Source organism: Aethalodelphis obliquidens, unplaced genomic scaffold (genome assembly GCF_003676395.1).
Source record: "Aethalodelphis obliquidens isolate GAN/ISIS:26980383/991018 unplaced genomic scaffold, ASM367639v1 scaffold36, whole genome shotgun sequence".
Taxonomy (NCBI): Eukaryota; Metazoa; Chordata; class Mammalia; order Artiodactyla; family Delphinidae; genus Aethalodelphis; species Aethalodelphis obliquidens.
The window spans coordinates 3,370,786-3,514,964 of NW_020837980.1; the positions used below are offsets into that span (position 1 = coordinate 3,370,786).

General features: G+C 37.9%; 1 pseudogene; it reads left to right on the top strand.

Moving 5' to 3' along the window:
- Window positions 1–111,975: 111,975 nt before the first annotated feature.
- Window positions 111,976–112,449, top strand: LOC113632235 (zinc finger CCHC domain-containing protein 10 pseudogene; annotated as a pseudogene).
- Window positions 112,450–144,179: the final 31,730 nt, after the last annotated feature.

Consider the following 144,179-nt stretch of genomic DNA (forward strand, 5'->3'; position numbering starts at 1 on the left):
ATAGTGTAGTCTGAAGTCAGGGAGTCTGATTCCTCCAGCTCCATTTTTTTCCCTCAAGACTGCTTTGGCAATTTGGGATCTTTTGTGACTCTATACAAATTTTAAGATTTTTTGTTCTAGTTCCATAAAAAATACCATTGATAATTTGATAGGGATTGCATTGAATCTGTAGATTGCTTTGGGTAGTAGAGTCATTTTCACAATGTTGATTCTTCCAATCCAAGAACATGGTATATCTATCCATCTATTGGTATCACCTTTAATTTCTTTCATCAGTGTCTTATAGTTTTCTGCATACAGGTCTTTTGTCTCCCTAGGTGGGTTTATTCTTAGGTATTTTATTCTTTTTGTTGCAATGGTAAATGTGAGTGTTTCCTTAATTTCTCTTTCAGATTTTTCATCATTAGTGTATAGGAATGCAAGAGATTTTTGTGCATTAATTTTGTATCCTGCAACTTTACGAAATCCATTGATTAGCTCTAGAAGTTTTATGGTGGCATCTTTAGTATTCTCTATGTATTGTATCATGTCATCTGCAAACAGTGACAGTTTTACTTCTTCTTTTCCAATTTGTATTCTTTTAATTCTTTTTCTTCTCTGATTGCCATGGCTAGGACTTCCAAAACTATGTTGAATAATAGTGGTGAGAGTGGACATCCTTGTCTTGTTCCTGATCTTAGAGGAAATGCTTTCAGTTTTTCACAATTGAGAATGATGTTTGCTGTGGGTTTGTCGTATATGGCCTTTATTTTGTTGAGGTAGGTTCCCTCTGTGTCCACTTTCTGGAGAGCTTTTTATCATAAATGGTGTTGAATTTTGTCAAAAGCTTTTTCTGCATGTATTGAGATGATCATATGGTTTTTATTCTTCAATTTGTTAATATGGTGTGTCACATTGATTGATTTGCATATATTGAAGAATCCTTGCAACCCTGGGATAAATCCCAGTTGGTCATGTTGTATGATCCTTTTAATGTGTTGTTGGATTCTGTTTGCTAGTATTTTGTTGAGGATTTTTGCATCTATATTTATTAGTGATATTGGTCTGTAATTTTCTTTTCTTGTAGTATCTTTGTCTGGTTTTGGTATCAGAGTGATGGTGACCTCACAGAATGAGTTCGGGAGTGTTCCTTCCAGTGCAACTTTTTGGAAGAGCTTGAGAAAGATGGGTGTTAGCTCTTCTCTAAATGTTTGAAAGAATTCACCTGTGAAGACATCTGGTCCTGGGCTTTTGTTTGTTGGAAGATTTTTAACCACAGTTTCAATTTCATTACTTGTGATTGGTCTGTTCATATTTTCTGTTTCTTCCTGGTTCAGTCTTGGAAGTTTATACCTTTCTAAGAATTTGCCCATTTCTTCCAGGTTGTCCATTTTATTGACATAGAGTTGTTTGTAGTAGTCTCTTAGGATGCTTTGTATTTCTGTGGTGTCTTTTGTAACTTCTCCTTTTTCATTTCTAAGTTTATTGATTTGAGTCCTCTCCCTCTTTTTCTTGATGAGTCTGGCTAATGGTTTATCAATTTTATTTATCTACTCAAAGAACCAGCTTTTAGTTTTATTGATCTTTGCTATTGTTTTCTTCGTTTCTATTTCATTTATTTCTGCTCTGATCTTTATGATTCCTTTCCTTCTGCTAACATTGGGTTTTGTTTGGTCTTCTTTCTCTAGTTCTTTTAGGTGTAAGGTTAGATTGTTTATTTGAGATTTTTCTTGTTTATTGACGTAGGCTTGTATAGCTTAAACTTCCGTCTTAGAACTGCTTTAGCTGTACCTCATAGATTTTGGATCATCGTGTTTTCATTGTCATTTGTCTCTAGGTATATTTTGATTTCCTCTTTGATTTCTTCAGTGATTTCTTAGTTATTTAGTAACATATTGTTTAGCCTCCATGTGTTCGTGTTTTTTATGTTTTTTTCCCTGTAATTCATTTCCAGTCTCACAGCGTTGTGGTCAGAGAAGATGCTTAACATGATTTCAATTTTCTTAAATTTACTGAGGCTTGATTTGTGACCCAAGATGTTATCTATCCTGGAGAATATTCCATGCGCACTTGAAAAGAAAGTGTAACCTGCTGTTTTTGGATGGAATGTCCTATAAATATCAATTAAATCTATCTGGTTTATTGTGTCATTTAAAGCTTCTGTTTCCTTATATATTTTCATTTTGGATGATCTGTCTATTGGTTTAAGTGAGGTGTTAAAGTCCCCCAGTATCACTGTGTTACTGTCGATTTCCTCTTTTATAGCTGTTAGAAGTTGCCTTATGTATTGATGTGCTCCTATGTTGGGTGCATATATATTTATAATTGTTATATATTCTTCTTGGATTGATCCCCTGATCATTATGTAGTGTCCTTCTTTGTCTCTTGTAACATTCTTCATTTTAAAGTCTATTTTATCTTATATGAGTATTGCTACTCCAGCTTTCTTTTGATTTCCATTTGCATGGAATATCTTTTTCCATCCCCTCACTTTCAGTCTTAATGTGTCCACTGGTTGGTTATTTACTAATTAATTTTTTTTGTTGTTGTTCTCTGCAGTGACTGTGCTTATGCTGCTTTATTTCTGCCTGTGGATAATGTAAGGGTGGGTTCTACTCTTTTCAGAGCAAGAGAATCTATTCTTCTTGACTTACATTTTTTCAAAGTCAGTAGAAATAACATTTTTGAAAACTCATCTTGGTATTCATTAGATAGTTTTTAAAAATCGTCCAATGTTATATTTTGGTTTTGTACTTTGAGGAAAGAACAATCACATCCTATTCAAGATCTGGAAATGTTAAAGTGGCAAATAGAAATGAATTGCTATTTTTGCAAAGATACATTTGATTATGTCACCATTTGTCTGCAAGCGTTCTAGATGTATTAGTACAAGGGGTAGTGTTGTCTGATTCAATGATAAGGTTTTCATAGAAATCAATGGCATTGTTTGTTTGGTTAAGGGACTATTTAAATATTCCATTGTATAGTATACATAACATATGGTATTTATATGGGAAGCTATTTAAATAATGCTAAACTGGTTTATTTTTTTAACATCTTTACTGGAGTATAATTGCTTTACAATTGTGTGTTAGTTTCTGCTTTATAACAAAGTGAATCAGCTATACATATAAGTATATCCCTAAACTAGTTTATTTTGTGGTACTTTTTGTTTCTTTACATTTAACCTCACTTTGAGGTTTACCTTTAAAAAAATAGGAACTCAAGAGTTTTATTTGTGGAGGAGGTTATTGATTGCCACCACACTATCAATGATGATTGCAACAAAAATCATGAAAAATATATTTAGAAGCATTTAATAAACTTTCTTTCATGTTCTTTTGAAACCTCTAAAATCAATTTTGAAGAGCATAGGGAGAGCTAGAGGCAGTTATTTGAAGTGAGACTAAAGCATAGTTGAATTTCACTTGAGAAAGTGAAATATTAATGAATATCAACATCTTAATTTCTACATCATTGAGACTGTTTATAAAAACACGGTATCTAATATAAATAACATGTCATGTTTAATAAAATGTCACACTTCAGATTCTTTCCCTTTTATCTTAAAACCAGCTTCTTTGTTTTAGCTGTTTAGATGTTTGTTTTAGCTGCTTTAGATGTTTGTTTTAGCTGCTTTAGAATGACTTAAATAAGTTTTTCTCTTTGTCATCCAAATTTATCCTTTAAGAAAAGCCCCCAGCATGTTATGACAGCCTTCTACCCTTACTTTATTTGATAGGCCAATTTCTATCACATGTGACTTGGTGGAAGCTGAGAGTAATAAGTGATATAGATGATGGAGAGTTGGAGGATAATGAGATAAAAATGAAAAGTGTCCAGCACTGTGACTGGTCTAGAGTGTTTCATATATAAGAGTTTTAATTTTTTCTTCTTATTATTATATTTATAATTTTTTTTGTCTCCAGAGCCTTGATAAATCCTCTTATGAAACACACACACACACACACACACACACGCAGAGCAAAGAAATTTGCCTTATTTGGGCTTTACTTCCACAGGACTATACTCTCTGTGATTTTTAATAAACTTAAGCAGCTCTATAGAAAAAAATAAAACAATGAGCCTTAGATTCTATTTATATCTTCTTAGCATTTACTATCCTATGATAATATTATATTACACAATATCAATATATACCTAGTAGTATGTCTCTTATGCTATATGTAAATTTTATATATGCATATATATATCCTTTAAATAATACTTTATTGTAATCTGGATTTTTCCATGACATAGACATTAAGGGGATAATTTTTAAATGCTTACATAGAGCAATTTTAGAGTCTGCTTTTGTTATTTATAATATTACAAGGTGATATAGGAAATATAGATTTTCTCCCTTTCTGATACTTATTATATTTTTCTTTTCTAAGCAATTCTAAAAAATAATCTATATGAACTTAATTTAAAAAGTGGTTCTTCTGTCTTGTCATTAAATTTTTGCTATTACAGGGTTAGTTTTATGTCATTTATTACTTGATACAGTTTTTAAATTGTATCTTTATTCTTAATTTCATATTTACTAAACTTCACATTGTAAACTGATGAGGCTTCCAGGTACAACAATATTTTTCATTTTTAATCAATTTTTCTTCAGAATATATTGTTAACATCTTGGTTGGAACTGACATATGTAATATTGTTAGATATTCTCTTGTTTAATATGACTTTATGAAACTTTATTTAATATAATAGTAACCTTATTAATTTGTCCTAATTTTTGCCATAGTAGAAAACTCTAGATTTTTTCTTTTTGTATTTGCACAGATATTACAAACTTTAACTTATCCTGTAGCTTTTAGCCCACTTATATTTTGTGTGTCTTGTATAGGCATTAGATTGTTGGATTTTGTTTTTTATGCCAATCAGTGAGCTATGCTTTATATTAGAGTTTATTTCATTTGCTTTATATATTTTAATTCACTTTCTGCTAATTCCTTTGTCCTGTACGTTTTTCTTTATTGTGACTTTTTTTATTCCATTTTATTATAATGTTTCTGTAGCTGATTTTATTTTTTTATTTTTTATTTTTTTTTTAATTTTTGTATAATCTATATTATTTTTTGCTGGCCAAATTTTGTGTTCATTTTTTTTTTTTTTAACATCTTTATTGGGGTATAATTGCTTTACAATGGTGTGTTAGTTTCTGCTTTATAACAAAGTGAATCAGTCATACATAAACATATGTTCCCATATGTCTTCCCTGTTGCGTCTCCCTCCCTCCCACCCTCCCCATCCCACCCCTCCAGGCTGTCACAAAGCACCGAGCCAATATCCCTGTGCCATGCGGCTGCTTCCCACTAGCTATCTACCTTACTGCGTTTGTTAGTGTGTATATGCCCATGACTCTCTCTCGCCCTGTCACAGCTCACCCTTCCCCCTCCCCATAACCTCAAGTCCATTCTCTAAGAGGTCTGCGTCTTTATTCCTGCTTTACCCCTAGGTTCTTCATGACACTTTTTTCTTAAATTCCATATATATGTGTTAGCATACAGTATTTGTCTTTTTCTTTCTGACTTACTTCACTCTGTATGACAGACTCTAGGTCTATCCACCTCATTACAAATAGCTCAATTTCGTTTCTTTTTATGGCTGAGTAATATTCCATTGTATATATGTGCCACATCTTCTTTATCCATTCATCCGATGACGGGCACTTAGGTTGTTTCCATCTCCGGGCTATTGTAAATAGAGCTGCAATGAACATTTTGGTACATGACTCTTTTTGAATTTTGGTTTCCTCAGGGTATATGCCCAGTAGTGGGATTGCTGGGTCATATGGTAGTTCTATTTGTAGTTTTTTAAGGAACCTCCATACTGTTCTCCATAGTGGCTGAACCAATTCACATTCCCACCAGCAGTGCAAGAGTGTTCCCTTTTCTCCACACCCTCTCCAGCATTTATTGTTTCTAGATTTTTTGATGATGGCCATTCTGACTGGTGTGAGATGATATCTCATTGTAGTTTTGATTTGCATTTCTCTAATGATTAATGATGTTGAGCATTCTTTCATGTGTTTGTTGGCAGTCTGTATATCTTCTTTGGAGAAATGTCTATTTAGGTCTTCTGCCCATTTTTGGATTGGGTTCTTTGTTTTCTTGTTATTGAGCTGCATGAGCTGCTTGTAAATTTTGGAGATTAATCCTTTGTCGGTTGCTTCATTTGCAAATATTTTCTCCCATTCTGAGGGTTGTCTTTTGGTCTTGCTTATGGTTTCCTTTGCTGTGCAAAAGCTTTGAAGTTTCATTAGGTCCCATTTGTTTATTTTTGTTTTTATTTCCATTACTCTAGGAGGTGGGTCAGAAAGGATCTTGCTTTGATTTATGTCATAGAGTGTTCTGCCTATGTTTTCCTCTAAGAGTTTGATAGTTTCTGGCCTTACATTTAGGTCTTTAATCCATTTTGAGCTTATTTTTGTGTATGGTGTTAGGGAGTGATCTAATCTCATACTTTTACATGTACCTGTCCAGTTTTCCCAGCACCACTTATTGAAGAGGCTGTCCTTTCTCCATTGTACATTACTGCCACCTTTATCAAAGATAAGGTGTCCATATGTGCATGGGTTTATCTCTGGGCTTTCTATCCTGTTCCATTGATCTATCTTTCTGTTTTTGTGCCAGTACCATACCGTCTTGATGACTGTAGCTTTGTAGTATAGTCTGAAGTCAGGGAGCCTGATTCCTCCAGTTCCTTCTTTCGTTCTCAAGATTGCTTTGGCTATTCGGGGTCTTTTGTGTTTCCATACAAATTGTGAAATTTTTTGTTCTAGTTCTGTGAAAAATGCCAGTGGTAGTTTGATAGGGATTGCATTGAATCTATAGATTGCTTTGGGTAGTAGAGTCATTTTCACAATGTTGATTCTTCCAATCCAAGAACATGGTATATCTCTCCATCTATTTATATCATCTTTAATTTCTTTCATCAGTGTCTTATAATTTTCTGCATACAGGTCTTTTGTCTCCTTAGGTAGGTTTATTCCTAGATATTTTATTCTTTTTGTTGCAATGGTAAATGGGAGTGTTTTCTTGATTTCACTTTCAGATTTTTCATCATTAGTATATAGGAATGCCAGAGATTTCTGTGCATTAATTTTGTATCCTGCCACTTTACCAAATTCATTGATTAGCTCTAGTAGTTTTCTGGTAGCATCTTTAGGGTTCTCTATGTATAGGATCATGTCATCTGCAAACAGTGACAGCTTTACTTCTTCTTTTCCAATTTGGATTCCTTTTATTTCCTTTTCTTCTCTGATTGCTGTGGCTAAAACTTCCAAAACTATGTTGAATAATAGTGGTGAGAGTGGGCAACCTTGTCTTGTTCCTGATCTTAGTGGAAATGCTTTCAGTTTTTCACCATTGAGGATGATGTTTGCTGTGGGCTTGTCATATATGGCCTTTATTATGTTGAGGAAAGTTCCCTCTATGCCTACTTTCTGCAGGGTTTTTATCATAAATGGGTGTTGAATTTTGTCAAAAGCTTTCTCTGCATCTATTGAGATGATCATATGGTTTTTCTCCTTCAATTTGTTAATATGGTTTATCACATTGATAGATTTGCGTATATTGAAGAATCCTTGCATTCCTGGAATAAACCCCACTTGATCATGGTGTATGATCCTTTTAATGTGCTGTTGGATTCTGTTTGCTAGTATTTTGTTGAGGATTTTTGCATCTATGTTCATCAATGATATTGGCCTGTAGTTTTCTTTCTTTGTGACATCCTTGTCTGGTTTTGGTATCAAGGTGATGGTGGCCTCGTAGAAGGAGTTAGGGAGTGGTCCTCCCTCTGCTATATTTTGGAAGAGTTTGAGAAGGATAGGTGTTAGCTCTTCTCTAAATGTTTGATAGAATTCGCCTGTGAAGCCATCTGGTCCTGGGCTTTTCTTTGTTGGAAGATTTTTAATCACAGTTTCAATTTCAGTGCTTGTGATTGGTCTGTTCATATTTTCTATTTCTTCCTGATTCAGTCTTGGCAGGTTGTGCATTTCTAAGAATTTGTCCATTTCTTCCAGATTGTCCATTTTATTGGCATAGAGGTGCTTGTAGTAATCTCTCATGATCTCTTTTATCTCTGCAGTGTCAGTTGTTACCTTTCCTTTTTCATTTCTAATTCTATTGATTTGAGTCTTCTCCCTTTTTTTCTTGATGAGTCTGGCTAGTGGTTTATCTATTTTGTTTATCTTCTCAAAGAACCAGCTTTTAGTTTTATTGATCTTTGCTATTGTTTCCTTCATTTCTTTTTCATTTATTTCTGATCTGATTTTTATGATTTCTTTCCTTCTGCTAGCTTTGGGGTTTTTTTGTTCTTCTTTCTCTAATTGCTTGAGGTGCAAGGTTAGGTTGTTTATTCGAGATGTTTCCTGCTTCTTAAGGTGGGCTTGTATTGCTATAAACTTCCCCCTTAGAACTGCTTTTGCTGCATCCCACAGGTTTTGGGTCGTTGTGTCTCCATTGTCATTTGTTTCTAGGTATTTTTTGATTTCCTCTTTGATTTCTTCAGTGATCTCTTCATTATTAAGTAGTGTATTGTTTAGCCTCCATGTGTTTGTATTTTTTACAGATCTTTTCCTGTAATTGATATCTAGTCTCATGGCGTTGTGGTCAGAAAAGATACTTGATACAATTTCAATTTTCTTAAATTTACCAAGGCTTGATTTGTGACCTAAGATATGATCTATCCTGGAGAATGTTCCATGAGCACTTGAGAAAAATGTGTATTCTGTTGTTTTTGGATGGAGTGTCCTATAAATATCAATTAAGTCCATCTTGTTTAGTGTATCATTTAAAGCTTGTGTTTCCTTATTTATTTTCATTTTGGATGATCTGTCCATGGGTGAAAGTGGGGTGTTTAAGTCCCCTACTATGAATGTGTTACTGTCGATTTCCCCTTTTATGGCTGTTAGTATTTGCCTTATGTATTGAGGTGCTCCTATGTTGGGTGCATAAATATTTACAATTGTTATATCTTCTTCTTGGATCGATCCCTTGATCATTATGTAGTGTCCTTCTTTGTCTCTTTTAATAGTCCTTATTTTAAAGTCTATTTTGTCTGATATGATAATTGCTACTCCAGCTTTCTTTTGGCTTCCATTTGCATGGAATATCTTTTTCCATCCCCTTACTTTCAGTCTGTATGTGTCTCTAGGTCTGAAGTGGGTCTCTTGTAGACAGCATATATAAGGGTCTTGTTTTTGTATCCATTCAGCTAATCTGTGTCTTTTGGTGGGAGCATTTAGTCCATTTACATTTAAGGTAATTATAGATATGTATGTTCCTATTCCCATTTTCTAAATTGTTTTGGGTTCGTTATTATAGGTCTTTTCCTTCTCTTGTGTTTCTTGCCTAGAGAAGATCCTTTAGCATTTGTTGTAAAGCTGGTTTGGTGGTGCTGAACTCTCTCAGCTTTTGCTTGTCTGTAAAGGTTTTAATTTCTCCATCAAATCTGAATGAGATCCTTGCTGGGTAGAGTAGTCTTGGCTGCATGTTTTTCTCCTTCATCACTTTCAGTATGTCCTGCCACTCCCTTCTGGCTTGTAGGGTTTCTGCTGAGAGATCAGCTGTTAACCTTATGGGGATTCCCTTATGTGTTATTTGTAGTTTTTCCCTTGCTGCTTTTAATATGCTTTCTTTGTATTTAATTTTTGACAGTTTGATTAATATGTGTCTTGGCGTATTTCTCCTTGTATTTATCTTGTATGGGACTCTCTGTGCTTCCTGGACTTGATTAACTATTTCCTTTCCCATATTAGGGAAGTTTTCAACTATAATCTCTTCAAATATTTTCTCAGTCCCTTTCTTTTTCTCTTCTTCTTCTGGAACCCCTATAATTCGAATGTTGGTGCGTTTAATGTTGTCCCAGAGGTCTCTGAGACTGTCCTCAGTTCTTTTCATTCTTTTTTCTTTATTCTGCTCTGCAGTAGTTATTTCCAGTATTTTATCTTCCAGGTCACTTATCCGTTCTTCTGCCTCAGTTATTCTGCTATTGATCCCATCTAGAGTACTTTTAATATCATTTATTGTGTTGTTCATCGTTGCTTGTTTCATCTTTAGTTCTTCTAGGTCCTTGTTAACTGATTCTTGCATTTTGTCCAATCTATTGTCCATTCTATCTCCAAGATTTCGGATCAACCTTACTATCATTATTCTGAATTCTCTTTCAGGTAGACTGCCTATTTCCTCTTCATTTGTTAGGTCTGGTGCATTTTTATCTTGCTCCTTTATCTGCTGTGTGTTTTTCTGTCTTCTCATTTTGCTTATCTTACTGTGTTTGGGGTCTCCTTTTGCAGGCTGCAGGTTTGTAGTTCCTCCTGTTTTTGATGTCTGTCTCCAGTGGCTAAGGTTGGTTCAGTGGGTTGTGTAGGCTTCCTGGTGGAGGGGACTAGTGCCTGTGTTGTGGTGGATGAGGCTGGATCTTGTCTCTCTAGTGGGCAGGTTCACGTCTGGTGGTGTGTTTGGGGGTGTCTGTGGCCTTATTATGATTTTAGGCAGCCTCTCTGCTAATGGGTGGGGTTGTGTTCCTGTTTTGTTAGTTGTTTGGCATAGGTTTTCCAGCACTGTGGCTTGCTGGTCGTTGAGTGAAGCTGGGTGCTGGTGTTAAGATGGAGGTCTCTGGGAGATTTTCGCCGTTTGATATTATGTGGAGCTGGGAGGTCTCTTGTTGATCAGTGTCCTGAAGTTGGCTGTCCTACCTCAGAGGCAGAGCCCTGCCTCCTGGCTGGAGCACCAAAGCTTTTCATCCACAGGCTCAGGATAAAAGGGAGAAAAAGTAGAGGGAATTAGTAGTAGTATGAGGAAAGAAAGAAGGAAAGGAGGGTAGGAAGGAAGGAAGAAAGAAAGAAAGAAGCAAAGAAGGAAAGAAGGCAAGAAGGAAAGAAAGGAGGGAGGGAGGGAGGAAGGAAGGAAGGAGGGAAAGAAGGAAAAAAGACAGAAAGAAAGAAGATACAGTAAAAATAAAATAAAGTATAATAAAGTTATTGAATTAAAAAATTCTTATTTAGAAGAAAAAAAAAAAAAAGGGACGGAAAGAACCTTAGGACAAATGTTGGAAGCAAAGCTATACAGACAAAATCTTACACAGAAGCATACACATACACCCTCACTAAAAGAGGTAAATGGGGAAAAATCCTAAATCTTGCTGTCAGAGACCACCTCCTCAATTTGGGATGATTCGTTGTCTAAAGGAGGGAAGGAAGGACAGAAAGAAAGAAAGAAAGAACGAAGGTAAAGTATAATAAGGTTATTAAAATTAATTATTAAGAAAAAAATTTAAAAAAAAAACATGGACGGATAGAACCCTAGGACAAATGGTGGAAGCAAGACTATACAGACAAGATCTCACACAGAAGCATACACATACACATTCACAAAAAGAGGAAAGGGGAAAAAATCATAGATCTTGCTCCTAAAGTCCACTTCCTTAATTTGGGATGATTGGTTGTCTATTCAGGTATTCCACAGATGCAGGGTACATCAAGTTGATTGTGGAGCTTTAATCCGCTGCTTCTGAGGCTGCTGGGAGAGATTTCCCTTTCTCTTCTTTGTTCTCACAGCTCCCAGGGCTAAGGTTTGGATTTGGCCCTGCCTCTGCGTGTAGATCGCTGGAGGGCGTCTGTCTTTTGCTCAGACAGGATGGGGTTAAAAGAGCCGCTGATTGGGGGCTCTGGCGCACTCAGGCCGGCGGGGACGGAGGGGCACAGAGTGCGGGGCGGGCCTGCGGTGGCAAAGGCCGGCGTGACTTTGCACCAGCCTGGGGCGCGCTGTGTGCTCTCCCGGGGAAGTTGTCCCTGGATCCCGGGAACCCGGCAGTGGCGGGCTGCACAGGCTCCGCGGAAGAGGGGTGTGGAGAGTGACCTGTGCTCGCACACAGGCCCCTCGGTGGCAGCAGCAGCAGCCTTAACTTCTCCCGCCCGCCTCTGGGGTCCGCGCTTTCAGCCGCGGCTTGCGCCCGTCTCTGGATTCCGCGCTTTCAGCCGCGGCTCGCGCCCGTCTCTGGATTCCGCGCTTTCAAGCCGCGGCTCGCGCCCGTCTCTGGAGTTCCTTTAAGCAGCGTTCTTAAACCCCTCTCCTCACGCCCCAGGAAACAAAGAGGGAAGGAAAAGTCTCCTGCCTCTTCTGCAGGTGCAGGCTTTTCCCCGGACTCCCTCCCGGCTAGCTGTGGTGCACTAACCCCTTCAGGCTATGTTCAAGCCGCCAACCCCAGTCCTCTCCCTGCGCTCCGGCCTCAGCTCGCAGCCCCGCCCGCCCCGGCGGGTGAGCAGACAAGCCTCTCGGGCTGGTGAGTGCCGGTCGGCACCGATCCTCTGTGCGGGAATCTCCCCGCTTTGCCCCCCGCACCCCTGTTGCTGTGCTTTCCTCCGCAGCTTCGAAGCTCCCCCCTCCGCCTCCCGCAGTCTCCGCCCGCGAAGGGGCTTCCTAGAGTGTGGAAACTTTTCCTCCTTCACAGCTCCCTCCCACTGGTGCAGGTGCCGTCCCTATTCTTTTGTCTCTGTTTTTTCTTTTGCCCTACCCAGGTACGTGGGGACCTTCTTGCCTTTTGGGAGGTCTGAGGTCTTCTGCCAGCCTTCAGTAGGTGTTCTGTAGGAGTTGTTCCACGTGTAGATGTATTTCTGGTGTATCTGTGGGGAGGAAGGTGATCTCCGCGTCTTACTCTTCCGCCATCTTCCGCCTTCCTTCCTGTAGCTGATTTTAAACTTTTTATTTCCCATTGAAAAGATTATGTATTTTCAACAACAATACATTTTGACACAATTGTTGTCATTACTTTTAATATATTTCAATTAACTAAGTTCATCTTGACTACCCTTTGGAGGGTGATATGATATCCAAATTCTTTGCTGGCATTTCTGTTTAGCATAGTCTGGACCACTTTATTAAGTACTGTTTATATTTTATGCTTCTCAAAATGTGGTTGAATTAACTACTTTATGTGGTATTTCTAACCATTCCTTTTATTAAGCTTGCAATCCATCAGTCCTTAATAGTTATCTGTCATTGTTTTTAGATATTCATTCCTCCTCATTGGAACATTTCTAGCTGTAAGATTTCATTGAGAATGTTTTTCAGGTTTTTGAGATAAGTACATTGATTATTTTCAAATTGGATATGCTTGGTTCTTTAGATTTCTCTTTCTTTACAATTGTATGACTGTGTTGTGCCTTTACCTGTTCTATTAATCTGTTTTTATTATCACAGTTTCTTCATTCTGGATGTCAGTTCTTCTCCTAATGGACTCCTCTGATGCTTGATTTCTTTTATAGCATTTGTAAATTTGACACAACTTTTAACAGTGTCTTTGCACCTTGTTTTGGTAATAATTATCTCTTAAAGTAGTGGGAGTATATTGCTCTACATTCATGTGAAGCAGTTTCAGATGATGGATGCTTTCTCTAACTTCCCATACCTTTAGTAGTTGCCCTACTACCAAAGCCTGGCTTTTCTAAAATCTTGTGTTCTATATGTAACTTGTTGATACTTGCTATTACATTTTCCTGTTTCAAATATACTTTTATGAATTTCTCTCTGAGTTTCCTTCTCTTTTGGATATTCTCTTTTTCTGAATTTAGCTAGGAGAAAGTACCCTGTCATTTGTTTGTTAGTCTTTCTTCAAAGTTTTTCTCTTTTGCTTTAACTGAACTGAGGAGAAAGAAAATTTTGGTATGCTTACATGAAAAGGCAGAGAGTACTCCCTCACAATTAATCTTTCCTTCATAGTCATCTCAAATGCATTTATGTGGTACCTTCTAGAATAATCCCTTCCACCATATTACTTTCAATGAAAGGGTCATGATAATGATAATAACAATAGTACTTATGAAAATTTGTCAGCAATGAAAAATTACACAACTGTAGAGTGCTTTCCCAGTTATCATCTATGTTATAATCTTGGGTGGTAAATAAAATGGGCAAATGGTTTCCCAAATTTACCAATATGTAAACTGAATTCAATAGTGTATTGAAAAGATTATACACCATAATCAAGTGTGATTTATCACTGGGATGCAGGATGATTCAGCACACACATTAATGAGAGTGATATAGTCATTGGTAAATCTGTTTCAATGACTTGCTCTTGGTCACCCAGCATGGCCAGACTGTGAACTTATATATTCTGGCTGGAAAGCTTGATATCTTTCTACTATAACATCCTAATTTTAAGTTAATGCTAGGACTCACCACTAAGCAGAAAAGATTCTCTCTTAGTCCAGTAAAGATCATTTTTTTCCAGTGAGGTCTTTCTAAAGCCCTAACATGATGCTGAGCTGATAACTAATCATGCTGCTTATGAGTAAGATAGTCTGAAGATCAGAAGCATAAGCCTTACCCAAAAAGAGAATAATTGAGAAATAATTTATATTATCAAAAGTTTGGATGCCTTTTGGAACATGACTTCTTAATTTTGATCAGTTGGCCTGTCAAATCACACAGAGGACCACTACTAATTAGGGATCATCATTCAAGATATGCCAGTAACAAGAACCCTTTAATCTTTCACATTCCTATTTTATCTCCAGGGGCCAATTATAGGCTGTCAGCACTTCTGTGTGTTTGATCAATAACTTTTCTGACCTGGAGCGAATACAGTGTGCTGATCAATTGAATGACATGACATTGAACAGCAAATGTGTCTATTTTCAAGTTGTGTAGGAACCTGTAATTAAAAGTTAGAGGATAAAGGAGTCATTATATTTTGACTGGAAGGAAAGTGAAAGGTAGCCTATGCATTAGAACCCTATGAGGAGAGAGGCACACTCTCTGAACAACTTCCCCACCCTATAGAAACCTCCAAGGTTCAGATCACTTTACTAGTTGTCCAGGCCCAAACACCTGGCAATCATGTTGTCTACTGCCTCTCTTTCACCTGTCACAGTCAAGCAGTCACCAGGGCCTGTGGTTTTGATCATTCAGCTTCTCCAGAATTTGACCACTTATCTCCCCCTCACTGCCATCATCTTGGTTAAAGCCCTCATCAAGTCTTACCTTGGTTACTGCAAATAGTCTCCTAGCTTGTCTCCCTGCCCACAGTTTTGCACCCCTTCAGATCCATTTCCCACATTGCTGGCACTTGGTCTTCATAATTATCTTAAAATAGTAAGTGGTTTCCTGTAATATTTAGGGTGGAGACTAATATTCCTTGGCAAGATATATGATTGTGATTTGGCCCTTGCTGATCTTTTTGGCCTTACCTCTTGACACCCGTCCTTTAATGTTAGGCGCAATCCATCCTAAATTACTCTCAGTTCCCCCAAATATACCAAATTCCATTTGGCTCAAAGCTTTTTCACAACCTTCTCCCTTTTTCTGGAATGCCCTTTCCTTTATCCTTAGCTCATGCTGCTTCTTTACGTATTGCTTTTAGGACTTCTTGCCTGAACTTTCTTATCCCCAGTGTTTGTTATGTCTGATGCCCCAACACCACATACTTACTTCTAGCTTATTACACTTATCATTGTTTATTAATGGCTGATGGCTCTTTTCTACTTTGATGTGAGGTCCTTGAGGGCTGGGACCATGCCTTCCTTTGTATCTCCAACAGATTTGATAGTGTTGAATCCAGAATAGACCTACAATAAGTGTAGCTTTATTGAGGTATAATTGACAAATAAAATTATATATATTTAAAGTGTACAATGTGATGATACATATACATTGTGAAATAGTTACAACAGTTAACCTAATTAACATATCCATCACCGTTACTTCATATAGCTAACTTTTTTGGGGGGAATGCAAATACTTAAGATCTACTTTCTTAGCAAGTTTCAAGTGTTCAGTACAGTGCAATATTATTAACTACAGTCACCATGCTGTGCATTAGATTTCCAGAACTTATTCATCTTAAAATGGAAAGATTTTACCCTTTGACCAACATCTCCCCATTTCACCAACTGCCCAACCCTTGGTAGCCCCCATTCTACTCTGTTTCTATGAGTTTGACTTTTTTTAGATTCTACATGTAAGTTAGATCATACAGAATTTTTCTTTCTTTGTCTGGCTTATTTCCTTTAGCATAGTGTCCTTTCGGCTCATCAGTATCATTGCACAGGGCATGATTTCCTTCTTTTATGGCTGAATACTATTCTATTCTGTATATATCTAAATCTATACATCTTCTTTATCCATTCATCCAATGATATGGACACCTAGGTTGTTTCCACGTCTTGGCTATCGTGAATAATGCTGCAATGAATGTGGAAGTGCAGATATCTCTTGGAGAGAGTGATTTCCTTTCCTTCAGATATACAGCCAGAAGTGGGAATGCTGGATGATATTAGCTGTGGATTTGTCATATGTGGCCTTTATTATGTTGAGGTACATTCCTTCCATACCTAATTTGTTGAGACTTTTTATCATGCTGAATTTTGTCAAATGTTTTTTCTGCGTTGACTGGGATCGTCATCTGAATGTTAGGAGGTTTTTGATTACTGATTTAATCTAAATTAATTTAATTTAATCTCCTTACTCATTATTGGTCTGTCCAGATTTTCTATTTCTTCATTATTCAGTCCTGGTTGGTTTTATGATTTTAGGAATTTATTTGTTTGTTTTAGATTATCCAATTTGTTAGATGTTCCCATTTTTTAAAGTTTTTAGCCACCCCTGCCACAGGTGATTTCTTGTTGGTTGATTTTTTTTTTTTCTGTAAGCCCTTTGACTTCCATATGTTGCCTGGCCTTTCCTTCTTGCCCTCAATTCCCTTCTCTGTGCTATGTCTTCCCAAATTCCTGCTAGTTTCTTATGCAGTGAGTTACTTTATATATTATCTCTTTGTCTAGTTCCAGACCATATAGGCTTTTCCGGGCTAAACTATCTTTAAAATCAACTCTACCTATGTGTTATTCAGGTTAGGATAGGCTACACCAAGGTATCAAGCAACTCCCAAATCTCAGGGAATTAACACATAAAGATTTCTATCTTGTTCACACAAGATCTACTTTGGGGCATCAGAGCAACTCTTTTCTGAGCAGTGACCTGGGATTCCACACTGTGGTGTCCTATAGCTTTACCTCTGAAATAGGTGGCTTTTGGGTCACTACTGCAGGAGGGGAAAGTGAGAGGGTCTCACACCAGCTCATATTTTGAAAACTTTTTATAATAGTAAATTTCAATTATATACAACAATAATCAATCCAGGGCCAATTGTGCTTGACTTGTGTCCCCACTCACCCTGCCTACTCTCACTGGACTATTTTGAAACTGGTCCCAGAAATTTCCTCTGTAAATATTCCAGTACCTACCTTTAAAAGATACAGATTCCTTCTAAAAGCACTATTGCAATACCATTATCACACCTAAAGATGACATAATTTCCTAATATTAAATATTCAGTTAGCCTCATCAGCTGTTAGGTATTTTAGCAAAGAAGTAACACGTAACATTTCTTCTCACATCTGTTGGCCAGAACTAGTCACATGGCTCCAACTCAATGCTGGGAAATGCTAGGAAATGAAGTCTTTTTGTGTACCCAGGAAAAGCATTATGAAGCAGGACTTGGTGAATACAACCTAACATCAGGTAAATTTCTGAGCTAAATTTGTTTCTTTTCAAGCATTTTTTTTCTTCTCTTATATTTATATATCAATAAAGATTCTCAAGCATGTTGAGTGATGCTGGATTAACTACTGGCACAAGACATCTCAGAAATTTGGGACAGACACACAGACATACATTGTTTATTTAACCCATAGGTATTCCATTCTGATTCTGATTCCGTAAGTTTCACCCATTCATAAAGGCTCAATTCAAGTCTTAACCTCTTTCAGAGAAAGGTTTTCCTGACATAAAACTCACACTGACCTTTCACTTCCTAGTTGTTGAAACACGCTAGTTATTTGTACCCATTGTGAATCACTTCAATCGGATTGCTTTCTTTTTGAAGCACATTTAGGATCTGGTTCCTGAGCATCAAGGTGTTCTACCTGGAGATTTTGCTGCATGAGCCCTCTCTGGAGAGCAGGTCTAGGCACAGGTTGTGATGAGAGGTCTGGGGTAGGCATATGCTCTGAGGGGATGCAAGTCTTGAAGTCAAAAGGAGCTACCACCCATTCACAGAAATGTATCAGTAAGTTAGGTGGGAGGGTGTGCTAATGATAAACCTATTTTCCAGCTTTTCTTATATTCCTGGAAGTAGCAATAGCATTGGTGGCACTGAAAACTTCTTAACACACTTATTGGATTTGGCTAATGAAAATAATTTAGCTGACCTGGCTCCAACAAAATTCTCTGTGTCTTATGCAATGAAGGATATGCCTGTGATATGCTTAGCACCAAGACAGGAGTGAGACTTGTCAAGGTATCTTCTGAAGGAGGGCCATCTACCTGCTGTTTCATGCTGCATCAGAGTTTTGATAATAATTTAAAATTTCATGCCTTATTTCTTGTCCTGTTTTCTGTCTTAAAATATAGTATCTACAGAAGTTTGTACACTCGTAGGTTTTCTCGAGAGTTCCTGAACTTAAGCAGTGAAAAGGGAAACATGACATTCTAATTAATTTAAACATAATTTTATACAAAACAAGATATAAATTCCCTAGAGAGTTGGTGAATTCCCCTCTGGCTGACCTGGTCTGTCTCGAGTTTTGCTTTTGTCAGTCTGGTTCTCTGATACTCACCAAATGTGTTCTACACAGCTCTCCCATCTTGAAAGTCTGAAAAAGTGAAACTGCTTTTGTATAACAGTGTGTTTATATTAATCTCAGAGATTTCTCTCTATCTTGCATGTAGTTCTTCAATGGTTAGATATTAAGTCACCTTTTTTCTTAATTAAAATGTTTAGCTCTCACATGTCCAAAGTCCTATATCTCTCCTACCACAGCAGGAATTACTATAGGAGCAGGTGCTAGAATAAAGTTTTCACCAAAAACAAAGGAAGTAAGTAGAGGCAAAGCAATGAAGCAAGAATGAGGGACAGAAAGCCAGGTTGTTGGTTTGGAGACTCTTGAGAGTGGAAGGAGGTGAAAGCCAGCTATTGAGAGTGAGTATAGAGTCAGTAATCCTGAACTTAAAAAGATGGGGAAAAAGGCATATAAAAATGGCCAAAGGTGGAAAATAAGGTTGAGGGCTGGGGCTATTGTCTAGAACAAGCTCTGGGGTGCTTGGCTTGACTTTATGAGCTGGAAAGAACTTGGTAAATGGGTGGGTTGGCAGGCAAAAAGGCCAGGTGGAGCAGATGCAGTGAACTTCATCCCCTGTCTCCCTCTCGTTTGGATGTTCTATAATCTTCCAACTCATGCTTTGTTCAGCTTATTCTGAATGGTGGGAAGTTTGGGTTTCATTTCCACTTTTGTTGTGATGAATAACAGAATTTTAGCTCCATCTGAAAATGTTTCCTTCATCACCCATCAACATGGTGCTGTGTTACTTCCTGAGCCTGACGATGCAAGAGCATGCCCTAGCTGTAGCCATGCAGAGCTGTCTGGTTCACTTTCTACAATCCATAGTATACAGAGCAGTTCCCAAAGCTGGCTGGGCATCAAGGACACTAGGGGAGCATGTTAAAAGTACCAACTCTGGGTGCTGTGCCTGGAGATTCTGACTTAATCCACTAGGTGGACTTGAATTCGGGAACTGATATCATAGATTCATTATGTAACTTGTCCTGTTCAAGTAGTGTCATGTATATTGCTGTGATTATTAATCTTTATAAGCAGGATACTTAGCTCTTAACTGTGTAAATCTGAGATTAAAAACAAACAAAGAGCCTGAGTTAACTATGAATCTCCAAAGGATTGCAGCCTGCAGTAGATGACACAGCTGGCATTTTTCCAGGCGTAGCCAATCTCTGCCTCCTAGTACTTGAAGGAGAGGAGTGATGCAGTGTATGCTTGATCAAAGATGTTCTGCTTTTATAATACAGAAAATCTTGGCTTCCATATCTACATAAATGGATAAAATTGGACCCATAGGGAAAGAAAGGAAAGACCCTTTGTCAGCATCATGTTATTTTCATGAGGTGTGGTATGGGAGAGAAGACAAAATAGATATATTTAAGCGGACAGGTCTGTTTTTGCTAGAGAGAAATGGAAGAAAAGACATGTGCTACTTTTTTAGGAAAACAATAAGATAGAAAGTGACCAAAAAGGCTATTTAAAACAAAATTCAACATTTTTCTTTCCAGAAAGCTTTCTCCTGACTTTTCAATTGCTATTGATGACATCACAGAGACTCAAACCCTCAGATTTTGTTTGTTACTGCCTTATTGGCTTTATGTTAGAGGGAACTACCACCCACAGGACAATTCTGGCTCCTACCTGTTTGTGTAAGACCCCCAAAATTATTTTTACGTTTTTAAATGGGTGGGGAAAACTCTAGATGAGTTTTATGAGTGATATTTCATGACATGTAAAAACTACATGAAATCCAAATGTTAGTATCCATAAATGTAATCTTGTTGGAATGCAGCCAAGCTCATTCATTTACATATTATCTCAGGCTCCCTTTACAATGGCAGACTGAATATCTCAGTGGTCCCCAACCTTTTTGACATCAGGGACCGGTTACAGGGTCGGGGGAACGATGGCTCAGGCGGTGATGTCAGCGATGGGGAGGGGCAGATGAAGCTCCGCTCGCTTGCCCGCCATCACCTCCTGCTGTGCAGCCCGGTTCCTAACAGGCCGCTGACCCGTACTGGTCGACAGCCCATGGCTTGGGGACCCCTGAAGTAGCTACACAGAAGCCAGGTGGCCCACAATGCCTGGAACACTTACTCTCTGGTCCTTTACAGAAAAAGTTTGTCTTAGTAGACTGTAAGCTCCTTGAGTCCAGGAACTGTATTTCAAATACCTATATCCTAAGAAACCTCTAACAGAGTGCTTGGCACAGAGGTAATTCTCAAGAAACATTCGAAAAAATCTGCTTCGACAGTATAAAATGAGCTGCTTGTTTTTCCCTGCAGCACCTAATCCAGGGACTTTACTCAGCAGGGTGTCAGTATATGTTTTTTGAATTGAAATTTAATTATTCTTTTATTTAAGTCAGTGGGTCTCAAACTTCACTGTGCATCAAAACCACTTGAAGGACTTTAAAAAACACCGATTCTGGGACCCTGCCCATATAGTCTCTGATTCAGTAGGTCTGGGGCAGGACCTGGGAATTTTCATTTCTAAAATGTTCCCAAGTGATGCTGATGCTGCTAGTCCAGGGACCACATTTTGAGAACCACTGATTTCATTAATACTTCCCAAACCAGGGTGAAAATCAGAATCACCCAAGGAAGCATGTTAAAAATATAGATTCTAGGCTTCACTGACAGAAATTCTGACTCAGTGTATCTGGGATTGAGGCTGGGAATCTGTGTATTTAACAAAGCATTCAAGTGTTTTGGGGATTTCTGGAGGGATCACTTTTTTGGGGTCCACAGGTGTAACAACATCCTCTGAGGTGTGACTCCTACTTAATATTCTTAATGCTTCTACTTAATACTTATATACTTACAGCTTATATACTTAAAGCATATACTTAATGCTTTGTTCATAAAATAATAGTTTTATGGGTTTAGAAGAGATCATCTAGTTTGCTAGTTTGGTTTTCAAAACTCAAATGACAAAATGGTTGGGTGAAGTATTTAATTTAAAAAATATCTCAAACCTAGGAATGACAGGAAATAATATTAAGCAGCTGAGTAACCTATGTTGTCTCTGGGGATGATGTCTGAAGAGGGAGTTGTTATGGCTGACAAATTGTGCCTTCCAGCAGTTGGAAAATACTGATTCAGTCTAACAATTGGCCTTCTACTTCTCGGAGAAAACGACATAATCCTACATACTAATATTTCCATTAAATTTTTAGCTGCTGAGAAACCAATGGAAGTTAATCTTTTTCTTCAAACATTGGAACATAATGACAAAAATAGTCTTTATAATGACAAAAATGCCAGGCTCTGGTGAACACTCTGTAAAGCTTTTAATTTACAGTTTTATTTCTGGCTGTGTGATGCTCTAACAAAAATTTTCAACAGTATAATCATCTATTGACCATGCTGTTCAAGGAGATCATACACTCATTGTAAGCTCATGGTAGCCTTGATTTAGCCATGTGGAAGGTCAAGTTCACCTGGGCTGCACTGCTGAACAGCCTGGGGCTCAGGCAGGTGCTTCCGCAGAGGCAATATTTGACACAATATATTCCCTGTCCATTCTCCACATTAATAAAGAAGTGGGAATGAGAGCCCACCTGCAACAGCACAGAACTGGATTTGGAGCCAGACAACCCAGTGTCACGTGGGACTCTGCTGTGCACTTGTAGTGACCTTGAGAGAATCACAACAACCTCTTTGGGCTACCTCTTCTACCATAAGAATGAAGGGGTTTTGTTGGTATCACATGATTCTTATACAGAGGTGCTTCATAAACCAGACAGCACTGTCCCCACTTATGGCATGGTTGATGTGCTCGTGAATGTGTTCATTAATAGATAAGAAAGATGCTTGTCTGGAAGTCTTGGAAACAGACTGGTGCCTGGTGCAGACTATGCAACCTGTATATGTTTCTTGAGTGAAACTGAGAGAATGATTGGTTTAAAATAAACCAATATATAAAACAAAACTTTAAAGAGAAGAGCTAGACTGTAGGTAAGAAATGAACCAAGTATATGTTTTGCAGAAGGGCTCATTTGCTTTTTGCAGATATGTGGTTTAGAATTCATTGTTAGCAGTGTTAGATGTAGAGATTTGCTTTTTTAAAATCCCTATGACTCTGTCTCTGTTAATAAGATAACTGTATTAACGTCATGTTAGAAGACTCAGAGAGTCTTAATGGCATTTCAGGTCCACTTTAGATTTATCCAGGGTAAGAAAAATTCCCATTTAAACGATGTTATTGTTCAATGTGAAATAAAAAAGAATCTGGTATAACTTTATTTATATGTTGATATTTCTGTAGCCTGTAAAAGGAACTGCATTCTCATTCATTCCTCACTGGTTAATGTCACTAGGCACTAAGGGGTTGTACAAAAGAAGCAGATTTTCAATGTGTGCCCTCTGCCAGATGCCTGACCAGCTGGAAGGATAGAAGGTGCTTTTATAGAAATGTCGAGATTTATAAGGGAGCCTCAGCAAGAACAAAATGTATAAACAAAGTATTTCTAGATTTGTAGGTATTTCTTTAATACAAGTTAATTTATCAAAACCCATCGAGTCCATGTTTATTTATTTAAAAAGCTGGGTGCTGGGGAGATAACTATACAAAGACATAGCTCCTGAGCCTGGAGCTTCTGTTTTAGTGGGAAGATAGGCACATTAACAGGCAGTTATTGGGCAGTTTGTAAGCCCTGAGCCTGTGGGAGTTCACAGTGGGGAAACCAGTCTGGCTAAGGAAGGGGCTGTGACAGGGAAGTTGGTCAGAGGAAGGGACATCTTTGCTGGAACTTGAAAGATAGAGAGGCGGTGGAGCTTAGCGACCTGTGAGACTTGATTCCAGATGAATTGAGCTAATCAGGTGCTTTTCTCAGGAATCTGAAACCTGGGAATGAGCTATGAAGACCGAAGTGACAGGTATGTGAAGACAAGAGAAGAGGAGAGGTCAGTGGAAGCCCAGAGGACCATGCTCCAGGTTCAGTTATGAAAAGTGTGAAGCCCATGAACAGAGGCAGGAAGTGAAGCATGGTGGCGTGAAGGAGAGAGGGTGCTGCCTCGCCTCCGGGAGGGTTGCCCTGTCTGATTTCCAAGACTCCTGGAGTTACTATTATTTCCTGTCCTGGGCTTCTGTGAGATTTCTCAATTCTCAAAGCGACCTTATCTGTACTTGAACTGGCTTGAATGGGTCTTTGTGCTTCACAATCCAGAAGATCTTGAACTCAGTGGGAGGCCAGCCAGAATGTCTACCATGTTTCTTTCTGAACGGTCTTGCTTTCTCTACTCCTAGGTGTAGAAGCATTGTGCTCCTGTTGGGTCAAAACCCTGGAAAAACCCCCTGAGAGAGCTACGCCTCTTGTCTGGACCTGTTACTCTCCTCCCATGGGTTCAAAAGGCTCTTCTGTGTCCTGTTAGGGGGACAGGTCACTGAGGAGCACCATCCTCTATCTTATCAATTGACTGGGAGTTGCCTGTCCTGTGACCCTGAGGTTTGGCCCTATTCCCAGTCAGTTCAACCTTGGCTTTATATCATTTTCCTCAAATGAGCCTCCTTTGTTGCACATTCATCATTTGCTCCCAGAGCTTTTCAAGCACCATGGTCTGTGCCCTTTTTCTTGATGCCTGCTTAGTGGTTACTGGAATTTGCCATGACTCTACATCACCTTGATCTATGATTGTCACCCCTTCTCAAGGTGACATTGTTGCTGCGATATTGCCATATGACTCTTAAAAAGTCACTAGGAGGGCTTCCCTGGTGGCGCAGTGGTTGAGAGTCCGCCTGCCGATGCAGGGGACACGGGTTCGTGCCCCGTTCCGGGAAGATCCCACATGCCGCCGAGCGGCTGGGCTCGTGAGCCATGGCCGCTGAGCCTGCGCGTCCGGAGCCTGTGCTCCGCAATGGGGGAGGCCACAACAGTGAGAGGCCCGCGTACCGCAAAAAAAAAAAAAAAAAATCACTAGGAGGTAATCTGAGCACCCTTATTTCTCCAGTTTAACATTTGAATGTCAGTTGATTGAGGTTATTAGAATAAAAATTCCCAAATATATAAAGTGTTACTTTCATTTTTATATTTTCTTCCAAAATAAGAAGGGAACAAAAATGGTAACTGTCATTGGTCACTGCATGATGTGAGATAACGTCAGTGAATGGGGAATGGGTAGATAGGTGGAGGTGAGGCCAGCCAGCATAAAGACACAGAGTGAAGCTAATGGGACACTCCCAGTGACAAGAGGATGGAAATAAAATCTCATGGGTCACAAGAAGGGGGAACCCCCTATCCAATGGAAGCTGTGATTTGATTATCCATATTTGACATGTTTTAGAGCCTGGAGGTGATGAAGTTTTAGTCAGTAGCAGAACCCATGTCTTCTGGCTCTTGAAGTGACTCAGACTCCTGAGATAATCAGGAAAACAACTTCTCTAATTCAACACACATCAGCTACTGGACTAGACATACAAGAGTTAGGACCCTGGGGCAGATCTAGCCCCATTTGCTGCCTGAAGCAAATATTCTCACTACAACGAATGCCCTTCAGCAGCAAGCTTCTTGCCATATTCCTATAATTTCTGTTATTCCAAACTCAGGTTGCCAATAAGAGGACATTTTCTCCCCCAACGTGCTCTATTCTATAAACTTGAATCCCTTTCCCACAGGCTCTATTCTGACAATACGCTACCAATTTCCAGTCACCTAAGCCAGAAACGGCCATCTCTGATAACTCCCTTTCCTTTTCTGTGTGTTAATGACAGAATCCTGGTTTGTTTTGTTTTGATTTGTTTCTTCAAAGCAGTTTTTATCCTCTTCCTTTTTCTCTGTTATCACTCTCTTACCCCCATCAAGATCTTCATTATTTTGTGCTCTGTCAATAACTTTCACACCAGATCGATTTTTCTATCTCATTGATTTTGCCAGAGCTCTCCTCTGCTTTTCAAAATCTTCTCCAGAGAAAGGTGCAAAAATGAGCTTTATTGTGCCATTCTGGATTTTAAGTCTTTTTATAGCTTGCTACAAATGGCAACCTCTCCTACATAATTTCATAATTATTGCTACTGTATGGTCCACAGTCTGAACTGTAGTTTTACTATTCTTAGAAAAATGCCACTTTTGTGCATAATATGAAGGCTTTTTTATTCAGTGGTCCCTGCTGGACCTGACCCTGTCCCACCATTCCAACTAAATTCTGCCTAGAAAATTGACAGATCTTCTCATGTTCTTCCCTTCTTCATTGATCTCTCATTTCTTGAACTTCACTGACACTTGATGCTGGTGACACCAAACCATTCAATCGTGCCGTGTGAGTATGTATGTGTATGGGATTATTACCACTGGAGTGTAAGCATAAACATATGGGGGGCAGGTTCTGCACATCTGTTGAATTTAAGTGGGAGTTGTGGTTCTATTGAGGAGAAAAGTGCTGCATAACTTTCTTTGATTGGTCCTGGAGAAGATAATTGACAAGGAAATGAGAAGGTAGAGATGTTCATGAGTAGAGGGCAGGTGATACCTGCATAGAGCTATTGTAGTTGGTGCTAAGTAAGACTTGGAGGCCCTCTGAAGCATCAGTGCTATCTCAGAAGGGTTGAGAGAAAAAAATACGAGGATAGCCTTGGCAGACAGGTCAGATCTCCCACACCTAATAAGTAGAACAGAAGGGGTTGGGGCGGGGTGATAGACCACATACTTGTCTTAAAGGTGTTCGATATCGAGACTTCTGTCCTTCCCCAAGAAGGCAAGTTTTATGAAATAGACCAACCTACTGTGTCTTTATAGAAACAAGGAGTTTTTAAGTGAAAGAATCAGAGGGATCTTTTGGCTTTGAGCAGTAACATTCTTATATAGGACAAATCATTTTTGCTTTTGTTTTTTGATTATTATACATACTTATCACAAGCATATTCCCATGCTGAGGAAGTATTTGGGGCTTCTGTTATTTCTTCCCTGAAAAGGTTTCTCAAAGGAAAAAGAACACAGCTCTGAATATATTTTTGAAGTTAATGCATTCTGGAAATTTAAAATTTTTTCTTGATTAAAATGACAGTTTGAATTTAAAGGGCCACACAATTTAATTAAGTGCCAGTTGATGGATGCCTGTTGCCCCATTGTGTCATCTTCCCTTTCCCATTCATGTGTCCTTGTTATGAATTTCTTTATTCCTTACTGATTAACCAATGAAAATGCATGACTAAACTGCTTAAGCTTGATTCAAGGCTTATTTTTGCTGTATATTCTATTTTGTTGGAAGATATTTTAATGGCTTTCCTCCCATTAGCAGAATTTATGGTAGAAAATTGCTTTTGCTTTGCAAAAGAGACCTGGCAGGGCAGACCTTTCAAGCTGATCACTTAGTTTCTGAAATCGTAGTAGAAATAAACAAGATGATTAGTTTGAAATGTAATTCATAGTCAATGAGTTAAAAAAATACTCGAGTTGTTGATTACAGCTAGCTCAAATAGACCTTCTAAAATGTAATTCACTTTTGGAGTGTTTCCAAATGGATTCTTTCCGCTTAAATTTGCAAAATTTCCCAATGTTGTGTCAATATTTCAAACAGTATTGAAAAAACTTTATAAGCAGCATTGATCTGACTTCAAATGCATTGAATTTGTAGGTGGTGTCTTGAATTTTCTGAGCACAGTATTCACAGATTGAAAAGAGATACGAGTTTGGATAAATAGTCCTGATTCTTGCTAGTGCATTTGCAGCTCTATTGCCCTTTTCCTGTAATGCTTTTCTTTTTTTTCCCTTTTGAAAATTTTTATTATGCATAATTTCAAACATACACAAAAGAAAAGAGAATAGCATTATAAATGTCCAAGTAGCTAATACTCAGCTTCAAGAATCATCAACTCACGGCCAATCTTGTTTCATCTGTACTCCAACCTATTTTCTCCTTTTCCCTACAGTCAGTTATTCTGAAGCAAGTTCCAGACACTCAAGTCATTTCATGTGTAAATATTTTAGCATGATCTCTAAATTATGATTCCTTTAATATCATTACCACATCTTTAAAAATTGAGAGTGATTTCCTTCAGGAAATATCCAACTCAAATTCTCCATTTTGTCTCATATGGTTTTTATAGTATATTTATTCAAATCAGGATCTAAACAAGGTCTACATATAATATTTGGTCAATATTTCACTTAAATACCTTTTAATTATAGGTTTTCCCTTCCTCTTTTTATTCCTTGCAATACATTTTTTTGGAGAAACTGGTTATTTATTCTTGTAGATTTTCTCACAATATGGACTGTTTTCCCATATCTTTATTTAACGTCTTGCTCTGTCTCTTGCATTTCTTTACTAATCTGATCGTCGCATGATCTGCCCCTGCCTGACTCTTCAATCTCATCTCATACAGAGCTGTCTGCACTCCACCCAGAACAGAATTTGCTCACCTGTACTTAGAATAGTCTTTTGGCTGCTCAGCTGAAATGTCTCTTTCTTCGGAAAGCCTTATCTGACCAGCACAGGAACCCATCATATGCTCATATAACACTTTTTTTCACTTAAGTTGGCCATTGATCATTTTGTATCAAAAAATGATGAATCTAATGATCACCTTAAATGAGTCAATTTAATGAATCCTATCCACCTTTATCTTATTAAATATTATTTAATACAAAGGAGGTAATCCTGAGTTGTGTTTCAGTTATTCTTTATCTGACTCCTACCTCCTGGCCTTCCACTTGTGGCTACTTTTTCTCCCACTATCCTGTGATACTACTGACAGGTGGTCAGTATTTTTCTGGCAGAGAGCATAATGGACATGCGGAATTTAGTCACCTTTCTTCAGGTGGTCTTAATGGCCTTGCAAGCTTATGTTGCTAGGCAGTCTTCATGGAGATTTTCTCAATATACAATTAACTCTGAGTTTAAAAGGAGATGATTAAACTCATGTATTAGTCTGCTTGGGCTGCCATGACAGAATACCACAGACTGGGGGGCTTAAACAACAGAAGTTTATTTTCTTACAGTTCTGGAATCTGGAAGTCCAAGATCAAGATGCTGGGAGAGTTGGTTTCTGTTGAGACCTCTCTTCTTGGCTTACAGACAGCTGCCGTCTCACTCTGCCCTCACATGACTTTTCCTGTGGGCTTTTCCTTACATGGCTTTTCATGTAGAGGAGTCTCTGGTGTTGCTTTCCTTTTTTATAAGGAGATCAGTTCTATTGAATTAGGGCCTTACCTCATGACCTGATTTAACCCTAATTACTTCCTTAAAGACCCATCCCAAATAAATTCACACTGGGTGTTAGGACTTCAACACATGAGGGGACACAATTCAGTCCATAAAAACGAAGTAACACTTTCCCCAGGGGTCTGGGTCTAAACTGAACCTACTCTGCTAACTACAAAACATTTGTTACCTTTATTCTTTAGTGAAATGTGACCTTTTTTTCATTTTAAAATTCAGTTTAATAATACACTTCCATAACTATTTTTTTCAGTAATTAAATTATCCAAACTTGTCCAAAGCAGCCTGTTCAAGGGAGTTCCCATTCTTTTTGACATAGCTCTTCCCACCACCTCTTTCTTATTCTTTAAGCAGTTCCTTTCTGGCACAAGATGTTCCAGGCTCAACTTCTAGTTTTCTCAGCCCCAACACTGGATTCAACCATTTCTCCAAGGAACCCTGATTCATTTTAGTGGAGAATGGTATTTAGAAACCAAGATCTGAGCACTGGGTGGGCTCACCATTACTGGGATGGCATTTAGTTAGTGAACAGAGATACAACTCTTTTTTGAATCATGGAGTCATAATGATAGCACCAGTTCAATCCAATACCACTGAATTACCTTCTTTCTTTCCATATTCTTATCTCCCCTTTTCCTACACTGAGAATCCTGATTTTCAACATCAGCATACTCATTCATCTGTTCAATCTATAACATCATACAGTACAGTTCCAGAATTACACCAATGTCACTACTAACAAGACTACTAAGTTTAAGATTTCTCTGTATTTTTTTTTTGTCCTTAGAATATGTCCCATTCAGAGTGTGTAAAGGGCACCTCGATCATGCTGCTGAATCATGTCAGGTAGTTCTGCAACCCCAGAAATATGCACAGGTGCCAGGGAGGAATGTCTTGTACAGTGTAAATCATGTCCGATTTCTGGGGGTCTAGACTGCCAGGGCTATCCAAGCTCTCTTGGCGAGACAGCTCTTTTCTGTGATGCCATTTTCTGTTGTGTATATTGCCATGAGCTCGGTGTCTTCATCGTCGTGTTCACCACTGGATGTGGCACCTCCACTGAACACCACCAGAAGAGTAAAGAAAGCGAGGTGCTTCTCTTCATCTTCATCTTGCCTTCAGCTGAACTTCCAGCCTCCATGGATTGGGATGTAGTGTTTTTACCAATACACATCATTAACAGAAAACGAGAAGCTTGGCCTTTGAACTGAAGTGGCTTCTAGTTAAGGCTTGTTCAAGGGAGGAGCCCAGGATCAGAGTCGGCTCTTCCAGTGCCTGAAGCCCCTGATTCTTAGGCAGAGATGAGCCCCATAAGTGCCATCTCTTAGCACCTGGCTGCAGCTTTGGGGTGCCCACTGCCCCCTCCAGGTAACTCATATTTTAAAAGACTCTATCAGGGTTAAAAGGCCAGCTTAACTACAACATTCTTTCATCTGTTTCTACCATCTTAGGAAAATTGGATCAAAAGTTTAAAATTAATACATATGAATTTTATTTTTCTGTGATTATCAAATTTTTAAACAATTGATTTAATATAGTGGTTAAATTAGATAGTTTTAAATACTAAAATATATAGTTAAACACATACAAATAGAGTAAAAGTCAGGATAAATTTAGAACTAAGATTTGAGTACAAAACATAATATGTATTTCTGAGACTTTTTGTAAAGTACTTAAAAAAACATAATTACTTAAAAGGAATTCTGACATAAATACCTCTGTAAATCAATTTATAAATGGGCCTTTTAAAGATGATGTAAAAAAGTCAACCTCTAACAAACTCTCACATACCAGTTAGTTATGTGACCCAAAGTTCAACTTTTACCTACTCAGTAATGCAGACCCTGGCCACATTATTCATGCTTCTTCTCATCAATTCTCCATCTTTCTTTCATTGCTTTATGTTTTCAACAACAGATCATCTGAAATACTTGATATCAGATGTGTCAAAATTTAATTTGCTTATTTTGTTTGTCTGCCTGCTTCAACTAGAATGTAAGCTCCATGAGGTCAGAGTTTGTGTCTGTTTGTTCACTGCTGAGTTTCCAGCCTCCAGAGCAATGCTTAGCACATGATGGACCCTTAATACACATTGGATAAATAAATTAATAAATTCATAGTAAGTCAAATTATTCTGTTCAATTGGATATTGACAGCCAGATTTTTTTTTATGTAAACTAAATAGAACTTATAAAGCAATGCATCAAAATCAACTGGAGAGCTTGTTACAGCGCAGATTGTTGAACTTTATCCCCAAATTTTGGATTCTGTAGATCTGGCATGAGGCCTGAGGATTTATATTTCCAATGAGTTCTTAGATCATGCTGATGCTGGAGGTAGAGGAAACACTTCAAAAAATACAGTTTTACAGAAACCAAAACTCAATAGCACCATGAAATATTGGGGATGGATATGAATTGCTAGCATCTGGCCTTAGCTCATGGCTTAGTACATCTGCTATATTGTAATTAACCTGCAAGAGCAAATGTGATGGAACATAGGATTGGTATGGCAGTAAGTAGTTTCCTTGACTCTCTCCCAACAAATTAAGGAGAGTGCTGAGTCCCCATAGTCTGTCATTTTGTTCAGGTGTGTTAAATATGGACCTTCATGATGGCAGTAGACTCACATAAAGCAAGCCCTGGCCCTCCCCAGGGTGTCTTTGTTAACATGATGAATGAATGGAAATTTTCCCTTTGGAAGACTGTTATGGCTTCTCTTTTGATGAAATCTTCTTAGAAGAGTTTTTAAAGCAGCATGAAAAAAGTAGCATTCCAATTACTGAGATAGCAAGATACAGCCCTTCTACAGTGGCTTTCATCCCGACAATTCTTTGCAAACATTAACTAATGCCTCAGGCAATCCTTGGAGGCAGGTTATACTCTACATTTTGTTCCTTTAGAGATTGGAGACAGAGGTTTGGCTTCTAGCTCATGTTTTTGTGGGCTGAACTCTCTCCTTTTTGGTCTGTTTATTCACTGGAAGGGAGATGAGAATCAGGCCTTAAAAGTAAGAGTCTCTGCAGCTTAGTAACCTCTTGAGGCAGGTTATTTCTTGCCACAATCGTTATTTCCAACAATCCAATTTTTCATGTGCAATGATTAGTTACTAAGGCAATGATCTTAAGGACTATGACATTGTTTATTATCCAGTAGGGGTGAACTTATAGGAAAATAGAAGTCTTGGTTTTATAGATATTCTTCTGTGTTAAAAAAGAACAATGAAAGAAATACATGCAAAATTGTCAGCAAAATAAGCACAACTCTGTTGACCTAGAAGCGTTTTCAGTAACATGCTCACTTGTATTCAGTAAGTACTCTGTTAAATTTATCTTATAATCTCTAAATATGTTCTTAAATTTTGATAGTGTGGAAGTCCATTACCAGAAAGAGTATCTTTTATTGGATGAGAAAGCACATACACAGAGTCCAGAGTATCAGACAGAATATTTCTTTGATTCTCAATTATACTAAATCCACCTTTACCAGTAAAGGGAGGATAGCCCCTTTTTCTAGTCTTTCTTCTTTTTCCTTCCTTTGTGTAATATTTGAGTGCCTAATATAGGCTAGGAACTTGACCAGTTGCTGGGATTAAAGCAGTGAACAAAACAAATGTTCTGGCCTCATGGATTTAGATTATAGTAAAGGGGAATAGTTAAACGAATAGTTAAACAAAACTGTATGTGTGTATCAGAATGAAGAGTTGATAAATGCTGTGTAGACATCAAGAAGGAGCTCTCAAGTAAGATGACACTTGGGACAGGAAGGAAGTGTGGGAGTGAGCCACTTGTATATTTGAGGGAAGAGCATTCCAGCAGAGGGAAATTAGGTGCCAGTGCCTTGAGGGAGAAGCCTGGCTGACATATTCAGGAGCAACAGGGAAGAGATGGGGTGCAGTACAGTGAGTCAGGGTGGAGAGGCACTAGATGAAGTGAGAGAGGTGCAGGACTATACAGAGATACAGATCAAGCCTACTCTTCATTTTAAACTTCCCACAAACTAGTTGGAGGGTTAGCATAAGTAGGAGACCCAATGAGTAGATATGTGAATTTTACAAGTTATTGTCCAGAATTGGGTAGAAGAACTAAGAATATGTTAGTTTTTCTCTAGAATAATTACAGATTGAAAATACAGATTGTTTTGCATTTGTGTTATTTTTTCATAGAATTAGAAATTTAAGACCTCAAGCTTAATTTCTTATTTATCAAAAAGCTCAGGTTGCATCTCTGAGGATTGTGCCCCTTAAAGGGAATCACAATGAGAATTTTTGTATAGAATTTGGCCCTTTCTGTGCCTTTCCATAATATCCTCCTACTATTCCCATTCTGCATGCACTAAGATTGAATTTGAAGTTATATTATCACATATAAACAATGATTTAGGAATTTAGTTTTGGATTGTATCCTTTGTTAACAATACATTTTTAAATGAACTCATTTGTCATTGACCATTATGATTAGAATAATCACCCCATTGGAATGTATGTACAGTAGAGATAAAGGGAATTAAAACTATGAAGGCTGATTATTCCATTTCCTTTTATGAATAGTTAATGTTATACCCCAGGAGGACCATAGTCTGAAAGCACACTAGGGTTTCCTTTATGACTTGTACAGATTTAAGCTGGACTAAACATGTTGGTTTGCAATAACTAGTAACATAAATCAGGAAAATAGCCAATCTAATTTTGATTGGCGGAATTAATGTCATTAAATCTATTTTTTATAGTTCTCTGTTTCCTATGTCTTCTAATGTGGTTTCTCTGCATAACACGAAGAAATATCATTGAATTTTATTTATGAGTAATTTATTTTGTATTGGTTTTTCATTACGTTCTCACAGGGTGTCTTGAGGTTTGAGGTTATTTTTATTATGCATTTCACATTCAAGTGGCATACTTCTAACTGGAGAACTCTGAGTGGGATTGGGTGTGTAAGAGAAGATCTGACTTGCCTAAAACAATGATATGTTCTTTGGTATAATGATATGCTTCCAGCCTCTACCACTACAACCCTAATTCCAGTCACCATCACACAGTGGTAACATACAAGACAAAATATTAGATATTTTGCTAACTGTGGCGAATAAAAATGGAATAAGACCTAATAGCTGTCTTGAGGAAACTGGCTTTCCCTACTTACATTCCATTCACCCTACTATGGATATGATCTAAACATACCACTCCCCTGCCAGGAAATTATCATGGTCTCTTTGTTCTCTATTAAGTCCATATTCCTTAGCAGAGCGTTCAAGGCCCTTCACAACCTGGGCCCTGCCACCCTTCCAGTTTCAGTTCTTCTTTCTTCCCCTTATTTGTCCAACCTTCCAACAGCATAAGGAACAAAGTTCCAGATTGTGGGCTCTTCCTTTCACAGACTTTTCGCTTCAGGTCTATTTGTCTTTTCTCTTGCTCCATTGGTATAAATTCCCCGCCCCCCCACCCCCCCACACACAAATACATTTACACGTATGAACATACACACACACACACACACACACACACACACACACATACACACCTTCCTCTATTTAGAAAAATCCTTCTCATTGTACAAGGCCTGATTCAAAGATCACTTCTAAGGGCAGCATTCTTCTCTGACTTAAGCAGAATAAACTTCTTCCCTTTCTATACTATCATGATACTTAATGCAGTCCTATTTAGATTTTAGTCTTTATGCTTTTGTCCATCAAGTATGAAGTCTGAGACCAAGGGTTGGGTCACATTTATCTTTTTTGTCCAACAGACCCCCCACTCTTTCCATGTAACAATTTTCAGTTGAATGTTTATTGAAACAAAATAAAACTAAGGAAAAATAATGATTCTTCTTCTCTGTACTTTGAAGATATTGAATAGATTTTTTAAAAATTTAACTATGATGGTAATCAACACATTCTGACGTATAGTTATTTGCACTATAGGTACATTTACAGATATTCAACTATACTAGATCAATTTTTTAAAATCAGAAGCAAAAATAAATAGAGAAGGAGAAAAAGAGAGAGAGGAAAAAAATAATTTCAATAGTGTGGGGACAATTTCTCACTATTGCCCTCATTAAGCACAGTCCCAGGGGAGAGCAGGAGATGAGAGATATGGATTTGTCCTCTCAGTCAGTCTCAGTTTCAGTTCCTGTGATGCCTCATGCTGTGAGCATCTGCTGTGGTGAACAGGATTCTAATGTTTAAAGATGTGCATTTTTCATGCAACATTGTCTCTGAGAAGAGGCCAACTACTTTTTTTTGTACAGTCATCTGTCCCAGATCTGGACAGCAACCCATGTCTTTGGGACATTCTTAGAGATGGCATGTCCCTCTCCACCATCAAGACTTTCTAACAGGATTTAGGAGTCGTTTTGACTTTATATAATTTTGCTTCATTTCCTGACTTTTGAACTCAACTCCTACACAAGATACTCAATTCCATAGTAATCTGTAAGCATCATGGTACAAAGAACAGGTCATATTTTGATAGGGTAACTAAATTTATGGCTTTTCTAACTTAAATAGGTAAAGGAAAAATCAGATGATTTCAAGTAGAGCCACAAAGATAGTTTTAACACTTATGAAAGATGAATATCTAAGAAAAATTTAATCATTATACTTATTCCTTCTGTTTTGGCAAAGAAGGTTAGATGGATGTCCCAATAAAGGTCTCTAAATGAATTATGATTTCTCACACAGAAAATGGTGACCAGCTGTTTTTCTTCTCCCTTGAGTACACAACAGCAGGAAATGCTTAAAATGTAGCATGAAGGATTTATCTCAGATACAGAAAGATTTCTGTTTGCTGGACACTTAGACAACTTCTTGAGAGATGTTATAGAATCTCCTACTGAGGAAACTTCTTTATAACCTCATTCTGCCTAGAATAGTTTATGTCAACATTTTTCAAAGTATGTTCTAGCATTTTATGGACTGTTAAGAGACGTTAATCAAAATAAAGACTATATATTTGAAGGTGGTAAATTAAGTGAACTCTTGTGCAATGTTTAAAAATATTTCTCAATTACCGTATTCCTACTCTTAAAAACAACAAATATCTCCTCAAAAATATCTCACTTTTTAAAATTTGAATACAGGGGCTTCCCTGGTGGCACAGTGGTTGAGAATCTGCCTGCCAATGCAGGGGATATGGGTTTGAGCCCCGGTCTGGGAAGATTCCACATGCCACGGAGCAACTGGGCCCGTGAGCCACAACTACTGAGCCTGCGCATCTGGAGCCTGTGCTCCACAACAAGAGAGGCTGCAACAGTGAGAGGCCCATGCACTGCAATGAAGAGTGGCCCCTGCTTGCCACAACTAGAGAAAGCCCTTGCACAGAAACGAAGACCCAACACAGCCAAAAATAAATAAATTTATAAAAAAAAAATTTGAATACAGTTGACATATAATATTATGTTAGTATCAGTTGTACTACATACTGATTTGCCATTTGCATACTTTATGAGATAATCACCACCATATGTCTAATAACCATCGATCCCCATACAAAGTTATTACAATATTATTGACCATATTCCTTATGCTGTATATGACATCCCCATGATTATTAATTATATAATACAAACTGGAGGTTTGTATCTCTTAATCCCTTACACCTATTTCAGCCACCCCCAACCCCTCGCTTCAGGCAACCCATCCCATATTTGTTCTCTGCATCTGTGAGTCTGTTTTCATTTTGTTTTGTTTGTGGTTTGTTTTTTTTTTTTAGATTCCAATTTAAGTGCAGCATTTGTCTTCCTCTGTCTGACTTATTTCACATATCATAATATCCTGTAGATTCATCCATGTTGCCATAAATGGCAAGATTTTTTCTTTGCAGCTGAGTAGTATTCCATTGTGCATGTATTACATACCACGTCTTCTTTATTCATTCATCTATTGATGAACACTTAGGTTGCTTCCATATGTTGGCTATTGTAAACAATGCTGCAGGGAACATTGGTGGGCACATTCTTTTCAAATTAGTGTTTTTTGTTTTCTTTCTATAAATACCCAGAAGTGCAATTGTTGGATCATATACCAGTTCTATTTTTAATTTTTTAGAGGAGGCACTGTTTTCTATAGCGGTTGCACTAATTTGCAATCCCACCAACAATGCACAAGGATTCGTTTTTCTCATCCTCACCAACACACTTTCTATTTGATGTTATTTTGATAACAGCCATTTTGACAGGTGTGAGGTGATATCTCAGTGTGGTTTTAATTTGCATTCCCCTGATGATTAGTGATGTTGAGCATCTTTTTAAGTGTCTGTTGACCATCTGTATGTCTTATTTGGAAAAATACATATTCAGGTTCACTGCCCATTTTTTAATTGATTTGTTCATGTTTTTGATGTTGAGTTGTATGAGTTTTTAGTATAATTTTAGAATATCAGTCCCTTGTTGGATATATCATTTGCAAATATCTTCTATTCAGTAGGCTGCTTTTTCATTTTGTTGATAGTTTCCTTCACTGTGCAAAAGCTTTTTAGTTTGATGTGTTCCCATTTGTTTATTTTTGTTTTTCTTCCCTTGCCTGAGGAGACATCCAGAAAATTATTGCAAAGACCAATGTCAAAGAGCATTCTGCCTATTTTTTCTTCTAGGAGTTCTATGATTTCAGGTCTTACATTTAAGTCTTTCAACCATTTTGAGTTTATTTTTGTATATGGTGTGAGAAAGTAGTTCAGCTTGATTTTTTGCATATAGCAGTCCATTTTCCCATCATATAAGTCCATTGCCCATGTTAGTGTGGGTTCATTTCTAGGCTCTCTATTCTGTCCTACTGATCTATGAGTCTGTTTTTGTGTGAGTAGCACCTTGTTTTGATTACTGCAGCTTTGTAGCATAGTTGGAAACCAAGCATGGTACCTCCTGCTTTGTTCTTCTTTCTCAAGATTGTTTTGGCTATTGGAGGTCTTTTGTATTCCCATACAAATTTTAGAATTATTTGTTCTAGTTCTGTGAAAAATGCCATTGGTATCACATTGAATATTGCATTAAAATGGTTATTTTAATAATATTAATTATTCTAATCAATGAGTATGGTATATCTTTCCATTTGCTTGTATTATCTTTAATTCTTTCATCCATGTCTTGTAGTTTTCTGACTACAGGCCTTTTACCTAATTGGTTAGATTTATTCATAAGTATATTACTCTTTTTGGTGCAATTGTAAGTGGGATTCTTAATTTCTCTTTCTGATAATTTGTTTTTAGTGTATAGGAATGAAACAGATTTCTGTATATTCATTTTGTATCTTGCAAAATTACTGAATTCATTTATTAGTTCTAATAGTTTTTTGGTGGCAGCTTGAGGATTTTCTATATACAGCATGATGTCATCTAAACAGTGACAGTTCTAATTCTTCCTTTCCAATTTGGATTCCTTTTACTTCATTTTCTTGTCTGATTCCTATGACTAGGACTTCTAATACTATGTTGAATAAAAGTGGTGAGAGTGGGCATCCTTGTCTTTTTCCTAATATTAGAAGAAATGCATTCAGCTTTTCACCATTGAATATGATGCTGGCTATAGGTCTGTCATATATGGCCCTTATTGTGTTGAGGTATGTTCCTTCTATACCCACTTTGTTGAGAGTTTTTAATCATAAATGGATGTTGAATTTTTTCAAAAGCTTTTCCTGCATCTATTGAGATGGTCATATGATTTTTCTTCTTCAATTTGGTAATATTGCATATCACATTGATTGATTTGCAAGTATTGAACCATCCTTGCATCCCTATGATAAATCCCACTTGATCATATTGTATAATCTTATTAATGTATTGTTGAATTCAGTTTGCTAATATTTTGTTAAGCATTTTTGCATCTGTGCTCATTGGGGATATTGGCCTGTAATATTCTTTCCTTTTTTTTTTTTTTTTTTTTTTGTAGTGTGTGGTTTTGGTATCAGGGTAATGCTAACTTCATAGAATGAGTTCTAAATCTTTCCTTCCTCTTGCATTTTTTGAATAATTTGAGAAGGATTGCTGTTAGCTCTTTAAATATTTGGTGGAATTACCCCATGAAGCTATTTAGCCCTGGACCTTTGTTTGTTGAGATGTCTTTTTATTATTGATTCAATTTCATTATTGGTAATTGGTCTTGTCAGATTTTCTATTTTTTCCTGATTTAGTCTTAGATTATTGTATGTTTCCAGGAATTTATCCATCTCTTCTAGGTTGTCCAATTTATTGGCATTAAATTGTGTACAGTAATCTCTTATAATTCTTTGTGTTCCTGTGGTATTGATTGTAACTCCTCCTTTTTCTATTCTGATTTTATTTATTTGGGTCCTCTTTCTTTTTTTCTTATACGTCTGGCTAACGGTTTATTTATTTGTTTATCTTTTCAAAGAATCAGCTCTCAGTTTCATTAATCTTTTCTATTTTTTTAGTCTCTATTACATTTTTTTTGGTTCTGATCTTTATTATTTCTTCCCTTATATTAACTTTTGATTTTGTTTGTTTTTCCTTTTCTAATTCTGTTAGGTGTATGGTTAGGTTATTTATTTGAGATTTTTTTGTTTGTTTTCTGAGGTAGGTTTGTAGTACTACAAATTTCCCTAAGCTGCTTTTGCTGCATACCATACCCATTGGTCACTTAGCATCATATTACTTAGCCTTAAAGTGTTTATGTTTTTTGCAGTTTTTTCTTATAGTTGATTTCTAGTCTCATACTGTTGTGGTCAAAAAGATGCTTGATATGATTTCAATCTTTTAAAATTTACGGAGACTTTTTTTGTGGCCTAGCAAGTGATGTATCTGGACAATGTTCCATATATACTTTAAAAGAATGTATTCTTCTGTTTTGGGATGGAATGCTCTCTATATATTTATTAAGTCCATCTCATATAATGTGTCATTTAAGGCCAGTGTTCCTTGTTGATTTTCTGTATGGATGATCTGTTCATTGATGTGAACTGTTAAAGTCCCCTACCATTATTGTGTTACTGTCAGTTTCTCCCTTTGTGTCTGTTAACATTTGCCTTATATATTGAGGTACCCCTATATTCAGTGCATATATATTTACATTGTTATATCTTCTTCTTGGATAGATTCCTTTATCTTTATGTAATGTCCTTCTCTGTCACTTATTAGTTTTTGTTTTAAAGTCTATTTTGTCTGATATAAATAATGCTACCCCAGATTTCTTTTCATTTCCATTTGGATGACATACCTCTTTCCATCCCAGTCTGTGAATGTGTCTTTTGATCTGAAGTGGGTCTCTTGTCGGCAACATATATATGGGTCTTGTTTTTGTATCCATTCAGCCCCTTTATGTCTTTTGAATGTAACAATAATCCATTTACATTTAAAGTAATTATTGATAGGTATGTACTTATTGCTTTTTTTGTTAATTATTTTCTAGTTTTTTTGTTTCTTTGGTCATTGTCATTCCTTTCTTCTTTTGCTCTCTTCCCTTGTGATTTGATGACTATCTTTAGTGTTACATCTGGAGTCCTTCTCATTTATCTGTATATATCCATTATAAGTTTTGGGTGTGTGGTTACTATGAGGTGATATATACCAACTTATGTGTATACCTAATTATTTTAAGTTGCTGATCTCTTAAGCATTCTAACAACCTTCCATTTTTACTCCCCCCCCACCAGCTTTAATGTTTTTGACATAATATTTTAATTACTTTTATTTTTTGTGTCCCTACTTTTGTGTCCCTACTTTGTGTCCCTAGAAGACTACTTTTTCTGGATATAGATGATTTTACTACTTTTTGCCTTCTAGTCTTCTAATTAGCTTTATCAGTGTTTGATCTGCCAACTTTACTATATATTTTCCTTTACCAATGAAATTTTTCCTTTTGTAAATTTCATATTTCTACTTGTAGTATTTTCTTTTCCACTTAGCAAAAATCCCTTTAACAATTCTTGCAAAGCCAGTTTAGTGACACTGACTAACATTTGCTTGTATGTAAAATGCTTCATCTCATTTTTCAAACCTGAATGATAGCCCTGCTCGTTAGATTATGCTTGGTTGTAGACCTTTTCCTTTCATCATTTTGTTTTTTTTGTTTGTTTTCTTTTTTTGTTAACTATAAATGCCTACTTAATTTTTTTATGTTTATTTTTTATTTATTTATTTTTTCTTATCAGTCATCCATTTTATACACATCAGTGTATACATGTCAATCCCAATCTCCGAATTCATCACACCACAAACCCCACCACCTGCCGCTTTCCACCCTTGTTGTCCATACGTTATTTATTTATTTATTTTTGTCTGTGTTGGGTCTTTGTTTCTGTGGCTTTCTCTAGTTGCAGCGAGCGGGGGCCACTCTTAATTGCGGTGCGCAGGCCTTTCACTGTCACGACCTCTCTTGTTGCGGAGCACAGGCTTCAGATGCACAGGGTCAGTAGTTGTGGCTCACGGGCCTAGTCACTCCGTGGCATGTGGGATCCTCCCAGACCAGGGCTTGAACCCATGTCCCCTGCATTGGCAGGCAGATTCTCAACCACTGTGCCACCAGGGAAGCCCAGTCCATACTTTTTTCCCTACTTCTGTGTCTCAATTTCTGCTCTGCAAACTGGTTAATCTGTACCATTTCCTAGGTTCCACATATACTCCTTAATATCCAATATTTGTTTTTCTATTTCTGACTTACTTCACTCTGTATGACAGTTTCTAGATGTATCCACATCTCTATAAAGAAAACAATTTGGTTCCTTTTTATGGCTGAGTAATATTCCATTGTATATATGTACCACAGCTTCTTTATCCATTCGTCTGTCAGTGGGCATTTAGGTTGCTTCCCTGACCTGGCTATTGTAAATAGTGCTGCAATGAACATTGGGATGCATGTGTCTTTTTGAATTATGGTTTTCTCTGGGTATATGCCCAGTAGTGGGATTGCCTGGTCATATGGTAATTCTATTTTTAGTTCTTTAAGGAACCTCCATACTGTTCTCCATAGTGGCTGTATCAATTTACATTCCCACCAACAGTGCAAGAGGGTTCCCTTTTCTCCACACCCTCTCCAGCATTTGTTGTTTGTAGATTTTCTGATGATGCCCATTCTAATTGGTGTGAGGTGATACCTCACTGTAGTTTTGATTTGCATTTCTCTAATAACCAGTGATGTTGAGCAGCTTTTCATGTACTTCTTGACTATCTCTATGTCTTCTTTGGAGAAATGTCTATTTAGGTCTTCTGCCCATTTTTGGATGGTTTTTTTTTTTTTTTAATATTGAGGTGCATGAGCTGTTTATATATTTAGGAGATTAATCCTTTGTCCAATGTTCATTTGCAAAAATTTTCTCCCATTGGAGGGTTGTCTTTTCATCTTGCTTATGGTTTCCTTTGCTGTGCAAAAGCTTTTAAGTTTCATTAGGTCCCATTTGTTTATTTTTATTTCCATTTCTCTAGAAGGTGGGTCAAAAAGGATCTTGCTGTGATTTATGTCATAGAGTGTTCTGTCTATGTTTTTCTCCAAGAGATTTATAGTGTCTGGCCTTACATTTAGGTGTTTAATCCATTTTGAGTTTATTTTTGTGTTTGGTGTTAGAGATTGTTCTAATTTCATTCATCACATGTAGCTGTCCAGTTTTCTCAGCACCACTTATTGAAGATACTGTCTTTTCTCCATTGTATATCCTTGCCGCCTTTGTCAAAGATTCATTGACCATAAGTGCATGGGTTTATCTCTGGGCTTTCTATCCTGTTCCATTGATCTATATTTCTGTTTTAGTGCCAGTACCATATTGTCTTGATTACTGTATCTTTGTAGTATAGTCTGAAGTCAGGAAATCTGATTCCTCCAGCTCTGTTTTTTTCCCCTCAAGACTGCTTTGGCTATTCGGGGTCTTTTGTTTCTCCATACAAATTTTAAGATATTTTTGTACCAGTTCTGTGAAAAATGCCATTGATAATTTGATAGGGCTTGCATTGAATCTGTAGATGGCTCTTGGTAGTATAGCCATTTGCACAATATTGATTCTTCCAATCCAAGAACATTGTATATCTCTCCATCTGTTTGTATCATCTTTAAATTCTTTCATCAATGTCTTATAGTTTTCTGCATACAGGTCTTTTGTCTCCCTAGGTAGGTTTATTCCTAGGTATTTATTCTTTTTATTGCAATGGTAAATGGGAGTGTTTCCTTAATTTCTCTTTCAGATTTTTCATCATTAGTGTATAGGAATGCAAGAGATTTCTGTGCATTAATTTTGTATCCTGCTACTGTACAAAATTCATTGATTAGCTCTAGTAGTTATCTGGTGGCATCTTTAGGATTCTCTATGTATAGTATCATGTCATCTGCAAACAGTGACAGTTTTACTTCTTCTTTTCCATTTTGTATTCCTTTTAATTCTTTTTCTTCTCTGATTGCCATGGCTAGGACATCCAAAACTATGATGAATAACAGTGGTGAGAGTGGACATCCTCGTCTTGTTCCTGATCTTAGAGGAAATGATTTCAGTTTTTTACAATTGAGAATGATGTTTGCTTCAGGCTTGTTGTATATGGCCTTTATTAAGCTGAAGTAGGTTCCCTCTATGCTCACTTTCTGGAGAGTTTTTTTCATAAATTGGTGTTGAATTTTAGCAAAAGCTTTTTCTGCATATATTGAGATGCTCATATTGTTTTTATTCTTCAATTTGTTAATATGGTGTATCACATTGATTGATTTGCATATATTGAAGAATCCTTGCATCTCCAGGATAAATCCCACTTAATCATGGTGTATGATCCTTTTAATATGTTGTTGGATTCCGTCTGATAGGACTTTGTTGAGGATCTTTGCATATAAATTCATCAGTGATATTGGTCTGTAATTTTCTTCTCTTGTAGAACCTTTTCTGGTTTTGCTATCACGGTGATGGTGGCCTCATAGAATGAGTTTAGGAGTTTTCCCTCCTCTATAATTTTTGGAAGAGTTTGAGAAGGATGGGTGTTAGCTTTTCTCTAAACGTTTGAAAGAATTCACCTGTGAAACCATCTAGTCCTGGACTTTTGTTTGTTGGAAGATTTTTAATCACAGTTTCAATTTCATTACTTGTGATTGGTCTGTTCGTATTTTCTGTTTCTTCCTGGTTCGGTCTTGGAAGTTCATACATTTCTAAGAATTTGTCCATTTCTTACAGGTTGTCCATTTTATTGATGTAGAGTTGCTTGTAGTAGTCTCTTAGGATGCTTTGTATCTCTACAGTGTCTGTTGTAACTTCTTTTTCATTTCTAATTTTATTGATTTGAGTCCTCTCCCTCTTTTTCTTGATGAGTCTGGCTAATGGTTTATCAATTTTATTTATCTTCTCAAAGAACCAGCTTTTAATTTTATTGGTCTTTGCTACTGTTTTGTTTGTTTCTATTTCCTTTATTTCTGCTCTGATCTTTATGATTTCTTTCCTTCTGCTAATTTTGGGGGTTGTTTTGTTCTTCTTTCTCTAGTTCCTTTAGGTGCAAGGTTAGATTGTTTATTTGAGATTTTTCTTGTTTCTTCAGGTAAGCTTGTATAGCTATAAACTTCTGTCTTAGAGCTGCTTTTGCTGCATCCCATAGGTTTTGGATCATCGTGTTTTCATTGTCATTTGTCTCTAGGTATTTTTTTATTTCTCTTTGCTTTCTTCAGTGATCTCTTGGTTATTTAATAACATATTGTTTAGCCTCCATGTGTTTTTGTTTTTTACATTTTTTCCCCCAGTATTGATTTCTAATCTCATAGTGTTGTGTTCAGAAAAGATGTTTGATATGATTTCAATTTTCTTAAATTTACTGAGGCTTGATTTGTGACCCAAGATGTGATCTATCCTGGAGAATGTTCCATGCACACTTGAGAAGAAAGTGTAATCTGCTAGTTTTGGATGGAATGTCCTATAAATATCAATTACATCTATCTGGTCTATTGTGTTATATAAAGCTTCTGTTTCCTTATTACTTTTCTGTTTGGATGATCTGTGTATTGGTGTAAGTGAGGTGTTAAAGTCCCCTACTATTATTGTGTTACTGTCCATTTTCTCTTTTACAGCTGTTAGCAGTTGCCTTATGTATTGAGATGCTCCTATGTTGGGTTCATATATATTTATAATTGTTATATCTTCTTCTTGGATGATCCCTTGATCATTATCTAGTGTCCTTCCTTGTCCCTTGTAACATTCTTTATTTTAAAGTCTATTTTATCTGATATGAGTATTGCTACTCTAGCTTTCTTTTGATTTCCATTTGCATGGAATATCTTTTTCCATCCCCTCACTTTCAGTCTGTATGTGTCCCTAGGTCTGAAGTGGGTCTCTTGTAGACAGCATATATATGGGTCTTGTTTTGGTATCCATTCAGCGAGCCTGTGTCTTTTGGTTGGAGCATTTAATCCATTCACATTCAAGGTAATTATCGATATGTATGTTCCTATTATCATTTTCTTAATTGTTTTGGGGTTGTTTCTGTAGGTACTTTCTTCTCTTGTTTCCCATTTAAAGAAGTTCCTTTAGTATTTGCTGTAGAGCTGGTTTGGTGGTGCTGAATTCTCTTAGGTTTTGCTTGTCTGCAAAGCTTTTGATTTCTCCATCGAATCTGAATGAGATCCTTGCTGGGTAGAGTAATCTTCTTTGTAGGTTCTTCCCTTTCATCACTTTAAATATGTCCTGCCACTCCCTCTGGCTTGTAGAGTTTCTGCTGTGAAATCAGCTGTTAACCTTAATGCAGTTCCCTTGTATGTTGTCATTTTTCCCTTGCTGCTTTCAATAATTTTTCTTTGCCTTTAATTTTTGCCAATTTGATTACTATGTGTCTTTGTGTGTTTCTCCTTGGTTTTTCCTGTATGAGACTCTCTGTGTTTCCTGGACTTGGGTGGCTATTTCCTTTTCCATGTTAGGGAAGTTTTCGACTATAATCTCTTCAAATATTTTCTCGGGTTTTTCCCTCTCTCTTCTCCTTCTGGGACCCCTATAATGTGAATGTTGTTGTGTTTAATGTTGTCACAGAGGTCTCTTAAGCTGTCTTCAATTCTTTTCATTCTTTTTTCTTTATTCTGTTCCACAGCAGTGAATTCCACCATTCTGTCTTCCAGGTCACTTATCCGTTCTTCTGCCTCAGTTATTCTGCTATTGATTTCTTCTAGTGTACTTTCCATTTTAGTTATTGTATTGTTCATCTCTGTTTGTTTGTTCTTTAATTCTTCTAGATCTTTATTTAATATTTCTTACATCTTCTCAATGTTTGCCTCCATTCTTTTGTCAAGGTCTTGGATCATCTTCACTATCATTATTCTGAATTCTTTTTCTGAAAGATTGCCTCTCTCCATTTCATTTAGTAGTTTTTCTGGGGTTTTATCTTCTTCCTTCGTCTGGTACATAGTCCTCTGCCTTTTCATCTTGTCTATCTTTCTGTGAATGTGGTTTTTGTTCCACAGGTTGCAGGATTGTAGTTCTTCTTGCTTCTGCTGTCTGCCCTCTGGTGGATGAGGCTATCTCCTTTCATCATTTTGAACATATCATGTCACTCCCTCCTGGCCTGCAGAGTTTCTGCCAAAAAGTCAGCTGATAGACTTATGGGAGTGCCCTTGTATGTAATTTGTTACTTTTCCCTTGCTGCTTTTAATATTCTCTCTTTATCTTTAATTTTTGCTATTTTAATTATAATGTGTTTTGATGTGGATCTCTCTGGGTTCATCTTGTTTGAACTCACTGTGCATCCTGGACCTGAATGTCTCTTCTTTCCCATGTTAGGGAAGTTTTCAAGTACTATATTTTCAAATATGTTCTCTGCCCCTTTCTCTCTCTCTTCTCCTTTTGGGACCCCTATATAAGGCAAATGTTAGTACACTTAATGTTGTCTCAGAGGTTTCTTAAACTATTTTTACTTAAATTTCTTTTTCTTTTTTCTGTTCAGCTTGGGTGATTTCCATTACTCTGTCTTCCAGTTTGGAGATCCATTCCTTTATATAATCTAATCTACTGTTGTTTCCTTCTAGTGTATTTCTAAATATCTGTTATTGTATTCTTCGTTTCTGTTTGATCCTTCTTTATATTTACACACTCTTTGTTAAAATTCTCACTGTGTTCATCCATTCTTCTCCTGAGTTCATTGAGCATCTTTATAATCATTTTCTTGAACTCTTTATTGGGTATATTGCTTGTCTCCATTTTATTTAGTTCTTTTTCTCAGGTTTTGTCTTATTCCTTTGTTTGGGATATATTCCTCTGTTGCCTCATTTTGCCCAATTATTTCTTTCTTTTTTCCATGTATTAGGTAAGTTTGTTACATTTCCTGATTTTGGAGAAGTGGCTATATATAGGAGCTATCCTGTAGGGCACAGCGTCAGACCCAACTCTGGGCCATATGGGTCCTTCTTTTGTGGCAGGGCCAACAAATATAGGTGTGCTGATAGGCAGGCATGACTCCCAGGCTTGTTGGCTGCCAGGTCTGACTTGTGTGGCTGTTGCTGAGTTCCAGTGTGACTGGGTGCATGGTCCAATGTTCCTGGGACTTATGTTGGCCTGCTCATGGGCAGGTAAGCTCCTGGCACTAGTAGGTTAGAGGGAGGATTCCAAATGGTATTTGTCAGCATCAGGATCTTTATGATAGAATTAGCTCCCCAAAATGGCTGGGTAGATTATCTCCACTTAGCGTTACTCTTCTTCTGAGGTTTTGTCTTGTTCCTTCATTTGGAACATACTTCTCTGTCTCCTCATTTTGCCTAAATCTGTGTGTTTATTTGTATATATTAGGTAGGTCAGTTACATTTCCTGATCTTGGAGAAGTGGTTTTGTGTGGGAGATGTTCTATGGGGCCAAGCAGAACACTCCTCTCTGGTCACTAGAGCTTTATAATCTAGGGGTAACCCCTGTGTGGGATGATTGGGCCCTTCTTTTGTGGTGAGACTGACAATTCTGAGCACACTGGTAGGTGGGGCTGGTCCCCAGCCTAGTTGGCTTCCTGGTCCTGCCTCATGCAGAGGTTGCCAGCTGCTGATGGGTGGGGCCAGGTCTCGTCACCACTGGCCATGGGGTCCAGGAAGTCCCAGTGCTGGAGTTGGCCTGCTGGTGCACAGGGTTGGGGCCTTGAAAGTCCCGGGGCTGGTGCTGGCCCACTGGTGGGTGGGACTATGTCCCCATGTGATTGGCTGCAGGGCCTTTGAAGGTCCCAGGACTAGTGGCAACCAGCTGTTAATACTCTAGAGGGATGACTCCAAAATGGTGCTTTCCAGCACCAGTGTCCTCATTTTAGAGCAAGCTCCCAAAATGGCTGCTGACAGTGTCTTGTTCCCATGGGGAGTCACAGTGGCCTCCTCCCTCTCTGAGAGTTTTCTCCAAGATCAGTAAGTGGGTCTTACACAGACTCTTGCAAATTACTGCTTCTGTGCTGGGTCTCAGAGCGTGGGAGATTTTGTGTATGTTCTTTAAGAGTGGAGTCTCTGTTTCCTACAGCCCTCTGAGTCTCCCATTTGTAAGCCCTGCTGGCCTACAAAACCAGAGATTCTGGGGCTTGTCTTCCTGGAAGGACTCTTGAGCTAGGGAGTCCAATGTGGGACTTAGCCCCCTTGCTCTTTGGGGAGAACCTCTGCAATTGTGATTAATCTCTGGGGTTGTGGATCTTGACTATACTGAGTCTCCGCCCCTCCAATCCATCTTGTTGTGGTTCCTTTTTTATATCTTTAGTTGTGGAAAGTCTTTTCTGCCAATCTTTAGGTTGCTCATTGATAATTGCTCTGTAAATAGTTGTAATTGGTGTGCCTTTGGGAGGAGGTGAGTCAGGGTTGTCTTACTCTGCCATTTTCAGAAGGGATCCAAGATATCCTTTTCAAAAAAATCATTTAAATATGTATTCTTTTGGAATTATTTCTTTTATAGTTTTAGATATTGTCCAGTGAGCCATAGTGAAGTGACATCAATGAGTTTTCAGAATCAGAAGTTGATTCGTGGAATCTTAATTCTCATTTTGGTTTCTAAGTATATTATTTTTGTTTTCAGTGGAGGCAGAAGCTATAATTATAAATGTGCAGATTTTTTCTAGTGATGAATGCAACTCTGAAGGCTCCTAATGAAATGAGAGGTAAGTACAAGACCATCATGTGATGGAATAATTTTGGCAGGAGAATTTCTCCTTGAAATCTTACTCATCACTATATTAAGTGACAGCATCCCCATGGAAAGTGAAAGCATCACCTTACATAACTCTTCACATACTTCTATTTACCTTAGTCACATACTTCTAGTTACCTTAGTAAGTTCTCAAGTTTTTGAGTGAATCTTTCAGGAGCTATATATACATAACTGGAAATATGTACTGGGGAGAAGTTATCTTTACATCTATGTATATGTCAATTTGAAATGAGACAAAAAAATTAAATATTGCTAAAAGGGCTGATGAGGGAAGAGACCCACAGAACAAGGTGATGTATTGTCTGTGTGGTAGTTTACTAACACTATGTTGAATGTTTATGAGATTAGGTGAATTTTAATGTATACTCTAGAGGTGGTTAGTTAGCATTTGAAGTACCCAAATCAAGAGTCTGTGCTCCTTAGGCATCTACATTAGGTAGAGTTCCCCAGAAAAACAATATGTATATATATTTGTCTTTCTGGAAGGACTCCTGAGCTGGGGAGTCCAATATGTTGGACTCCTTTATATATATTAAGGTTCTTTAGTATATATAAAATATATATTTTTAAAATATATATAATATATATATTTCCTTAAAATAAATCTCATATATATTATCTCATATATATATATGAGATTTATTTTAAGGAATTGGCTTATGTGATCATGGGGGCTGGGAAGTTTGAAATTTGTAGGGCAGGCTGTAAATTAAAGAGGAAGGGTTTCTATGTTGCAATCTTGAGGCAGAATTACTTTTTCCTCAGGAAACTTCAACTTTTGCTCTTAAGACCTTCAAATGATTGGATAAGGCCCATCCACATTATGAAGGGTGATCACATTTACTTACGGTCTACTGATTAGAAGTTTTAATCACATCTAAAAAACTAAATTCACAACAATTTCTTGACTGGTGTTTAACCAAACACTGTTCACTGTAACTTAGCCAAGTTGACCTATGGACACTATAGCAAGTCAAACATCACAGGGTTTACACAAGCACTTCCAATATTGTTGCCGAGATATATACCAGAGGTTTGTTCTTCATTATGAGGGTTGTTAGAAAATAATATTATATGATTGAAATAAATAGTGGTCAATCTAAGTGGTTGGCCAGAAAAAGTTACAGGCACTATTGCCCCGAAGTGGAAAAAGTTCAACTCTGGCAAACCCAACAGTCTTATGGAGCTAGAACCCCAGCTCTGTTTGGTTGTGTGTCCTTGCAGAAGAGACTCTGTCCACCGTCCTGACTAGAAGTTGAGCTGATCTTGCCTCAGGGTATTGGTCAACCTCCTCTGAGTGAATCTGTCATGCAAGGTTCTTGTGAGAGAGCCCAAAGACAGAGGAGGATTTCCTGAGCATCCAAGAGCAGGTGATGTAGATTCTTTGTATCTACTTGCTCATAAAAGTTTGCATTCCACAAATCAAAACCACAATGAGATATCATCTCACACCTGTTATGAATGCCTTTATCAAAAAGATAAGAAATAGCAAATGTTAGTGAAAATGTGGAGAAGCAAGAACTCCTATGCACTGCTGGTGGGCATGTAAATTGACACAGCCACTATGGTAAAGAATATGGTGATTCCCCCAAAAATTAAAAATTGAACTACAATATGATCCAACAATCCTGCTCCTGGGTGTACATCTGAAGAAATTGAAATCAGTGTCTCAAAGAGATATCTGCACACACATGTCCATTGTAACATTATTCACAATAGCCAAGATATAGAAACAGTTGAAGTGTCCTTCAACAGATGAATGGATAAAGAAGTTGTGAAATATATATATGTGTGTGTGTGTAAATATATATATAATGGAATATTATTCAGCCATGAGAAGAAAAGGAAATCCTGCCATTTACAACAAGGACAGACCTTGAAGGCATTATACTAATTAAGCTAAGTCAGACAGAGAAGCATAAATACTGGTTGATACAACTTATACATGGAATCTTAAAAAACTGAGCTTGTAAAGACAGAGAGTAGAATGGTGGTTACCAAGGGCTGGAGGGTGGAAGAATTGGCGAGATGCTGTTTAGGGACACAAACTTACAACTAGTAGAAATATAAGTTCTGGAGCTCTAATGCACAACAAAGTGATTGTAGTCAACAATGCTGTATTATAAACTTCAATGCTGCTAACAGACTAAATCTTAACTGTTCTCAACACAAAAAAGAAATAATAAATATGTGACATGGTAAAAGTGCTAACTAATGCTACTGAAGTAATCATATTGCAATGTATAAAGGTATCAAACCAACATGTTGTACACCTTGAACCTATACAGTGTTGTATGTCGATTATATCTCAGCAAAAAATGTTTGTTTTTCAGCAGAATTTTGTCTAACACTTGTTTCATGATTATGTCCCATCTGGCTCCTATCACTGGGAGCTTTTATAAAGGCTATGGGTGTTTGTAGATGGCCAAATTTACTTATCTTAGTTCCCAGCAGGACTCTGGAATTCAGTATTAAAAGGCAATCCATTGGGTGGGTTACTGGGATTTCCTCTCCATTGCAATCAACTGCAGTCCTTTTTTGATGTAAGTGACTTTGGTCATTGAACTCCAGTCTTCGGTTTCCTACAGATTTAGGTTCCTTATTATGAATATGTCTTCATGTAGGAATGATTGAATGCCAAGACTTGTAGGAAAAACAACTTCACTCTTTTTCCCCCCTGTTTGACACTCTTAAATTTTTTTTTTTTTTTTTCGGTACGCGGGCCTCTCACTGCTGTGGCCTCTCCCGTTGCAGAGCATAGGCTCCAGACATGCAGGCTCAGCGGCCATGGCTCATGGGCCTAGCCGCTCCGCGGCATGTGGAATCTTCCCGGACCGGGGCACGAACCCATGTCCCCTGCATGGGCAGGCGGACTCTCAACCACTGCGCCACCGGGGAAGCCCACTCTTAAAATTTTTAAAGGAATTTTTCAGGGAAGAAATAACTCTCAGTTAATAATTTATGTGTTGGGCTTTCACTCTCAGCATTAATGTAATTTTAAGCATTATATGAAACATACAAACTTCCTCTTTTATATAGACTTAAGAGATGTAGATTGATGCCATTTGATGGAAAACAGTCCTTTTAAGAATGCATTTTCCATACCATGAAACAGTGCAAATAGTTGTGTGAATATTTGAATTCAGAATAATACAGATATTTGAACAATTTTAAGACACAGGACTTTTACTACATATTATTAGCCCATTAACACTTCCCTTTTAAGCTATGTAAGGTAGGCATTTGCACAGTTAAAAGTAGAGAAAGGGAACTGTTCACTCAAGTAAGTTTTCTCTAAAAGTAGTTTTTTAACCACCTCTTAAGAAGCTAAATAATTCATCATGCTTTATCACCATGAACTTGGAAGTAGGAAAGTGGATATTGTCCAAAGAGATACGCTCACTATATTTTGATTTAGAAGATATTTTACTTTTGAATGAATACATTATAACATGAATCAACTACACCATTAATAGTAGCTCCCCGCTAAGCTCCACTATACAAATAAATCTCTCACATCTTTTTAGCTGCTAAGATAGATGCTTACTAAATTTATCACTCCTTTCATATAATGTGGCCAAGAATTTTACTGCAACTTTGTTTGATAAAGCATAGTAAATTCTTATCTGCCTTTAGGAAATATTGCTCTAAACTATTCGGACCTTCACTGAGTGAAACTGTAGAGTTTTTGGTACTTTCCTTTGTTTATTTTAGATTATAGAATGAGAGCACCACTTTCCATGTGTCAAAATTTAGTGACAGATGAATAAGTCATTCTTTGAGTGAGGATAACTAGGAAGAGTTTGGTTGACAAATTTTTTCCTAAAACAGTGCTAAGCATTGGTAGAGGTTACATGTCCAGGTATGTACCTTTCTATAGAAATAAAACTATTCATACATGCACCTGATTTACACAAATATATATTAACTATCTTCTCATTTTCTCTTCCTCTGTTTTCTTCCTCAAAACTAACTTCGCTGATGACTCCACTTTCAAGTTTAAGTGTTCTGGACCTAGGAGTCCATGGCCCCGACCTTACCTGAGCCACACTCATCTCCAACCAGGACTGAGGTGTGGTGAATGAGGTGCAAGCCTGGGCCTCTGAGAAGCCCTTGAATGGTTGCATACCCTCCTCTTCCCTGTCTGCTCTAGATTCGCTCTGAGCGCAGGAATGGGGCTTTACTTAGGTCTTCTCTCCTTAGTTCTCATGTGTTACCCTGTCTAGTGCCCTGCCTAGTGCTTATGCTCATGCCATAGCTTTCCCCTAAGTCAGGTGGGCCTGATGGGGATCCTGTTTGACCCTTAGTTTACTCAGTTGGCTTTGGTCCTGCATGCAAACACATCTCTCTTAGGCACTGCTTAGATTTTCCAACTCTGCCCACCAGAAAGAATACCCAGCAACGAATACCCTGAAATACTGACAACGCAGCCATCCTCACACAAGTGAAAATTGATAGCTGAGTGGATTTTCTCTCCCCACATCTTCCTGATTTCAGCTCCTCCCACAGCGGCTTCCTGTTGCCTTAGGAACCATACTGCTTGTGATGGTTGATTTTAATTGTTAACTTGGAGAGTGTTTTGGGATGAGACTAACATTTAAATTGATGAATTCTAAATAAAGCAGATTGTCCTCCATAATGTGGGTGGGCCTCACCTAATCCATTAAAAGCCTGAATAGGACAAAAGAGACCGGCCTCCCCAGGCAAGACGGAATTCTCCAGCAAACTACCTTTGGACTTCATCTGCACCACCAGCTCTCCTGGGTCTCAAGCCTGCCAACCCACACTGTGGGTTTGGACTTGCCAGCCTCCATAACTGCATAAGCCAGTTCTTTATACTAAATCTCTTCCTATAAACATGTACATCCTATTGGTTCTGTTTCTCTGGAGAGCCCTGACTAATACACTGCCTTGTGTTGTAGTACCTCAAACTCAACACTGTTATAAATGTATGTGTTTGTGTTTGTATTTGCCTCTGTCTGTGTGTGTGTGTATGTGTGTGTGTGTGTGTGTATATATATATATATATATATATATATATATATATATATATATATATGCTGTGGGAAAAATGAGGCTTCATGTTGACTTTGGATCAGAGCTCCAATAAGTGATTTTATTTACTGTAGTCATGGGAAAGAGTCAACCAAAAAGCCTTTTAACAGAAAGCTTTTGCAGTTGCTGTTCCCTCTGCCTGGAATGCTCTCCCCTGATAGTTGTAGGGTTTATTCCCGCATTTTAATTTAGGTCTATATTCAAATGCCCCTTCTCAAAGCAACGTTCCCCAACCACCATCTAAAATAACACTTTCTGTCATCCTCCATAGCCCTACTTTAATTGATATTTTTTCATAGCACATACAACTACTTGACATTTTACTGTGCATACATTAATTTCTTTGATGTCTAGCTCTTCGTTAGCATGTGAAATCTATGGACTTTGCTTTATTCACTGCTGGATCCCTGATGGCAAGACAGGGACTTGCACAGACTAGATGGCTTTTTTTTTGAGTGAATGAATTTGTTGAGTGAATGAATAAATATTCTATATAGTAATAGAGGAATGCACATAACGCTTGTGAGTTTATGTACTACTTAATTTGAGCAAAGTCAGAATCCTATAGCATACATTATATTACATCAGTGAAAAATATAATTTCCTGTAGCAAATACAAGTTTGAGAGGTCATGATAAGATGACATTACTGAGGAGTTAATAGAAAATTTTATGGAGTATAGAATTATGTATTAAAGAGAAACATTGTGGTTGTGATGACAAGGAATAGAGTATGTGTGGGCTTAGAGTTTAAGAAGACCTTCGACCCACCTGGCAGATTTCCAACTGTGCTGTTTGTTCATGAGCCCTCTGTGGTCCCTGGAATGTGAATGTTCTCCAGCTTTCTCTGTCTTTTCTCACTGTGAAGGGCAATTTCAACAGAGCATGTGAATGCTTATGTTAAAATAAACAGGGAGAGACAGATGTTAGTATGCAATTATTTTTCCCCTAAGGTAACATATTGTGGCTAGTGCACATCAAGTGTCTAGTCTCTCAGATGCTGAGTGCTAGCATAAGCAAGTGGTCCATATAAAATAATGGGATAGACTAAATGGTATCTCATATTCTCTATTCGTATCTCTCTAGGTTATAAAATAGCTATGTCTCCGTTCAGCTGGCAAAGTGAAGAAGTGATGCCTTATGTTAGAGACCCAGAGGGTAGAGGTAGTTCTAAAACACCATTGCAGTCTTACCTTGCATGATGAAGAAATTTCATGTTATCAGATACTCCCCAGATTGCTGTAAAGCCCTATAATGGTTTCTTTCCAGTTGGAAAAAGATTTATTTATGGTTGTAATTCCCTAAAACCCTCTTTCTCTCTAGCAATTGCTTGCCTCACACCATAAGTGGAGCTCAGCATTAGTCCCTGTGTTTTTCCAATCTTGCTGCTTCCAGAAAAGTGATTTTTAAAGGGTTTTGACTTGTTTTCCTTTGAACATTTCAAAACATATAAACAGAGAGTAGCCCACATTTCCAAATAGAGATTGTTCATTCATGTTCATAGTAAAAACATTTTGTTCATGAATTTGTTCATTCATGTTTATAGTAAAAACAAAAAAATCTTAGAGCTGCAGTATTCCACCCCACTTAACCCAGGATAGTAAAATTTTGTTCTTGTAAGATTAAAGAGTTCTACTTTTAACTGAGATAAAATTTACACACAATAAAATGCACTGATCATAATTTTTATGAGATTAGAATTTTTAAACTCACGGCCTAGTTTGTGAGAAATTTAAGACTATCAATTAAAAACAAAACAAAACAACACTAAAAGGGCCATTCAAAAGATTTAGTTCAGAACTCAAAAACCAAAAATGCAAAATAGTATATGAACACTCTGAATTTCCCTCTACTTTCAGCTCCTTGATCATTACTACATAGGGTAGCACCTCTTGCAGAAGAAATTGGCCTTTGAAGAGGCCAAATTGTAAAATTTGTAAATTGTAAAGGCTTACTGTAATTCTAATTAGCTTCACCATTGGTACTATTAACAAGTATAAAGACTTTCTTGGATTCAAAGTTCTGTGCTATTTTAAGTAAACCTGGCCCTCTGACTTACTCCATTAACAACTTTTCATTTCATTTTCTGCAGTCAACTGGAAAGGTTGCAGAAAATTCTTAACAAGCACTTGGCAATTCCTGAGTTTTTGCTGTTTGCATACCCTTCAGAGTCTTCACATTTGCTGGCTTGATGTTTGTTATTAAAATTATTTGTGAGGGACCCAAAGGTCTAAGATATATATTGGTTTTGAATGGGGATGATAATACTTACCTCCATCACAGTGCTATGAGGATGATATGAGCATTTTTTGGTACCTGGTATGAGTTTGGATTGCTATGCTCAAGATTCACACATGGGAAGTGTTTAACTAGTGAATGCCTATCTGATGGCCCACTTTTTAAGAATTAAAAAAAAAATTTATATCCTTTCCTTTACTGAATCCTCTTAACAGCCCCAAGAATTAAAAATGGTGCAACACCCTCACCCATGTAACTGGGATGTGAACACATTTCTCAGGGATGTCAAAGGACTGTGCAATCAGATGATGTATATGGGTTTCAGTTGATTACAAAGACTTAGCATTCTCTATTTAAAATTTATTTTAACAATGAAAACAGTAAATATCTCTGAAATATGTTGATTACTCCAAGCAAGAAAAGTATTACAGTCATCAGAGAACAAATAGTAACAAAGAGTAATGAATGTAATTAAAGAATTTCAGACAGCGGACAATGTATCCTGATGAAAAACTCTCCTGCAAGTGTAAAAGCTGTCAGACCATCTGAAACACTCTTGTGTGCTCAGAGCCTGAGAACTTGCCACCTCAACTTCCTGTCCCATCTACTGTGGTGTCAGTGGGTTATCAGAGATAGATTACCTTCATGGGAAGGCCCATAAAGCCACACAAGTGCCCGAAAAAATCCCTGTGATAAACATGCAGCCCTAATTGTGAATTTTTCTGAACACATCACATTTTTATCAAGTACCTATTCTGTATGTGCCTGGTCCTGAGATGACAGATCTGAATATACTGGGCATACGCCTAAGGAATTTGAGTATAATGTGAAAAACAGCCACATAAACAGATACAAAAAAATGAGTTAAAGATGAGGCAGGAGAGGAAAGCCTAGTGGCTCAAGGCATGGAGGCTTCCTATCAGAATACTGCCTGGGAGAGACCTTAAAGATGACGGAGGAGTAAGATGTGAAGATCACCTTCCTCCCCAGAAATACATCAGAAATACATCTACATTTGGAACAACTCCTACAGAACACCTACTGAACACTGGCAGAAGACCTCAGACTTCCCAAAAGGCAAGAAACTCCCCACGTACCTGGGTAGGGAAAAAAAAAAGAAAAAACAGAGACAAAAGAATAGGGATGGGACCTGCACCTCTGGGAGGGAGCTGTGAAGGAGGAAAGGTTTCCACACACTAGGAAGCCCTTTTGCAGGCGGAGATGGGGGTTGGGCAGGGGGGAAGCTTAAGAGCCACGAAGGAAAGTGCAGCCACAGAGGTGCAGAGGGCAAAGTGGAGAGATTCCCGCACAGAAGATTGGTGCCGACCAGCACTCACCAGCACGAGAGGCTTGTCTGCTCACCCGCTGGGATGGGTCGGGGCTGGGAGCTGAGGCTCGGGCTTCGGTCGGATCCCAGGGAGAGGACTGGGGTTGGCTGGGTGAACACAGCCTCAAGGGGGCTAGTACGCCACAGCTAACCAGAAGGGAGTCGGGGAAAAAGTCTGGAACTGCCGAAGAGGCAAGAGACCATTATTTCAGGGTGCACGAGGACAGGGGATTCAGCGCACCACCTAAACGAGCTCCAGAGATGCGCACAAGCCGCAGCTATCAGCGCGAATATCAGAGATGGGCATGAGACGCTAAGGCTGCTGCTGCAGCCACCAAGAAGCCTGTGTGCAAGCACAGGTCACTATCCACACCTCCCCTCCCAGGACCCTGTGCAGCCCACCACTGCCAGGATCCTGTGATCCAGGGACAACTTCCCCAGGAGAACGCACGGTGCACCTCAGGCTGTTGCAACATCACGTTGGCCTCTGCTGCCACAGGCTTGACCAGCATTCTGTACCCCTTCCCCCCACGGCCTGAGTGAGCCAGAGCTCCCTAATCAGCTGCTTCTTTAACCTTGTTCTGTTGGAACGAAAAACTGACGCCCTCAGGAACCTACAAGCAAGGGCAGGGCCAAATCCAAAGCTAAACCCCAGGAGCTGTGCAAACAAAGAAGAGAAAGGGAAATCTCCCCCAGCAGCCTCAGGAGCAGCAGATTAAATCTCCACAATCAACTTGATGTATGTATCCTGCATCTGTGGAATACCTGAATAGACAATGAATCATCCCAAGATTGAGGTGGTAGACTTTGGGAGCAACTGGAAACTTGGGGTTTGCTTTCTGCATCTAATTTGTTCCTGGTTTTATGTTTATCTTAGTTTAGTATTAGAGTTTATTATCATTGGTAGATTTGTATTGATTTGGTGGCTTTCTTCCTCCTCTTTTTTCTTTTTCTCTTTATGTGAGTGTGTACAAGTATGTGTCTTTGTGTGATTTTGTCTGTGTAGCTTTGCTTTTACCATTTGTTCTAGGGTTGTCTTTTTTTTTTTTAGTACAGTTTTTAGTTCTGATTATCAATGGTGGATTTGTTTTTTGGTTTGATTACTCACTTCTTTCTTTCTTTTTTTTCTTTCTTTTTTTATTACTTTCTAATTTTTAATATTTCTTTTACTTTTTATTTTAATAACTTTATTTATTTTTTCTTTCTTTCTTTTTTTCTCACTTTTCTTCTGAGCCATGACAGGGTCTTGGTGCTCCAGGCGGGTGTCATGCCTGTGCCTCTGAGGTGAGAGAGATGAGTTCAGGACACTGGTCCACCAGAAACCTCCCGGTTCCACATAATATCAAACAGCAAAAGCTTGCCCAGAAATCTTCATCTCAACGCTAAGACCCAGCTCCATTCAATGACCAGCAAGCTACAGTGCTGGACACCCTATACTAAACAATTAGCAAGACAGGAACACAACCCCACCCATTAGCAGAGAGGCTGCGAAAATTATAATAAGGTACCCAAATTATAATAAGGTACCCAAATTATAATAAGGCACCCAAAAACACACCACCTAATGTTATGTTGCTCACCAGAAAGACAAGATCCAGCCTCATCCACCAGAACACAGGCACCAGTCCCCTCCACCAGGAAGCCTACAAAACTCACTGAACCAACCTTAGCCACTGGGGGCAGACACCAAAAAAATGGGAACTACGAACTTGCAGCCTGCAAAAAGGAGTCCTGAAACACAGTAAGTTAAGCAAAAAGAGAAGATAGAGAAACACAAAGCAGATGAAGGAGCAAGGAAAAACTCATGAGACCAAACAAAAGAAGAGGATATAGGCAGTCTACCTGAAAAAGAATTCAGAGTAATGATAGTAAAGATGATACAAAATCTTGGAAATAGAATGGACAAAACACAAGAAAAGTTTAACAAGGACCTAGAAGAGCTAAAGAGCAAACAAACAATGATGAACAACACAATAAATGAAAATAAAAATTCTCTAGAAGGAATCAATAGCAGAATAACTGAGGCAGAAGAATGGATAAGTTACCTGGAAGGTAAAATAGTGGAAATAACTACTGCACAGAAGAATAAAGCAAAAAGAGTGAAAAGACTTGAGGACAGTCTCAGAGACCTCTGGGACAACTTTAAACACACGAACATTCAAAATATAAGGGCCCCAGAAGAAGAAGAAGGAAAAAGAAAGGGACTGAAAAAATATTTGAAGAGATTATAGTTGAAAACTTCCCTAATATGGGAAAGGAAATAGCCAATCAAGTCCAAGAGCACAGAGAGTCCCATACAGGATAAATCCAAGGAAAAACACACTAAGACATATATTAATCAAACTATCAAAAATTAAATACAAAGAAAAAATATTAAAAGCAGCAAGAGGAAAACAACAAATAACATACAAGGGAATCCACATCAGGTTAACAGCTGATCTTTCAGCAACTCTGCAAGCCAGAAGGGAGTAGCAGGAAATATTTAAAGTGATGAAAGGGAAAAACTACAACCAAGATTACTCTACCCAGCAAGGATCTCATTCAGATTCAATGGAGAAATTAAAAGCTTTACAGACAAGCAAAAGCTGAGAATTCAGCACCACCAAGCCAGCTTTACAACAAATGCTAAAGGAACTTCTCTAGGCAGGAAACACAAGAGAAGGAAAAGACCTACAATAAAAAAAACCCAAAACAATTAAGAAAATGGTCATAAGAACATACATATCGATAATTACATTATATGTAAATGGATTAAATGCACCAACCAAAAGACATAGACTGGCTGATGGATACAAAAACAAGATCCACATATATGCTGTTTACAAGAGACCCACTTCAGACCTAGGGACACATACAGAATGAAAGTGAGGGGATGGAAAAAGATATTCCATGCAAATGGAAATCAAAAGAAAGCTGGAGTAGCAATTCTCATGTCAGACAAAATAGACTTTAAAATAAAGACTATTACAAGAGACAAAGGAGGACATTACATAATGATCAAGGGATCAATCCAAGAAGAAGATATGACAATTGTAAATATTTATACACCCAACATAGGAGCACCTCAATACATCAGGCAAATGCTAACACCATAAAAGGGGAAATCGACAGTAACACAATCATAGTAGGGGACTTTAACACCCTACTTTCACCAATGGACATATCATCCAAACAGAAAAGTAATAAGTAAACACAAGCTTTAAATGACACATTAGACAAGATGAACTTAATTGATATTTATAGGACATTCCATCCAAAAACAATAGAACACACTTTCTTCTCAAATGCTCATGGAACATTCTCCAGGATAGATCATATCTTGGGTCACAAATCAAGCCTTGGTAAATTTAAGAAAATTGAAATCATATGAAGTATCTTTTTTACTACAATGCTATGAGACTAGATATCAATTACGGGGAAAAATCTGTAAAAAATACAAACACATGGAGGCTAAACAATATGCTACTTAATAACCAAGAGATCACTGAAGAAATCAAAGAGGAAATGAAAAACTACCTATAAACAAATGACACTGAAAACACAACAACTCAAAACCCATGAGATGGAGTCAAAGCAGTTCTAAGAGAGTTTATAGCAATACAATCCTACCTCAAAAACAAGGAACATCTCAAATAAACAACCTAACCTTACACCTAAAGAAATTAGAGAAAGAAGAACAAAAAAACCCAAAGTTAACAGAAGGAAAAAAATCATAAAGATCAGAGCAGAAATAAATGAAAAAGAAATGAAGGAAATGAAGCAAATATCAAAAAAACTAAGAGCTGGTTCTCTGAGAAGATAAACAAAATTGATAAACCATTAGCCAAATTCATCAAGAAAAAAGGGGAGAAGACTCAAAACAAAAAAATTAGAAATGAAAAAAGAGACATAACAACTGACATTGCAGAAATACAAAGGATCATGAGAGATTACTACAAGCAACTATATGCCAAAACAATGGACAACCTGGAAGAAATGGACAAATTGTTAGAAATGCACAACCTTCCGAGACTGAACCAGGAAGAAATAGAAAATATGAACAGACTAATCACAAGCACTGAAATTGAAACTGTGATTAAAAATCTTCCAACAAACCAAATCCCAGGACAAGATGGCTTCACATGCGAATTCTATCAAACATTCAGAGAAGAGCTAACACCTATCCTTCTCAAACTCTAACAAAATATAGCAGAGGGAGGAACACTCCCAAACTCATTCTATGAGGCCACCATCACCCTGATACCAAAACCAGAGAAAGATGTCACAAAGAAAGAAAACTACAGGCCAATATCACTGATGAACATAGATGCATAAATCCTGAACAAAATACTAGCAAACAAAATCCAACAACACACTAAAATGGTCTTACAACGTGATCAAGTGGGGTTTATCACAGGAATGCAAGGATTCTTCAACATACGCAAATCAATCAATGTGATTCACCATATTAACAAATTGAAGGATAAAAAAACATATGATAATCTCAATAGATGCAGAAAAAGCTTTCAACAAAATTCAACACCCCTTTATGATAAAAACCCTGCAGAAAGTAGGCATAGAGGAAACTTACCTCAACATACTAAAGGCCATATATGACAAACCCACAGCCAACATCGTCCCCAATAGTAAAAAACTGGAAACCATTTCCTCTAAGATCAGGAAAAAGACAAGGATGTCCATTCTCACCACTCTTATTCAACATAGTTTTGGAAGTTTTAGCCATAGCAATGAGAGAAGAAAAAGAAATAAAAGGAATCCAAATTGGAAGAGAAGTAAAGCTGGCACTGTTTGCAGATGACAGGGTACTATACATATATAATCCTAAAGATGCTACCAGAAGACTACTAGAAGTAATCAATGAATGTGGTAAAGTGACAGGATACAAAATTAATGCACAGAAATCCCTTACATTCTTATACACTAATGATGAAAAATCTGAAAGAAAAATTAAGGAAACACTCCCATTTACCATTGCAAGAAAAAGAATAAAATACCTAGGAATAAACCTACCTAGGGAGACAAAAGACCTGTATGCAGAAAACTATAAGACACTGATGAAAGAAATTAAAGATGATACAAACAGATGGAGAGATATACCATATCCTTGGAGTAGAAGAGTCAACATTGTGAAAATGACTCTACTACCCAAAGCAATCTACAGATTCAATGCAATCCTTATCAAACGACCACTGGCAATTTTTCACAGAACTAGAACAAAAAATTTTACAATTTGTATGACCCCTAATAGCCAAAGCAATCTTGAGAAAGAAAAATGGAGTGGAGGAAACAGGCTCCCTGACTTCAGACTATACTACAAAGCCACAGTAATCAAGACAGTATGGTACTGGCACAAAAACAGAAATATAGATCAATGGAATAGGATGGAAAGCCCAGAAATAAACCAGGCACATATGGTCACCTTGTCTTTGATAAAGGAGGCAAGAATATACAATGGAGAAAAGACAGCCTCTTCAATAAGTGGTGATGGGAAAACTGGACAGCTACATTTAAAAAAATGAAATTAGAACACTCCCTAACACCATACACAAAATAAACTCAAAATGGTTTAAAGACCTAAATGTAAGGCCAGACACTATAAAACTCTAGGAGGAAAACATAGGCAGAACACTCTATGACATAAATCACAGCAAGATCGTTTTTGACGCACCTCCTAGAGAATGGAAATAAAAACAAAATAAACAAATAGGACCTAATGAAACTTAAAAGCTTTTGCACAACAAAGGAAACCATAAACAAGACAAAAGGACAACCCTCAGAATGGGAGAAAATATTTGCAAATAAAGCAACTGACAAAGGATTAATCTCCAAAATATACAAGCAGCTCATGCAGCTCAATATCAAAAAAAACAAACAACCCAATCCAAAACTGGGCAGAAGGCCTAAATAGACATTTCTCCAAAGAAGATATACATATTGCCAACAAACACATGATTGGATACTCAACATCACTAATCATTAGAGAAATGCAAATCAAAACTACAATGAGGTATCAGCTCACACCAGTAAGAATGGCCATCATCAAAAAATCTAGAAACAATAAATGCTGGAGAGGGTGTGGAGAAAATGGAACACTGTTGCACTGCTGGTGGGAATGGGAATTGGTACAGCCACTATGGAGAACAGTATGGAGGTTCCTTAAAAACTAATAATAGAACTACCATATGACCCAGCAATCCCACTACTGGGCCTATACCCTGAGAAAACCATAATTCAAAAAGAGTCATGGGGCTTCCCTGGTGGTGCAGTGGTTGAGAGTCTGCCTGCTGATGCAGGGGACGTGGGTTCGTGCCCCGGTGCAGGAAGATCCCACATGCCGCAGAGTGGCTGAGCCCGTGAGTCATGGCCACCGAGCCTGCACGTCTGGAGCCTGTGCTCCACAATGGGAGAAGCCACAACAGTGAGAGGTCCGCGTACCGAAAAATAAAGAGTCATGTACCACAATGTTCATTGCAGCTCTATTTACAATAGCCAGCACATGGAGGCAACCTAAGTGTCCATCGACAGATGAATGGATAAAGAAGATGTGGCACATATATACAATGGAATATTACTCAGCGATAAAAAGAAATGAAAATTGAGTTATTTGTAGTGAGCTGGATGGACCTAGAGAATGTCATACATAGTGAACTAAGTCAGAAAGAGAAAAACAAATACTGCATGCTAATACATATATATGAAATCTAAAAAAAAGAAAGAAAGAAAATAGTTCAGAAGAACCCAGGGGCAGGACAGGAATAAAGATGAAGACGTAGAGAATGGACCTGAGGACCCGGGAGGGGAAAGAGTAAGTGGGATGAAGTGAGAGAGTGGTGTGGACATATATACATTACCAAATCTAAAATAGATAGCTAGCAGGAAGCATCCACATAGCAAAGGGAGATCAACTCAGTGTTTTGTGACCACCTAGAGGGGTGTGATAGGGAGGGTGGGAGGGAGACACAAGAGGGAGGAGATATGGGAATATATGTATATGTATAGCTGATTCACTTTGTTATAAAGCAGAAACTAACACACCATTGTAACGCAATTATACTCCAATAAAGATGTTAAAAAAAAAAAAAAACATGAGGCAGGAGATAGATGGGCCCCATGCTGAGAAGTTGGAGGGTGTCCCCTACTGACAGATATTCCAAGATGAAGATAACAGGAGGATAATAGGAGAGGCTGAGCCCTGCCCACATAAGAGATAAAAGACCACATATTACTCATTCTTGAGATTAAGGAGACCTTCCCAAGTACACATTTGCAGAAAGGCTCCTTGGAGTTCAAAAGGGGAGAAATGTCAGCCTACCCATAAGCCTGTTCGCTGGAATCCATCTTGGTTAAGAGATGCGTGGGCACACCTGGGAGGATCCTGAGATATACCAAATACGGACTCAGAACCAGGCAAAGCAAGATGATTGGCCAAGGGAAGAATGGAAGAACTGCCCCATAAAAGTGATTTAAGCTACCACGAGGGTGCGACTCTCTCTCTGAGTCCGCCTGTGTGTCTATCCACACGTAATCTTTTTCCTCCTAATAAACACTTTGCTTCACTACTTTCCGTCTTTGTGGGAATTCATTTCTGCAAAGCCAAATGGCCAGGGCCTTGTCACTGGTCACTGGTCTACTGGCTAGGATTCACCTTTCTCACTGCCACAGCCTGATGTCAAGCTCTGGCCGGGAACCGAAATCCTGCTTCAAGCTGCTGCTGGCCGAGGCCACCCGAGATCGAGGACAACGACAGAATTTTGTAGAGGGTATTGGAATTTTCCAGGAGAGGGACATCTAACCAAGACAATGGGAAGAGAGGTGTGTGTAGAGCAGTCAAGGAAGCTTTCTTGGAGAAGAGGAACACGTCTTAAAGAGTGACTAAGAGATCTGAAATACTACAAATCGCCAACTGTCTTGCAACAGCATAAAAATGCAAACACAGTGATAGAAAACACCCATACATTTAGATCTGTGTCTCCTGCGTTTCACTCTCTGGATTGTAATTGAAAGCATGCGGAAAGACACAGTATATTTATTGAGGGAGGAGAGGCAGAAAGGAGAGGAAGCCTCAAAGAGGGATGCTTAGACCCCCCTAATTGCAGACTTCACTGTTTCCCGGTTTGCCTCACACCTGTTGGGCATGCCTTTTCTGGATGGCTGTGTCTAATACTTTTCATTGGGAAGGATTATGAATTTTCAGAATATGTGGCTTCTGATGTGAATGCAGCAGGGAGTCTAAGAGATGCAGAGATGCAGCCCTGCCAGTTGTCAGCTTGGCAAGTGTCTTAATCCAGGGCTGAAGTGGGGAGCTTGACTGTCATCAGCTTCTCCGAAGATTTATAAATTACATGCAGACAGCTAGGGCCTCAGGCTGTCAAACAGATCTTTAGGATCGAAATATAGCTGCTATGTGTGGAACTCTGAGAAACACCCTCATGCCCCAAACACATCAGGATCCTATTTAGAGGTAGAACATGTTAACAGCCTTCAGGGGAGGGAGTCTGCACTGGGTGGGTAAGAGGCCTCTTCCTCTCATGTACACTCAACCCCATACTGCCCGCCACAGCAGAGTCTGGAGAGAATGCCTCACATCGGTGTACATGTGGATTTGTGTGTGTCTGTCTCTGTCTTTGTGTATGTGTATGCGGGGTGTGTGTGTGTATCTGTCTGTGTACACATGTGGGTATGTATGTGTGTGTGTGTGTGTCCGTCCATGTCTGTCTTGTCTATGTGTGTGTGTGCATCTGTGTGTGTGTCTTTATGGACTGGGCATACATCTGTGTATTTGTCTTCATATACATGTGTGGGTATGTGTGACTCTCTCTCTGTCTTGTTTGTGGATAAGTGTGGAGGACTGTGTGAGTATCTGTGTGTGTATTTCCCCCACTCTGCTGCAGGCTCTGGAAGCCAGGCTTCTAGGCTACACTTAAGCGGCAGGCTGGGTTTCCTCTGTGGTCATTTATAGCACCGAGCAAGGCCAGTGCTGTTCTGTTAGCTGCTTGACCAGATGCATGGCTGTGCCGATGGCAGCTAAGGCACTTTCTGTGCTGACACTCAGTCACCTCAGAGACTCAAACAGGAGTGCTGAGAAAAGATGCTTACCTCCTTGCAGCTCAGGAAGACCTGCCCAAGCCAGAAAATGAAATTCAGGCTCAGTAATACCTACTGTGGGAATCTATTAATGTCCCACCAATTGTTTTCACAAGTTTGCTAGGAGGTAGAATAGGTCTGTAATTACTGTATTTTTTAACATATACTATGTGACAGATTAAAATATAGAAAAGTCTAAAGCCACATAATCAAAGGCAGAAATACTATGTGTCGTCAGTGGCAGTGTCATTAGCTGTCTTAATTCTCACGTCTCTTCTGTTCCTTGTAATTGGGAATATGTACCTTTCCATTGGCCTCTTTTCCTAGAAACGAATGCACTATGTTTGTTTTGGAAAATGCCACAAATGCCTCATTTATGGTCCTTTGCATTGTGTTTGAGTTTCATCTGAATTTATTTGGCTAAAATAAGCTATATTTTTAAAGACAATTTTGTCAAATAAGCTACAAAAAAGTTTAGCCAATTTTTGATTCCCAGTTTCAAAACTGGGCTGCTTTCCCAGTCTTTCTTGTCCTTAGAAATTCAGAGTCATCTCAGTGACATATTTTTGCCTAATTTTCCAACTTTCTACTTCGCAGATGGATGTGCAATTTAAAGAAATATCATCTTAAATATTTTAAATCCAACTTGGCTGACTGGGGAGGAGGGAGGGAAAATAGTGTTATGAACAGTAGAATTTGAAGTTAAAGAAATTTGAATATTATTTTCAAATTTAACCCCACGGAGTGTGGGCATTTTGTCATGGTCTTGAATTGAATATTTTAAAAATAAAGAAAAGCATGGATCTGCTCCTCACCCGTCAGGCAAGTGGAGCAGACAGTTGGAAGGTGTAGCTCGCAGCTCGTGCTGCTGTGGAATCTCCACCTCCATCACCCCATGTTGGCCCCCTGTCTCAGGCTACAGTAGCTCAGGTAACGTGGACTCTCAGAGCTGGAGAATCTTTGCAGTGACTCAGCCCCACTGAGCCCTGAGCCTTATCAGGCCCCTAAAACAGGAAGAGCCACGAGTTGATTCCCAGTCTGCCGACCCCTGACCTGGGAATTTTCCTCCCCTGCTCCTGGGACTCTTCTGTAGCTTCCCACTGGCTTCTCAGTGAGGGTTGATTGCAAGCAGGGCATGCGAAACCCTCACTTTCAGTCTCCTGCCTGCACGTGTGGTCTGATTTCCTGCCATTCCTCCCTTGCCCCTATACACTCAAGAAATACAGAATGGCTTGTAAAAACACTGTGGCATTCTACATCTTCCTGTTTTTGTATTTTCTGGAACTTCTGCCTAGAATGCTGCTGGTAGAATTTGAAAAATGCCAAGGAAACTCTCCGGCTCAGTCTCCTACTCAGGCCCCTGAAACACACATTAATTCCCTTTATACTCAGCTTTGCTTCTCTTTGTGCTTCCCCCCTCCCCACCCCATAATTCATCTCATTTCTGAGAAGACAACAGCTTAAAATTCTGTTGGTACCTTCCTGTGACTGGCTTTTCCAGCTGCTTTGTTGCCGGGGAGGACTAGGTGCCTGGGTGACAGGGATGCTCAAAGGGGCAGAAAGCAAAGAACAGGGGCTACTGAAGGCAGTCTCCTCTGGTTAGGGTTTTGCTTAGGCCCAGCCCAGTGACTGCACCATAGAAATATCAGATGTTTCTGGATGGCAGTCGTGTCAGAGGTGCAACATGTAGATGTTTTGACCTGTGGGCTTTCTCTGTTATATTCAGCACGCCGATCTACAAATGTTCACACTGGTAGAATCTGTTTATTCCTTCAATGAGAATTTGAAAGTGAGAGAGATAATTAAAAGCCAATAGAATAGAATTAAATGAAAATTAGTTTGTACTTTGTGATCGTGCCTTTCAAAAACTGGATGCTCTGGTCATCTCTTGCTGAGTAGCAGACCACAAAAGCGGGGGCTTACGATGACGTTTACTTTGCTTAAGAATCTTCAAGTTGAGCTGGGCTCAGTGGGGCTAGCTCATCTCTGCTCCACTTGGTGTCAGCCAGGCAGCTTAGTCTGGGGTTGAATTACCCGAAGGCTCCCTCCTCATGTTTCAGCAGCTGATGCCAACCATAAGCTAAGAGCTCAGCTGGAGCTGTCACCTGTGTCACCTACAGGTGACCCCTTTCTGTGGCCTGTGCCTCCTCACACATTGTGGCTGGGTTCCAAGATGAGGGTCCTGAGACCAGGAGCCAGGCAGAAACATATCTCCTTTATGACCTAGCCTGAGAAACTATGCAGAATCACTTCTGCCACTTCCATTCATTCTGGCTGCCACAAAGCACTGCTCAAATTCAAGAAGGAACATGAGGGATCAGAAATATTGCTATGGCCATTTTTAGAAATCACAATCTGCTACAATGGAGCATAAAGAAATTTTAATTGACTTGTTATTCCTGGTTTTCCCATTCTTTCCAGCCAGCAAACTCTTTTTCAGGGTAGGTTTTGTGGTGGCCCAGAAAGTTTTTTACATACCTAAGTGATTACGGTATTTGGTTTCTTTTTTAATGAGACCTGCCCTCCATCACCAACATCTTTTTGTTCAGAGAGGAAAAAAATCTTTGTACATAGAACAGATTCACTTGGATCTAAGGTTTTTATTACAACAGCTTTAAAAACAACCTCACAAGCTATTGTACAAGATTAAATTCAGGCCCACCCACTTTAGTTTTTAAGGCTTTTTGTACTATTGAAAGATTTCCAGGAAATTTTAAATATTGATTTGGGTACATATAGGTTCTTAGCAGCAGCAGCTTAGCACAAAGTCTTTGACCAAATATCTACGTTTTCTGGAATGTAATTAAAGTAGTTGTCTAGAAATGGGTTGATTTGCATAAAATCATTAATTGTGTTTAATTGCAGAATCTAGTTTCAATGAAATTTTTCCTCTTTAAAAAATTAAAGATAAGGAACTTTCATAAGAATTTGGCCTTGAGAAAAATAGTATAAAGTTGAAAGTTTTTAACAGTATTCAAGTATTTATGATTAGATAATGCCATTTCGTTTTTGGATATTTGAACTCTTTTGAAGCTCTTCTTTTCTATTATTCAACCTGCAACATTCTGAGGATATTTTTCGTTTCAGATGCCTAGAAAATCCCTAAATCTGGAGAGAGACTTGGTTCTGCCACTAATCAGTTGTGTGACTATAAGATGATACAAAATTTGTTTGTACCTCATTTGCAGAATGGAGGCATTTCACTGAACAATATATAAAATTATTTACTTTATGAAAAATATATAATAATGACATTTACTGGAAGGGAATGTAATAAATCCAAATAATATAAAGAAATAATAAGTTTTTTTCTTTTTTGATTAGAAATGATCACAACCATATATTTTATTTAGAAATGCATTTCAAAATCTTATTTCCCCAAAACCTACAATTCAAGCTCTCTTGAGACAATTCAGGGTCTTGTTCGATTGGGCTTGATTAAGAAAGCAATCATCCCTTGGCCTGCTTTATGTGACTTCATTACAATTTGAGAATCAGGTGGTTACTTAATAAATACTATTTGATAAAGGCAAAGCTAGGCAAAATCCTTTGCATCTTGAATGGGTCTTAAAATAACAGTCTTATGAAGCCTTGCCATAATGAGGGCTATAACCATGTTACAGACAGGCAAAAGAAGGCAGGGACCTTTGCTGTAGGCCAGTTGTTGATGCCAAGGTCTTCTTTAGGGGTTTTGATTATTGTGATAGATTAAATATGGACTTCATTAAATACTCATGATCATTCTGAACAGCTTTTAATTCAACTGATGTTTATAGACCACCTTCACTAAAGTAGGTGCTTAGTATTAGAATCTGAGCAACAAAAGTAAATGTCATTCTGTGTGTGTCCCCAAGGAACCTAGTCATTGTCAGTGCTTAAGCAGAATACTCTATAAGCTATAATATCCCTCAGAATGTTATTATATTAATTCTCCTTCATATTAATTGAAACATTCTTTTGATATTAACAAAAAATAGCAAAGTTTTACTGATTCCTTATAATATGTCAGATATGCTATGCACATTGCCTCATACAATACTCATTTCAAGTCATCTTTTTCAGCATGGCTTCTACAGTCAGAGATTCCAGATTTGAATTCCATCTTAAACACTAACTGTGATAACTTCAAGCTTCATTGTACTGAAGTGTTTTGAGAATTGAGATCATCATGTAAAATATTTCACAATATCTGGAATAGTAAATGTTTAATAGATGTTAGCTATTTATCATTACTGTTGTCACTCTCAGCTCTATCAGATAGGTAATACAGAAAAGTATAGCTCTGAATAGTAAAGTAACGTGCCCAGTCACACAGCTCTTAAGCAGCAGAGTTAATTGGTGTTTAATGCCAAATTTCTTACCTTCTAAAGTATATTTCTATCTAATAGTTAAAAATGATAAAACTTAGTAAAATATTTCAGTTCTTTTAATTCTGTTAAGTGATCAAAATTTGATACTTCCAAGAATCCTGCCATCAAAATCACAGTGGTCTAGTTTTGTGTAACAAAGATTTGCAAGTGAAGAAACTCAGTTTTCTCATATAGAGTTTCTGGAACCAGGAAAATATTTAGTTTGTGACAGGGAGAAAAGGGCAGAAAAAAAGAATAGGGATTATAGGTGCCCTTTTTGAATAGGCAGGAGTCTTTGTGGTTTGTATTATTCTTCCTGAAACTTTTGATCTCTTATTATTTTCCTAAGAATAGCATATATTTATGCTCCTTTTTTGTCTTTTATAAAACCCATGTAAGAATGGGTCAAATGTCTAAAATTTCTTAGGATTAGTGAAACTGAAATAGCTGCTGAGAGCTTTCAAAATAAAGTCATAGAATGTGAACAGATATTCATTCACATGCCAGATTAAGGGTGATTTATTCACTTTAGGGCCCAAGAGCAAATTCCTAAACTACTTTAGGAAAACATGAATGAGAAGAATGTGGAAAAATAGACTGGAAAGAGAAAAGCTGAATTCATATCTTAGGATAGAACTACTCAAAAATAACACAGACTATGGGAGTAGAAATTGGATAATGTTAGGGAAAGAGGGGAAAATTAAAAATAGCTCTAAGCTTACAAAGTGATGCTGTTTGACTGCTCAGTCCCTGAGCTTACACACACATGGGATATGAAAAAATTTGAAAAGAGTGGCCTCTGTTATTTTTAGTTTTGAGTAAAATCTTCAAATCAAAGCACTCAATTTAAAAAGCAAATTTTTATTAAATAAGAATTGCTACTAAAATGATGCTACAGTTTATTTCTTGGAATTACAAAAACAGGGGAGCTGCTATTGAAGTCACACTACTTCTTGTATCTGATATGCGAGATCCCTTCTGATGAGACATCTATGGACATGAACTCTAAGATTCTCAGAGTCTCAGCAGTTCTAGAGGAGAGAGATGGTTAATTGAGATTAAATATAATTGTTGATCATTTAACGTGACCAGAAACTTAACTTAGCAAATGTAGTGAAAGGAACATTGAACCAGAAATCATTATGCCCCATATGCCATTGATTGGTTAGTAACCTTGGGTAAATCAGTCAATTTCTCATATGTGAAACCAGAGCCTTGGGCCTACTCAGTGATTCCCAAATACTGGTTAGGCCCATGAAAGAGTTTTCATGAGTATGAGACCAAATAAGACAAAAAAAGAAGAATGAGGACAGATGGTTACTAGACTTGTCATGGTAATCATTTCATAATGTATGCAGATATCAAATCACTATGTAGTACACCTGAAACTAATATAATAGTGTATGTCAACTACATTTCAATTTTTAAATTGACAGAGACAGTTTTGTCTGGGATTTTTGGCTGGAGTAGGGCAATTATTGTGTCATAGTGTCCTGTCTTGCCAGGACGCCCCTTCCTGGTCCTTTAGCTGGAGAGAGCAGGTTCTAGTGGGCCTTTTGTGTCTGCACTGTTGGAATTTCTGAGTTGCTGGCTTCCCCATTTCTAAATCAGGGATACAGAAGGCAAAGAGAGAACCAGGGAACTTACCACTGGGCCATTCCTTGGGTCCTGAATGGACCTAGATGGTCTGCCTTCTTCTTACCACCCTTCAGACTTTATAAAGTCCAGGAATTTTAGTTGTACTTAACAAGCAGAATAGGGAAAAGTATGTATATTCCACTTTCCCAGAAGTGGAAGTCAGTTGCTTACATCTGATATGAAATTAGTTAAAAGACCCATCCTTCTCCTTGCATTGTTCATTTACTTGCTCAGTCACTCTGGAGCGCTGAGTGGGAGCCGCACATGTCAGTACAGGAAGGCTTCCAGCTGGGAGGAGCGGCCCCGGGAAGCGGGGAGGCCATGGCCTGGGCTCTTTCTTCCCAAGCTTCTCCTCGGCATCTCCAGCTCTGTCACCAGATGCCATAGTGACTCGGCCAGGTTTCCCCAGACTCAGCTGGAACCAACAGGATTATAGTAAGGCCATGAAAGTAAATATTAAATACCAATTATAGTACATAGCTAAGCTTGTGAATAATACATGAAAGAATTTTCCAGGGGAAAAAGTTCTAACAGAGCTCTTTCTTTGTAACATGCCATTTAAAAAACTTTTTATTAGAAAATAATCTCCAACTTACCAAAACGTTGCAAAAATAAGAATAATAAGAGGGCACCCATATCCCCTTACCCAGGTTCACCTCTTGCTGTTATTTAACTTTATTCTGTTTTCTTTATTAGTTGCATGCTCTCACGTTCTACAAACACACACACACACACACACACACACACACACACACACACACACACACACACACTAATTCCATATGCCACCTGCACTCCAATTGTGTCAACTGATTCAATAATGTCCTTCATAGCACTGTCTGCTCTGGTACAGGGCCCAGTACAGCATCAAGTATTGCACATATTTGTAGAGTCGCTTTAGTGTCCTTTAATCTGGAAAAGTACCTGTGATTGTTTTAAACAATAAGGTGGTAAAACTGTATCTGTCTCATATCATTAATGTTATTTATAGGTACTCTCAGCAGATTGTGAACTTATTAACATGCAAAAAGGTAGAAGTTCAGTACTCTGTAGCAGAAAAGAGGATCTTTTAGCAGCATGTAATTAAATCAAAAAGTGAAGCCACAGCAAAATCATAAAAACCATAATATGGTTGACCCAAAATTAGAAAGTTGTTTATGTTATTAAGTCAGAATGGAAAGTATTGTTCTTTCATCACTTAAAAGCTTCTGGGGTGATTAATGAAAGTGCATCTGTACAATCTACACAGAAATTAAATGCTCAGAAAATTCTAAAATGACAGGTTTTAAAGCTTAGCTAGAAAATTGATTTTATTCTAACTTGAACAGTCAAATATTCCTAACTTGCCTGTCATGATAAATCCCCTTTGGACATACACCATAAAAGTATAAGTGAGAGAAGCACAGTATCTTTACTTATTCTAAGCATTGAATTCTGAACTTCCTGTCAATAAAATTATGTTCAAAATTGGAGGTACCATTAGTCTGCAAAAGAATCTTCACCTTTATGTGTCAGGGACAAGCTCCATTCCCTGAGACTTCAGTGGCACTTCTCAACATGCTTTGAAAGTACATGTTTGAAAGTGCAAATGTGTATTCTTAGTATGGAGCAAAACCAAACATTTGCAACCAGACTTTATCTTATGGTTCTCATGTGTCAGTGGCTTGCACTGGCTCTTTTGTGCTCTGGACAAAGATCTCTGGACAGAGCCCAGGTTTTTCCTCACAATCAGGACCCGCTGAACTCTGGTTTCTTCTCCCAAGGGGCCAGAAAAGCACACTGTTTCTTATTCACTTGAATTTCCATTTTAAAACAGAGGCCTCGCCCTGCTCCTTAGAGATGAAGAGAGAGTACTCTTCTCAATATCTTGGACTGATGAGGTGTGGATTAAACCAGATATTGAAACATCTTTCCTGTTGGGGCAGCATCTTAATCTCTATACTATTTATGCTAGGATGTTAAGCAATGTGACACCTGTCAAGATATTTTCAAAACTGAGTAGTGATTATTTTGGATGAATTATAGCTTCTTTAAACCATATCTCATTTCAGTGATTTTGAAAAAGTTATCTCACTTTTATTTTATATAGATATCTCTGGGCTACTGTATTGTGTTAGGGACAGGCTCCAGAGGCAAGAATGCCCTGATTTCATCCCATTACTAGAGGGCAAGTTACAGAACCCTCTAAGTCTCAGTTTCCTCATCTGTAAGCCGATAACAGTCACAACTTCATGGGATTTTAGGAGCAGTAAAATTTAAAATTAGATGATACACTTAAAGCCAGTATACCTCAGACCCAGGCACGAGGCTCCCATCCTGGACCTTAGACTCTAGGGGACTCTACTCTAGCCCTCCTATAGCAGGGTTCTTTCCTACAAAGAGAGGAATCTGGGAAGGGTGGAGGGGTGGCAAGGAAGTGGCCTCTCCCCTCCCTGTCTCCAGTTCACACTGTCCCACCTAGAAAAAATTTGAGCATCAAGATTTGGCAGGGACCCAAATGTCCCCACATCCCCTTGCAGGGACCCAGATGTTCCCACGTCCCCAGGGCCTTTGCAGCCTTCTTTTCTGCACCCTTCCTCCTGAAGGCTGAGCTCTTGCTGGTGTGAGCATCTCCCCTCCTGAGGGGGCCCAGAGAGTGGCAGTTAGTAAGGCTGGGGGGACTTGGCCCTGTGATATGGGATATTCATATGTCTCACAGTGAGTAGGAAGGGGGTGAGCTAGGAGCTGACTTTTCCTGGGCTTCCACGTTCTTACACAGAATGTCGGGGAGCCTGAGCCTTAGGTTCTCCAAGTTGCTATGAAGGAATATTTGTCAAATAGGAGAACAGACTTATTTTAAGTGTTTAGCTTGAATAGTATTTTTAATATGCAAACACAGAGCATATGACCTCTGTTTGTACACTTGCCCTGGGCCCCGCAAATGTGGGGCGTGAGGATGTGTTGAGGCAGTGACTGACACGTAGTGAGAACTCAATAAACGCCAGCCACCACCATCGTCATTGTCATCGTCATTGTTGCCTCTGCCATGTATAGCATGTAGTCATTTCTCTGAAACGGGTGGGAAACCAGCTTCTTCCCTCAGCCCTGCATCGTGAGATGCCAGCTCAGTTTCTTACAAGAGGCACTAAAGAGACTTTAGACTTTACGGATGGAGTCTTTGGGGTGGCAGCAGGGAAGCAGTGTAACAGTAGCAGGGGTGAGCAGATCACCCAAGACACCTCATGCAGCCCTTTGCTGTTGGCTCCGTTCAGTCACTATCATCCTACAGGTCCCCACTCCGCACAGTTCTCACAAACTCTAATGGCCTCGTTCCCTTAGACCAGGGGTCCCCAACCTCCGGGCCAAGGACCGCTACAGGTCCAAGGCCTGTTAGGAACTGGGCTGCGCAGCAGGAGGTGAGGCCCGGGGAAGCGAGCGAAGCTTCATCTGCCGCTTCCCATCGCTCCCCGTCACTCCCCGTCGATCGCCATCACTCCCCGTCGCTTGCATTACCGCCTGAATCATCCCTCCCATGCCGTCTGTGGAAAAATTGTCTTCCACAAAACTGGTCCCTGGTGCCGAAAAGGTTGGGAACCACTGCCTTAGACTATGCATTAACCAAGGTCATTCGGTAAACACAGATGCGCTGACATTCAGCACTTCAACTTCCTCTTAGCCTCTGCTTCATTTTTCTTTCATCTTTTAAATGTGAGCAATTTTTAAAGAAACTTGAAGGTCGTTCTGTCCTGGGGCAGGCTGCTGCTTAATAAAAGTACCCACAGTCTAATAGCAGCATTTCCATGGGGACTGTATCTTTGTCAGATAGCATTTTATTTCAAGGATTAAGGATTGGTGCTCAAACCCTCCACAGATGATGCCAATAGCCCAAAGATATCTCACTGACTTGCATCTAGGATGGTCTGTACTGGAAGCAATCTTACAGAATGTCCTAGCATAAGCCTTTGTGTTAGAGAAAACACAAATTTTTTTCAAGTCCCAGCTTTTTCAAATGACCTTTGTACGAAAGAAATCCTACCGTCTGGTGCATTTTCAGGAGAAACAGATACAAGGTCTGTCTCCTCAGCTTTGTGAGTGATGTGCCTCCATTTGCAAGAACAATGAGGACCACAGGAATACAGCGCTTGGGTTTCATCAAGCTGGGTAATGCTGACAGAGACCATTTATAAGGGTGCCTGCCAGCATTCTAATCAATGATATACATACAGTGTTTAATCAATGAGGGCAACTAGTGGTCCAAATTAACAAAGCTAGTAAAACAGGAAGCCAAGATTTGAACCCACATCTGATTTAAAAGCTAAAAGATGTTAAACTCCACCCCATTTTTGTTTGGGAGAGAAGGACATTTTCCAACCTAATTTATGTCCAATATAAATAAGAGATGTTTATAATTATATCATCAAGAAATTAATTTCTATTAACAAGAAGAGTGTTATATCCTGGAAACAGTGATGACTGCAGTGTCCAGCCAGGGACAATTACACTTTATAGTACCTTACATTTGTTTGCAATAAAATAACACCATAACAATATGATTTGATAAACCCTCTCCAATCTTCAAAATACCAAATAACATGGATTAATACATTCTCAATTCTTTCCACTATTTTATCTTCCTTCCTGGCTGCTCTCTTCACTACCTCAGTCCAGACCAGGGAACAGATTGTAGAACCAAACTCCTTGGGTTGGGCTTCCAGCTCTGCTGCGTACCAGCTGTGTGACCTCAAGACAAATAACTCAACATCTCTGTGTTTTTTCAATCAGTAATTTGGGAATTACAGTACATAGTTCATAGGGTTACAGAGATGAAAGAAGATAGATAATAAATTAAAAGTACTAAAAATAATGATGATACACATAAGGCTACTGTCATTAGCCTCAGAACTACATTCTTGTTAAATCAACTACCTCCTCAGAGTCATTTTCATTTTCACCTCATTTTGTCAGGAAAATTATCCCAGACTTATAAATGGGCAAAAAGGTTTGCTGGCTATCCTTTCAGTGGAGTGCTTGTATCTTGTCCAGTGGACCCTCCAGGGATTATCTGACTCTGTAGCTGTGGACAACTTTGACCATCTTTGCCTTGATTAGACTATTTTACAATATTGCATGGATAAAGGTTATGAAAAACTCATAGTAATCCAAACATCTTTGTCGTAAAAAGTGCCCTCAAATTTTGTGTTATGAATATACAATTGACTTCTACCCTGTGGAAAAGAAAACCTCAAAATATTACATTTTCCCGCCCTATATGGTACCAACCACTTTTGACTGTTAGCAAATATATTTCATCATCCCTGATTTATGGGTGTGTGTCTTTGTATGTGTGTTCATGGAATTCTCCTTTGAGATAGTTTTAACATCTACTAGTACCTTCATTAATTATTGAGTTAAATAATATATATATATATATATATTTTTTTTTTTTTTTTTTTTCGTTTTTCGGGCCTCTCACTGTTGTGGCCTCTCCCGTTGCGGAGCATAGGCTCCGGACGCACAGGCTCAGCGGCCATGGCTTACGGGCCCAGCCGCTCCACAGCATGTGGGATCTTCCCAGACCGGGGCAAGAACCCGTGTCCCCTGCACCGGCAGGCAGACTCTCAACCACTGCGCCACCAGGGAAGCCCTAAATAAAATATTTGAAATGCGTAAAGCTCCCAAACAAAACTCAGCCAAATGAGTGCCTCTAATATTAAAAGTTTTAAAAAACTTCTCTTTTTCTCATCATTTTCTAAACCCAAGAAAGGGCCCCAAGACGGACTTAAGGCAACACTGAGAACTGATAAACTTGTTGCTAGTATTTCCTTCTCCCTTTCTCTTCTCTACTCCTTCCTGCCAACTAAAAATTGGCACTTGTCATCTGCCTCTACAAAAATTAAGTCACAAGCTGCTGTAGCTGCTGACATTCAACACACCCTGAAAGGAGTTCAGAGTGGAGACCAGGAATGACACACTCTGTGTTCTGGAAAAAACTGGCAGAACAGGCCTTCATATAGTTAGATATTTTCAGGAGAAGATTCTATGAGCCCAATTCTTCCATCTCCTCATTTAGAAAAGCACTAAAATCATTAACAGTGACATCTGTTCCTCATGACAAGCAGCAAGTCTCTGCCAAAATGTGTGCTTGACTGCATGTACCCCCTTCACCAAAATCATATATACTACTACTTTCTCCCCCTCCCTCTTCGGAGCAGTTTGTCAGAGGTATCTGAAATACTATCTCTGGGCTATAGCTCTTATTTCACCCCAAATAAAATTTAATTCACAACTCTAAGGTTGTGCTCTTTTTTTTTCAGTCGACATTCTAATGCCGCCCCCTCACCATCATAACAGGTGCCCAGTATCCTATGGGGCTGGAGAACACCCATTCACTGCAGCACCCCCTCTACCCAAACCCCACCATATGTTCCTCCATGATCCTCACCTTAATAGCATTAAAAAACAATTTTTTAACATCTTTATTAGAGTATAATTGCTTTACAATGGTGTGTCAATTTCTGCTTTATAACAAAGTGAATCAGTTATACATATACATATGTCCCCATATATCTTCCCTCTTGCATCTCCCTCGCTCCCACCCTCCCTATCCCACTCCTCTAGGTGGTCACTAAGCACCGAGCTGATCTCCCTGTGCTATGCAGCTGCTTCCCACTAGCTATCTATTTTACTTTTGGTAGTGTATATATGTCCATGCCACTCTCTCACTTTGTCCCAGCTTACCCTTCCCTGTATCTTCAAGTCCATTCTCTAGTAGGTCTGCATCTTTATTCCCATCTTGTCCCTAGTTTCTTCTGACCATTTTCTTTTTTTTCTTTTTTTTTTAGATTCCATATATATGTGTTAGCATACAGTATTTGTTTTTCTCTTTCTTACTTACTTCACTCTGTATGACAGTCTCCATCCACCTCACTACAAATAACTCAGTTTTGTTCCTTTTTATGGCTGAGTAATATTCCATTGTATATATGTGCCACATCTTCTTTATCCATTCATCTGATGATGGACACTTAGGTTGCTTCCATGTCCTGGGTATTGTAAATAGAGCTGCAATGAACATTTTGGTACATGACTCTATTTGAATTATGGTTTTCTCAGGGTATATGTCCAGTAGTGGGATTCCTGGGTTGTATGGTAGTCCTATTTGTAGTTTTTTAAGGAACCTCCATACTGTTCTCCCCAGTGGCTGTATCAATTTACATTCCCACCAACAGTGCAAGAGTGTTCCCTTTTCTCCACACCCTCTCCAGCATTTATTGTTTGTAGTTTTTTTGATGATGGCCATTCTGACCGGTATGAGATAATATCTCATTGTAGTTTTGATTTGCATTTCTCTAATGATGAATGATGTTAAGCATTCTTTCATGTGTTTGTTAGCAATCTTACATCTTCTTTGGAGGAATGTCTATTTAGGTCTTCTGCCCAGTTTTGGATTGGGTTCTTTGTTTTTTTGATATAGAGCTGTATGAGTTGCTTGTATATTTTGGAGATTAATCCTTTGTCAGTTGCTTCATTTGCAAATATTTTGTCCCATTCTGAGGGTTATCTTTTCGTCTTGTTTATGGTTTCCTTTGTTGTGCCAAAGTTTTAAGTTTCATTATGTTCCATTTGTTTATTTTTGTTTTTATTTCCTTTTCTCTAGGAGGTGGGTCAAAAAGGATCTTGCTGTGATTTATGTCATAGAGTGATCTGCCTATGTTTTCCTCTAAGAGTTTGATAGTGTCTGGCTTTACATTTAGGTCTTTAATCCATTTTGAGTTTATTTTTGTGTATGGTGTTAAGGAGTGTTCTCATTTCATTCTTTTACATGTAGCTGTCCAGTTTTCCCAGCACCACTTATTGAAGAGGCATCTTTTCTCCACTGTGTATTCTTGCCTCCCTTACCAAAGATAAGGTGACCATATGTGTGTGGGTTTATCTCTGGGTTTTCTATCCTGTTCCATTGATCTATATTTCTGTTTTTGTGCCAGTACCATACTGTCTTGATTACTGTAGTTTTGTAGTATAGTCTGAAGTCAGGGAGCCTGCTTCCTCCAGCTTCTTTTTTCTTTCTCAAGATTGCTTTGGCTATTTGGGGTCTTTTGTTTCTCCATACAAATTGTGAAATTTTTTTTTTCTATTTCTGTGAAAAATGCCACTGGTAGTTTGATAGGGATTGCATTGAATCTATAGATTGTTTGGGTAGTATAGTCATTTTCACAATGTTGATTCTTCCAATCCCAGAACATGGTATATCTCTCCATCTATTTGTATCATCTTTAATTTCTTTCATCAGTCTCTTATAATTTTCTGCATACAGGTCTTTTGTCTCCTTAGGTAGGTTTATTCTGAGATATTTGTTCTTTTTGTTGCAATGGTAAATGGGAGTATTTTCTTGATTTCACTTTCAGATTTTTCATCATTAGTGTATAGGAATGCAAGAGATTTTTGTGCATTAATTTTGTATCCTGCTACTTTACCAAATTCATTGATTAGCTCTAATAGTTTTCTGGTAGCATCTTTAGTATTCTCTATGTATAGTATCATGTCATCTGCAAACAGTGACAGCTTTACTTCTTCTTTTCCAATTTGTATTCCTTTTATTTCATTTTCTTCTCTGATTGCTATGGCTAAAACTTCCAAAACTATGTTGAATAAGAGTGGTGAGAGTGGGCAACCTTGTCTTGTTCCTGATCTTAGTGGAAATGGTTTCAGTTTTTCACCATTGAGGGCAATGTTGGCTGTGGGTTTGTCATATATGACCTTTATTATGTTGACCTTTATTACCTATGACCTTTATTATGTTATTATGTCTACTTTGGCCCATTTTTTTAATTGGATTGTTTGTTTATTTGATCAGGTTGTATGAGTTCTTTGAATATTGTGGATATTAACCCCATATTGGATAAATTGTTTGCAAATATATCTAAAGGTGCAGCTGAATCCGAGTGAAACCCCTGACTGAGTGAGCCACCTCCTAACAGGTTGAGGAGTTAAGGATGTTCACAGGTGAAGTCCAACAGCTCCATACAGGGTAAGAAAGGTCTGCTAAGAGCAGGAAAATGAGGTGGATTAGGGCCCAAGAGGTAAGCAATACATATTTAAATTATTGTATTGGACAAGTCAAAAGATAGGTAGTAGAAAGTGAAGAAAAATCTGAGCAGAACTGATGTCTAAAATGAAATGGGGAACCATGGCGTTATGGCGTGTTATGCTATTCAAGTATTTAGGTTTCCCCAACACTGTTTGACCACTGAGGAGAAAGCGGAAAGTTGGGCTGTTTCAGAGTTTGTGACTGGTCAGGCTTGTGCTGCAGAAAATCAGGCGGGAGTTTTCTGCTTATGCCACAGTGTGTGATTTCAATGTTTAGTGTTTTTTTAGGTGGTGGTGGCTACCTTCCCATAGCCACCCTAGATAAAGTTATCTAGCTGTATTAGCATGAATGTGTGTGATTGTGTGTGACAAAAAAACTCAAACCGACTGAGATAATAGAGGTAATTTGTTTATTTACATAACAGGATTCAAGTTGGCAACATACCTCATAAGATTGTTATGGGGATCAAATAAATTAATCCTGTAATGTAAATAAAATAGCTTCTAGCACATAATGGGTGCTCAATAAAGGATTTGTTACATTAACATTCTCATCCAGAAGCCATATCTTTGCCTTCTGCCTACCATGTTGTTAGCTTCCTCCTTCTTCACATCCAGTAAGAAGGTACCTGCCTTCTAGTTTCTCTCCCAGGATGGAGAACCATCTTTCTCAAACATCTTACAGCTCATTGGTCTGATTTGGGTCTATACTAACTTCTTTGGCAAAGGGAATGCCGTTTACTTATTAACATAGTCTGCCTTTACTAGGACAGTCACTGTGGTTGGAGAAATGGGTTTTCAACCTGGATAGGTAAAGAAGAGCTTACCCTAAGTTTGGGGATGGGGTCCACTTTCTTATCCAGATTACATGTCTATTACATTTCAGGGAGCAGTGGGATATTTGCTACAGAGACAAACACAAAATTCACTCTGATCACTGAAATAGTCAAGAAAAATATATAGTTACCTTAATTAGGATTGAACATTCTCCTAGGCATCCAGGGAATTGTTTTATAGTCACAAGACAGAGATAGGATTGTTCTAAACACACAGATGGTCCTGCTGCACAATTACTATCAGGAAAACTTGTATTAGTTTTCTTTGTCTGCTATAACAAATTACCCTAAACTTGGTGGCTTAAATTTATTCCCTCATAGTTCTCTAGACTAAAAATTCAAAATCAGTATCACTGGGATGAATGAAGGTGTCAGCAGGGCTACACTCTCTCTGGAGTCTCAAGGGAAGACTGTTTCTTGCATTTTTCAACTTCTGGTGTCTGCAGGCATTCCTTGGCTAGTGGCTGCATCACTTCAGTCTTCAAGGTCAGCATCCTCAAATCGCTCTCTGCTCTGTCTTCACATCAAATCTCTCTCTTATAAGACTACATGGGTTACATTTAGCGACCCCCCTCCCACACCCAGTTATTCAGGATAGTCTCCCTGTCTCAAGACCATTAACTTAATTACATCTGCAAAGATTTTGCCACATGAAGTAATATTTACAGTTTCTAGAGATGGGAATCTGATATCTTTGTGGGCCATTATTCAGCCTATTATAACTACCTTTAGATCAATTACTCTAAAATAATTATATTCAGCTTCAGAGAAACTCTTATATAACCAGTAGCCCAGTATAGCAGGACAACTTTTAGAAGGACATTTCATAATTACTGTATTTCCTTAATTGTAAGACAACCTCAGCTGAAAATAGATTTTGAGAGGAAAAAACTAATAACTACATTATATGTTTACATCCATCCTGATTTTAGAAACACTAGAGTGTGGGGAAATTGTGCATTTTAGAATTGAGGAAATGTAGTAATTTATCTTGGTAATAGCACCAGGAAGTTACATCATTTAAACCTAGATGTTTTATGGGTAATTACTGAGATTCTTCTGAAGAGTTATCAAAGATGAGTGGTAATGTTTCCTTGAAAATTTCCCAGAGTAAAATCATCATGACTATGAATAAAGCATAGAAATCACTCCCTTGTTAGGAATCTCAGAACTATTTCTAGAGGTAAATTTTGCCCATTTACTCAGATTTTTCCTTGAGCCACTTCTGCTCTGATCTCTTTTTCCCCTTTTGTAATGATTCATTTCTGTCAGCCACCTTGATTTTCTTTCGCTCATATACTGCAAGACTATAGGTGAATGAAGGAAATAAGAGAGGACAAAAACAAATTGACTGAGCATACAAGGTTGCTTCCTGAGGAAGCATTTATCACCAAGTGGTATTACTTCAGTTTCCTGAATATCTCCTGAATCCTTCTCCCAGTGCCCACTGTGGCGGACAGGATAATCATCACCCAAAGATGCTGACATCCTGATCCCCAGTCTTTGGATGTATGTCGCATGGTAAGGGGAGATTAAGGCTAAAGATGGAATTAAGATTGCTAATCAGCTGACCTTAAAATAAAGAGATTCACCTGGATTATCCAGTTAGGCCCAATGTAATTACAAGGGCCCTTAAATGGGAAGAGGGAGAGAGAGGATTCAGAACCAGAGAGATGACAATATGGAAAAGAGCTGATCAGCCATGCTGGCCTTGAAGATGGAGGAAGGGGGCCATGGCACAAGGAATGGGTCAGCCTCCAGAGACTAGTAAAGGTAAGGAAACAGATTCTTACATCAAGCCTCCAGAAAGGAACACAGCCCTGCTGACTGCTTGCTTATAGCTCTAGGGGACCCATTTTGAACTTCAGACCTCCAGAATTGTAAGATCATACATTTGTGTGGTTTTAAGCTGCTAAGGTTGTAGTAATTCTTTATAGCAGCACTACTGTGGTTCTGGACAGTCTCCCCCTTTCCTAAGTTATGGAAACACAACCCTGATACGACTTCCAGTCTTGCTTCCTTCTGCTCTGTTTCCGCTCTGCACTCAGAGCTGTCTTTCTAAAATGCTATACAATTGGTCTCACTCATCTATTTATCACCTTCCAGTGACTTTCCACTGCTCTTAAAACAAAGCCCAAGGTCTCTAATGTGACCACAAGGCTCCTTCATGACTGTTCCACTTCCAGACTTCCCTTTATGAGCCAGCCAGCCTGAATTTCTCAATCTCTCAAAAGCCCCACACTCTCTTCTCTCTGGATTCCCTGTTTAGGGGATGCTTCTCCCTCCCTGGGTGCTCCTCCTTCTCCAGAAGCTAATTTCTACCTATTCTTAGAGTTTCAGCTTAGCTATCACTGCCTCCTGAAAGATTTTCCTGGTCCCCACATCTAACTAGATGTCCCTCTCTTTGCTCCCATTAGACTGGTCACCACTCTTACAGCCATGTTGTAGTTGCCCAGATTTTCTGCCCTCCTGTAAGCTCCTTGAGGGCAGGAACTCAGACTGTCCCCAGTGCCTAGCACAGTGCTTGGCACATAGCAGGCCCTGCAAAAATATTGGATGACTATACCTATTACTCAGATCACAGAAATGCTTGAAATTAATTTGACCAAAACATTTCAGCTCAGGAATTTCAACTTTTAATGGTTTTGTGTTGGCTCACACATACTTTTTTTACCTTTTCCCCTCCTTCCTCCATTACTTAGAACTGTACTCTCCCCACTTTTTCCAGACCAGGCTTGTGATAATTATCTCAGCTAAGCCCAGCTCTATCCACCATCATAATTATGTGCTTGAAGAGTTTTACAAATCCCCATGCACAGCCTCCAGGTCTCCAATGTGTTTTCCTTCCAAGCACGAACCCCCTGAGATTTATGCAAACAAAAGTGAAAACATGGAGAGAGGGAGAGAGTCCTTGAACCTCCAAATATGCCAACTGAATTGAGTCTAATGTTGAAGGAACTAGAATGGAGGAAGTAATGAAGGTAAAGAAAGCAGAGAATGAAGACATACTGCTCATTTTTAGTTTGCAGAGGAAGTTGTGATTTTAGGCTATTTTCATGTTGTAAAAACCAATTAATCCTCATTTTATTGTGCTCACATTGTTCAACTGGGGCTATTCTTCAAAGCTCCATAATTAAAAAGCTATCCTTTTTAAATGGATAGATATGAAAGGAAGAAAGGGTTTGCCTAATGCCGGCTCCCCTAGCAGGATGAGTGCCTGTCATTGTCCTCTGTGGAGTCTAGCTTTGCAGCAGTGCAGACCCAGTGTCATCATCACATTTTCTGCCCACCACACCCTAAATCAGGAAAGCCAGATTGGCCAGATGATTTTGAGTTACATGTTTCCCTGGTTGCATTATGTGCCCTCGGTTCTCTAATTGGGCCCTGCTCTGCTCCTGAAGATGCTCAGGAGATCCTTGGGTGAGACAACAGAGCCCTGAAGAGGCTCCAAGTGTGTTTCTGGCACATACAAATCCTTATGTTTTACATGCTAACAGCATTTGTTTCGTATGCACTCAGCATATTTGTTCAGATTGGTACTCTTGCCTTCTCCATAGTTTTGAGTATAGGTGTGTTTAATAATTCATGTAGTTCACTTCTTTTGGAAGACTTGCCTTAAAGATAATGAATCATTTCAAATATAAGTTCACAAAGCCATGAATTTAAAAATGAGGTAAAATGACAACTTCCTAATTTCACTCTTTGTTTTCATTATTTTCAGCTCAGAAGTCAATTCTGCCTCACGAGGCCTAGGTATACTACTTATATGATAATTTCCTGAAAGCTCAAGGTTGGAACAACAAAGTAACCTTCCACTATCCTCAAATAAGTACATGATACACATTAATGCTTTTCAGACATTATTTCACTTGTCTCCTATCAGTTTAGGAGTGGTTTTGTTTGTTTCCCTTGGAGATGGTATAGTTCTTGGGCCCCAAGTCTTTTGCTCAAGTTTCAAGCCTGTTATTAAATACAGCAACTTTAAATTGTATTTTAGTTCTTTATATTTACTTTAAAAAGCTTCTGTAGTTCTATCTTAAGAAATGAAAAAGTAACAGTTTAATATATGGAAGTAAACAGAAAGCGGTTGTCAAAATATTTTGGTGAGTTCTTAGGACATTTTTTCCGAAAATCACTAATGACTCATATCTGATATAGTCTAGGCTTCCACAGTTTGAGAAGGATTTCTGTGGAGACATTTAAAAGCAATTGAAATATTCTACCTTTTTAGTTATATTAAATTGAGAATAAACTGAGACAGCACTTTATTGCCATGTTGGGAATGTGAAACTTAAAAATTTATATTTACTCTTATAAAAATACATAATTCTTATACTCCCCTTATATTCTTCATTGGGTGGCAGGACACCAAGCATGCTCTGACTTTATTGGGGAAGCAAAGATTTAAATACTGTGTTAATCCACAGCTGGATGTAGTGGTTGCAGGCACTTTGCTCACATCACGACATTGACTTTTCACAATGATCATCTCAGAAAGGTTTCAGATTAGAAATGTATTTACCCTTAAACATGTTAGAGACTTGGTAAATAAACTTTGCCTCTGGATCTTGCAAATATGAGCAAGACAAAGCAAGGTAAGTCCTCTTCTGTACTTAACAATAATAATAGTATATGATAAGTCATCATCTATACCTAATAATAATACATGTATATATGGTAAACAGTAGAGCAGTCCTTAAAAGTGAAAAACAAAGAGCTAACATGCCAAAAGAGGAAATGCAATAGAATTCAAAAGAGGATCGATTATTTCAACAGAAAGCAGGAAAAGTTGGGGGAGGAGAGCAAGGAACAGAAGAAACAAATAGAAAGTATAGCAAGATAATAAATTTAAATCCAAAAAAATGATAATCTCTAGAGGAAAACAGTCTAAATACTTCAATTAAAAGGCAGGTATTATAAGATTGGGCTTTTGTTAAATCAAGGCAAACTATATGATACCCATTAAAAACCTACTTTGACTATAAAGATACAAGTAGGTTAAAAGTAAAAGAATGTAAAGAGGTGTACTGTATACATATAACCAAAATAAAACTGGAGTGACGTTATTAAAATCAGACAAAAGAGTTTAGAGCAAGGAATGTTACTAGAGATAAAGAAGGAAACTTCAGAAATGATAACTGGATCAATTCAGAAGACATAAAAAATCTAAATGACCTTGCACCTAATAAAAGAAAATTAAAAGAAGAAATTAGATGAATCATAACTTTAGCTGGAGACTTCAGCTCTCCTCTATCAATCAATATTTGTTAGAGTAAATAGACAAAAAATAAATTCTTGATAGGTAAAATGAAAAACACAATCAAGCAATTTTATATCATGGACATTAATAGTACCCTTTCCTCAGCAATAGCAGAAAACAAATTCTTTTCAAGTGCATATATAAATTCTCTAATAAAGTACATATTCTGGGCCATAAAATGATTCTCAAGAAATTTAAAATAATCAAAATTATATAAGTATGTTATTTTACCATATCAGAATCAAATTAGATGCCAATAGCAGAAAGATATCTAAAATTACCTACATATTTCAAAATTAAATGATTTACTTCTAAATGATCTATGTGTCAGTTTTTAAATATTTCAAAGCAAGTGATTAAGAAAAATAAACAGCACATCACAATTTGTGTTAAATGGGAAATTTATAATGTTAATTACTTATATTAGAAAAGAAAAAAAGTCTAAAATTAAATATCTAAAATTTCACCTTAACAAACTATAGAACATTGAACCCAGAAAAGGTAGAAAAAATTAGAAAAATGAAAAGAAATATCAATGAAATAGAAAATGAACCAAAAAAAAAAAAAGGTGGAGAAGTGTCAGAGAAACCAAAAGTTAGTTCTTTAAAAAGATCATTAAAATTTATACACATCTAGCCAGACTGATGAAGGAAAAATGTGAGAAAACACAAATTACCAAGAATGAAAGAGAGGGTATCATTTACAATCTTAAAAGACTATTAAGGGAATATTATAAACAATTTTATGACAAATAAATTCACAAATTGTATGACATGAACAAACTTCTTGAAAGACACAAACTATCAATGTTCATTCAAGATTAAATGGATAATTTAAATAGCTCTATATTTATTACAGGAAATGGATTCATTGCTTAATATCTTCCCAAGAAGAAACTGCCAGGCCCAGATGACTTTACTGGTGAATTCTATATAAAAATTCATATAAAAATATATAATCTCATTTCTTCACAAAATCTTTCAGAAAAATAGAAGAGGATGGAATTACCAACTTATTTTATAAGGTCAACATTTCTCTGATAACAAAAGTAGACCTAGACTGTTCCAGAAAAGGGAACTACAGTAAATATCCTTGTGAATATGAATGCTGTATATTAATTTTTAAAAAATCAAACTAAATCCAACAACACAGAAAAAGACTGATGCACTTAGAACAAGTGGGCTTTATCACAGGTATGCAAAGTTGGTTTACAATGTATAACTAAATCATAGTTCAACATTTTAACAGATTAAGAAAGAAATGTCATACAATCATCTCAATAGATACAGAAAAGGCACTTGGCAAAATTCAACACTTGTTCATGAAAAAATTCTCAACAAACTAGGAACAGAAAATAATTTCCTCAACTTGATGAAGAATATTTTAAAAAAAAACACAGATAACCACCTAAGAGTAACAGACTGAATATTCTCTTGATAAGGTCCAGAAGAAGGTCAGGATGTGTGCTCTTTCTACTTTTATTCAACCTTCTCTGGAGTTCCTAGCCAGTGCAATGAGGCAAGAAAAAGAAATGGCATGCATATGTATTTGAAAGGCAGAAAAGGTGACTGTCTATGTACAAAATCCTAAGAACTAAAAAGTCAGTTTATCAAGGTAATGGGACACAAGATCAGTGTACAGAAATCAATATTACTATATATTAGCAACCAATATTTGGAAATTGCAATTAAAGAATAACCTTTATCATAGTACCAAAAATGAATAATTAGGGTATATTTAACAAAATATATGCAAAACTTGTACATTGAAAATTATAAAACATTGCTGAGAAAAATTAAAGTAAACCTAAAGAAATGGAATAATATAACATATTCATTGAAGAAGGGTCAATTTTATTAAGGTGTCATAAATTCCCAGATTGATTTATAAATTTAATGCAGTCACAATAAAAATCTCAGCAGGTTTTTCTGAAGAAATTTACAAGGTGAATGTAAAACCTATATAGAAATACAAAGAACCTGGAATAGACAAAATCATTTTGAAAAACAAGAAAAAAATTGGAAGAATTACACTACCTAGTTTAAAGACTTCTGTTGAAGTCACATTAGTTAATAGAGTGTGGTATTGCTTTAATCATGGACGTATAGATCAATGAAACAGAATAAAGCAACCAGAGATAGATCCAAACATATAGGGTCAATGGATTTTTGATAAAGGTCCAGAGTAACTGAATGATGGAAAAGTTCATCTTTTTGATAAATGGTGCTGGTAAATCGGGTATCCGTATGAAAACAATGAACCTTAACCTTTACTTCACACCATATATAAAAATTAACCAAAGAAGAGATATCAATGGCCAATAAGCACATGAATAATTCTCAACATCATTAGTTGTCAGGTAAATTCAAATTAAAACCCTAATGATACAGCACTATACACCCACCAAAACGGCTACAAGTTTGGGGGAGTATTCTAACAAAATAATTCTGATGAGAATGTAAATGGTTTGCATCATTTTGGAAAACACTTTGGCAGCTTTTTGTCTAGTCAAACATATATTTACCCAGTATTTCCACCCAGCAATCCCACTCTTAAGTATTTATTTACCCAAGAGAATGAAACACATCTCCACACAGAACTTTTTACACAAATGTTGATAGTAGCTTTAAACATAATAGTCCTAAACTGGAAACAACCTAAATGTCCATCAACTGGTGAATAAACAAACCATTGTATAACCATATAATGGACTACTACTTACTAATGAAAATAACATTGTACTGCTGCATACAACAATATAGATGAATCTCAAAACTATTGTTAAGGGAAAGAAGGCAGACACAAAAGATCATATCCTGTCTGATTCCATTTATGTGAAACTCTAGAAAAGACAAAGCTATAGCAATAAATGGCAGATCAATTGTTGCCTGGTGCCGTGGATGAGCAAAAGAGATTGGCTGTAAAAAGGCACAAAGGAATTTACAGGCGTGATGGAAATGTTTTATGTCTCAATTGTGTTGTGATTACATGAGTATATCAAGAGTTATCCTCTTCCACCATATTCCACACAGGGTGTTGCTCATCACTAGCTTAACACTCAGCCTGGCAAATAATTTAAAACGGCATCCATCAAAAACTTTCCCAAAGATTTCAAGAAATATAAATTACAAAGAGATAATCAGACCAAAGTTTGATGTTTTATTGAGGAACAGAAGATATGCTTAAGATTGAATAAACATTCATATTCCTTCACTGGGAGACAGTTTACCAAAATTTACAGTGATTATCTCTGGGTCATGAGACTATTCTTGACTTTTATTTTCTTTTTAAGATTTTCTTATCTGCGAAATGTTCTATAATGAATGTCATTACTTTAGCTATTGGAAAATGTCACTTTGAAGTGAAAGGACACAGATTAGTGATGTTGATCTTAACAATTAACATTTAGTAATTTTAGATGACATTCTAGAATGAAAAAAGAGTTCTAAGTTTATCTGAAAACTATAGGATGGAAAGAAATGTTTTAGTAATTTCTTTTTATTCTAAAAGTTTATTTTTCTGTTAGACTCAAACAGAAAAATAAAACAGTCCTTAAAGCAAAGCTCAGAATAAGGATATGAAATGAACAAAAATCACTGGCAGTTAATTTTACAGAATTATTGAAGCTGGCTAGGTACTTCCATCTCCTCTCTGGTGAAATTATAAAAATAAATCATGTTTTATCAACTGTGCTTCTGGAAGAAACACGTCTCTTGAGAAAAGAAAAAAAATAAAGCTACAAAAATACTGCATAGTAATTTTTGAATATTTTATCTTCTCATACCAGGCTGAAAGCACTTTCTGCTTTGAAAATATTAGCATTTTGGTGTGAAGACCCCTTCTGCAAATATTCAAAGAATGTTGGTCATTTTTTAAATAAATTGTCATTTTTAATGTGCACTGGAGAGAAAGGGGAAAATGCAGATGGTTCAACATTTTAATGATTATTTACACAAATGATTGGAAGATTGTTTTTACTTCGATATTGCTGTTTTTTGTAGCAGTTCCTGAGGGAGGGATTCCTCTTCTCCCACTTGTCCCATTCCCACTCTAAGTGCAGGTTTCTAGCGTTTTCCATATTCATATACAGCAGGGGGGAGAATAATTTGGGAAATACAGGGATAAGGTGATAGTATGAAATCACTTCTAACAATGGTCTTTTGCTGCTGCCATGAGCACATTGATTCCAAAGACAATAGTTACATTTGTCATCAGGGCTGTATTTATCTATAACAACCAGTCTGTTTTGTCTGACTTATATTTTTCAAATGAGTACAGTATTAAATTGGTATTCATAGATTACCTAACTGTTCTGCTTCTTCGTCTTTTTGTTTTACTTTTAAAATAATGTAGAACTAGCACTGCACTTTCTCTTTTTAGTGTAGCATATTTTATTTCTGCAGTATGAGCAAAATCATCCCTGGAAAATGCTGCTTCTAAGGTTATAGATTTAATTTTAAGCCTGAATCAAAGAAAAATGTCAGAACCCCTTTCTTAAAGCTTCAACAAACACGAGTGCTAGCTTTCTTTTTTAGTGTGGAGGCGGCTTTCTTATTTTTACTATAGCTGGTGCATTAAGGCTTGTGATCATATATTTCTGGACACCAGAGAAGAACTGGGACATCTGCCATCGGCTTCCAAAGTTTTGTGGCCATTCAGTTTTGTGACAGTTACTTATTATTGTGTAACAAACTGTCCCCCAAATCAGCAGCCTAAGATAACAACAATCATTTATTTGCTCAAAATTCTGCAAACAGGCGGGGCTCAGTCAGGCAGCTTGTTTCTGCTCCATGTGGTATCAGCTGGGCAAACTCATGTGTTTGCAGTCAGCTGGTGTTGTGACTGGGTTTGGAGCATCCAAGATGGACTTAACACGTATGTTTCACATCTCATCTGTGATGGCTGGAACAAATGGGTGCTGGTTTGGCCTCTCTTTCTTCAAACAGGTCTTTTATCTTCCAGATTCTCCCTCTTTACATGGCTTGCAGTCCATGAGGACGCTGGCTTGGGCTTCCTTGTATGGCATCTCGTGACAGCAAGAGAACAAAAGGTTTGAGGCTTCTTAAAGCCAAGGCCCAGTTGTGCAGCACTGCTTTTGCCAGATTCTGTCTGCCCAAGAAATTAACTTTGGAAGATCGTTACACCAAGGGTAGGAAATCAAAGAGGAGTAACTCAGTTGGAGCCATTTTGTAACAATAAACCCCAGTTATCTTGAGGAATGTTTCTATCATTTCATTAAAGTGGATGCAGATAAGAAGTTATACATATTTTCTCCTTCAGTGACCATACAAAATCAGCTCACTATTCCTACATGGAGCAGTCCTCCAACAAAACCACAGAAGAAATTCAGTGAGACTGCCTAGGTAAAGTACAGAAATAACCTCTAAGTGAATGTGTACTTGGCTGATTAATTTTAAAAGTCAGTTAAAAATGAAGAATCATAAAACAAATTGTACATAATCTTACACATTTTGTTTTAACCTAAAGTGAGCAAATATGCATTCATTCATCAATATTTTAATGTCAAACCAAGGGCTTTTCTCTAAGAGCCCGCTGCTTAGAATACACTTCATCTTTCTTGTATAAACCCACTAATAATGATAAGTAGTTATTATGAATCTTGATAGCTTTGAAGCAGAAGGAAAACTTAAACACAGTTGCATATCAATCTATTTAGAGAATCTGAGATTTTTATATTTTCTTCCAGTTTCTTACAGTTGTTTTCCCCATACCTTATTCACTAGCAATTATTTGAGCAATCATGACCTTATCTTTCCACATCACTTACGTAGTTTTTGTAAAAATAACAACTAGTCCTTTTCATACGTGTATTTTATCAATTTATAGATCCTTTAATTTATGCAATTTTGATCAAAAAGTACAACCAGGATAAATTTGGGAATAAACTCAGCTGCCACTGAGCAGTCATGCAATTTTGGGAGCAGAAGTGCACAGGCTACTAGAGAATGTTTACTAGGTTGTGGATATCCACTGATACGTTTTACAGAGGAAATGGGGAATGTTTATTAACCTGGTGACATGATGAAGTGGAGATTGTTTAAAAGAGTTTCTGCTGTAGGTGAAATATATCTATCATAGGTAAATTAGTACCAACTGTGAATTTTACTATTATTCACACTCCCTGCATGACTTAATTATTGATTGATTAATGTGGGCTGGTCATCAAAAACCCTGCATCTAAGAATGTAAACTAGAATTCTTTATTGCCTGGTGGTTTGGAGGGTCTCAGTGCTGTCACCAGAAAATTATCCATGTTCCCTTGAATGTTTGTTCACCTAGACGCCCTTTCTCCAACCCCATTCCCATATGGCCTTGCTGCACCCGGTGGTCTGAGGCCTGCTGATGTGTCCCAGTTGTTTGGTTACCAGCCATGTGCAGGATTCCTACCTGATAAAAGGGCTGTGATCCTCAGTTAAACTCGAAGGCCATTTTCTTCTGCCAAAGTATTGGTTTTAGGATTAAAATGTATAAATCAAATAAGATTTCTTTCCTCCCTGCTGTTTTGGACAAACAAGATGTTGCCACGTCCTGAAGGAAACACAAATGTACTTACACAGTCATCGGACTGTGGAAATGACTGGTCAATTTTAGTAGAAACTACAAACTGAAAGAAAAATGTGTTCAAAGAGTTTGAAATTCTTACCTTTCTATTGGTAAACTAAAGGAAGGAATGTGCTTCTGCACAAAAGGAATCCTCACTCAATTTTTAATTTGCTAACCCAGGGGAAAGGAAAGGATTCAAAGAGTTTTGATTAAAACTCATTTAATACATAGAGACTTCTCCTGAGAATGGTATCTGCTAATGTCCTATTGTGTCATCCCTCCTGTATGGAAACTTCACTAGACTCTGATAAATGGACTTTGAGTAAACTAAGTAACATATAAATGGATATTGAAGAACCACTACTGTTTGTATTGTAATGAAATCCACAAAAACATACCTAATCTCAGCTATATATTACCCTACTGTTCAATTATATCTTATGATATCATTTAATAAGATTATTTTATTATAATTCCAAATGGAAAGTGTAGTCAATAAAATTAAAAATAAAATTAGAATTTATTGAATATTACAAAAAAGCACACTTCTTTACATTGCTTATTTGAAAGAACATTTGAAATAGCTCTCTCATGGTTACAGGTAGCCTTGGAGACCAACTGCCATATATTTCTGGAAGAATTAAAATACCGATGCCATTTGTTACCTGTGTTTAATAAGTAGAGAGAGGTTCCTCTGCTGGAGTGGTGTTGCTATTTTGGGACTTTGTGATAGAGTCCCCAAAATATCCTTTTAATATCACAATTAGAAACTTGAATTTATTTGTATGCTGTATTAATTAAGTCAGTAAAGTAACAAATGTATGTTCATTAAATCAAAGAAATTAAATATTATTTAATTTTAAAAATGTACAAGCATTTTAATTCATAATGATCATATTTATAAATTAAATTTCAAAATCAAAGCACAATTATTTTTATTCAAAAAGGATTTTGTCCATAATGGAAAAGAATATGAAAAAGAATATATATATGTATAACTGAATCACTTTGCTGTACAGCAGAAATTAACACAACATTGTAAATCAACTAGACTTCAATAAAATTTAAGAAAATAAAAAAAATTTTAAAGTGTTTTGTTTTGTTTTTGGCTTCATACCTCTCGTACACTTCAAAAATAGCTTAGTTGATATTCTGTTCTGTAAGTCAATATGGCAGTTTGGGCAGGATATTCTTTAGACTGTTAAAATGGAGTTAGTTGTGGTACCCACCTCACAGAGTTATTGTGAGAATTAAATGAGTTAATTCATGGGTAGCTCTGGGAAGAGTCACTGGTACTAGTAAACTTTGTGCAAGTGTTAGTTATTACTATTTCCAGAATCCAGACCCATCTCCACCACTGCCCCCACTGGAGCCGCCAGGATCCCCTGCTGGATCACAGTATAACTTCTGCTGGTCTTCCCACCTCCACTTTTGTCTCTACCCCATCATTTCTCACCTGGGCAGCCTCAGAGATTCCTGGGTCCTTGGTTCAAGTCACTCGTCTGCTCAAAGCCTGGTACCAGTTGATGCCCTCACAAGGTCCAGCCCATCCTCTGTCCCCACCGCCTGTTGCTCCCTCTTGTTGCTTTAGCTTCAGCCATATTGGACTCCACAGGCCCTGCCTATCTGGGTTTTGGTGCTTAATGTTCCCACTGCCTAGAGGGCTTTTCCCTCACATCTGCATGGCTCACCGCTTCCTTCTCCATGAGGCCTTCCCCTACCACCCTACAGAAATCACAACTCCCCACCCCCAGCACTTCCTCCTCTTCTTCCCTGATTTGTTATCCTCTGTAGCTCTCATCACCCTCTTACTGTTTTGTTAATTATCAGACACTTTTGTTTATATCCCAGTACATAGGACAGCATCAGGCCTACAACCAATATCTGTTGAATGAATGAATGTTGCACATTACACACATCACTAGTACTGTTTTGATTTTGTAATGTATGAATTGTCTGAAATAAGAAGTGTGTTTAACTGGTACACCCAGGGAATCAAAGTCATTGTAGGAGGAGATCCTCAGCTTCCTCATGGCAAATCCATAAATACATCCGCCTTCATTGCTCTCCTCCCCTCCTCCCTCCTGTGCTTAGGATTCCAAGCTCTGGGTTCTGGGGAGGGTAAGGGGGGGCCTCACTTAGCAGTTCTACTCCCCCCTTTAAAATTGAATGGCTCCTTCCCATTAGTATTTAAATACTCTCAAGTTTCCCTCATCTTTAAATGAACAAATAAACACAGGTCTCTGCACCTCTTTCTTCCCTCCAGCTACTCCTCCACCCCCTCTCTCTTTTTCTATGTCGTGTCTACCTTTCTGGGGCGGTCGACTCTTCCCTGAGAGAGTTGCAGTGTCCTCTTCCTCTGTTCCTCTCATTGCTCAGCCACCTGCAGCCTCACTCCTGTTCCCAGCCCACCTCTGAAATGTCCCTCCAAGGGTCCCAGCTATCCCTGGTTGCTGAATCCAGCTGACACTTCCTAGGAATCAGCCTCCTGACTGCTTAGCAGACTGTGACACCATTGACACTCTCTCCTCCTTCAAACTCCCTCTTCTCTTGGCTTAAGATACATCACAATCTCTCCAACTACTGTTTTTTTTTTCTTTTCCATTCTAGTTTATTACAAGATATTGAATATAGTCCCCTGTGCCATACAGTAAGACCTTATTGCTTATCTATTTTATATATAGTGTTTGTATCTGCTAATCCCAAACTCCTAATTTATCCCTTCTCTACCCCTCTCCCCTTTTGTAACCATGTTTGTTTTCTATGTCTGTGAGTCTGCTTTTGTTTTGTAAATAAGTTCATTTGTATCATATTTTAGATTCCACATATAAATGATATCATATGATATTTGTCTTTTTCTGTCTGACTTATTTCACTTAGTATGATAACCTCTAGGTCCATCCATGTTGCTGAAAATGGCATAATTCCATTCCTTTTTATGGCTGAGTAATATTCCATTATATATATCTATATATCTATCTATATAGATATAGATAGATATAGATATAGATATACCACATCTTTATCCACTCACCTGTTGATGGACACTTAGGTTGCTTCCATGTCTTAGCTATTGTAAATAGTGCTACCATGAACATTGAAGTGCATGTGTCTTTTTGAGTTAGAGTTATCTCCAGATATATGCCCAGGAATGGGATCAGTGGGTTCTATGGCAACTCTATTTTGAGTTTTTTAAGGAACCTCCATACTATTTTCCATAGTGGCTGCCCCAATTTACATCCCCACTAACAGTGTAGAAGGGTTCCCTTTTCTCCACACCCTCTCCAGAATTTGTTATTTGTAGACTTTTTAATGATGACAATTCTCACAGGTGTGAGGTGGTACCTCATTGTAGTTTTGATTTGCATTTCTCTAATAATTAGCGATGTTGAGCATCTTTTCATATGCCTATTGGCCATCTGTATGTCTTCTTCTCTCCAACTACTCTTAATCCTCTTTCTCAGTTGCTTTGTCAACTGTCTTCTCTCACTCTAAAATCCTTCTCAAGCTTGTTTTTCTTGAGAGATCTCTTTAGTTTCAACAGCTTCTGTTACAATTTATGTGATGACCAAATTTCAAATCTTTATTTTCACCCCATAACTTTCTCCAAATGTCAGAGCCATGTATCCATCTAAAGTTTGCCCTCTGCACTTCAACCCAGAATATCTAAAACTAAGCTCATCATCTTCTCTCCAAAGCCTGCTTTTTGTCCTTTGTTCTCCTCACACCTACCCTGTGCCTCACCAGAGTGAAATGTTTTCAGTTGCCTGAGTTTTGCTTGGGTGTTGCTTTCTCTTTGGAAAGCCTTCCTTGCTCCTCCTCCTTCTCCTTTTACTCCCTGACCCCGCCCTAGCTCCAACTCTTCTGCCTCTCCTGGTCCAGCATCATCTCCTCCGCAAAAACCTTGGTGAGTGCCTGGTCCTCACCTGTGTTACTCTCTGTTTCAGCCTTCATCACACTGTGTTGAAATAAATTGGTTTTCTTGTTTTTCTTCCACCATGGATGCTTCTTGAGGACAGGGACTGCATTCTTTTTTCTTCTGTGTCCTTTGCACCTAGCAGAGGCCCACCATTTTGTAGGTGCTTGATAATTGCTTGTTGAAAGAAAGACTGAATGAGCATGAATGCATAAGGGCCACATGGCCCTTAGGACAGAGGACAACTTGGTAATATTAAGCAGTATCTCAATGGGACACCTGTTGACATTTTGGGTGGAACAGCTCTTTATTTGGTGAGACTGTTCAAGTCACCCGGCTGCTCAGAGCCTGGCTCCTGTCCTAAGCATTGCAGGATGGTTAACACTACGGGCTTCTGCTCACTCTATGCTAGTCATGCCCCCAAACACTGGAAAACCAGAAATGCCCCCACACATTTCTGATGCTTCTTATGGAGACAGCTTGCCTTGGGCTGGGAAGCTCTGAGCTAAGATTGTACTCCAGGTGGTGGAGTGGGAATACTTGGAGAATCAAAAAGAATTAGGCCCCTCATTGAAACTATCAGATTGTATAGGTCTCAACTGCTCTACTAGAAATCGGAAGGCTGATGCTTAAAGAAAAAAATTTACATCTCCACTAGAAATTGATAAGGACATTAAACTATCACAGAATTAGTTAGTTATTGGCACATATTAACCTTATGAGACCTGGTCTCAGAAAAGGCATCTGTGATTGTGCCTTTTCTCTTCCCTGAGTCTATCCACCAACCAGAGAGCTAGCCATGCTTTGAAGTATTATAACAGGGATTCCATGAGCACCTTGATCAATCACACAGGCACCTCACAGAACTTTGAATGTTATTATAACCTTAGACATAGATATTTAGATTGAGCAGGGCTGTAATTCTATTTGCTGTTGGCATTTCAGAGAGTCTTTAAGAAAAACCACTCAACTGTCCATAAGATCATCTGCCCTGGATGATGAAGGATGACAAATTTTGGAGTGAACTCTCAACACGCACTTTCTTACTGTCATGAAATAGAGACAGTCACTCATCTTTCACAAACAAAAAGCACTTAGTAGAAGAGAAAGTTGTCTTGTGTGTCACTGGGTTAGTGTTGGAGAAATAATGGATGATACCTTGACTGATGTGAGCAAGTAGAAGGTCGTTGACAGCAGTGAAGAAAATAGTTTGGGGGAAAATAAATAAAGACTAGGGGAGAAGCAGAGCCAGGTGTATCAGCCTGGCACGGGCTCATCAGTGCTGTGGAGTCAGCTGAGCACCACTGCCCAGGGGTCCTGCAGTTGTCCAGGTGACACAGCCAAGTGTCTTCCCACTCCCGGGGAGCAGGTTCAGAATGAAGACAACCACATTTAATGCACAGATTGTAAATGTGTAAGAGGGAGTGGTTTTACATAAATCATTTCATTTGTTCACATAGCAGCCCAATGAGATATCATTGGCCCTATTTTTCAGGGAAAGGGTCTAAATCACAAACATAAACCCAAATCATACAGCTATTAAGTGCCATAGTCAGAAAACTCACTTAGGACTTCAGAATCCGAATCCAATTTCCATTTTACGTGTTTATTATGCATTTAAGTTTTCTAATGTTTTAATTAAAAGGCTTAAAATTCTCAGTGGATTAGAGATTATTTCCATGACAACTAATTTCTTCCTTTTCCCTTCAGCACATTAAACTATATTTCTGTATTTATTTTGTCTTTTAAACAAAAATTAACTTTTTTCGACCTCAGAACTACTTAAAACATCAAACACAGCACTGTATAATGAATTTTAAAAATTCAATTTACAGAAAAAAGTGAAAAAATAATAGCAAGAGAGTCCCCATAAACAATACAAATGCTGAATAAGACTGTAAGGTGGAAAATACAGTGGCTATTCACACTGGTCTTCAAAAGAGGGCGTGAAAACCTCCAGTCTGCTGCAGTTCGGTGAAGCTTATGTTGAGTTATATCAATGAGGCTCTGTTCTTTTGTGATGGGGTAGGAAATAAGTAACAGCAGGAATTTTTTTATGACACACCTATAGAAATCAAAATCAAGATGAGCTTAAATGTATTCAAAAGATATCTCTTGAATTATTCGTCTTTCCAAAACAAAATACCCTTACTTGACTCTTCTTGGAGACCTCAAGCCCTACTCCAGCTCAAACATGTTTAAAAGGGAAACACACAAAGTGTGTTTTGTTTCTGCCTGAGTCTGTGGTAAATAAATAAATGTATGTATGTATATGTTTTAAGAAAACATTACTTTATAGAAAATTTAAAAAAGTGATACTTTTCCTAAACTGATAGTTAAGAATTACTTTAATGAGATAGAGCTTGGTTTCATAACTAATGCAATGCTTTCACATGATTAGATGAACCCCAAAGGAATTTTCACCTAATGAGATACCTGGTAAGAAGCCATTGCTTCCAGACATTTACAATTACCAGAAACAAAAAATATCTGCACTTTATCCATGTGGAGAGCTACACTTGATAATAGAATCAGTAAGTTGCTATGAATACTAGCAATTCCATTCTTTGACACTCTGAGGCTATTGAAACAAGTCTCTCCTTCACTGTGACCATCCTGAAGTCCTCTCCCTGTAAATTTCATGATTCTGCAGCTGCAGACAGAGTCTTTGTGCATAGGTTACATGAAAGGCCTTCTCTGCTTTCAGAGTTTATATTTGTTTCCCTCTCCTAAGGAAAGGATCAGGCTTTAAGAAATTACTTCTGTGATGAGGGAGCAAAAGGTCCCAGGTAGGCTTGTATTACTGCTTGTCATCAAGGAAGCTGTCAGCATGGGAATAGCCTCACTGTGTTCACTGAACATTTCTTAAATCTGTCATTGGTCAGAGAGCTTAGCCTAGCTAGGTAAGTAGATTGAGATAGATAGATAGATAGTAGATAGAGATAGATAGTTAGATAGTAGATAGATAGATGATAGATTGTTAGGACAAACTTCTGAATTGCATTCCTGGCTGTGTGGTGTTCTTATAACCACTTCCAAGATACAGCAAAGTAATTCTTAGACATAAACTGTCCAGGAGAGTTTCTAGGGCAAGACTTGAGTGGTTTAGCACAAGGGTATTTTGTGCTACAGTCATAGTTATGATATCCACTAGTCGCCTCTCAAAGACAGCACCTGAGATTTGCTGTTCCCTAGTTACTGCCTACAGTGTGATTGGGAGAATAAGAAGGCTCTTGAACTGTCTTTGTCAATTAAAGATGTCCAGAGAGAAGCAGTGGGGCCTTCTGAGGCTCAGTGTGCTTTCTTTGTCCAGCTGCCCCTTATATGTCTCTCAAAACGGTTTCCTAAGCTTTTGTGGGGACCTTTCAAGCTAATGTAACATGTCTTCCCTGGACTTTCCATAGAAACTGGTTCTGCTCCTTGTTAAATTGATCCTCTTAGATGGGGCAATACAGGGGAGCAAGCTTGGCATTTAATTGTCCAGAGACTTGACAAGCACTGATGCTGTTTTTATTACTTGGTCATTGTCTGTCTTGGCTTGTCTACATTAAAAGCCTTATTTCTACTACCTTGAGAGAGAGAGAGAGACGGGGAGAAACCATTAAACGCCGAATATGTCTACACTAAATGTAACAAAACAGCTAAGTCATGTAGGAGTGCTGATTTGGCTTTTTTATAGTTTAGAATTAAGGAAGTAAGCTAATTCTCTTCCTTCCTTAATTGGTACAAACTTTCTTTACTGATGTACATACAACCAGTCCTCCTTTGCAACTGCTTCTGAACTTGGCGAATGTTGACCTAGTTTGGGTTTTGTTTTTATTTTTTTGGTTTTGTTTTGTTTCCACATAATTGTGCATTGCTTAAATATTTTTAATAGTGTTTTGCCAGGATTTCAATGCTAAAAACTATATCATGCCAGGCAGAGTCTCTTGGCAGAAGAAGAGGGAAATAAAGCAAAACAGAATAGGAAATCAAGAGAAAAGAACCATTTTGGCAGAAACTTTGGCCATTTTCTTTTCTTCGTAATATACTTTCTTTACCCAAGGAATTTCCACCATCTTGTGCAAACAGAGAGCACTGTATGAACAGGTGGCCAGCAGCCCCCAAAAGCCAGAAACTCAGAATCTGAGGCCAGGAGGAGTTTCTAATGAAAGAACTTGATAGTAATTTTAACCCCAAGTGAACTAAAATTTATTTAATACTGGTAGCTTTGGCCAAGTAGCTCCAAATCATGTATTATTGGATGGTTATTTAAAACTGTAAAATACACAGTATTTTAAAACTGTGTCAAAGGTTTTCTTATTGAGGGAAAATTTACCAATGTTTGATTTTAATAGTGGAATATCTGGGGACAAAAGAACAAGCAAACCATGCCTAACTTAGAGCTTTTTGTACAATCAAATGACTTACCATATTTATTTTTTCAGGGTATATCTCCCCATGCAAGTGCCCTGAACAACCATGGACACCTTAGAGAAAAGAAGGTACCATCAGAGAGCTCCCCAGCTAGATCCATAGCACGACCAGTCCATTTAAATCTTGCAAATATCCTTCAAGAAGTGGAAGGTCAAGGGGCACTGTAATTTAAACACCTTTTTAGTTACGGTGACACAGCCTCTTCCTAGGGCAGAATAATTGGGGTTTTCAAGCTTTAGGAGGATGTGATGTTCATCTGAATTTATTCCTTCCCTTGTGGATCAGTGACATTTCTCAAAATGTCTTCCTGAAAATACTAGTTTTGAGGGATTTCCATAGCAGTTCTTTAAGGGGTGGAGTGGGAGGGGGGAGTTCGCCTGTCAAAGAAAGTTAGAAAATGTTGGGTTAAGCAAAGATAAGTAGATTCCTTTATTGCAGGAGCCTTTAGAGTGCTAATGAACTGTGGAACTTTAAGAAATAGAGACACAGGGTTTCCTGAAGAGTGATTTTTTTAAAAAAAAATCTTTATCGGAGTATAATTGCTTTACATTGTTGTGTTAGTTTCTGCTGTATAACAAAGTGAATCAGCTATACGTATACTTATATCCCCATATCCCCTCCCTCTTGCACCTCCCTCCCATCCTCCCTATTCCACCCCTCTAGGTGGTCACAAAGCACCGATCTGATCTCCCTGTGCTATGCGGCTGCTTCCCACTAGCTATATGTTTTACATTTGATAGTGTATATATGTCCATGCCACTTTCTCACTTCGTCCCAGCTTACCCTTCCCCCTCACTGTGTCCTTAAGTCCGTTCTCTATCTCTGCATCTTTATTCCTGTCCTGCCCTAGGTTCTTCAGCACCATTTTATTTTTTTAGGTTCCATATATATGTGTTAGCATACGGTATTGTTTTTCTCTTTCTGACTTACTTCACTCTGTATGACAGATTCTAGGTCCATCCACCTCACTACAAATATCTCAATTTTGTTTCTTTTTATGGCTGAATAATAATCAATTGTATCTTCCTTATCCATTCATCTGTTGATGGACACTTAGGTTGCTTCCATGTCCTGGCTATTGTAAATAGATCTGTAATGAACATTGTGGTACATGACTCCTTTTGAGTTATGGTTTTCTCAGGGTATATGCCCAGTAGTGGGCATACTACTGGGCTGGGTCATATGGTAGTTCTATTTTCAGTTTTTTAAGGAACCTCCATACTGTTCTCCACAGTGGCTATATCAATTTACATTCCCACCAACAGTGCAAGAGTGATCCCTTTTCTCCACACCATCTCCAGCATTTATTGTTTGTAGATTTTTTGATGATGGTCATTTTGACTGGTGTGAGGTGATACTTCACTGTAGTTTTGGTTTGCATTTCTCTAATGATTAGTGATGTTGAACATCCTTTCATGTGTTTGTTGACAATCTGTATATCTTCTTTGGAGAAATGTCTGTCTAGGTCTTCTGCTCATTTTTGGATTGGGTTTTTTGTTTTTTGATATTGAGCTGCATGAGCTGCTTGTATATTTTGGAGATTAATCCTTTGTCAGTTGCTTCATTTGCAAATATTTTCTCCCATTCTGAGGGTTGTCTTTTCGTTTTGTTTATGGTTTCCTTTGCTGTACAAAAGCTTTTAAGTTTCATTAGGTCCCATTTGTTTATTTTTGTTTTTATTTCCATTTCTCTAGGAGGTGGATCAAAAAGGATCTTGCTGTGATTTATGTCATAGAGTGTTCTGCCCTTGTTTTCCTCTAAAAGTTTGATAGTTTCTGGCCTTACATTTAGGTCTTTAATCCATTTTGAGTTTATTTTTTTGTATGGTGTTAGAGAATGTTCTAATTTCATTCTTTTACATGTAGCTGTCCAGTTTTCCCAGCACCGCTTATTGAAAAGGCTGTCTTTTCTCCATTGTATATTCTTGCCTCCTTTATCAAAGACAAGGTGACCATATGTGCATGGGTTTATCTCTGGGCTTTCTGTCCTGTTCCATGGATCTATATTTCTGTTTTTGTGCCAGTACCATACTGTCTTGATTACTGTAGCTTTGAAGTCCAGGAGCCTGATTCCTCTAGCTGGTTCTTTCTCAAGATTGCTTTGGGGCTTCCCTGGTGGCACAGTGGTTAAGAATCTGCCTGCCAATGCAGAGGAAACGGGTTCAAGCCCTCATCTGGGAAGATCTCAAATGCCATGGAGCAACAAAGTCTGTGTGCCACAATTACTGAGCCTGTGCTCTAGAGCCTGCAAGCCACAGCTACTAAGCTCACGTGCCATAATTACTGAAGCCTACGCACCTAGAGCTCATGCACCGCAACAAAGACCCAATGCAGCCATAAATAAATAAATAAATGAATAAATAAATAAAGGTTGCTTTGGCTATTCAGGTTCTTTTGTGTTTCCATATAAATTGTAAAATTTTTTGTTCTAGTTCTGTGAAAAATGCCATTGGTAGTTTGATAGGAATTGCATTAAATCTGTAGATTGCTTTGGGTAGTATAATCATTTTCACACTGTTGATTCTGAAGAGTGATTTTTAAGGAAAGACATTTCTCAAGACCAGCATTCCATTTGGGGAAACATGCAGGATTATAACTCATTTATAATGCCTAGTTTATGCCATAAATATTCTGCTTTATCTACAAAGAGGAAAAACTAAAATTAAATTTTTTCTAAAATATTTTAAGTTTAAAGTTTCAGAAATAAAAATTAAAACATTTTGAAAGATTTTCTTTTGAAATTTGAAAGTTACTAAACTAATTTTAATGAGACAATAAGATTACTTTTCATTTTTTGTTTATAAATGCTTTTGTCCCATCGGCATGAGATATAATCCTAAACATTCTGGTTGTTCTAAACAGACATAATCCTATTTTATTGTTTCTTATAAAGTTACGGTTGACCAGCTGAGCATATATATACGTTGTTTGACATAGTTGCCTTCAGTTCTGTCTTTCATGAATGCTTTGTCAAGGGCTCTCTTCAAATAGCCCTTAAAGTTAAAAGGTTACTTGTGTTCTTCTAGCCTTTCTGTAATAGAACTGGGTAACTGCAGTATAACGCATCTGCCAATTTACCCTATGAATCTTGGGGTCATATTTACAGAGAGACTTGTGCCTTTTTATACATGTATGTGTGTCCATGTTTTTCTTTAATCCTATCAAATGGAAGCATTGATTTTGGTCAGTTATGGGATAATTGTAACATAGTATATGGTGATAACATTCATCATGGGTATGAAGTAAGTTGTATGCTCAAAATGACCTTAGGTTTCATGATGGAATACAAAATGAAGGGGACTTACAACACAAAAAGTGAATGCCATTATTGTTTTATTGAAGAATACTTTAAAAGTAAAAATCAGTAAAAAAAACTTTTTTAACTTAATTTGAATACTAGGTACTAATATTTAATAGAAATTGCAAAAGATGAACACTGAGGATGATTGAAGACGTAGATACTGAGACAGAACCGCCATTTTAGCACCATGAAGCTCCTTAAGAAAATAAAAAGAAATCAAAAAATGAAAGAAAAATGAGTATAGGTATTATAGTATTTACTTAGAATTCAGGACTAGATGGTATTTATTATTTTATTCCACTAGTTTTGGATTTTTACGGTCACTTATTTCTTCATGTGTAGTTCTAAGGACTCATTTTTTTAAAAGTTATTACTGTTTTTCAATCTGTTTTACTTAAAGCTGAAATAACAGAAAGTCTGGGAAAATTCCTTCTTATACCTTTTTGGGTCCCTGGATCATATAATACAATAAAAACTGATTTCAAGTATCATGTAGATGTGTATTTTTTTTCTTTGCTAATTTTTTTCAAGAAAAGGAAGCCTGCCTACAAAACGATGTTTCATTCTTATGAAAGATACCCTGCAGTTATGTTATAACATTGTGCTGAATGTGGCTCTACACAGAAGAATGGCCGAGATTCTTTTAAATTTCATTTTCTAAGACGTAAACAAGATATCAACACAATAATCTTCCCTTTTCAAGTCACATAAGTTTCCAGTAACTGTTTTGTTGAATTGGTACATATGAGTTCAATTTAGGAAAAAAAATCATTTTGAAGGGTGGAAATGACTCCTTTTCGCAATAAAAGGGGTTCAAGAAAAACCAACATAGGAATTCTTTTCTCCAATTCCACTGCAGTAAGGTCAACTCCTGATGACTATCCCAGCTAATGACTATGCCTTACATTTGTTTGGTACTTTGTTTTCAAAGTATGGTCTTTTCTTTATTTCATGAGAACTGCAGAATGAGTGTGTGAAGCAGATCAGAATGAAGAGAAAGTGAAGTCCTGAGAGATGAAATGGCTTGTAGAAGGCCACACAGCTAACTGATGACAAGACGTGGATTGTCACCCTGCTTTAAAGTCTGTTCTTTTGCTTGTTTGTTTGTTGCAAGCAGAATGGCTACATTCTAGGGTAGTTAATTCAATTCAGTAGTTTAAAATAATTATAATTGTTAACATCTGTAAATACCTTCCACTTTACAGCATTTGTCTTATTTAATTTTTAGGGTAACTTTAGCCATACCTATTTTTATCATCCTCATCCCCATTTTACAGATGAGGAAACCAAGGTTCAGAGATCTCATATGACCTTAGCCTAGGCTAGAACAGAGCCGGGGTTGAACTCCTGCCCTTAAAACTTCTGTTCACTTTCCATTACCCATGCTGGCCAATAGCTCAGCAATCCAAAAAGTGCTTCTGTTCAAATTTAATGATTTGTGTTTCCCATATTGGAGAAAAGCACACTCCTAACTGTGTCTCTCTGAAGGAGATATTAAATTTGGTTTACATTCCTCTGATCCAGTATCTCTAAGTGCAGAGAGGAGTGATCCAGAAAACAGCAGGGCTAATCCACATTTAGATAACTTTGAGCTTTACTTCCACTTTCCTTAAGATATTTATGTTTCTAAGTAGCAGTGGGTCAAAGTCTGGAAGCAGGGAATAATATTTTAACTTTGACTTGATTTGTTTTAGATGTGTTTTGTCTCCCTGCCTTACAACACCATACTATTTTATTTTTTTTAAGTATGTCCTTTAAAATCATTGTTCTTTTTTAAAAATTTTTGAAACAATGTTCATTCCAAGAATCAAAGTTAACTCTTTTGATGTGAACAAATTAGATTAGATGTGGGCACCTCTATAAGGTAGAGACTGTCTTTATTCCTATTCTGTAAACAAGCAAACTATTCCCCAAGACCCCAGAAAGAAGACCTGGGAATGAACCCAGACCTGTTCGCTCTGAGGACTCATATTCTTTTTTTTTTTTTTTTTTGAGGTACGCAGGCCTCTCACCGCTGTGGCCTCTCCTGTTGCGGAGCACAGGCTCCGGATGCGCAGGCCCAGCGGCCATGGCTTACGGGCCCAGTCGCTCCACAGCACGTGGGATCTTCCCGGATGGGGGCACGAACCTGTGTCCCCCGCATCGGCAGGCGGACTCTCAACCACTGCGCCACCAGGGAAGCCCCCTGAGGGCTCATATTCTTCACCACCTCATTCCACTGCTTCCCGGGAGCCACCTCAGAGCTGGAGTATTCCCCAGAATCCTTTATTAATGACTCTCACTGAAATAAATGTGAGATCTTTGACCATCCTAAAACCTCTAAAAATAAGGGGCTAACAGAAAGTTCCATTCCTGTGGGGAAAGTGCTATAGTGCTGGGGACACATTGTATTTGAATCCTTGGACCCATAAGACAGTTCACTATGTTTGAGTCTTTTCACATCAAAAGAACTCTCTGAATCTTAGTACTTTGACTTCTTCCACAAACATTTGTGTTCTTCCATGAAACTGGAAGGTGATCAGCCAAGATTCTATGCAGCATAGTTCCTGTGGAGAGATTGATAAGGAATAAGCTTTCATGAGATATTCTTAATTTATATTAATTACCATTAGCTTTGTTTAGAAATTTAAATATAAAGGGTTTTTTCCTGAAAATAGGCAAAATTAGGATTAGTTTTTGTAGATGAGCAGAAGTCCGTAAATGCCCAGATTAATGTAATAGAATATTGCACATTGGGATGCTAGAAAAAGTATTGTTGTGGATCCTTGGATAAAGTGTTGATGTTTGTTTTTGAAACCAAAGATGAAGAGTTCATGGTAGCATCATATCTTTCCCCATCCCTAAAACTATCTTTTCACTACATGAAATGTGGTTGTTATAATAAACCTTAGAAGCAAAACTCAGAACGAAATGTAGTAGTTTAATAATTGAAAAGTACAGGCATACCTCATTTTATTGTGCTTTGCAGATATTGAAATTTTTACAAATTGGGTTTTGTGGCAACCCCGCATCGAGCAAGTCTATTGGCACCATTTTTCCAATAGCATTTGCTCACTTCATGTCTCTGTGTTACATTTTGGTAATTATTACAGTATATCAAACTTTTTCATTATTATTATATTTGTTACAGTGATCCATGATCAATGATCTTTGATGTTACTATTATAATTATTTTGGGGGCACCCTGAACTGCACCCACACCTGATGGCAAACTTAATCAATTTGTATGTGTTCTGACTACTCCACCAACTGGCCATTCCTCTGTCTCTCTCTCCTCCTTGGGCCTCCCTATATCCTGAGACACACAATATTGGAATCAGGCCAGTTAGTAACCCTACAATGACCTCTAAGCATTTAAGTGAAAATAGTTGCACATCGCCCATTTTAAATTTATTTATTTATTTATTTTTGCTGTGTTGGGTCTTCGTTTCTGTGCAAGGGCTTTCTCTAGTTGCAGCGAGCAGGGGCCTCTCACTCTCGTGGCCTCTCCTGTTGCGGAGCACAAGCTCCAGACGTGCAGGCTCAGTAGTTGTGGCGCACAGGCCTAGTTGCTCCGTGGCATGTGGGATCTTCCCAGACCAGGGCTCAAACCCATGTCCCCTGCATTGGCAGGCAGATTCTCAACCACTGCACCACCAGGGAAGCCCCCAACACATCACCCATTTTAAATCAAAAGTTAGAAATGATCAAGTTTAGTGAGGAAGGCCTGTCGAAAGCTGAGATAGGCTGAAAGCTAGGCCTCTTGCACCAAACAGTTAACCAAGTTGTGAATGCAAAGGAAAAGTTCTTGAAGGAAATTAAAAGTGTTATTCCAGTGAACATACAAATGATAAAAAAGTGATATTGTTGATATGGAGAAAGCTGTAGTAATCTGGATAGAAGATCAAACTCGCCACAGCATTCCCCTGAACAAAAGCCTAATCCAGAGCAAGATTCTAACTCCCTTCAATACTATGAAGGCTGAGAGGTGAGGAAGCTGCAGAAGAAAAGTCTGAAGCTAGCAGAGGTTTGTTCCTGAGGTTTAAGGAAAGAAGCCATCTCCATAACATTAAAGTTCAAGATGGGGCTTCCCTGGTGGCACAGTGGTTGAGAGTCTGCCTGCCAGTGCAGAGGACGTGGATTCGTGCCCCAGTCTGGGAAGATCCCACATGCCATGAAGTGGCTGGGCCCGTGAGACATGGCTGCTGGGCCTGCACGTCCGGAGCCTGTGCTCCGCAACGGGAGAGGCCACAACAGTGAGAGGCCCGTGTACCGCAAAAAAAAAAAAAAAAAAAGAAAAAAAAGAAGTACATTTCAGTAGTCTAAAGCTGCCATAGATAGTGATTCTCTGATGGATCTGGGCAAAGTAAACTGAAAACCTGGAAAGGATTCACCATTCTAGCTGCCATTTAGAACATTTGTGATTCATGGGAATAAGTCAAAATATCAACATTCACAGGAGTTTGGAAGAAGTTAATTTCAATCTTCATGGATGACTTTGAGGGGTTTAAGACTTCAGTGAAGGAAATCACTGCAGATGTGCTGGAAATATCAAGAGAAGTAGAATTAGAAGTGAAGCCTCAAGGTGTGATTGAATTGCTGTAATCTCATGATAAAACTTGAATGGATGAGAAGTTATCAATACTTCTAATGGATGAGCAAAGAAAGTGGTTTCTTGAGATGGAATCTACTCCTGGTGAAGATACTGTTGAAATGACAATGAAGTACCTAGAATATTATTTAAACTTGGTTAATAAAGCAGTGACAGGATTTGAGAAAATTGACTCTAATTCTGAAAGAAATTCTACTGTGGGTCGAATGCTATCAAACAGCATTGCATGCTACAGAGAAATTATTTGTGAAAGGAGGAGTCAATAGATGCAGCCAACTTCACTGCTGTCTTATTTTAAGAAACTGCCACAGCCACCCCAGCCTCCAGTAATCACCATTCTGATTGGTCAGCAGCCATCAACATAGAGACAAGACCCTCCATCTGCAAAAAGATTTCTACTCGCTGAAGGCTCAGATGATGTTTACCATTTTTTAGCAATTAAGTATTTTTAAATTAAGGTATGTATGTTATTTTCTTAGACATGATACAATTGCACATTTAATAGACTATAGTATAATGTAAATGTAACTTTTATATGCACTGGAGAACCAAAACATTTGTCTGACTCACTTTATTGCCATATCCACTTTATTGTGATGGTCTGGAACCAAACTCGCAATATATCTGAGGTATGCCTGTATAGAAAATTGATTTGATAATGAGATATATTTAATGTTTCTTAATCTAATTCTTTGGCAAATTGATTTTCAAGCCAAAAGATTGTGAAAAGAATGACAACCATTATATTTGGGGGAATATTTTTCTTTATATCTTTGGAACAAGCCACACAACTTTTCATTCTAAAAATGGATATTCAGAGACTCAAAATAGCAGATCTCTCTTTTCCAGCTCTCTTCCCAAAGCCCCAAAGAATCTAAAACTCTAGTCCCAACTGATATGACCACGCTGTAATGTTGATACTCCAATTAGAATCTGGGGTTGGCAAGTTATGCACACGTGCCACCCCTTGATGGTAACACATTAATATTAAGGTTACCTCCTTCCTTATCCTTCATCTCACCCTCATTATGTTCTTCTCATCTCTTCCCTGTCCAAACTGTACATGGCCCTTTCCAGGGCTTTTTGCCCAAGTTTTTGAAGATTGCACCCCAAAGCACACCCACCATCCTCCTTGATGTCACCTCACAGTGTCCTGAACTTTCTCCCATATATTACAGCACTTAAGCCACAGGGCCACCATTTTCTGTTGTTATCTATCTTATGCTGTTGTCCTTGGTGACTGTCAATACTGATCCCCCAGCTCCTCTTCACACTTCACTCTGGGGCCTTTCATTTCTATTCTTCTTCAGACACTCACCAGTATGGCCAAACCATTGACCTCTTCATCACTGAGATCTTTTCTTCTTTTAATACCTGAATATTGAAATGTTCCTTTTGACCATAACATCTTTTCTTTTTTACTCTTCCTTTCCTTCACTCCCTATCCCCTATATACTCTGGTCTTTGGGTCATGATTAAGATTGCATCTTCCATCAGCATGACAGACCTCAGCCGAGCTAAGATGGTAACCCCATGCATGCCTGGAGACAAACTGAAGCAAATAAGCAATATATGTAAAATGTCAGAAATACTTGGAATTTGGACATTGGATTTATGAGTGCACAGGAAAAAGAGTACCTACATAGGTCTTTAAGAAGAGCAGAATTAGAGAGATCTTTAAAAGAAAAAATTAATAATTGTTATAACAAAGCATTAGAAAAACTAATGTAGAAAGACTAAGAAAAAAGGTCTAAGAGTATAACCAGTCTCCATAGCAACTGCAGTAACAGCTCACTTAGTGATTCTTCATTAGATAGTGAAGAAACATCTACCTCATTCTCCTCAGAGGACAGTGACACCAATGAAATCTCCTCTAGTTCATCATCTTCAGCCTCCTTCACAAGCTCTTCTTTCTCCTCTGATTCAGACTCAGATTCCAGCTCTTTCAGTAGCAGCAGTACCAGCATGGATGGCAACTCCAAGAATAAACCAACAAAGAAGAGATAGAATTACTCCATCCATATTGGACTGATGAACTGCAAACACTGATGTGATTCTTAGAAGGGAATTTAGGATGTGCTAAGGCCAAATAGGTAAACTGGTCAAAATTTTTAGAGTTTAAAAGTTTCTAAATTTTTGCATTGTAAGAACACAAAAAATATTAATAATGGAATATATATTAAAAATTTTAATTTTAAGGGTGAATCTTGGTTTTCTTTTTAATCTTTAAAATGTATCTTTAGAACTTAATCAAAACTGAATTCCAGAAAACTTGTTTTTGGGATGAATTATTATCTTTTATCCCTGTGACTCAAATGCCATACTTTGGTATATGTTAGTGGAATGTATCAGACATGTTTCCAGGATAGTGCATCAGAATTTCTGGCAGTGAATTTCTAATGAAAGGTTGAAAGCTTTTCTTCTAAAATCAGTAACAAGACTAGGGTGCTCACTTTCATCACTCTTGTTGAACGTAGTGCTGGAAATCCTAGCCAGAGCAATTAGGCAAGAAAAAAATAAAGACATTCAAATCAGAAAGGAAGAAGCAAAATTGTCCATTTGCAGATGACATGATTTTATGTATAGAAAAGTCCAAAGACACCATCAAAAAACTGTTAGAACTAGTAAACAAGTTCAGTAAGGTTGCAGGATACAAAATCAATATACAAAAATCAGATGCGTATCTATACACTAACAACAAACTATTTGAAAAAGAAGTAAAGAAAACAGTCCCATGTGCAATAAGATAAAAAACAATAGAAATACTTAGGAATAAATTCAACCAAGAAGATAAAATATCTGTATATTGAAACTATAGGAAAATTGATGAAAAAAATTGAAGAAAGCACAAATAAATGGAAATATATCCCATGTTCATGGATTGGAAGAGTTAATATTATTCAAATGTCCATAACAGCCAGAGCCATCTATAGATTCAATGCAAACCCTACCAAAATTTCAATATAGAAATAGAGAAACTACCAAAATTTGTATGGAACCACAGAAGACTTCAAATAGCCAAAGCAATGTTGGAAAACAAGAACAAAGCTGGAGGCATCACACTTCCTGATTTCAAAATCTTGCAAAGTTGTAGTAATCAAAACAGTAGAGTACTAGCATAAAAACAGACACATAGATCAATAGAACAGAATCAAGAGCCCCAAATAAACCCATGCATATATTGGGTTGGCCAAGAAGTTTGTTCGGGTTTTTCCATAGGATGCATAGCAAAATCCAAACGAACTTTTTGGCCAACCCAATGTGATCAATTAATATTTGACGAGGAAACCAAGAGTACTCAATGGGAAAAGGATAGTCTCTTCAATAAATTGTCTTGGGAAAAATGGATGTACACATTTGAAAGAATGAAACTGGACCCCATCATAAGCCATTCACAAAAGTTAACTCGAACTGTATTGAGGACTAAACATAAGACCTGAAACCACAAAACCCTTAGAAGAAAACATAGGGAAAAACTACTTGATATTGGTCTTGGTAATGATTTTTTTGGATATAACAACAAAAGCACAGCAACAAAAGATGTATATCTATATATACACATCTGTATATAATGGAATACAGCCATAAAAAGGAAGGAAATCTTGCATTTGAGACAACACGGATGAAGCTTGAGGGCATGCTAAGTGAAATAAGTCAGACAGAGAAAGACAAATACTGTATAATCTCATTTACGGGTAGAATCTAAAAAGTCAAACCTATAGAAACAGAGAGTAGAGTGGTGGTTACCAGGAGCTGGAGGGTGGGAGACCGGGGGAGATACTGGTCAAAGGGTACAAACTTTCAGTCATAAGATGAATAAGTTTGGGGGAATCTAATGTAAATCAGGGTGACCATAGTTAACAATACTCTATTATATATTTGAAATTTATCAAGACAGTAGATTTTAAACATTCTCACCACCACCACGCCCCCCCACACACACACACAAATGATTTAAGGAGACAAGCAAACTTCCTAGATAATTAGTTTTATTCAGGAGTTACTGAAATGAGAAACAGGAGAGGGTACTAAAAAGACATACAGGAAATTTCAGATAATCATTGTGCTTTTTCTTAATATGAATGGCCTATTTACTCTGACAACAGAGATCACCCCTGAGATGGCATCAGCAATATTAAAACTTCCTAATGAATGCATTTTGACTGTGTAATAAATAATTTAGGGAAACTGGAAGCCAAGTATTGACTTCAGCTCCATCTATAAAGGAATATCGTATGAACCATGTGAGCTGGATTGACAGGTATATTCAGAAAGGAAAAATAGTTAGTAAAATATAGCTTTCCCTGAATTGGCCAGGCAATTGTGATATGTAACAAAGCGTGCATGTTGTTTTTTCATATTATATTGATGAAACCTGAAATCCCAACGTCATTTGTGTTGAGCAAATGAATAAAATAAGAATGGTTGAATATGCTGTACCACTAGGTAACACGTCAGTACATATTCTGTCCAATTAGCCACTTTAGTCTGAAGTCAGAGAAAAGAATGCTTGAGTCCCTTGTGAAAATCATTTGATATTGAGGTCAACACAATAATGACTCTCAGAACTTCTGTTAAGGGTGTTGCAGTTGACACTGGATGGAACTAGGGAATTCTGGTTGCTATGGTCTGAATGTTTGTGTTCCCCTAAAATTCATATGTTGATATCCTAATGCCCAATATGACGACATAAATAGATGGGGCCTTTGGGAAGTAATTAGGTCATGAGTGAGATTAATCCCTTATAGAGGCCCACGAGAGCTCCCATCCCCCTTCCACCATATGATGATATAAGAAGTCTGCCACCCAGCGGAGAGCCCTCACCAGACCACACTAGCACCCTGATCTCAGACTTTCAGCCTCCAGAACTGTGAGGAATATAGTTCTGTCGTTTATAAGCTACCCAGTCTGTGTTGTTTTGTTATAGCAGTCTGGACTAACTAAGATCCTGGTTAAACGAGATGAGCAGAGAAAAAATTATTCTATCGATAGGATAATGCAGTATCATTTTCCTCTAGAAATCTGTAATTCCTTAGTCAATTGTGTAAATAAGTACTGATCTATAATTCTCTATGACCTTTCCCCTAGATCTACAGTTGTCAAATTTCAGTGTCATAAGTATTACTTAGAGTACTTATTACAATTCATGGCCCCAGGCCTTTCAATGATAAAGTGGGTGTGGGGCAGGGCCCCGACATCAGCATTCATAAAAAGAACGAAAGGGGATGCTGCTGGAGGTGGTATTTAGGCTACATTTTGAGAAACACTAGTATGTGGGATTTCCTGATCACTTAGTGCTTGATATCATACTAAATGTATCAAGATGGTAAGAGCAAACACATTAAAATAGATTTCCGGGGACAATTTGAGCCAAGGTCACAGCAGCTGGCTCACTTTCCATTATCATAATAACTGTGGTTACTTAGTGAGGTGAGGTGGCTGGGTATGAGATGATACTGGGAAATGTTGCAATAACAGGAGAAATTTATCTTTGCCATAAATTTCTCTTTGTCCTGATTGTCCACTTTGACTTGGAAGCAACCAGGTCCTAGCTTTCATGGGTCCAAATGTCTATCACAACATGAACAAAAATTTTTAATGTTTTGCAAGCAAACCCTGCAATCCACCTCTACATTTCTTGCAGGAACCTCCAAAAGGTCACATCCCTCAAAGAGGGATACTGGGACCACGAACAGCTTCATCATAGATTTTTTTAGGAGGAACATTTACTAGAATTCAAAGTGTGTACATTTTCTCAAGGAACATTCGTGGCTTCAAAGGGAATTTTCCCTTTGCTTATCATTACTGACACTTCTTTCTCATGTGCTGAATAAAAGCATTTGTATCATCTCAGTTGCTGGCTCTATCATAAGGAGAAGAAATTTAGCAAAAGCAAATAAAGATTTTACCACATTTTTTTCAGTAATTAAGGACTTGTTAGTTTATCAATTTAGATCAAATTTTCAGCTTTCTATCTAAAGTTTTTGACACATTTATTTAAAGTGAAAGCAGATGCTTATTTTGTAAAATTATTGACATTTGGGGAAAATTTAAGAAATGCCAGTAACAGAAATAAAGGGCTTTGGTGGTTCACTTAGCAGCAGTGATCCTGGTGTGCTAGGAACTCCCTTAATTACTATGCCCTGGTTGATTTTTGTTATTGTTGTTGTTGTATCTCAAAACAACATCTCTCTCAATTGAAAAAGATTATTGTTTTCTTTTGTCTGACAGGCTAAGTTATAAATAGAATTAGACATTACCACTTTTCTAAAATAACAAATTTTCAGAATTAAATTCTAAATAGTCTGACAAAAAATATCTTTCTAAAGCATCCACTTTTTCTATGACTCGACCTCGCAGTTTGAATATGTTCTCCCACTCAAAAAGAGGAAAATTGGATCATGTTCTGTGTAGCTTCCTTCAGGTTGAAGTTTACTGAGTGCATTTCTGGGCAATGCAATGGAAATACAGCATTTGCCCCCATTTTTCTGCTTGACGCTTTACAGAACTGTCTTGAGGACGGGTTCATGTTATGTGGTGGTGAAGACCGCAAAGCCACACTCACTATAGTTAGAATTATGAGTAGATCCCCTGCAATCCCCCTCCCTCTCGCAGTGGGTTTGCAGGACGAGTCAGGTCACTCACCGGAGAACAATGGGAGGTAGTCGGGTGCCTGCCCCGCCCTGTGTGGTGTGCCCGGCCTTTAACACCTCTCTCCCCAGCTGAAAGCTGAGGAAGGGAACGATGGACAGTTCTGACGCTGTCTCGTCACACAGCTGCAGGCACGGAGACAGAGCTCACACAAAGACCTCACACAGGGGCTGGCACGGAGTAGGTCCTGAGGAAAGGTTCCTCCTGAGTCCCCTCCTCCCTTACTCCTTTGGCACTTGAGGTCTTCATCTGCTCGGTGAGGTCCCTAACCTGGACGCCGGCAGCAGAACGCCTGCCCCCCGATGGCATTGCTCCTGCACCACGTGTGCATGGAGGTGGGCTGGGAGGGGTGGGGGGACGAGTTCCAAGCCAGCAACTCTTCAAAGCACACAAAATATTTATGCCAAGCTTTTCCGTGATTTGAAGGAAAGCGTAGAAAACATGTCCCCAGGTTGGAACCTGGAAGAGAAGGCAACTGAGACTAGCCTGGTTTAGCCAGGATTCACCTACCCCGTAGATAAAGAGTCATTTTGATGATGCAGTGGAATGCACGTCCCTGGCTTTGGCACAGGCGGGTTGCTGTCTAAATCCCAGCTCTGCCCTCACCAGCTGTATGACTTGGGTTAGATGTTCCACCTCCATAAACCTCAGTGGCCAAATCTGTGAAAGGTACACATTAATCCCTCCAGGCTCCTGTAAGGACGGAATAAACACGCACCGGCAGTGAGCTTAACAGAGCATCAGGCATGTGGGACGATGCAGTAAATGTTAGCTCCCTGGGCTCCTCCCCGCCCCTTCACTAATTCTCACCAAAAATTTCCACCAGAAGCTTCATTAGCTGATCTCTCCCACAGAAAGGAGGAGCTATTACTATAAAGACAGACACTGTGAAATGCAAATGTTTCCCCTTGAAATGGGATGAATATTCCATTTTTTTCTTGTTCCTGTGCTAATAATACATAGCTAATGCTTATGGTATCTTAACTATGTTTCTGGCATCTGAGCCAAACATTTTACATCCATTCCTTTTTTTCTTTCTTTCTTTTTTGTTATATTCACTAGCTTTATTTTTTAGATTCCATATATAAGTGATATCATACAGTATTTGTCTTTCTCTGTCTGACTTATTTCACTTAGCATAAAACCCTTCAAGTCCATCCATGTTGTTGCAAATGGCAAAATTGCACCCTTTTATATGGCTGAGTAGTATTCCATTGTATGTATGTATGTGTATATATATATATATATACCACATCTTCTTTATCCACTCGTCTGTTGATGGACACTTAGTTTGCTTCCATATCTTGTTAACTGTAAATAATGATGCTATGAATATTGGGGTCATGTATCTTTTCCAATTAATGTTTTCTTTTTTTTTTTTTTTTTGAATATGTACCCAGGAGTGGAATTGCTAGATCATATGGTAGTTCTGCTTTTAATTTTTTGAGAAACCATAATGTTTTCCACAAAGGCTGCACCAACTCCAAAAGATGTTAAAAAAAAAAATGGGTGGAAGACCTGAATAGAAATTTTTCCAAAGGAGACATACAGATGGCCAACAGGCACATGAAAAGATGCTCAACATTGCTAATAATCAGAGAAATGCAAATTAAAACCATAATGAGATATCACCTCCCACCTGTCAGAATGGCTATCATCCATTCCTTTTTAATACTTATGAAATTTTTAGGATGCAGGCATTTTCACTATTTCCCTCTGTCTACTTTCTTTGGGCTCTATTTGCTGTACCTTTTTTATTTTCCTGAGATGAAAATTAAAATCACCAATTTTCAGTCTTTCTTCTTTTCTAATGTGCATTTAAAGCTAAAATTCCAAGCACTTCATTAGCTGCACCTTAACAATTTTAATCTGTCAATCTTTATTTTTACTGACTTCAAAATATTTGCTAATTCCCAATGTGATTCTTATTTGAACCAACTGTGAAATTTAGACATACATGCTTAATTTCTAATCAGTTGGAGATTTCTAGTTATGAGATATCACTAATGATATATACCTTAATTTCATTGTTATCAGAAAAAATACTCTAAGTGATGTCAATCTTTTAAAATTTGTTGATGCTTGCACTATGGCTTGGCATATGGATGGTTTTGGTAAATGTTCTATTGTGTACGTGAAAAGACTGTTTTCTGCCATTGTTGTCAGCTTGGTAAATTTGCTAATGTGTTATTTTGACTATTTGTATTCTTCCTGATTGTGTGTGTATATGCTTGTTCTATAGCTACTGAGAGAAATGTGTTAAAGTCTCAAGTTGAGGTGGTGTGTCTGACTTTTTCAATGTAAGCATCCTAGTGAGTATGAAGTGGTATCTCCTTATGATTTGGATTTACATTTCCTTGTTGACTAATGATTTGGGGCATTGTTTCGTGTGCTTATTGGCTATTTGTACATGTTCTTTAGAAAAATATCTTTTCAGCTTCCTTGCCCATTTTTAATTGTTTTTCTTAGAGTTTTGTACAGATCTTCCTTGATTTATGATGGGATTATATCCCAACAAATCCATTGTAAGTTGAAAATGTCATAAGTTGAAAATGTGTTTAATACTCCTAACTTACCAAACATCATAGCTTAGCCTAGCCTACCTTAAAAGTGCTCAGAACACTTACGTCAGCCTACAGTTGCGCAAAATTATGTAACACAAAGCCTACTTTATAATAAAGTGTTAAGTATCTCACATAATTTGTTGAATACTGTACTGAAAGTGAGAACAGAATTGTTGTATGGATACATACAACAATTATAGTTGTAAGTGTGTGAGTTGTTTATCCTTGAGATCTGTGGCTGACAGGGATCTATGATTTTTATATATGGTGTGAGGTAAGGGTCCAACTTCATTCTTTCCTGTGTGGTTTTCCAGTTGTTTGAGCAACATTTGTTAAAAAGATGATTGTTTCCCCATTTACTTGTCTTGGCACCTGTTGAAAATCAATTAACTGTAACATAAGGATTTATTTCCAGATCCTTATTCTATTCCACTGATCTATATGTCTATTCTTATGCCAGTACAACACTGTCTTAATTACTATTGCTATGAAATTAGTTTTGAAATTGGGAAGTGCAAATTCTTCAGCTTTGTTCTTCCTGTTCATAATTATTTTGGTTACTTTGGATGTCTTGAATTTTCATATGAATTTTAGGTTCAGTTTGTCATTCTGTGCAAAGAATTCAGCTGAAATTTTGATAGGGTCTTCACTAATCTGTAGATCAATTTGGAGAGTATTGCCATCTTCACAATGTTGAATCCTCTGATACAGGAACATGGAATACCTTTTCATTTATTTAGGTCTTCTTTAACTTTTCAACACTGTTTTGGGATTTTCAGAGTATAAGTTTAGCACTTCTTTGTTCACTTTATTCCTAAGTATTTTATTCTTTATTATGCCATTTCAGTGGTTTTGTTTTCTTAATTTCATTTTCAGTTTTGCTCATTGCTATTGTATAGGAATACAGTTGATTTCTGTATATTGATTTTGGTATCCTGAAAACTTGCTGAACCCATTTATTAGTTCTAATAGATTTTTAGTGTATTCCTTAGGATTTTTTTATGTACAAGATTATGTCAGCTTAGTGTAGAAAAATGTATTTTATTTTCTTGCCTAATTTCCCTGGCTATCATCTTCAGTAAAAGGTTGAATAGAAGTGGTAAAAGCAGACATCCTTGTGTTGCTACTGATCGTAGGGAAAAAGCATTCAATCTCACCATCTTAGTTTTTTCTTAGCTAAGTATTTGCATTTAGTAATAATCCCACAAAATGTAGATTTACTCCCTTGATTATCCCTAAAATCTGTTCAGGGAAAAGTCATTCTGAAGACTTACTTAAATTTTCTGTAGGGTAATATGAGCTGCAATATTCTTCTTGATTTTATAAATTAATTAAGAAATATGTTAGGTTTTAATTGGTGATATTTAAGAATTTAAATAAGATAATAATAACAAAATTGCCTTATATGTACCAGGCACTTTTCTAAGCATTTTAAACTGTTTAATTTTCAAGAATTATGTAGGTACTATTATTACCCCATTTCAAAGATGAGGAAACTGAAGCAAGTGCAAATAAAATAATTTACACAATAAGCTCAGCTAATAAGTAGAGGGAGGATTTGAGTCCAAGAAGTCTGATTTTAGAGACTGTGCTTTTGACCACTAAATAGGAATAGGCAAATAAATCACTCAGTAGAGTCTGTTAGGTAATAAATGCTCAAAAATTGGAGACGTTAACTGTTATTATTATTCTAAGTTAGGCTTAAGATTATTCTATTTTCTTTAGGAACATGTTTCTATGATTTGCAGTTCTACAACAATCCAGACACATGAATTATTAAAATGTTTCTCAATAGCATTCAAAAACAGGAAAACTTAGGGAGGTTTATAAAGAGCTAGAAATATATAAAATTATAACACTGTGTTTTATTTGTTTAGCAAATGTTTATTGAATTGCCACTATATGCAGATCACTGGAATAATCTCCGGATTAAAGAGGTAGATGAAATTAATATGATATGGGTCTTTCCCTTCTCAGAGTTTATAACCTAGCAAGGATCACAGATCAGTACATAACAACATAAGAGAATAAATGAAAGAAGGGGATGCTGAGTGTGGTCTACCCATAGCATTGACAAGATGTGATGTTGCAAATGAGAACTGTGGTGCTATAGTATTTACAGAGTTAGTGTCATGCAGTGGTTGAGGAATTGGAGTCTAGTGTGTCCAGATTCAAATCCCAGCATTTTCACTGGGTAAGCAGCTGGGCTACTGGGAAAATGCTGTGACCTCCTAAACATTTTAATTTTAGAATGAGAATAATATTGCCAACTTCAATATGTTTAATGAGAATTAAAACATATTATGCATCATTAAGCATGATACCTGGCAGAAAGAAAATGGTCACTGAATAGGGAACTTTCTGGAGTGCTGGAAATGACTGGGGTGATGGTTACATGGAGATATATATATATATATATATCTCAAAGCTCATTGAACTGTACATTTTGTTGCACTTAATTGTATGTAAATTATCTAAATAATTTTGATTTTAAAATTCATCAATTACCTCTTACAGACTTCTTGGGCTTGATGGCTTCTTTTTTTTTTTGGTACGCGGGCCTCTTACTGCTGTGGCCTCTCCCGTTGCGGAGCACAGGCTCCGGACACGCAGGCTCAGCGGCCATGGCTCATGGGCCCAGCCGCCCTGCGGCATGTGGGATCTTCCCAGACCGGGGCACAAACATGTGTCCCCTGCATTGGCAGGCAGACTCTCAACCATTGCGCCACCAGGGAAGCCCGATGGCTTCTTTTTAAAAAAGTTTTTAAACACTGCTTTCAAAATGGCATGGACCAAACTTGTTAGCCTGAGTCTTCAGTACCTAATGACTCCCCAAAACCTCACAAGCAAAGATAGAGTCTTTCTGCAGTTCAGAGCCTCTGTGCCTCAGGCTCTGCATCTGGCAATATTCCTATACAGCGATGGTTAATTTTATGTGTCAACTAGGAAAGTGTTTTTGGATGAGATAACATTTAAATTGGTTACCCTTGAGTAAAGCAGATTGCTTTCCATAATGTAGTTGAGTCTCATCCAATCAGTTGAAGGCCTGAACAGAACAAAAGATGGGCCTCTCCCAAGCAAGAAGGAGTTCTCCAACAGACTGCCCTCAGACATGAACTGGAATATTAGCTCTCTGGGGGCTTTAGCTAGCTGGCCCACTCTGCCAATTTTGGAGTTGCCAGTCTCATTACCACGTGAGCCAATTCTCCTCCTTTATATGTGCACACGCTATTGGTTTGTTTCTCTGGAAAACACTGACTAATCCATATACTAAATTAACTTACTTGATGAGATGCATTTCTTTGTGGTGGTTCAGACTTTTAGAGGTAGAGCTTCCTGTGAAAAAGCAATTTCCAATGAATGACTTTGATGACACTTTATGATTTGGCCAAAAAATGTGAAAGGGGGACCGGAAATACTTAAATTCATCATTTGTGTTTATTGCCACGTACTCTAGTGGGGTCATTACATAAAAGGTCAGTAATGGTATAAAATCAAATAAATTAAGCACTGTTAAATCTTTACTATCAAATTGCTGTCTTTTTTTTTCTGCTGATTTTGAAAAGCACACAAATATATTAATATGAAGACAGTAAACTCTAGGAATTTTCAGCCTTTGTTTTCTAAGTCTACCCCTCCGTGGGACAGATTTCCAAGGAAAAAATTGATTAAAAGTTTTCAGATACTTAAGTTGGAAACTCTATTAGCCATAAAATCCATGATCAATTTACCAACACTTTAAAAACAGTAACAACAAAACTTCATTACAAAAGGATATGACCATTGAAGAATTACTTCAGGGGATATTTTAGTGTAAAAGCTATGTATAAACATGCTGGATTTCTACAATGCTTTGCACACACTCTTTAAATATTTGTTGACTAAAGAAATGAACGACTCAACAAGAAAGCAACATTAAGAGAGCTGCAGATGCAGATCTTTATATTTTCTTCCAAAATTTCATGAGTGTCTAGCACTATTGTCTTCAATATCAACAAACTACTAACCAATGTTACAATAACTTAAATCAGTGCAAATATGTTAATATATTAAAATACAGTTTATGTTTTAGTAACAACCTGATGTTCTAATTGAACAATTGGTCTTGGAATGATTATAGGTTCTAAATTGATCAACTCCAAATACATGAAAAGTAAACTATTTTTAAATAGCTTGAACAGTTTAGTGAACTCAAAATTAATTTTAGTGTCTTTCTGATGGTCTTTGGATTCATTCTTACTTTGACAATTTTTATAGGAGATGGAAGTTTAAAAAGAATATATATGTATGTCTATATATATTTAATAAATAAATTTAATCTTAGTAAATCTCAAGGGAAAGTTGATGTGAAGTTACTGCATTTCACATATTTGAGGTTGTTATTCATTTTAAAGAAAAACAAAAGTGTAAGTAAAATCACGATCTTGTCCTACATCCAAAGATCATGTCCTTTGCCAGTCTTGCTTACTTTAAATGTGATTCTAAAATGCTATGAGATCTGAGAAATAAATTGAAAGTTTGAAAGATTCTTTCTTCAGCATTTTAGGTAATTGATTTTAGCATCAAAGAAGCAGAGTAGCTGGTGGGCATTACTCAAGATTGTTCCCTCTCTGACTTTCATGATCTCATTATCATACTTTGAATTTTATAATGACAAGCACATGATCCTACACTCATGCAAAGTTCAGACAATCTGTTAACAAAAAACCCACTTGACTCAGCATTCTTTAGCAGCAAATTCCTTTTGTGATGACATCATTTTATCATCCCAGCACTTCAGGCACCCACATTGTATGAAATCATTGTCTACAAACCTTTGTCAACTTGTCACCGCTTATGAAACCCTCTGTCAAACCACCTGTCACTTTTCAGTGACACCGTCTATCCACATGTAGGGCCCATGTTTCCTGTAGATGAACATATTGAGTTATGGAGAGAAGATTAAATAAGCAACAGCACACATTAGCTGTTATCTCCCTTTCTCAACCCAACATCCTACAAAATGCAGGAATCCCCATATATAATACACATCCCAAAGGGAATTATCTAACAACTGTCTGAAAACTTCTCGGAGAATGTATCTCACTCTTACACAAGAAGACATATTTTATTTTGAGGACAATTGAATGGCTAGAAATGCCTTCTCTACACTGAGCTGAAATCAACCTCTTCGTAATTTGCCCCTGATAGGCCCTGTCTTTCCACCTGAGAGCCTGTTAAGTGTATGACCATGGCTACCATGTACCTTCTCTAGTTACGTCTTTTCTAAACCAAACACCCTATTTTTTTCTCTAGGTGTCCTCATTTGCCAGGTTTTTCATACAGTTATCTTTCTGATAACAATGCCTTACCTAGTCTTCAGATTATCTATGACTCCCATTGAAACATGACACTCAGAATCTGAAAAGGGTTTTTGAACTGTAGATCAGTAACTTCAGTGTAGGGAGAGAATGTTTACTTGCCTAACACTGGATCGATCCCGTATATCTATAATCCAACCTGAAATAATACATATATATTTTTACATTCAGATGACTTTATAACTCAGATTGAAAATGTCAGTCAAGATAAAACTCTGTTCTTACAGTTGTTTTCTTAAATGTGAACATTTGTTAAGTTGTGTTTCATTCATACTGATATAAAACTGAAAGGACCCATACATGTATTTAGTTTCACCTTCTTGCTATCAGCCTGAAATTTTTGGTTTCCTGGAACTACTTCTTTTTTATAGAAGTAGAGTTCACTTACAATATTATTTTAGTTTGAGGTGTAAAATACAGTGATTTTATTCTTTTTCAGTGTTGTATATTTTTATTACTACTTATTTTTAAATTAATTTTTATTGAAGTATACTTACTTTAAAATGTTATGTTCAGTCCGCCTGCCGATGCAGGGGACACGGGTTCGTGCCCAGATCCAGGAGGATCCCACGTGCCGTGGAGTGGCTGGGCCCGTGAGCCATGGCCGCTGGGCCTGCGTGTCCGGAGCCTGTGCTCCGCAGCAGGAGAGGCCACGGGAGTGAGAGGCCTACATACAGAAAAAAAAAATAATAATAATAATAATGTTATGTTCATTTCTACTGTACAGCAAAATGAATCAGCTATATTTATACATATATCCACTCCTTTTTGGATTTCCTTACCATTTAGGTTACCACAGTGCATTAAGTAGAGTTCCCTGTGCTATACAGTATGTTCTCGTTAGTTATCTATTTTATACATAGTATCAATAGTGTATATGTGTCAATCACAATCTACCAATTCCTCCCACCCCCGCTCCTTTTCTCCTTGGTATCCATACATTTGTTCCCTATGGCTGTGTCTCTATTTCTGCTTTGCAAATAAGATCATCTATACCATTTTTCTAAATTCCACATATATGAGTAAACATACAATATTTATTTTTCTCTTTCTGACTTACTTCACTCTGTATGACAGTCTCTAGGTCCAAGCTCTCTACAAATGACCCAATTTCTTTCCTTTTTATGGCTGACTAATATTCCACTAACCACATCTTCTTTAACCATTCCTCTTTGATGGAAGTTTAGGTTGCTTCTATGTTGTGGCTATTGTAGACAGTGCTGCAATGAACATTGGGGTGCATATATCTTTTTGAATTATGGTTTTTCTGGGTATATGCCCAAGAGTGGGATTGGCTGGGTCATATGGTAGTTGTATTTTCAGTTTTTTAAGGAAACTTCATACTGTTTTCCATAGTGGCTGTATCAATTTACATTCACACCAACTGTGCAAGAGGGTTCCCTTTTCTCCACACCTTCTCCAGCATTTATTGTTTGTAGATATTTTGATGATGACCATTCTGACCGGTGTGAGTTGATAGCTCACTATAATTTTGATTTGCATTACTCTAATAATCAGTGATGTTGAGCATCTTTTCATGTGTCTGTTGGTGATCTGTTTGTCTTCTTTGTAGAAATGTCTATTTAGGTCTTCTGCCCATTTTTCGATTGGGTTGTTTGTTTTTTTTGATATTGAGTTGCATGAGCTGCTTGTGTATTTTGGAGATTAATCCTTTGTCAGTTGCTTCATTTATTTTCTCCCATTGTTAGGGTTGTCTTTTCATCTTGTTTATGGTTTCCTTTGCTGTGCAAAAGCTTTTAAGTTTCATTAGGTCCCATTTGTTTCTTTTGGTTTTTATTTCCATTACTGTAGGAGGTTGGTCAAAAGAGGATCTTGCTGTGGTTTATATCAGAGAGTGTTCTGCTTATGTTTTCCTCTAAGAGTTTTATAGTGTCTAGCCTTACATTTACGTCTTTAATCCATTTTGAATTTACTTTTGTGTATGGTGTTAGGAAGTGTTCTAATTTGATTCTTTTACATGTAGCTGTCCAGTTTTCCCAGCACCACTTATCAAAGAGGCTCTCTTTTCTCCATTGTATATTTTTGCCTCCTTTATCATAGATTAGGTGACCATAGGTGCGTGGGTTTATGTCTGGGCTTTCTATCCTCTTCCATTGATCTGTATACGTGTTTTTGTGCCAGTACCATGTCATCTTTTTTTTTTTTTTACATCTTTAATGGAGTATAATTGCTTTACAATGTTGTGCTCCTTTCTGCTGTATAACAAAGTGAATCAGCTATATGTATACATATATCCCCCATATCCCCTCCCTCTTGCACCTCCCTCCCACCCTCCACATCCCACCCCTCTAGGTGGTCACAAAGCACCGAGCTGATCTCCCTGTGCTATGCAGCTGTTTCCCACTAGCTATCTATTTTATATTTGGTGGTGCATATATGTCAATGCTATTCTCTCACTTCCTCCCAGTTTACCCTTCCCTGAGCACCTCTGTCTTCAAGTCCATTCTCTACGTCTGCTTCTTTATTCCTGTCCTGCCCCTAGGTTCATCAGAACCATTTTTTCTTAGACTCAATATATATATTTTAGCATACGGTATTTTTTTCCTCTTTCTGACTTACTTCACTCTGTATGACAGACTCTAGGTCTGTCCACCTCACTACAAATATCTGAATTTCATCTTTTTTATGGCTGAGTAATATTCCATTGTATATATGTGCCACATCTTCTTTGTCCATTCATCTACTGATGGACACTTAGGTTGCTTCCATGTCCTGGCTATTGTAAATAGTGCTGTAATGAACATTGTGGTACCTGATTTTTAAAATTATGGTTATCTCAGGGTATATGCCCAGTAGTGGGATTGCTGGGTCATATAGTAATTCTATTTTTAGTTTTTTAAGGAACCTCCATACTGTTTTCCATAGTGGCTGTATCAATTTACATTCCCACCTACAGTGCAAGAGGGTTCCCTTTTCTCCACACCCTCTCCAGAATTTGTTTGTAGATTTTTAGATGATGGCCATTTTGACTGGTGTGAGGTGATACCTCATTGTAGTTTTGATTTGCATTTCTCTGATGACTAGTGATGTTGAGCATCCTTTCATGTGTTTGTTAGCATCTGTATATCTTCTTTGGAGAAATGTCTATTTAGATCTTCTGCCCATTTTTGGATTGGGTTGTTTGTTTTTTTGATATTGAGCTGCATGAGCTACTTGTATATTTTGGAGATTAATCCTTTGTCAGTTGCCTCCTTTGCAAATATTTTCTCCCATTGTTAGGGTTATCTTTTCATCTTGTTTATGTTTTCCTTTGCTGTGCAAAAGCTTTTTAGTTTCATTAGGTCCCATTTGTTTATTTTTGTTTTTATTTCCATTAGTCTAGGAGGTGGGTCAAAAAAGATCTTGTTGTGGTTTATATCAAAGAGTGTTCTGCTTATGTTTTCCTCTAAGAGTTTGATAGTGTCTGGCCTTACATTTAAGTCTTTAATCCATTTGTGTTTATTTTTGTGTAGGGTGTTAGGAAGTGCTCTATTTTCATTCTTTTACATGTAGCTGTCCAGTTTTCCCAGCACCTCTTATTGAAGAGGTTTTCTTTTCTCCATTGTATATTCTTGCCTTCTTTGTCAAAGATAATGTGACCATATGTCTGTGAGTCAATCTCGGGGCTTTCTATCCTGTTCCATTGATCTATGTTTCTGTTTTTGTGCCAGTGCCATACAGTCATGATTACTGTAGCTATGTAGTATAGTCAGAAGTCAGGGAGTCTGATTCCTTCGGCTCCGTTTTTCTTTCTCAAGATTTTTTGGCTATTTGTGTCTTTTGGGTTTCCAGACAAATTGTAAAATATTTTGCTCTAGTTCTATGAAAAATGCCCTTAGTAATTTGATAGGGATTGCATTGAGTTTGTAGACTACTGTGGGTAGTATAATCATTTTCACAATACTGATTCTTCCAATCCAAGAATACGGTATATCTCTCCATCTGTTTGTCTTATCCTTGATTTCTTTCAGCAGTATCTTATAGTTTTCTGCAGACAGGTCTTTTGCCTCCTTAGGTAGGTTTATTCCTACGTATTTCATTCTTTTTGTTGCAATGGTAAATGGGATTGTCTCCTTAATTTCTGTTTCAGATCTTTCATTGTTATTGTATACAAATGCAAGAAATTTCGTTATTAATTTTCTGTATTAATTTTATATTTTGTGACTGAGTAAATTCATTGATTAGCTCTAGTAGTTTTCTGGTGGCATCTTTAGGATTTTCTAAATATATAATATCATGTGATCCGCAAACAGTGACAGTTTTACTTCTTCTTTTCCAATTTGTATTCCATTTATTTCTTTTTCTTCTCTGATTGTCATGGCTAGGACTTCCAAAACTATTGTGAATAATAGTGGTGAGAGTAGACATCCTTGTCTTGTTTCTGTTCTTAGAGGAAATGCTTTCAGTTTTTCACCATTGAGAATTATGTTTGCTGTGGTTTTGTTATATATGGCCTTTATTATGTTGAGGTAGGTTCCTTCTATACCTACTTTCTGGAGACTTTTTATCATAAATATGTTTTGAATTTTGTCAAAAGAACTTTTTTCTGCATCTATTGAGATCATCATATGGTTTTTATTCTTCAATTTGTTAATATGGTGTATCACATTGATTGATTTTCATATATTAAAGAATCCTTGCATCCCTGGGATAAATCCCAATTGATCATGGTGTATGATCCTTTTAATGTGTTGTTGGATATGGTTTGCTAGTATTTTGTTGAGAATTTTTGCATCTATATTAATCAGTGATATTGGCCTGTAATTTTCTTTTTTTGTGTGATATCTTTGTCTGGTTTTGGTATCAAGGTGATGGTGGCCTCGTAGAATGATTTTGGGAGTATTCCACGCTCTGCAATTTTTTGGAAGAGTTTGAGAAGGATAGGTGTCAGCTCTTTTATAAATGTTTGATAGAATTCGCCTGTGAAGCCATGTAGTCCTGTACTTTTGTTTGTTGGAAGAATTTTAATCATAGTTTCAATTTCATTAGTTGTGATTGGTCTGTTCATATTTCCTATTTCTTCCTGGTTCAGTCTTGGAAGTTTGTACTTTTCTAAGAATTTGTCCATTGCTTCCAGGTTGTCCATTTTACTGGCATATTGTTGCTTGTAGTAGTCTCTTATGATCCTTTGTATTTCTGTGGTGTGAGTTGTAACTTCTCCTTTTTCATCTAATTTTAATGATTTGTGTCCTCTACCTTTTTTTCTTGATGAGTCTGGCTAAAGGTTTATCAATTTTGTTTATCTTCTCAAAGAACCAGCTTTTAGTTTCATTGATTTTTGCTTTTATTCTCTTCATTTCTATTTCATTTATTTCTGCTCTGGTCTTTATGAGTTATTTCCTTCTACTAACATTGGGTTTTGTTTGTTCTTCTTTCTCTAGTTGCTTTTGGTGAAAGGTTAGATTGTTTATTTGAGAGTTTTCTTGTTTCTTGAGGTAGGATTGTACTGCTATAAATTTTCCTCTTAGAACCGTTTTTGCTGCATCCCATAAGTTTGAGTCATCGCGTTTTTGTTGTCCTTTGTTTCTAGGTACTTTTTGATTTCCTCTTTGATTTCTTAAGTGATTCCTTGGTTATTTAGTAGCATATTGTTTAGCCTCCATGTGTTTGTATTTTTTACAGTTTTTTTTTCCTTTCATTAATGTCTAATCTCATAGCATTGTTGTTGGAAATATGCTTGATATGATTTCAATTTTCATAAATTTACCAAATCTTGATTTGTGACCCAAGATGTGATCTATCCTGGAGAATGTTCCCAGGATACACTTGAGAAGGAAGCATATTCAGCAAACAAATAGCTGCAACAACAACACAAAACACACACAGAAAAAAGAAAAAATAATAGAAATAAATTTAAAAACAACAAGAGAACAAACAAAAGAATCCAAAAATGAGAATAGTCAATAAATACTAAACTAACAAAAACAAAAAATTAAAAATAAAACAGAAAGCAAACAAACAACCAAAAAAACAAAGAAAACATAAAATGTACACATAAAAACAATCAAAAACTAAAGAAAAAATAAATAAATAACAAAAACAAGGAAAAGTCATAAAACAACAAAAAAGTAAAGTAAAAATAGAAAAAATGTATATATATATTTAAAAAATTAAAATTAAAAAAGCTAAAAAATAATAAAAGCAAAAACAACAGCAACTGAACAAAACAAAACAAACAAAAAAAGAAAAATAGTAATAAAAATATTTTCCTGGGGCCTTCCTCTGTCAGTGTCCTTGCTCTCACAGTGAGCTACAGCCAATCCCCACCTCCATAGGAAGCCTTCCAATACCTCTAGGAGGTCTCTGGACCTGCTGTGGGCACTGTGGGACAGCTCAGACTCTGACCTGGCCCAACTTCTATGTGTACTTGTCCCAAAGTCTACTGTTGCAAAGGCTAGACCCGTCTCAGTTGTGGGAACACTCATTGTCTATTCAGGTACTCCACAGATGCAGGATTTACCAAGCCAATCTTGGGGATTTAATCCTTAGCTTGTGCAGCTGCATGGAATGATTTCTGTTCCTATTGCTTAGTTGCACTGTCCCTGGGGCTCAGCTTTGGTTTTGATCCCACCTCTGCGTATGTGCCACCCTCAGGTGTCTGTTCCCCTCCCAGGCAAGAGGGAGCAAAAGCAGCAGCTGCTTGAGGCACACTTACTCACTCAGGCCTGAGTGGGTTGTGACAGCCACAGTTGGGGTGTGTACGAGCTGTCTATGCTGGTGGGACCAGCAGGCAGTTGCAACAGACTGTGGTGTGCTCGCTCCAGTGGGAGTCCCTCCCAGTGCTCACAGAGGCAGCAGCTGGTGTGTGCGGACAGTGGCAGTCCTGCCCCCTGCACACCTCTCAACAGTGGTTCCTCACTTTCCAGGCAGACCAGTCTTCCTCTAGGGGCATTCCAGGCTGCACATCCCCTCACTCCCATCCCCTCTGCCATATCCAAGCAGACAATAGCACTCCTCTCCCTGGATCAGTTCTCCCAACCCCACACTTCAGCACTCAGCCCCTGCCAGCATTGGTGGACTCTCATCCAAGGCAGGGCTGCCCTGGGCTGATTCCCAAGGAGGCTTTGGGCTGGATGGCGCTCAGGCCCCTGGAGCCCACTCAGGTTGGAGGAGACCCCAGCCTGAGGGGCAGGTGGGCCCACTCAACTAGGAGCACCTTCCAGTGTCTTCAGAGGCTGAGGAACCCAGAGGGTGGGGAAAGGGATTGTAATGGAAGCTCCACCCCTTCCACGTCCCTCAACAATGATGCCTTGCTTCTATGGTGCCTGGGCTTTTTCCACAGACTTTCCCAGTTGTGGAGGTCCTTACTCCTGTCCCTTCAGGCTGTCTTTTCACAGCCAACTTCTGTCCCTTGCCTGGGTCCACACTCCAAACCCCACTTCCCAGCACCCACCCCCCCTTCACAACAGGTAACTTACAACTCAGTCTGGAATGCTCAGAGCTGCGGGGTACACCATATGTGCAGTTCTTACTTTGTCCTGCCTTCCACAGACCATCCACTGTGTTCTCCTTTGATCCCCCCAAAGGTCCTTTTCAGTCCCAGCTGATTTCCCCACCATGAGGGAGTTTTTCTGAGTGTGGGGACCTCCTCTCACCTTCAGCTTCCCACCAGGGTTGCTGGTCCCTTTTTTGATGCTTCTTTTCTTTTTTTCTTTTTCTTACATCCTACCCAGTTGTGAGGGGATTTTTCTTGTCCTTTTAGGTGTCCAAATTCTTCTGCTAATGTTCAGCAGGTGCTCTATGAGAATTGTTCCATTTGTAGATGTATTCTTGATGTACTTGTGAGGAGTGACGAATTCTGCATCCTCCTATTCCGCCATCTTGACTCCTCCCCCATAATGATTTTATATGTTTATAGATTATACTCCATATAAAGTTATTATAAAATAGTGACTATATTCCCTGTGCTGTGCATTACATCCTTGTAACTTGTTTATTTTATACCTATATACCTCTTAATCCCCTTCACCTTGCCCTTCATCTTACCCTTCTCACTATGCCTCTTCCCTCTGGTACCCCCTCGTTTTTTTCTGTATCGGTAAGCCTGTTTCTATTTGTTATATGTGTCAATTTCTTTTATTTTTTAGATTCCGCATACATATAAGTGAAAACATACAGTATTTTTCTTTCTCTATCTTATGTCATGAAGCATAATACCCTCCAGGTTCATTTGTGTTGTTATAAATGGCAAAATTTTATTGTTTATGGTAAGTAATATTCCATTGTATGTATGTATGTATGTGTGTGTGTGTGTGTATATATATATATATATATATATATCACAGCTTCTTTATCCATTCTTCTGTTAATGGTCACTTAGGTAGTTTCTGTATCTTAGCTATTGTAAATAATGCTGCAATGAACACTGGGGTGCATGGATCTAGTGTTTTGAACTAGTGTTTCTATTTTCCTTGGGTAGATACCAAAGAGTGGAATGGAAGTTCTAGTTTTAACTTTGTGAAGAGCCTCCATACTATTTTCCATAGTGGCTGTACTAGTTTACATTCCTGCTAACAGTGTACCAGAGTTCCCTTTCCTTCCCATCCTCACCAACACTTGTTATTTCTTGTCTTTTTGACAATAGCTATTCTGACTGGTGTGAGGTGATGGTGATACCTCATTGCAGCTTCAATTTGTGTTTCCATGATGATTAGTGATGTTGCGCATCTTTTCATTGCCTGTTGGCCATCTGTATGTCTTCTCTGGAAAAATGTCTATTCTTTTCCTCTACTCAATTTTTAACTGGGTTGATTTGTTTTTGATATTTAGTTGTATGAGTTCTTTATATATTTTGGGTATTAACCCATTATCAGCTATACCACTTGCAAATATTTTCTCCCAATCAGTAGGTTGCCTTTTGGTTTTGTTGATGGTATCCATCCCTGTGCAAAAGCTTTTAAGTTTTATTGGGTCCCCTTTGTTTACTTTTGCTTTTGTTTCCTGGCCAGAGGAGACAGATCTGAAAAAAATATATTGCTAGGACCAGTGTCAGAGTGTACTGCCTATGTTTTCTTCTAGGAGTTTTATGGTTTCAGGTCTTACATTTAGGTCTTTAATCCATTTTGTGTTTATTTTTGTGCATGGTATGATAAAATGTTCAAATTTTGTTCTTTTACATGTAGCTGTCCAGTTTTTCCAACACCACTTATTAAAGAGACTGTCTTTTTCCCATTGTATATTCTTGCCTCCTTTGTTGTAGGTTAATTGACCATACTTGCATGGGTTCATTTCTGGGCTCTCTATTCTATTCCCTTGATCTCTATGTCTGTTTTTGTTCCAGTACCATACTCTTTTTGATTACTGTAGCAGTGTGATTCCTCCTGCTTTGTTCTTTTTTCCGAAGTTTGCTTCAGCTATTCAGGGTGTTTTGTGGTTACATACAAATTTTAGGATTATTTGTTCTAATTCTGTTAAAAATGTCATGGGTATTTTGATAGGAATTATGTCAAATCTGTAGATTGCTTTGGGTAATATGGACATTTTAACAACATTATTTTTTCCAATTCATGTACACACGATATCATTCCATTTATTTGTATTGTTTTCAATTTCTTTCATCAATATCTTAGTTTTCAGAATATAGGTTTTTTACCTCCTTGGTTAAATTTATTCCTAGGTACTTTTTTCTTTTTGATGCAATTGTAAATGGGATTGTTTTCTTGCTTTCACTTTCTTATAGTTCATTATTAGTGTACAGAAATGCAATAGATTTATGTATATTAATCTTGGATCCTGCAACTTTACTGCATTCATTTATTAGTTCTAATAGTTTTTTTGGTGAAGTATTTAAGGTTTTCTGTATTTAGAGTATTGTGAAATCTGCAAATCGTGACAGTTTTATTATTTTCCTTCCAATTTGGATGCCTTTTATTTCTTTTTCTTGTCTGGTTGCTGTGGCTAGGACCTACAATACTGTGCTAAATGGAAGTATTGAAAGTGGACATCTTTGTCTTGTTCCTGATTGTAGAGAAAAAGCTTTCAGCAGTTCTCCATTAAGTAAGATGTTAGCTATGGGTTTGTCATAAGTGCCCTTTATTATATTGAGATATGTTCCCTCTATAACAACTTTGATGAGAGTTTTTTTTCATGATTGGATGTTGAATTTTGTCAAATGCTTTTTCTGCATCTATTGAGATGCTCATGTGGTTTATATTCTTTCTTTTGTTAATGTGGTGTATCACATTGATTGATTTGCAGATATTGAACCATCCTGCATCCCTGGGATAAATCCCACTTGATCGTGGTGTATGGTCCTTTTTATATAGTGCTGAATTCAGTTTGCTCATATTTTGTGAGGATTTTTGCATCTATGTTCATCAGTTATATTGGCCTGTAATTTTCTTTTATTGTAGTGTGTTTGTCTGGTTGTGGTATCACATGAATGCTGGCCTTGTAGAATGAGTTTGGAAGTGTTTCCCCTCTTTTATTTTTTGGAATAATTAGAGAATAATAGGTGTTCACTCTTCTTTAGATATTTGGTAGACTTCTCCTGTGAAGCTACCCAGTCCTGGACTTTTGTTTGCTGGGAGGTTTTTGATATCTGATTCAATTTCAATACTATTAATAAGTCTGTTCTGATTTTCTATTCTTCCCAATTCAGTCTTGGAAAACTATGTTTTTAGGAATTTTATTAATTTCTTCTTGGTTGTTCAATTTGTTGACCTATAACTGTGCATAATATTCTTAATGATTGTATTTCTGTAATATCAGTTTTAACTTCTTTTTCATTTATAATTTTGTTTAGTTGGGGTCTCTTTCTTTTTTTCTTGATGAGTCTGGCTAAAGATTTATCAGTTTTTTTTATCTTTTCAAAGAATGAGCTCTTAGTTTCATTGATCTTTTCTATTTTTTTTTTTCTTTTTTGGTCTCTATTTTTATTTGTTTCCACTCTGATCTTTACTATTTCCTTCTTTCTGCTGACTTTTGGCTTTTTTTTTGTTCTTCTTTTTTTAATTCCTTTAGATTGAAAGACAGGTTGTTTTATTTGAGATTTCTCTTGTTTCCTGAGGGAGAACAGTATCACCATAAACTTTCCTCTTAGAACTGCTTTTGCTTTTTTCCCTGGGGTTTTATCTTGTTCTTTCATTTGTAACATATTCCTCTGTCTTCTCATTTTGTTTGTCTTTATGAAATTAGGCTAAACAGTTACTTATCCCAGTCTTGAAGGCATGTCCCTGTGTGGGAGCATCCCAATGCAGTGCCTAGTGACTTTGGTTGGAGAGCTGGATATGAAGTAAGCACAGGCCACTCTTCTCTCAGGTTGTGCTGGCTACCACTACTTTGGTGGGAGGTATGGCTGGAGTCAGAGGGGCGAGACCCAGAGCCAGGTGTGAGCCAGGTGTTCTCCCAGGCTCAATGGCAGTTGCTGCCATGTTGTGGGGCAGGGCTGGGCCCCAAAGGGCTGGAGCAGGAGCCTGAGGTAGCTGGGATTCTCCCTAGGGTGATGTCAGTCTCTACCTTGGTTAGGGGTGAGGTCAGGGCTCCAGGGGAGGGAGAAGCATTTCTCAGCTCATTACCCTTTTCCCTGGTGCATGCGTGTACACAATTGATTGTAATGGTGATCTCTATCTTAGTGGGGAGCAGTGCTGGAACAGGAGCTCAGCATGGGATGGGGTGGGGTGCACTGGCAGGTCAGCCAGAGCAGGAGGAAATTTGCTGTCTGTTGCCTCTGTGCTGGGACTGGGAGCAAGGAATTCTGTGCATGCACCCTTTAAGAGCTGGATCTCAGTTTCTTACAGCTCTCCAGTAAACTACACTGGTTTTCAAACCAGATAAATGGGTTCATCTTCCTTCTGCCAGACCCCATGGCCGGGATGCCTAATGTGGGGTTTGAACTCCTCTTCCTTAGAGAGGATACGTGAGCCTGTGATATCCCCTTCCTCTTCTATGTCACCCACTTAGGGGTGTGGGTTCTGACTAGATCAGTTCTGCTCCCCTCCTATGAGACTCCATGTGCTTTTTTCTTTACAACCTTGGTAGAAGAGCAATTCTGCTAGTCTTCTAGTCATTCTCAGCAAGAGTTGCTCTATATGCAGTTGTAGTTTCATTGTGTTTGTTGGGGGAGGTGAGTTCAGGGTCTTCCTGCTCCACCATCTTGATCCCACTTATTTGGAACTTCTTGTTTTTTCTGCTGCTAATTGTCTCAATATACTTTTCCAGGTATTTTAATTGACAAAGTTGGTAAGAACACCTTTTATATTTGTTCAAATCATTGATAAATGTGTTAAGCAATGCAGAACTAATGTTAAGCCTTGTGGCATGTCTGTAAGACCCTCTCTTCAAGTTGACTTCTCTCTCAATCAAGATTCTTGGATTCAGTTATTCCATTAGCTATGAATTTACCTACTTTATTATCATCCAACTCACAGTTCTCAGTCTCATCTACAGTGATATCATGATTCTTTGTCAGGTATCTTGCTGAAAGCATTTGCCTGATCAAGGCTAATGAAATCTATTAAAAATATGGTTAGTTCTGTTAATAATACCTCAATAAAGCTAAAAAAATATATTGTTAGTTTGGAATAACATTCTTATTGTTTTACTGATCATATTTCTCATCCTTAGTGATAGGGTGTTCTAATTCCTTCTAGTAGTTTGCCTGTGATTGATATTATGTTCACTAATCTGTTATTTCTGGAATATGACTTTCCAATTCTTAAAATTTGGAAAATATTAGTTTTAAGTTTTCTTAGACCTTTTCTATCAACTATATATTTTTAAAATAATTATGCTATCCTATAACAATATCTTGCATAATGGCTGCATATCTTCAAATACTTTCTCCTATTGATCCTTACTAATATTTAGAAATTCCATGGAAATAAGCATCAAGAAGACCTAGAGTAAATTTTCATCAAATTGGCAGATTTGAACAAGAGGAGTCAGACAGATGGGTGGGTACATATCATGGAGGTGAACCCAGAAAATGTTGCTTAGCCGAAGTAGAGAATTTGAAATGGAGACATTTTCAAAATAAGGTAAGAAGTTGAAGAAAGATTATATAAATGGAGTAGTAAGATACACACTGGAGGCCAAATTTGAATTAGTAGAGAATAAAAAGCAAAAGTATGTTTTGAGGAGGTAATTTTGAAGCACTATGTGAGGAATAAGACCCTTGTGGAAATATGTAGAATATGTGGAATTTATTAAATACATTCTGGTGAGAGTGGCTACAAGTCTGGAGTTGGGCAGAAAGTGTTGAAATGGATTGAATCCATCATGAAAGATTTGGTTGCACTTGGGAACTGTTTGAATGTGAGGACAGAAAGAGTAAGATATAGAAAATTAAAGACCCTAGGACAAAGAAGGGACTTCTAGAGGACTGAGAAGAAGTACAGCCACTGATGTCACTGATAGGGTGACTGGGGAGAGACAAGAATTTAGGAAGCAATGAAATAAAATCAGATCTGTTTTTCATTTATACAGTAATATAAAAACATAAAGAAATATTTGAAAAAAGAGAAAGCAAAATAAATAAATAAATAGCCCTCCCACCAACCACTATATATATATATATATACATACATACAATTTATTATTTTAGTTCTTCCCTATAGAATATATGCTTGTGTATTATCATTAGCCCTACTATCTGAATCAAATTTTGCATGGGGCATTCTTCCTTTTTCCTCCCTTTGTGGGGAAATAAAGCTAGCTAGCTAATTAGTCAGAGGTTCTCCAGAGAAAGAGAACCAAGAGGATATATAGAGTGATATAGATAGATTGACTATGAGATACTGTTATAAGATATTGGCTCACACTATTGTGAAGGGTAAGTCCCAGAATTTGTCCTCTGCAAGCTGGAGATACAAGGAAGTCAGTGGTGCAGCTGGAAGGCCTGAGAGGCAGAGAGCCAATGGTGTAAATTTCAGTCCAGATCTGAAGGCCTGAGAAGTGGGAGCACTGAGGGTGGAGGAGATGGACATCTTGGCTCAAGCAGTAAGGGACAGAGAGAGCAAGTCCAACCTTTCTTTGCCTTTTTGTTCTGTTCAGGTCCTCAGTGAATCAGATGATGCCCACTCACATTGGGCATGGCCTTCTGCTTTACTTCAGTCCATCTATACAAATGCTAATCTCTTCTAGAAACATCCTCACAGACACAGCCAGAAATAATGTTTAATCAGCTACCTAGACATCACTTGGCCAGTCAAATTGACACATAAAATTAACCATCATTCATAGATAGATAGATAGATAAATAGAAAGAATTCTAAACATGGCCCTGCTAAGGTGCCCATCCCCTGCTTATTTAGTCAAACACTAATCTAGGCACCGCTGCTGTCTAGGAATTTTGCAGATTTAATTAAAGTCCCAAGTCACTTGACCTTATGATACAGAGATTATCTGGGTGAACCCAATCTAATCACATGAGATCTTCAAAAGGCAGAAGGCGAAGTCAGAGAGATTTGACACGTGACAAGGATTCCATGGGTTTGAAGATGGAAGGGATCACATGAGAAGGAATGCAGCTGGTTTTCAGAGAGCAAGGAGATGGTGACATTGGTCCAATAAACACAGAACCTGAATTCTGACAAAAACCTGAATGAACTATAAGCAGATCCTCTAAATAAGAACCCACACAACCAACATATTGACTTTGACCTCATGAGACTCTAAGCAGAAAACCCAGTTGAGCCCCAGGCTTGTGACCTTACAACTATAAGATAAGAACTGGATTATTTTCAGCTGCTAAATATGTGCTAGTTAGTCACAGTGCAATATAAACCAAATATTCTCTCTATATATGCAGACACATATTAAATTGTTTACAAATTTATATTCTTTTCTAGTCACTTGTCATTGTACTATATAAAATATTGCATGTCTTTTATGTTACTACATGGCCTTCATAAATAATATCTTTGTAACTGCTTACTAGTTACCAAATTCATGTTTTAGAGATTATTTAATAATTCCCCTATTGTTGATCATTTACATTCCTTTCTCTTTTTTGTGGAACTGAATATCTTCATGCATATGTTGACTGAAAAAAATACGCAACCTAAAAGTTGAGAATTATGTTTTATTTGGTGAACAAAATTGAGGACTTAAGCTCGGGATGCAGCCTCTCAGATAGCTCTAAGGGACTGCTCCAAAGAGGTCAGGGAGGAGCTGGGATATATAAGGGCTTTCGTAACAAAGACCTGGTAGTCAGAACATCAAAAGATTACTGTTAATTAAAGAAAATCAGATATCTCAAGTTTAAAAATTTAACACTTTTCTATACATGGAAAGATGCAAGAGTGTGGGCTCACTGAAATCATTCCCTTGATATGCACCTCAGCTATCTGGGGCCAGTATCCTGTGCTTTCTCATCCTGAGTCTCCTCAGGGTATACCACTGGGGCGGGGGGGAGGGTAGTGGCTGCAGCTACTGACTGCTAGATGGCAGGCATCCTGTTTCTATCCTGAGTTCTCTCAGGGCTCACCTTCTAGGCGGCTGTAATGTGATGGTTTGATGGCTGCAACATAATTTGTCTGCTGATATGGCAGGCAACATTGTTTCATTGACACATATGACTTCTTTTTTTTCTTTGTTACGCGGGCCTCTCACTGCTGTGGCCTCTCCCGTTGCGGAGCACAGGCTCCGGATGCGCAGGCTCAGTGGCCATGGCTCACGGGCCCAGCCGCTCCGCGGCATGTGGGATCTTCCCGGACCGGGGCACGAACCCGTGTCCCCTGCATCGGCAGGCGGACTCTCAACCACTGCGCCACCAGGGAAGCCCCACATATGACTTCTTAAAAATGGATTTGGGATAAGCATGTTAAGATAGATTCCTAGTTGAATTCTTGGGTCAAAGGTAATAGGTATTTCATAGTCACCCATACCATTATATGAATGACCAGGTCAATCTAACTAATTCTTAGCTGAAGGTATCCAGGAACACAAACAGTAACTGTGTCTGAAGGTAGAATGAGGGTGAAAATTTCATGAGATGAATCTGAAGAAATAGGAAGCTGCAACTGTATGCAAACTGCAGAAAGTTGTTTTTGTTTTTTCCCTTTTCATGGATTCCTGACAATGCTATAGTCTTGTGCTACTGGCTCATGTCAAACTTTTTCTTCAGCTTCTTTTCAGTAATGTTTGGCATTTCCTCTTTAAAGTGATACTTCTCGCCTGCTTAAATTGTCACAGTTTGATATTGATCACACCCTGCTAGCTGCTGAGAAAACCCCAGATTAGAAAAGAACCAACATTTGATGAGTAGGGGCATGGGGAGAATGCCAGATTAAATGGTTCATTTCAGCCGTATGTGAAAGATGAACTAGAGACAGAAACGGAGCTGCTCACGAAATGCCTGTATTGATCACAGATGAGTGTGAGAGCTATTCTGTAGAGGAAATAAATGCAAAGGTAGAGGATGAAAGAGGATGCATGTCTATTGGATCATTTGAATTAATGGGTCTTGAGGGTATTTTTCTTAAAAAAAATTTTTTTTTAGTAAACAAACATTAATTCCCATTGGTCCTTGTTCTAGTTTCCTGTGGCTGCCACAACAAATTATTGCAAACAGTTGCCTTAGAAAAACTATAATTTATTTTCACAGACTTCTGGAGGCCAGAGTCTGAAATCTAGTGTCAGCAGGGCCATACTCCCACTGGAGACTCTAGGCAAGAATCCTTCTTGCCTCTCCTAGGTTCTGATGGCTCCACGCACTTCTCGGCTTCCTTGGCTGGTGGTTACATGGCTTCAATCTCTGCATCTGTCTTGACCTGAACTTCTCCTCTGTGTCTCCTTCTCTTCTGTAGCTTACAAGGATACTTGTCATTTGATTTAAGGCTCACCCAGGTAATCCAAGACGGTCTCATTCTAAATTCTTTAACCAATTACATATGCAAAGACTTTTTTTTTTCCAAATAAGGACATATTCAAAGATTCTAGGGATTAGGATATGGATATATCTTTTGGGGGCAAAGGAGGTGGGGGCACAGTTCAACCCACTACAGTCCTTAATTTACCAGAGGTCAACTGTTTCAGAAAAGAATGTTTATGGGAGATATTTTATGACTCATCACTAACTAGGGTAAAAAATACTTCCAGAAAGTGGTTCGGCACTAGAACAATTTCCCAGTGATGGTAACCCAACTCCATCTCCCTCTCTATAGCTCCTTCATGACTGTGAAATACCACCCCTCCTCTTCTAGGCAGAAAGCATGTGTTACCAGAGAGTATCTATTAAGCCATGTTTATATGTTAACATTTCTGGGTGTAGCATCTGTCAATTTCCATGGCATAAGCACTCCCACTGTGGCTCATTTCAAGCCACCTGTGTGATGTCACTGAACACCAAGTTGAAAGAATATGCCAGGTTGGATCCAGCACACCACTATCATTAGACAGTATTACTATCAGAACCAGCTTCTATGTCACATGTATTTTTAATTCAAGGTGACTTGTAAATATTTTATCTTCCTTTTCTTATGAAATCACAATGTCTGTAGAGACCAAGAATGGCCACATTTAGTTCAGGAATGTCTAACTTGGTAAGTTAAATGGAAGAAGAACTGCCTGAAATCAAGCTTCAATGCTTGATATTAGTACTATTTAGGATAAATGCACTGCTTGTACAGAAAACAAAGCAATAAATTGATTTTCAATATATTATATATCATGTCTTTTCTTGCTGCAGTAATTTCTCTTCATACCTTTAAAAGTGGAGTCTTAATTCCTCCTTGAAATTCAGAGTTATAGGTGAAAGGAAAAGAAAGACAAACATGGAAGATGCAGAACTGAAAGACTTCTTTGGGTCTAAGGAAGTTAGAGGTGTAGTTACACAATATTGATATGTGTATTAATTTGAATTCCCTTGTTAATATTTTGGACTTCAAAATTTGCATCTCTAGTTAAACTTAGCTGAGTAACTCAGTAGGAGAAGTTTTAGATGAAAAACTGCTCTTTTTGACAATTTCAGAGCAACAAAAAAGTCAGGGAAGTAAAATTAATTCAGGTAGGAAAGTATTGCACTATTGATTACTGTCATATTCTGTCTCTGGAAGTGACCTTGTGAGGGAATTGATTTCTATCCTTTCAGGAAAAACACCTCCCCTGAGTTTATTTATAAGGCTGTCTTTGAGACCTAAAGTGTTCATGGATTTTTTAAAGCATGTGTTTATACTACACATGATGCTGGAATTAGTGCGTGGGAGAAAAGGGAGATGGTTCTCTGAGGAGTTTGGTGTCACCTCCGTTCCTTTCTTCTAATTGGTCTGGGCAGATGTGGGAGGTGACTTCTGGTCTCCTCCCACTGCAAGCAGCATACAAGAGTTTTCTCCTATTTCTCTCCATCATCTCTCCTGTGAAATCCTAGTAGGGTCACTACCTTGTCCTAGTTATAAAACTGAAAAAATCTCGCATCTCGGAGTCCCCTTCTGTCCCAGGTAAACCAGGAGAGGACATTTGGTCACCCTAGAGCCTGGTGGGGTTCCTGGAGGGAAACCCAGCAAGGTCATGGGGCACTCCCCATGTCTGTGGTCTCCAGAAGCACCACACTCTCCCAGCTAGCCCACACTCCGCCTTCAGCAGTTTGCTAACATTTCTGGTTTAATATTCCTACTGGTTTATATGGCATTTGGTAGCGTCTTCCCTGACGCTGCAAGCATCCGTCTCTTGGGTTGGTTGTTTGCCCTGTGACCTCAGTCATCTGAGAGGCTCAAAAAAAGTCATTGGCAGTTTGTCCAGGTTTTTTCTCATTGTAACAGTGGGAGTGACGATCTTTCCAGCTCTGCATCTTCCAGCTGAAACCGGAAGTCACCTAAGGGTTTAAACTAACTAAATCTGAAGTGAACATGGATATGAATTGTAGGTATCTTTGCACGGTTAAATTGACATCAGTGCATCCAAATATTTAAAGAGTGAATCATCATGCCTGGCGTACAGTAGATGCTCTGTAAGTGTTAGTTTTCTCATTTTACCCACACCCTCAGTGGAGATTATAATATTAAATTTTTTACTCTCTCGTGCATTTTCTTTGCTATTCTTTTTTTAACGTAATTTAAGGAAGATGAAGAAATGAATTATGCTGGAATAAAGAATTGTCTAGGGAGCTCAGACTTTTACAGCTATGGGCTTTCTTAGTTGGCACTGGCAAGGGAGATTAAGGAGAGCCTGTTGTGTTGAAATGAGATCATGCTGATCAGGTCTACCTATCAAACAAATGACAATA